At 32.8% G+C, this 107,781-nt stretch overlaps 11 protein-coding genes across 21 annotated transcripts; 4 read left to right on the top strand and 7 right to left on the bottom strand.

Moving 5' to 3' along the window:
• Nucleotides 1-385: 385 nt before the first annotated feature.
• LOC102629566 (PTI1-like tyrosine-protein kinase At3g15890) lies at nucleotides 386-2,001 on the bottom strand. The gene is made up of 4 exons (XM_006474560.3): nucleotides 1,955-2,001; nucleotides 1,689-1,842; nucleotides 1,311-1,573; nucleotides 386-1,201 (listed from the first exon to the last, which is right to left on the bottom strand). Exons 1-4 carry the CDS (start codon nucleotides 1,999-2,001, stop codon nucleotides 523-525), a joined length of 1,143 nt encoding a protein of 380 aa, XP_006474623.1. The 3' UTR covers nucleotides 386-522.
• A 7,960-nt stretch (nucleotides 2,002-9,961) lies between these two features.
• On the bottom strand, nucleotides 9,962-10,721 carry LOC102620065 (protein GLUTAMINE DUMPER 3). Its single transcript, XM_006474072.3, has one exon. The coding sequence runs from the start codon at nucleotides 10,590-10,592 to the stop codon at nucleotides 10,125-10,127; it is 468 nt and encodes a 155-aa protein (XP_006474135.1). The 5' UTR covers nucleotides 10,593-10,721; the 3' UTR covers nucleotides 9,962-10,124.
• A 10,544-nt stretch (nucleotides 10,722-21,265) lies between these two features.
• LOC102619789 (uncharacterized) lies at nucleotides 21,266-24,394 on the bottom strand. The gene is made up of 6 exons (XM_006474071.4): nucleotides 24,208-24,394; nucleotides 24,063-24,089; nucleotides 23,885-23,947; nucleotides 21,672-21,750; nucleotides 21,547-21,592; nucleotides 21,266-21,467 (listed from the first exon to the last, which is right to left on the bottom strand). The coding sequence occupies exons 1-6, from the start codon at nucleotides 24,247-24,249 to the stop codon at nucleotides 21,458-21,460; spliced, it is 267 nt and encodes an 88-aa protein (XP_006474134.1). The 5' UTR covers nucleotides 24,250-24,394; the 3' UTR covers nucleotides 21,266-21,457.
• A 4,971-nt stretch (nucleotides 24,395-29,365) lies between these two features.
• LOC112495562 (glutamate receptor 2.8-like) lies at nucleotides 29,366-48,244 on the top strand. 4 transcript variants are annotated; one of them, XM_052434536.1, is made up of 5 exons: nucleotides 29,366-30,421; nucleotides 45,175-46,493; nucleotides 46,602-46,917; nucleotides 47,005-47,414; nucleotides 47,491-48,244. In XM_052434536.1, exons 1-5 carry the CDS (start codon nucleotides 30,139-30,141, stop codon nucleotides 47,974-47,976), a joined length of 2,814 nt encoding a protein of 937 aa, XP_052290496.1. In that variant the 5' UTR covers nucleotides 29,366-30,138; the 3' UTR covers nucleotides 47,977-48,244. The 4 variants fall into 4 exon arrangements, with proteins under 4 accessions (XP_052290496.1, XP_052290495.1, XP_024952917.1 ...); XM_052434535.1 differs by lacking the exons at nucleotides 45,175-46,493; nucleotides 46,602-46,917; nucleotides 47,005-47,414 and adding exons at nucleotides 31,628-32,946; nucleotides 33,057-33,372; nucleotides 33,456-33,865 and having other exon boundaries at nucleotides 29,447-30,421; nucleotides 47,491-48,235; XM_025097149.2 differs by lacking the exons at nucleotides 45,175-46,493; nucleotides 46,602-46,917; nucleotides 47,005-47,414; nucleotides 47,491-48,244 and adding exons at nucleotides 31,628-32,946; nucleotides 33,057-33,372; nucleotides 33,456-33,865; nucleotides 33,942-34,575 and having other exon boundaries at nucleotides 29,451-30,421.
• LOC112497874 (glutamate receptor 2.8-like) lies at nucleotides 35,207-39,748 on the bottom strand. 2 transcript variants are annotated; one of them, XM_025097148.2, is made up of 5 exons: nucleotides 39,307-39,748; nucleotides 36,831-38,140; nucleotides 36,426-36,741; nucleotides 35,941-36,350; nucleotides 35,207-35,856 (listed from the first exon to the last, which is right to left on the bottom strand). In XM_025097148.2, exons 1-5 carry the CDS (start codon nucleotides 39,587-39,589, stop codon nucleotides 35,428-35,430), a joined length of 2,748 nt encoding a protein of 915 aa, XP_024952916.1. In that variant the 5' UTR covers nucleotides 39,590-39,748; the 3' UTR covers nucleotides 35,207-35,427. The 2 variants fall into 2 exon arrangements, with proteins under 2 accessions (XP_024952916.1, XP_024952915.1); XM_025097147.2 differs by having other exon boundaries at nucleotides 35,207-36,350.
• Nucleotides 48,245-48,348: 104 nt separating the features above from the next.
• Nucleotides 48,349-51,895, bottom strand: LOC102629282 (glutamate receptor 2.8-like). The gene is made up of 5 exons (XM_052434153.1): nucleotides 51,638-51,895; nucleotides 50,019-50,450; nucleotides 49,732-49,813; nucleotides 48,862-49,271; nucleotides 48,349-48,777 (listed from the first exon to the last, which is right to left on the bottom strand). Exons 1-5 carry the CDS (start codon nucleotides 51,893-51,895, stop codon nucleotides 48,349-48,351), a joined length of 1,611 nt encoding a protein of 536 aa, XP_052290113.1.
• Nucleotides 51,896-59,897: 8,002 nt separating this feature from the next.
• Nucleotides 59,898-62,048, top strand: LOC102618995 (cytochrome P450 81Q32-like). Its single transcript, XM_006474068.4, has 2 exons — nucleotides 59,898-60,995; nucleotides 61,292-62,048. The coding sequence occupies exons 1-2, from the start codon at nucleotides 60,099-60,101 to the stop codon at nucleotides 61,913-61,915; spliced, it is 1,521 nt and encodes a 506-aa protein (XP_006474131.1). The 5' UTR covers nucleotides 59,898-60,098; the 3' UTR covers nucleotides 61,916-62,048.
• Nucleotides 62,049-64,125: 2,077 nt separating this feature from the next.
• Nucleotides 64,126-68,009, top strand: LOC102618317 (glutamate receptor 2.8-like). The gene is made up of 5 exons (XM_006474066.4): nucleotides 64,126-64,445; nucleotides 64,581-65,851; nucleotides 66,338-66,650; nucleotides 66,766-67,163; nucleotides 67,296-68,009. The coding sequence occupies exons 1-5, from the start codon at nucleotides 64,190-64,192 to the stop codon at nucleotides 67,836-67,838; spliced, it is 2,781 nt and encodes a 926-aa protein (XP_006474129.1). The 5' UTR covers nucleotides 64,126-64,189; the 3' UTR covers nucleotides 67,839-68,009.
• Nucleotides 68,010-68,124: 115 nt separating this feature from the next.
• On the bottom strand, nucleotides 68,125-75,531 carry LOC102618604 (diacylglycerol kinase 7-like). 2 transcript variants are annotated; one of them, XM_006474067.2, is made up of 12 exons: nucleotides 74,956-75,524; nucleotides 74,467-74,589; nucleotides 74,171-74,308; nucleotides 73,998-74,083; nucleotides 73,619-73,706; nucleotides 72,703-72,778; nucleotides 71,847-71,929; nucleotides 70,679-70,749; nucleotides 70,101-70,178; nucleotides 69,777-69,864; nucleotides 69,547-69,663; nucleotides 68,125-68,635 (listed from the first exon to the last, which is right to left on the bottom strand). In XM_006474067.2, exons 1-12 carry the CDS (start codon nucleotides 75,286-75,288, stop codon nucleotides 68,477-68,479), a joined length of 1,440 nt encoding a protein of 479 aa, XP_006474130.1. In that variant the 5' UTR covers nucleotides 75,289-75,524; the 3' UTR covers nucleotides 68,125-68,476. The 2 variants fall into 2 exon arrangements, with proteins under 2 accessions (XP_006474130.1, XP_052289238.1); XM_052433278.1 differs by lacking the exons at nucleotides 68,125-68,635; nucleotides 69,547-69,663 and having other exon boundaries at nucleotides 70,082-70,178; nucleotides 74,956-75,531.
• Nucleotides 75,532-77,962: 2,431 nt separating this feature from the next.
• On the bottom strand, nucleotides 77,963-81,342 carry LOC102616969 (uncharacterized). 2 transcript variants are annotated; one of them, XM_006474060.4, is made up of 9 exons: nucleotides 81,194-81,342; nucleotides 81,004-81,101; nucleotides 80,820-80,920; nucleotides 80,230-80,425; nucleotides 80,039-80,131; nucleotides 79,684-79,743; nucleotides 79,440-79,514; nucleotides 79,031-79,111; nucleotides 77,963-78,533 (listed from the first exon to the last, which is right to left on the bottom strand). In XM_006474060.4, the coding sequence occupies exons 1-9, from the start codon at nucleotides 81,267-81,269 to the stop codon at nucleotides 78,156-78,158; spliced, it is 1,158 nt and encodes a 385-aa protein (XP_006474123.1). In that variant the 5' UTR covers nucleotides 81,270-81,342; the 3' UTR covers nucleotides 77,963-78,155. The 2 variants fall into 2 exon arrangements, with proteins under 2 accessions (XP_006474123.1, XP_024953671.1); XM_025097903.2 differs by lacking the exon at nucleotides 79,684-79,743.
• LOC102617277 (hypothetical protein) lies at nucleotides 81,234-84,937 on the top strand. Of its 5 annotated transcripts, none has more exons than XM_015528921.3 (10): nucleotides 81,234-81,379; nucleotides 81,540-81,727; nucleotides 82,191-82,347; nucleotides 82,443-82,529; nucleotides 82,815-82,942; nucleotides 83,601-83,697; nucleotides 83,804-83,884; nucleotides 83,971-84,196; nucleotides 84,302-84,525; nucleotides 84,740-84,937. In XM_015528921.3, exons 2-10 carry the CDS (start codon nucleotides 81,588-81,590, stop codon nucleotides 84,761-84,763), a joined length of 1,164 nt encoding a protein of 387 aa, XP_015384407.1. In that variant the 5' UTR covers nucleotides 81,234-81,379; nucleotides 81,540-81,587; the 3' UTR covers nucleotides 84,764-84,937. The 5 variants fall into 5 exon arrangements, with proteins under 5 accessions (XP_015384407.1, XP_052290278.1, XP_015384408.1 ...); XM_052434318.1 differs by having other exon boundaries at nucleotides 83,804-83,881; XM_015528922.3 differs by lacking the exon at nucleotides 81,234-81,379 and adding an exon at nucleotides 81,937-82,072 and having other exon boundaries at nucleotides 81,592-81,727.
• The last annotated feature ends 22,844 nt before the right edge of the window (nucleotides 84,938-107,781 follow it).

A 107,781-nucleotide genomic window follows, 5' to 3' on the forward strand; every position in this document is an offset into this window, starting at 1 on the left:
ATTAAATTAAGACCTAATCTCAATTGATGTGAGATATTCCCAACGAATGAGCACTTCTTAATTTTCATTTATAAGAAAAAAGAGAGAGAGAGAGAAATAAAAGAAAACAAGGTCGTTAATTTAGATGAGGTTTTGGCCTTTCCACCCTACAAACTACTTCGTAAGCACAGATACTTATGCACCTATTGGTTATTGAATTTCCTAATAAAGAATTACACATGGCCATCTGACAAAGAAATCAACATCAATAACGAATAAAATTTCTTGTTTCTTCTTCGGACTATAATTGTAATCTGTTAGCATTAACCAATCAGATTAATTAAATGTGATAACTTAAAAGTCATTTAATAAGACAAACAAATTAAATTAATTATGGTATCGGAAACATAATATGAATAAAGAACAAATATTTATACCCAAAATACAAAATTATTTGAAATCATTTTCCTCCTTCTCCTGTAAGAAAGAATTGCGATGCAATCAACAAATGAAGATTGCGTCCAAGCTTATTTTTAAACATGATTAATGCATCTTTTGATCTCCAAACTGATTATACGGAGCTCGCATTTTTTGCACCTTCGTGTGACCAAAAACGCCCAATTCTTGATTGCCAGGATCACGATCATCATCATCAGTTGTTTGATCGAACGCCAATAATTCTTCCTTATATGCGAGACTTTCAATTCTTGTTTGCATCACTTTTCCTCTAGGATCATACCCTGTAAGTGTATTCACAACTTCCTTCATATTAGGCCTTTTCTCAGGCTCACTCTGCACACACAGCACAGCAACATTTATAGCTTGTTTCAATTGATTTTCATCAAAGTCCCCTCGGAGCTTTGGATCAACAAGCTCCTTAAACTTCCCTTTCACAATGAGCGGCTCCGCCCACTCGGTGATCGTCCTTTTCACTCCTCCGGGGAGCTTTTCAATGGGCTTTCTGCCGGTGAGAATCTCCAGTAGCAAAATTCCAAAGCTATAAACATCACAACTTTCGGATACCTTTCCCCACATTGCATATTCAGGTGCAAGGTACCCCAATGTCCCCTTGACTCGAGTTGTCATGTGGCTAACGCCTTCCGGGATCAGCTTTGCGAATCCGAAATCGGCAACCAATGGCTCAAAATCTGAATCCAAGAGCACATTGCTTGCTTTTATGTCCCTATGAATGATGTGGGGTGTCACCTCGTGGTGCAAGTACCTAATTATTAATAACAATAAATTAATGCTGTTAATTAATATCTTTGAATTAACGTCATGCAGTTTATTTCAAAACTTTATGGGAAAGGAGACTTAATAATTAATCTCACAGTATGCCTTCAGCAGAGCCGATCGCAATCTTCATTCTTCTTTTCCAATCTAATTGAACCTCACCAGCATATTGACCATGGAGATGAGATAGCAAGCTGAGATTAGGCATGTAATCATACACTATTAGCCTTTGATCTGTCCCAGCGCAATAGCCCCTCAGTCCAAGCAAATTCTTGTGCCTAACCCTTCCTAGAACTTCTACTTCCACTGCAAATTCCATCTCAGCTTTTGAATTCATAGCTTTCAACTTCTTCACAGCTATCTGCATTAATAATAGAAACCCAAGAAATCAGGTGTGTGTGTATATATATATAAGCTCTACAACCAAATGAAGAATATATCCTCCTCTAAACATCTGTCCTAAGAGTACACGTTACCTGAAGACCGTCACTGGTCCTTCCCCAATAAACACTTCCAAATCCACCTTCTCCGAGCTTGTTATCGTCGCTGAAGCCATTAGTTGCTGTATGCAACTCCTTGTATGTGAAAATTCTCCATGTTGCATTATTAGGTGTAGTAATTGTGGTTAGTCTGCGGCAAAATACACAAAACTTAAGTTAAATAAAAATAAGATTATCAATATACTCTAATACATTTAGAGCAGGATTAACTTTTTTTTTTAATTAATAAAAATTTTGCCCACCCTTCTTCAACTTTCTCTGAGCCACAGCAACTGAAAGCTGATCCCATAGTTTTGTAAAATTCTATAGAGTTTCCAGGATGGAGGGGTTTCCTCTTTTAAACTTGAGTAATGGTGTTCTTGTCATTTCACCTGTCGTCCAAGCCGCCCTTGGCCGGCCGGCTTCAGTTGAATTAAAAGGAATCTTGAATGGAACATGTTGAACAAATCAAATTAATTAAACTGGAGTACTTTGATCGATGGCAGTTTAATAAATTGATTAATATGATTTAAGTTAATTATGTTAATAACAGTTTTAATCCGGAACTCCAAAATGAAAGCGTAATTTGAGACCATCTTAGCATCTCAGAGTATCATGTGGGATGGTCCGTCATCTAAGTAAGATATTTACACAATTAATCTTGCATAGTTGATGACATTGTCCTGTTGGACCAATTACAATTTTTTAGCACTTCAATTTTAGGAGCTTAAATAATATTAAGGGTTAGACACTTAAATTTGAAAGATTTTGGATTAATCATAAATACCGGCCAGTTACATGATAATTTATGAACAAAGCATTTGCTCAAAGAAAGGATAATAAATTTTGAACCACATGCAACGCCTAGTCCTAGATATATAGTATAATAGCTATTGGGCTATTTCATAAAATTTTCCCATTTGGCATTAATTTACTGGTTGGTCAACACCATTAATTAAATTCATTCATTTACTTTTCCATTTTATAAGGAATTAGAAGATAATATAAACTCTAGGAAAAAAAACTTCGCTATCTACTGTTTTTTCTAGTGTTCAACTTTTGAATTGCTTTTATTTGTTTTATTTCAGTTGTTGGAAGCGAGAAGGGGCTAACAAGCAATTAATATATACAAAGTTGAATTTTGGTTTTGGGGGTTAAATGAAATCATAGCAGACTTAAGGAGGAAATAAACCGATAAGCTAAACGTAAATTTCAGCTAGAAATTTGCAAAATTTCAGGAAGACCCTAAACCTTTTTGAAAATATATTTAACCTATTTTGCCACCTTCGGCCATACATTGTGTTGTGTATTCAGTGAATCAAATCAAAGGGGTTGAAACGACAGTGTTAGCTTGCGTTTTGTGATGCTCGATAACTTCAGTAAAACGACACATAAAGACTGCATTTCATGAAGTAAATGTTTTGCTTGCTACAGCGACATACAGTCTTGCTGTTTTGGAGTTAATGAAGCACGAGTAGAACACGTGCATACAAAAGGTTGTTAAAGAGCCATTATTGCACATGGCCCTCACGGGCGTTTCTGGGAATGCCTCTGAGGTGGTTTATAAGCTGTGATACTCAGTTGGAAAACAGAGAGTTTTTGTTGAGAGACTGAGAGCATTGTAACGAGAGAAAGAAAGCTTGAGACCAGGAGTTTTCTTGTTATTATTGAGTGCTTGTTAATCTCTGTAATCAAGTCTTGAAGACATATCAATGAAGCTGTTAAGTTTGTTCCCCCGTGGATGTAAGTCAGTGCAAATTGACTGAACCGCGTTATATAGTTGTGTTCTGTGATTTCTTGGTTTCAATTCGTTTCTTTGTTTGTTTCTAAACACAATCCTAGTCTTAGCTAATAGGTCATTAATTCATTAAGCTTTCTGGTTGTCTTTGTGAGGCATCTTGATTGATTCTAATCCAAGATCCTTGGGGAAGTGTTCTGTAAAGCTTCTGTCATCAGCTTATCAGAATCTTCACATTAGTTCCACCCCTAATTATTCATATTATTTTCCAAATTATTTAGTTTACTATTATTTTTTCATATGATTGCCTACTTGACAGAGTTTAAAAAATATTTAGGTAACTTATCATTGTTCATATATGTTTCATGCAGATATGCTATTAAGATATATGATTTAATAGAGTCAATGTTTAATTTATTATAAAGTCATATGATTAATAACGTGTTCGCACTGACTTTATTAAATTATATGGTCCAATAATGTGTCTGTATGAAAAGAAAAATAAGGGAATCGGCGTGAGAAAAGAGATCCTAAATTTTGTTAAAGTTCAAGAAAGATACTAAGTTATATGGTTTAAAAAATAACTAGTTTATTATTATATATTCATATCATTATACTATTAAATCATATGGTTTAATAAATTTTTTTAAGCTTTTAAAGAAATCTAGGATTCTGGACTACTTCAATACCCTATATAAATATATATATAGAGAGAGAGACATTCCAAATGTTTGAATTACGGGCGATGATGATGCAAGATAGGCCACCTTTGTTCCCAATTTAATAACAGAAAAGTACTCTTCTTCGGTTGATTCCACACTGCATGAAGACATGCATTCTACACAATATAATCTCCAAAAATTGTATTTGGCCAATTAAAGAAAGCCAAGGCCGTTGCAATCTCGTATGCAAAACTGGAAAAGAAACAATGAAAATTAAAATCCGACATTAAATACTAACTTTCAATTTGTCCAATCAATAACGTATTTTTTTCTCATGTCATTTTCATCGGTCATTGCAAGCGGATTTTGCAATGTTTTGCCAACGTTTTCCACTTGGAGCACATGCTTTGCAAGATTAATTGTTGATGAATCCATCAACATTTTCTCAACTTGATTTTCCATTTCGGTGCCGCTAAGCATTTATTCTCCTTTTCACTACGACCATTTTCGAAGATACAGCTTTTTATTGCATATACGATAGTGAGTGTGTTGAGAAATACAATGGGTATATTTGTTACATTTTAAAGTAAGCTGCATGGCAAATTTCATCCAAGCCCAACATTCTCAATTAATTGCCTTCTCTCATCTTCACTTTCGGATGGGGCTACACCTACACACATGTGGTGGATCAACCGGTTGCATAAGCCTTCAGTTATTAGCCGTCATCAATAGATCTTCTGATACCCCTTTTATCCTCTTAAGAAGCCCCACATTTCATTTTATATCTCTTTCTTTATGAAATTACCCAAAAAAAATAAAAATATAAAATTACTATCATATAGAATAGATTTTGTAGACTACTTCGCCATAATAAAACTATCGTTATTGTGTACTTCATTTCTTCATTAATTTAAAAATCATATTGATTTTGTCAACAAAATTAATTATACCATATATTAGGATTAAAAAAAACCTAGGAATCATTATATGGAAAGATGTTTATCGTTTATGTAATTTCCTATAACAAAAGAGCTATCATTACAAGAGGTGGGGTGATAAAAGAATCTTTAAGGAGTGTAGAAAGTATTACCCATTTGGCGTATATACGACCTCGTTCAACAACAGCCCATGTCACAAGTTTGGGTTTAGTTTGTATCGAAGGCTATGCCCGCCTCGGAAATTCTTCCATTGGCCTTTTAAAAGAGTGATGCTATTTGCACCCCTCAAAAACTCTTAAACCACTTTGCAACTTTGATTACAAAATTATCCCTGCATATTTATTTTCATTTTTGTTTAGATTTCCTTTCATAATATAAATCCATTTGATCACTTTCCATTACCGATAATCTTGTTTCAGCTCATTATCCTTCCTTTCTATTTCTCAATAAAATCCCGTAAGATCTTAACTTTCTCTTCTGAAAAAGATTTTAAGATTCATTGTTTAAGCAAACTTTTTTAAATTCAATATATTTTCTTCTGCGAATTGTTAGAATTTATATTTCAATTTTGATTGTTGATAATTTAAAATTAAAACTCTTTTCCCATAGTTAATTAAGACATGATCGAATGTCCTATATTTATTGGCATTGAAGAACGAAAAAGGAGTTTGGAAACATAACGGTTGTTATTGTATAAATTATTTTAATGTCAAAAGCGTAAACATACAAAATATGGGGTTTTATAAAATATTTAAAGGGGTGTTAGAAACTTAACTCCTTTGAAAATTTAATTCGGATTTAAAAATAGAATGGTTGCTCATTAAATTAATGCACTTCATTTACGTATTTGTTAAGTAGGAAAAGTCTTAAGTAAAACAGGCTTGTTTAATGATTTTTATTTTATTTTTAATTTACACTCCCAACATACTTCATTCCATCTACAAACTAAAACCTTGTAACATAAAATTTAGAAAAGGTAACAAATAACTTATGATTAATATAAAAAAAAAAAAGAATTTATCACTGTTGTGACATTTAACAAATAAACAACAGTAACCCACAATTAGTTGAAACAAAGTGCAATGGTGAAGCATGAATACAAAAAATTTTGTTTTGATAATGATTGTATACTATTTTTCCCATCACTTTATCATTGGCCCTATAAATATTTCAAGGAAAAGTCAAGTTGATCCAATGATCGAGATGAACCATTTATGGCCTGACTTATGAACGTTCTGAGTTGTAAATTTCAAGCCTTTCTATCTAAGAATGAGAAAAATAAAGTGCAGGCAGTAATTCTCAGTGACATCACATTCCTATATCATTCTTATAGTAATTGGAACATTTTGATTTGACGTTGAAAGAGATGACGCAAGTAATCATCAATTATTGGCACACGCATGGGTTTCGTTTCCATTCATTTTCAATACAGTTTCAGAGATGCCAGATGAATCAATCTGCAGCCACAAGAAACTCGAAGTGGATATTTCGACGATCTCCATTACTCCATTACTCCATTATACAATTCATGGGGGTCACTTTAGTTCATCAAGATTAGGGTTTTAGTGAGGTTTCTTGAGGCTCACGAGCAGTCTTTAATCATTTTCAGTACTAGGCCATGCCAATTAGAAAGAAAGCTTTAACTGTAGGAGTCAAATGCACATTACTTTAATTATAATGGGCTGCTAGCGTGGGAGATGTGAAAAATGACTCTAATGGATGATGCTGTAATGCTACTTTCTATTAAAAAAAAAAAAGATTTGAACAAACTATTCAAACGTATGGAAATTTGCTGTGCTTTGATCCATGGAAAGATAGCCACAAAATTTTCTCGATATCTTGTTGGTGAATGGAGAAGAAAATAATGACAGATCATGTCATGACAAGTCCCGGTAAAATTCTATGCAAATATTTTTTAAAAAAAAAGGTAGAAGATTTTTATTTTCCTATTCTTTTCCAATTCGTGTTCTTTAACACGACCTCATTATATATTTTCTTAAATACTTAAAAACTTTGTAACGGTCTTGTTTCTCATTAGCCAAACCCAAAGGATTTTTAAATATCTCTTTCGTTTTATCATCTTAAAGTTAACTCTATATAAGAGTTTCTGAAGGATTTTCATTAGCCTTTCCCCTTTTTTTCCTCTTTCTTTCTTGAGAAACACCCATTGTCCCTACATATAACAAGTGAAAGTTGTAATTAATGGTTTTGTTTTTATATCAACACAGACGCAGGTGGGAAAATGAAATTTAACCAACAAGAGCACGTATGAGAGCCTCATTTATGAAGACAGGCAGCTGGAAGCATCTGAATTAAATGAAAGAAGCAAAATCGTGATCTGGATAAGGATGTCATAAACATTACCTAGCACTCATGTAATGCCAATAATAGTTAATTTACAAAATTAATTTCATGCGTATTAAATATATCATTAAAATAGATTTGAATTTCGCACAGAACTGAATTTTTTATTAGTCTTTAAGAAAAAAAATATTATATTTTGTCTACGTGCAGCAGAGGACAGTTTTCGATGTGGAAACTAAAAGTTGGTACATGGTAGTTGATCAATCAATTCTCTGAAACAAATGACAATATGATAATAATCCAAAAAGGAAAAAAAATTAAGAAGTAAAATCGAACCATGAAACAACGAGAGCGAAAAAAAAGGGTATATTCTATATTCGAGAAATAAGAAATTCATGTTCTTAATTTAAGGCACGCGAGTCTATGCATTCCAATGAATACCGAGAACATTTGATAACTTAAACTATGCAAGATTAGTAATGTACTAAGCGGCATAGGGTGGATTTTGTTAATGCAGAAACAATAAATGAGTGGACCTACATTTTGAGTTTTAATTATCCACTTATCCCATGTATCAAAAGGTTCACGTTGTGTATATGTTCTATTAAAATTTATTTTATTAGTCTTTATTTTTTAATTGATACATGGTTGACTCATTAGAATTTAACTAATATCATACAAAGATCCTATTATGTTCTTTAAAAAAATTTAATTCAACAACTATAGGAATAATATTCGGATAATTTTTGAGTGATTTTTGAAAATATATGGACTAATTAAATAATTGCTCAAAGTATAGGGGATAAAATAGAATTTACCCTTTATTTCTGAAAAAAAAAAGAAAAAAGATTACAGCCAGCATAGGGAAGTATCTTCAGAGCTACATAGACAAGAAAAGAACCCAACAAGGTTAAAGAAAACGCAGGAACAAAGAGCATCTATTATCAATTTATTATACACCTTCATCGTCGGAAAAAACTCGATGCAAAGGCAGTTGGCAGCTGCAAAAAGCAAGAAGATAACCAAAAACATACACTTGGCAAACGTTAGTATGCCTAAATTAATTTTAAAAAATAAGAAAAAGGAAAAATCTGTGGGCACTTTGTTCCCATAAACGTACAGGGTTCTCAATGTATTTCATCTATTTGTAGACGATGATCGTACAATATTTTCTTTTTAGTTTATGGAACAAGCACAAGCTTTTTATCTCTTATGCTTTTGAAAATGCAGTAGAAAAGTGCACATTCTTGCTGCCGCAATCCGCATATCTCTTTGGCTCTCGCTAACTGCTATTGCAATTGCCATTATGATGTTAGTGGGAATAGTGCAATCAAGATGTACATAAATACAACAGTGCGAATACGTGGGTATTTTATTTTCACAAATTTTCCTTTGCAAAAATAAAATACTTTTCGATAAAAACAATTTTTGAAAACCACCGAGAGGGAGATGCCGCTTTTCCCTTTTTTTTTTGAAAAAGAAAAAGAATGAAAAAAGAGAGGGGAAAGTGATAATCTCCTCAATCAAAAAAAGAAGTTTCTAAGCTATATATATATATATATGTCTATGTAAGTAATTCGAGTTTAAAGTCCTAAATTTGTTAAAGTTCGAAGAAATTAGGTCATGAGGTTTAATAATATAATTTATGTAATGTCTGCGAAAGCTATTAAGATATAAAGTTTAATAGTATAATGACATAATTTTATTAAATTATAGGATTTAATAATTTTTTAAAAAAATTGCAGGATTTTGTAGTAGATCGGGACTGCATATAACATTCATTGAGATTTGGCCATAAAAATTACATTTGCTTAGTTGAGACCTCTGAATTGTGAAACAATTGACCGTAGCACACAAAAAACACAAGAAACGTTGAGAGTAATCAGTGCCTCTAAATTACTTGTGAAAATGCCTCAAAAACTGGGTCAAAATTTATATAAATGAAAAGGGCAAAAAAAAAAAGGAGGGGGCATCTGATCTGATAAATAAATCCAAAACTTCATTCCTTCTTATCGTAGTTTCCATTGCAGCTTTTCTATTTTTTATTTAAGAAAAAGCCACCTTATCAAAAGTCTAGAATATTGCCATAAACTAAAAAGTCTGGGACATTTCAATAGCAAGCAGGAAGAGACTTTAAAATTCGAACACATATGTTGCTACCTAGCTAATTTTAATTAAATATTATTTGTATTAATTGTGGTGTAGACTTTTAAGTCTTTAAGGTTAGACCACAGAAGAAGGCCATGAAATTAATTTAGTACAGTTGCAGGTGATGAGGCTGCAGTTCCAGAGGCTTAAAAAAGAAGAAAAGGCCAAAAAAAAGGTGCTCACATATTAAAGAAATAGAAAATATTAAAAATAATTTAGAAAGAGAAAGTGCAAGTCTCAGTGTCACCGTGGCACAGCTTCACCTCGCCGCATCAAGCCCTCCTTCAAACTTCAAAGTCCTGTCTGCTTAATTAGCTTCCACGTGCCGCTACTTTTAATTAACCTAATTCTTTCTTAAAAATTAAAATTAAATTAATTTCTTGTTTATGGATTATGCCAAAAACCAGTCTGATCACCAAGTTCCATAAACCTGAATTTCGCTCTTTTATTTTTTTAACAAAAATGTTGAAAGAAGTAAGATTTTGCAAAACTGCTAATTCTTCCATTCATTCTCATCAAAATTTACATTCCCGAACCAACAAAGAAAGATGAAAAAGAAGAACAAGAAGAGAATAAAGGAAAAAAAAAATCTGCTACAAAAGGCCACACCACAGCAAAACCTGTAATTTTGAGAGATCATCATCTAATGGGTTTGATGATCTGCTGGTGATTCATTATTAGCAGTCTGCTGCTTTACTACTTCCAATTTCTCATTATTGTTCTTGTCACTGCAAGAGCAGCTCTTATTACTATCATCACCAAAAGAAGAGGACCTACTAGACATTGGGGTGGCCAAATGAGTTGGCTTCAAATCACCAGCCATAATCACCAAAATCTTTTCTTCAAAAACCTGAGGATGAGGCTTCTGAGTTTCATCATGTTTACCCTCACCAGCCTCCAAATCTCTCTCTCCAGCTGCCCCATTATCGCCGCTGTCGAGGTAGCCTGAGAGCTTCCAGTAGGAGCATGCAAGGATCAAGAGAGCAAAAGCAATCAAACCCAACATAGCCGCTAGCCCTCCGAACAAATATGGCACTGGTGAGTGCCACGGCGAGTGTGTCCTCGTAACATTTTGTGTTACAACATGTGACGGCTGTCTTGCTGTCTCCATAAATTAATCTCTTCTAGTTAGTTTAATTTTTTGAGAAAACTTTTGAAAGAAAGAATTATATTAATTGAATCAAGAAGAAGAAGAAGAAGAAGAAGAAGAGAAATGGGAATTGTTCTCAGATAACAGATGAGTTTACAGGGTATTTATAGTGGAGATTAAGGTAAGAGGAGGGTTTGTTTTTGGTGATTTATGTCGTCATTTTTTTTGTTGGGGCCACTAGTTTTTTTTTTTTTTTAAAAAAAAAATTGCTTGGATATCTAAAATTTTAAAAAGAACAGTAAAAACGCACTTAAGAGTGAAGAGTTAAGATTTAATGTTGGGCACATTGTTTAAGTGCTATGTGAATACCGTTTACGACAGTGTTATTGGATAGGAATTGGGAATTAACAGGGAATATATTACAGATTTTGAGAATCAAAAGTACACAAAGCAAACACTTTAGTTATTCTTTACTTCCATCGTGACGTGACCCAATAATGTTTATTTGTTGCATGATAATATGTTCCTTGTAAGGTTCCATTTGCACACTTAAATCATCCAAATGAGATAGCAACAGGGTCCCTACCCCCAACTAATTAAACAACCGTATAACAATTGGGAATCGCAATGATGTTCTATTTGAATAGACTGTAATTTGAGCCTTTAGTTAGCCTCTATGATTTTGATCTTTTAACGTCCTTAACAAGATGATCAAATGATGGATGGGAATGAAATCCGATTCAATTTATTAATTGTGTAATGCATGTACAATGTAGAAATATGAAATAGCTTAACTTTTTTTTTTGATAATCCACTAAGAACGTGGGGGTTAGGCTGGACCCCTACCTATAAATAAACCAATCAATGAAAGAACATAAGGAGGGGAACATAAATCAAACATTTCAGGAAAAGTAAATAATTTAGTAATCAAATAAAATCAATACAAATCAAGGTGATTAATGTCGAATGTATGGAATTCCATGAGTATCCAAATGAATAATGCCTGATAAACCGGTTGGAAGATCACTAGGATTGAAAAATCGCTGACAAGTCTGATGGGTACAAGCCCAATTGGCCATAAAGTCAGCAGCAGATGTAGCTTCTCGAAAAACATGCCTAATACTAATGGATGACCTAGAAGCCAATGCCCGAACACGCCCAAGGATGTAAGTAAAATCCCATCGCACGAAACTACTTGAAATGGCCCAAAAAACTACAGTGGCTGAATCAAATTCTACCTCAAGATCATAAAAACCAAGCTGAGCAGCAAGATCTAAACCTTTTAACAAAGCCATTAATTCAGCAAGAAGAATAGATTGGTGCCCCAAAAAGGAACCAGAAGCAGTTAATATCACGCCTTGATTATCACGCCTTGATGATCTCGCAAAACACCACCAGTAGCAGCCATGCCTGGGTTTCCCCTAGAACAACCATCCACACTCAACTTCACCACCTCCAGTGGCGGTTTCATCCAAGAGACCAATTGAGGTGGTCTGCGGGGAGGCATGATAATACTCAATCCCTCCAGAATCTGAGTGTCCAAAATGCCCCTCAATTGAGATGTCTTGAAACCAAATGTGTCACTAACTAGTCTAATATCCAAAAGCACTCTAAAAATAATAGCGTTCACATTAAAGGCAACTGAATCGTACCTGAGAGTGTTTCGAGCCTGCCAAACATGCCATAGAATGAAACATAAAAGAATGACTCGAATATGTTTTGAAGAACAGCAACACCGTCGCCGGTGACTAAGCAAAGCATGAGGAGACCAAAAAGGGAGATACGGACTAAGATAGACAAACATCCCAGTTTGAGTCAATAGATAGACAAATCGATGCATTTTATTGCACAGCTCAAGTGGTTTTGTAGTGGCTAAGAAGTGAGTTACTTATTAGCCAAACATTTTTTCTATGGCAGGTCTAATCTACTAGTCTCTACAGAAAGTAGGAAGAAAATAAAAAGGAATTTCAAACTCTTCCTTTTAGGAAGGGATAATTAGGAAAATTATATTGATTGTAACTTTCTCCAAACCTCTAAGAAAAACATTATAAAAAAAAAGTTTAAATGGTAATATCTCTCCCTCGGTCCAAAATAAAATAAAGGGACAATTTTGTATTTCTTAGATTGTGAAAATACTTTGTTAGGATAGAATTAATTTTTTTACCTTGTTGAAACAAATTAATTTAACACAATGTATTATGTTAACAGATCCATCGAAAGATACTATAAAATTCTAGAAAAAATCATGTACTGCGCTATATTCTTGTCTTGCTGCGTCACAAACTTTATACAAACATGCACAATCAAAGCAAGCATTACAATTCCATCAGGCAAAAAAAAAAAAAGTAAAGTAAGCATTACAATACTGGGCAGTGGGCATAATGTTGCAAACGGTGTAGTTTGTCCATAGTGCCTGTCATAACGGAGGATAGAAACGGTTTCAACAGAATTCTTGAAAGCCTAAAAAAGAATACGTTGTTACAAACAACTTGCAATTTGAAGGTGTGTGCACTCAGAAAAAGCTATGTTTGGTGGCGTCTACTAATAGTTGCTTAAAGAACTAGAAAGTGTTAGATACACATAATAATAATAATATTCCTCGGCTTCAATCAATATTTGTCCTGATCACCCATCACAAAATACTTATCTCAGTAATACACACATATTCACAAACATCATTATTTTTTTAATACAGACATTCTATCAAGTCATATAATTTAATAGAATCAGTATTTAATTTACTATAAAATTATGTGATTTAGCAGCATGTCTGTACTAATTCTATTAAATTACATGACTTAATAGCATATCTACATGAAAAAAAATGAGAATGCTGTGTGTGTGTGTGTATAGAGAGAGAGAGAGAGAGAGAGAGAGAGAGAATCAGGGATCCCTAACTTTAATTTAGATTTCAATACACTACATGATAAAATTTAGTGTATTGAAATCTGTGTTTATTTTGTCTTTTAACTTATCTCTAAATTTATTAAAATCAGAGATCGCTGATTGAAAAACTACTATATATATGTGTGTGTGTGTGTGTGTTCTCATTTTTTTTTTTTATGCAGATACGCTTTTAAGTCATGCGGTTTAATATAGTCATATTTTAATGCCATTAAACTGCACAACTTTATAATACATTCAGAAATAACTCTATTAAACTGCATGAGTTAACAGCATATCCACATTAAAAAAAAAAAGAGTATATATATATATATATATATATATGACACAATTATATAGTATCTGGTGAATAAAATCATGGCAATCAACTGATAGTACGTGTGTTAGTATTGTGAGCCATAAAACTGGTTAATTCGATCAAATCAAATTAACGTCTTATTTAAGGAAAATAAATAGAAATTGTTCCCACGCACTTCTCAGGTGGGGGGAGCATTTTAAGAAGAAGGTTAATTTGGGGTGCCGGAAATCGAAAAACGTCCCTACCGCCATCATACTCTTTGCCTGCCAATAGCAAACTAGCAATTTTATGTCCAAATACAGCCAGCTAGCTAGCTAGCCTTTCTTTTTTTTTTTTTTTTATCAGGTATGCTGAATGTACGTTTGCTCAAACCAAACAGAAACAAGAAGACAAGCCAGTCTCCTTTTTGTGTAAGGAATGAAATGAGTTACTCAAGTGGAGTAAAGCTTTTCAGTAGTATATATATTTCTATAAGGATTACTTGTAGTGTATAAATTAATCACTTGTATTAAATATTAGCAGTCTTTTAACTCCTATCTATGCTGTTGACTATTATGCAACATATTAAAGTCTCAAGTATCATGCAAGCTTTTCGAGTTTGGGATTGTAGCTATGTATTTGTACATAAATATTTCGAACGGAAAGTCTTATATATATAGACACACATATGTATATCACCGTCAAACAATAAAATGGAAGCGTATGAACTTATCATGACTTTTTTTTAATAATTTCTTTATTATTAAGGTAAGGAAGTGACAGTCACTGAATTTAAAGAGTAATTGTCAAGCTATTATTTTAAAATGTGGTTTGAAATGACTTTAATATACATCTCTTTTATTAAAATTTAATTTTATATAAGTGACTATAACATATCAAAGTCGTTTGTATGTATAAATGGTTAAGAAATGATGCCCAATATTATACGCTGAGTGAAGGGGTTGGAGCCTTTCCCATGAATCATATTTTCAAAATTTGAGTGGTGGGTTCCATTCACTTCGTCAGCTTCCACCACTCAACGTACACGCTAAGGACAATTGGGTATTATTCCTCCCATTGCAATATTTGCATACGTCCAAAGGTTCCATTATTATATATTTTAATGCAATTTTTTTTATGCTTCCACTAAGATTGTATCGTCTCTTTCTTAATTAAAATGATTAGGTATTGAGCAACGAATAATTGTTTGAGAAACAAATCCTGACCATATCCCACTTTTAGATTTAATTTATGATTATTAAGTGAACTAAACGTATCTCCTTTCATGTAATAGGCTAAAACTTCTTTTCTAATTTTTTTTTCTCTAAAATTCTTGGATGCCATTTAAATGGGCAAATTTGGCAGCAAATCACAATGGGTTACGTTAGTTGTTAAAAAATATATATATATACCCACCTAAGCACGAAGGATCGGCAGTTATTTCGTCATTTTATAAATGATTATTAAGTTGATTAATGATGGAAAGTAAACTAATTGTTCCTTATGATAAGATTCGGTTAATTAATTTGAATATCGTAAAGATATTTTCTGATTTAATAATTTCGGGGATACAACAAACGTGATTCAATTTGCAAATTAACAACTACAGAGAGTTATTGGTTGACTTTGTTGAGGAAGAAAAAAAAAAAGCGGTGGAGCAACTTCAAAATTCTTAATTCTTTTTTTATTTTCATTATAATGTATTGTCATTATTTCGCGGCAATGAATCATGTACAAATTAATAACCTTTCGTTTTTGCAATTAAGGTGGTAACGTGCCTTGGATTATCATTCGCTTACGTTAGCATGAAAGATAAGCTGACTATAAATAATGAACCCGGACCCCACTAGTTTTAAATCCATTAATTACGTTGAGAGTGACAAAATTGGAATAATTATCTAAAAATAAACGTGGCTAACATTTGCCGCTGCGAATTACTATGGTAACTTTGATAATTATTGAAGTGGGGTTTCCACCATCTTCATTATTGTTATATTTATTAATTATTATAATTTAGATGCTTTAAGTCAGTAATCATGCCACAGCTATGATTGCTTTCGGGCTGCTCTCATTTCCTAAACAACTTTTTTTAACTTCCCTATAAAATAACTATTTCCGTAAAGATCAAAATACTAATTAAGTACATAGTATTTTATAATTAAAAGCACTTGTGCTATTACTTAATACAAGATATGGTGGATAAGGATGAACAAATATAAGTGAGACGTTTAAGAATCGGGCCAGGTGTTGTAAACTGCTTCACTAAATTAATAAAAGCTATATTAATTGGAGATTAATTTAAAAAAAGGTTAAGGGGCCACCTACAGAAATTAGTGAGATAATGTTGGAATTTCGAGTCATAAAGGAAAGACTGAGAGGATGAGTGCTTGTTCCCTACATGCACAGAAATGTTAATTGCCGGTTACATAATTCTTTTAAGTCTCTGCTGCATTTAACAATTGAATGCATGCATTAAAAAGTGCTTGGAAATAAAATAATAATGTTATAAGATAAAGCGTTAATAATTTGTATAAATTATTGAGGGTATAATGACTTATTTACCATTTGATATAAAAAGACATCTTCCTTAAGCTTCTCAATAAACAAAGAAGATACTAAATTGAAGTATCGAAATAGGAAAAAGAGAACTCAATACTAACTTTACATCAAATAGTATTACATAAAGTTTTTGGTGCAGCACTTAAATAAAATTTACAGGAAAACTGCCAAAGTGAGGGGGGCCAAAGTAAACAATGTATAGAAATTGATAAAATATCAATATACCCCCTTATTTTTTCTGAATTTGTAACCCCAAGATAGAGATAGTCCGGAATTTTTTTTTTTCAAACCATTGCATAAAACCGAAATTTGATAAATTTTCTAGTGAATGAGTTTTGAATTATGAACCTCTCATACCAACATAAGAGATTTTATTGTTGAACCAATAATTATTTCGAAAATGAAACTTTGTACTTAACCACTTGGTTTAAAAGAATAAGGTAAATATGAGTTCGGAACTTGAAGAAATCATGCTTCCAAAACCACTAGATTCAAAAGATGAAATTATTCAATAATAATTTTATGTTATCGAACTTCTAATCCAAGCTGAATTGACGTACTTATATGCGGTAGGTTTGCACGGACCAAACTAAGAAATTGAGTCATAATGAAAATATGCTTGTAGAGTGGACATTTTCAAGGCAAGAAGCCCTCAGCAGAAAAAAGACATTAGGTGGTTTTGGATAACGCCAAATTAAAGGTGGGGAGTTCTCTTGGGCTCTCTCTAATTATTGTAGCTTTGGAGGCTATAGCTAGCTTGTTAGGGCTACACTTACACTTTAATTATAGATCAACTGTGATGGTTTTTTTTTTTTGGGTGGGGGAAACTATTGCTATTTAATTGACACTACTAGCTAGCTATCGCTATCTCCAAAAAGAAGATACCGCAGCAAATGGGAAAACAAAGAAGATCCAAATAAAGCTATCTTAATTATACATCCGAAGGAAAGAAACAACTCAATGAAAAGAAAAGCAAAATGGAGGCAAATGAAGATGACATTATTAATTATTGGGCTGTGCTCAATTATAACAAGTCGTGTTTTAGTTTGCTACTCCAATGTAGATGCTTTTCTATTATTTCTTAAGTTTTAAAAACACTCAATGATCGTAGGGTGATCTGCAACTGATTATATTTTATGAAGAAATTAGACGTATTTAATAATAATTTTTTAATTAAAAAAATGATTCAAGAGAAAAAGGACATAAAGGCTCTCAAAAGTTTATTCAAAATGAACACATTAGGAAACCGTTACCTTTTTCTTTTTTTTTTGTGTGTTTATTTAAATTAAGAAAAGAGTTAATAAATTTCCTCCTTGACGGAGCCTTGATTTGAAAAAAGAAAAAAGAAAATTAGTATAAAATTATAATACTTTCATCTATATCCAAATAAATGTAAAACAAAGTGATAGACAAAAGAGTCCGGATGTATATTAATTTCCGAAATGTTGAAGATCTATTTATTAGGTTTGCCTTAACGGGCTTGGTGTCTGTCAAAATTAAAGAGTTCGTTCAAAATTAATTTCTTCTGTTTTTTGTCCTCATCGTCATTTCTTTTCGTGTGAAATTAATTGAACTCAAACTTTTCAAGTACTTTACCATAACACCTAAGCAATAAAGGGAAAGATAGAAAAGCAGCCTGAACTTTGCAGGGAAAAAAAAAAAAAGGAAAACCCGACATTGATTGGAGGAATTTGACTATTTTTTCTTTGAAGCAAAATTTTAATGAATAAATTCATTAAAATGAGGAGCTAAATGTCAAATTATGAGACAAAGGGCTTTTGGTTCTTTCTCTCAGACTCAAGCACCTGACCCCATTTGGTCAGTAAATTGATGATGTAGTCCAAAATGACATAAAATCACCATGTGCTTTTGCCCTGGAAAAGCACCAAATTTAAAGCACTTTTGGCTGCGGAACATACAAGACCAAAACAAATCGCAGTGACCAACAAAGACTGAGGGGCGGTAACCATGTAGCAAGCTGTACAAAGGCAAAGGAGATTTTCCATAGTTTGCCTCCTTTGAAGCCAAGAACCCACACTGCATATCATTCACTGCAAGCAGATTGTATTAAAAATGACAACAAACTCAATTACTCTTCGAAAGAGTTTTAGAAACGATCTAGAGTACTAGCGTCAATTTACAAAACGGGCAGTCGATGTGTCAAGCACTCGATCAATTAGCGATCGTCAAACAATCTACATGCATATGTCAGCCATTTTTTCCCCGCACGTATATAATGCGACAAATTAACTTTTATGTTTCGTAAGTGGGCTGATTTATATAACTTTCCCCTAATTTAAAGCTATTTCTGTAAATTTTTATGGAATCTTGGTTATTTAGATGAGAACTTTAATTACGAGTAGAGGAATTGTGTGGCATTTGCAGAAATTGTACCTAGCTGGGATTCGAGACCACTACTTTCAGTGGATAGTGTCTGAGGAATCGATTAGATTTGGTAAGAATTTTGTCCAATCAGAATAAGTTTACCATTTAGCATAAAAATCAATTGAGGGTACTTATCAATATTGGTGGCTCCCCACATAGCCACATTTCTTAAATTCGTCACCAAGAATCATTATACGCATTTTGTTACGTGAGAGCATGCCGACATCGACATGTTCTTGCTTCACATGGTGATGGCATTGAGACCTTCTTTAAGAAATATCAAGAGTCATTTATTCGTTTCTAGCCAAGGCTCCCAGGTTTTGATTTGTAGCTAGTTTGAATTTCGAAAGTTTATATATATATATATATAATGTACAATTAAAGCCCAACATGGTATAATGTAGAATCAAGACTACTAGAACCTACTCAAGTCAAGCATAAGAAATTAAAGAAAATAAGTTCCTATAATTATTCAGGAAACTCGAACCCTCCATCTTAGAATTAAAAGGAGAAGGTACTGACCAACACAATGAAAAAAGTTATTGGCAAAAATTTATATTTAGTTGGTTACATATGAGGCAAATTTGTAGAGCAATATTTTGTTTATAAAAATTATAGTAAATAAGAACACAATATTAGTATTGTGAATTTTGAAAAGACCGAGATAGATACAAGAGGTGAAAAGATTGATACTATGGTGAGCTAGTTGATAACGACAAAAAATGAATACGTGAGATCAAATTGATTTTGGTAGGAGCGTAATTGACTTCATGAATATCTATGTATCATAATAAGAATGTGAAGAATTGCATCTTACCGCAAGTTGTTTGATACTAACAAATCATCACGAACATAATGTCAAATATTAGTCTCATTACAAACACTTGCACACCTTTGTTTTATCTAATATCTGTCAAAACGGTAGAAGCTAACGGGGAAAGCACATTGTTCCCTCAAATCTCAATCCCTGTGCGTAGGACAAATAGGTCAATTTATTCTCAAATCGAATATCCAACAACTTGTATCACTCAAAAAAATTGAATCGATAACCAGATAATTTGTGATGTTGCCTTTTCTTTTTAATATTTTCTTAAATATAAATAGAAAAGCTTTCAATTACTTTCGTATATTTGTTGAAATTAGGTGTTGAGATTGAGATAGATCACCTAACACTATCACTAATCATTCAATCATTAAGCAAAATGAGTCAAAGGTTGGGCCTACGTAACCATCAAGCTGTGATTTAACTGAACAATCAATATTACCCAGACAATTATGTAAAACTCAAACTTATCCCATCACTCAAACTAAGGCTTCCCCCACCCTCATCAAATCTTGTGATATGCTGGAAACTGCTAATCTATAATGATTACCCCGATTTGACAAGATTATCATGTCCCTGTCTTTAATCCTATAATTTTATATCATGGGGGTTCGACCATCACACATGTAGTCTATACTTTTCACATCTCAGAATGCAAAAATCGAAACATGAAACTTAAGACTTACAACATATATAGCAAAGTTTTTTCATATAAAATTATAAGTTTAAAGTTTCATTTTAAAAATTTTACGCTCGCTGTTATATAAATTGAACCCATCTCCATATACAATTTTACGTTGCTCTCTCTCTCTGGCTTTCTCAAAAGTCGTCAAAAGTAATGCTAGTGCAATCTCCAATGACCCAACTCAAAAGAATACATGATAAGGCAATTAGGCAATACGAGCCACAAACCAAGAAGCAAAATACAAGAAATGGTGAATAGGCATATGTTGTATTGTAGTAAGAAAGGAGGTCAAAAGTAAGTAGCCATTAGCCAAGACGTGATACGTTGTGGAGGCTGAGTCAGTGGTCAATTGACCTGGTGAGTAGTGACGTGAAAAGGAGAACAAAAATGGGATTATCGAAGAGGGCACTTTGCTTCCCTAGGAGTAGACAAATTGATACTCATGGGACACAGGAGGGCAGCAGGACCAGCACTCACGGCCCTGGCCCCCACCGCCTACACTACTAGAAACAACCCCATGAGTCAAGTCATTTTCTCCTACACCCTGGCCTGTTCATCTGTGTCGTCAATCAACACAAAAGCTCACCCACTCATGCCCAACCACTAGATAATGTCCCTTTCTTTCATTTTTCCCTTTTTTTAATTAAATTAAAAACTGTGATTTTAACTCAAATAAGCATTTACTCTGTTTTGCAAAAATCTAAAGGAAAAAGGAAAAAAGAAACAAACAAGAGAAGTTACTTAGCTCAATTGTGTGAACCTTTTGTTCTTTCAACCTGCAGAAATAGTTTACCATCATGCACTTAAACAATCCTTACAATTTACGTGTAAATGCAAAATTGCAAATAGTGAGTAAAATTATCACTATTAGTAGCTATTAGTTTGGTTTAAACAAGATTACAAAAACTTATTTTCCACTATAATTACCCACAACTCTTCTCAAATTCAAGCAGTCGCATCAGACATTTCATACAAAATTTGAAAAGAAAATCCGATCCACTATGAATTGCTAAGAAATTCTTGACTAGTTTAGGCTAATAAACTAGATGAACAATTGTAAATAAAAAGTATAACCACATAAGCAAATGGTATTATAAACCCTAAAAGGGCAATGACAGTGACTATTAAATGGACTGAATATAATATCACCTTATCATATAGAAATCCAGTTAAGTATTCAAACATCAAAGATAGCAATACACTCTAAATGGCTCAACCAATGACAGACGACAAGATTTCCAGAATGACCATCATCACTTCCCCCTGTAATACAGAGACAGAAAATAGTTAGTATGAGAGAAATGAAAGGAGAGAGGTAAAAGGTCATTTCATTTTCACTTACGTGTTCATCATAAGAGTTATGTTGTCTCCTTTGAGAAGAATCCTTCCTGAGAAAGAAAGGAAAAGGAAAATATTTAGGAAAAGCCGTCAGATTAAAGGGGTTAATTAACTAAGAAAGTAAATCACCTAATGGCTTTCTGGTATTTTTCTTTATGTGAACCTCTTCAGCATCATCCAAAACCAAGTTCATGTACTCATCAAAACCCTGTACAGAAAAATGATCCAAATTCCAGAATTAAGAACAAATAGAGCATATCAAAGTGCTGCTAAGTGATAAAGATATACAGAATTATATCACTTTGCTTTTAATCTTTCACTTCTATCTAATTTGTGAAACATCAAAGAAATGCTACTCCAAGATCAGCAAGCAACCCAAACGACTGCTAACAGTATTCAATGGATGGATCAAGATTTATCGTAGGGCAAAATTTCATCCCTACAGCACTTCAAACACTACCAAAACAGCAATATATAGTCCCATACAGATAAAGCAAGATGCATTTGGAAAAAAAGGCTATCTCTTATAATTTGATTTCCATGCTACTATCAATTTAATGCTCCATACTCAAAATCTGGATACCTCCTCAAAAACTGAACATTTTGAAAACCAAAATTTCCTTATCCAACAAAATGTATCAGAAGTAACCGTTGCTTCAAAGAGGCATTTTCTCACTACTAATTTGGTTATATGAGCTTCAAGCTTATAATGGCCAAAGTTGAAGTCAAAGACACTATAGAAGCCGTCCTACTAAATAAGGTAAGAAAGATAGTCACAAAGTGACTAGCCATAAGATGAAAGAAAAGAAAACTAGAAGTGCCACTTGATAAAATACCCATTAAAGAGCTACATTATGCATCCTCCTTCCGCAAAATATGAAATTGTTCTGACCAATCAAAAAATTGTCTTATAACAGATGAACAACAAGAATGGCCAACAGGACACTATATTTCCCAACCACTAACTTCCTAGAAAATAATTAACTAGGTGAGCCTATTAAAATTGTGCTTAGTGACACCTATACCTCTACCACCTACTACTAAAAGTACACAACATTCTGAAGTTCAACAACCAGTGACATTATGATGAAATATGAGTAACTTTCAAAAAAGGAAGAGAAGTTCACAACCACAAATCAAAAACTGTTCTTCAAGCGCAGAGGTAAAACAAAGAAGATAATAATAATATGCCTTTTCTAGTTGAAAAGTCAGCAAATGCAAATCAGATGCTGACCAAGAAAGATATGTTGACAAAAGAATAATTCACGCAGCTATTTGAACAAACCCTTAACTGGCCTTAAAGCCATTTGTTGTAGAACATGAGAAGGACACACGTGAAAACTTCATACAACATGGAAGACCAGAATGCTTGAAAAAGAAACTGCCAGTATGAAAGTCTGATGCTTCTTCTTTAAAGCACAGTGTATTCTCTCTTCCTTGCAGTTCAACGAAAAAGTGTTTCATGAGGGCACATGCATACCAAAGAAGAAAAGCTATTCAAGATTGTGAGCAATTATAGAGTGGTGCTCTAATGATATAGGGTGAGAGATCACAATATTTAACGGAAACAACAACTGTCAAGTGTTCAATTGTGTGACAACAGTTTCCTTCACACCCATTATTACCATATGAAGAGGAGCGTCAAGATGTGTAGGATTCTAAATAGTAAAGCATGGGAACACCAAAACCACATGGTAAAGCAATTAAAAGAAGCTATAAATTAACCATCGGTATTTGGAAATCAAATCAGAGGCTGTGGCTTTAGTCATTGAACTCATGATTTGAAGGCTGTATATCAGGCAAGGTTACGGTATTTTCAGAATACCCTGTTTTTCAAGTGTGTGTTCTTTTATGTTCTGGAATTCTTCAGTTTCTAAAAGAACCCAGAATAAAAGGAAATTGGAGAGTATCAGCTAGGCTATCACAGTTATAAACACAGGGTTCGAGACATTGTGATTGAATTTCGAAAAATCATGATTTATTGCAGAGTTGCAGGGCTTGTCGAAAGTAACACAACCAATGGTAATTAGTTTCTACCTTCCTATATTTACTGAGAGTTTCAAAAAGCAGAGGCATAAGTGAGTAAAGAACACCTGGGAATCACTAATTAAACTCTAAGCATTATGCATTAAAACGTTTCTAACAATTTCAGTTCAAGACAGCATATACAGAAGCCAATTTCAATTTAAACAAACACACATATGCTAAAGCACAAATATAAACAACTTAAGTGAACTTGCTTGAAATCATGTACTTGTAAAGAAAAAATTATACACTTCACATGAAAAACACAATTGTGATTATAAGATTCAAAATACTATTTTTTAAAAATAAAAAATTACAATAATTCGGCCTTCAATCCTCAAATCCTTCTGCTCAAAAAGCCAAATCTGAATGCGAGCTTTCTGTATGGATTGAAACCAAAAGGAGCAAATTTATGCAAAAATTGAACAACCCATCAGCAAAAACAAATAAATAAGTAGAACCAGAAGAGAAAATCAATATATATAGTAGACTTACGCTTTGAAGGAACCTGAAAATCAAATTCTGGCACCACACGAGAAACGTGGAAACAGAAAGGAAAAGTAAATCAGCAAAAAATCATAAACCCTAAAAGAAGAAATTTGAAAAAAAAAAGTTGTAATTAGTGAACGACGCGGCGTACAATGGGCTGAGTCATAATCCTCTGAACTTTGGTGCTCGCCATTGCTATCGAATTCACAGAGATACGCTTGAGAATTCAAGAGACGAAAAACCCTAGCGGGAGCGAAAGCGCTTTTCAGTATAAGGACCTTGACTTATGCAAGAAGCGGACGACCTCGTAGAGTTCTAGGTTTTGATTAGTTATTAGGGTCCTAACACGACCCCATAGTATCAATACAGCAGTCTAATTAAATTTCAATTGAGTCCTAAATGTTTATGATATTTTTAATCAAGTACTTATTTTGCTAAATTGTGATAAAAAGTCCCTGCAGCCGTTGTCTATGTTTAAGCGAAAGTGTGGAAGACTGGAAGTTAATAGAATGGCGAGGACTAAATATAACTATAACCCAAGCGAAAGCGAACACCAAGCCGCATCTTCCTCCACAACCATCAAAGAGGCCAAAAAATAAATGGATTCCAACATATTTCTTTTTGCTAATTTAATTTACTTATTTATTTATTTTTTGGTTGATGATGTTGTTGTTAGTGTTAGCTTTAGTGTTAATGTTAGTGTTATGTTGTTGTGTTGCTATTGTTGTCATCGCTGTTGGTTGGTTGTTTGTTGCCATTGTAGTTACGTGGCGCAGCTGCTTAAAAGATGTTACCTTCGGCATCCTTAGATGATACTGTTGTAATATGCAAACGGAGAGGGAACGCCTATTACGGACAAGAGGTTGGCTTCAAAAGTAGTGTGTCGAGGTTTCAATGCCTCAGGTGAGGTTTGATGAGTAGGCTATATGGGGAATCACTTTGTTTTAGTGACTTTATGTGATTTTCTTTATTAGAATGAGTCGTGCTAAATATCAAGAATGGTAAGAGAATGTTGAAAGAAACGGCAGCTTGTGCGACTGTTTCGGCTTTTCTCTCTCTCGCCATTCTATTAGTTTTTTTTTTATTGTTAAAAATATTTAAAAAAAAAAGAGAAAACCATAGAAAACAACCCATATCCATAAAATCCCAACACTCCATTACTCTCTCTCCCTCTCTCGATTTTCATCCTCTCTTTTCATAACCTGACATTCACTATTTCGTGATGATATTTCCATGACCTTCATATGCTCTGTATTAGTATGATGCCCTTCCCCATATAGTTCAACTTGTTTTAGAGGTTCCTCTTTGGACCCATAACACATTTCAACACCAGTGCATACTTGAGGGACTATATACTCACAGAGCTTCTCTGTGCTTGCTTGGAGTATAGTTATGTTATGCTGTTTTTGCGGCCTTCATGTGCTCTTCATCGATCTGATGTTATTCACCAACAGGTTCAATGGGTTCAGTCACTTCTTCATCATTATTGCTTTGAAGATTCTCCATGTTTGCCTTTAAGTTGCTATACATTGTGCTCACAACCATTTCAATATCCATTAATGCTGCGTTTACTTGTCAGTAATCGGAATGAGCTAGAATCAGAATGAACTGAAATCAGAATGAACTGGAATGGGAATGGGAAATGAGAATCAGAATAAGTTGTTTACTTGACCTATAGGAATTGGAATCGGAATGGGCTGGAATCCGATTGATGTGTTTATTTTATTTTGGAATCGGAATTGGAATGAGTTAGAATATAACAAATTACTAAAAAATACTTAATGAATTATTATCATAATTATTGTTTTATATTTTAATTACAGTGATTATTTATTCAAAGATTATTATTATTAATTATTGTGAATAATATATTAATATATTAATTAATTGTAATTTTTTAATTAATTAATTATAATGATATACTAATTAATTATATTAATTATTATAATAATTATTATATTAATTATTATTTTAAAAATATATTAATTATTGTGATTATTTATTCAAAAATTAATAATAATTATTATTGTGAATAATATATTAATATATTAATTAATTATAATTTTTTAATTAATTAATTATAATGATATACTAATTAATTATAATAATTATAATAATAATTATTATAAAAATATTTTAACTATTGTGATTATTTATTCAAAAACTATAATTATTAATACATTATTGTTAATAATATATTAATTGATTAATTATAATTATTAATATATTATTGTTAATAATATACTAATATGTTAATTAATAGTAATAATTATATTAATTAATTAATAATAATAAAAGTATATTTATTATTGTGATTATTTATCAAAAATTATAATTATTGTTAATAATATATTAATTAACAGTAAAAATTATATTAATTAATTAATAATATTTTAACCAATTATAATAATTATATTAATAGTTATTATAGTAGTATATTAATTAATTAGTTAATTATTAATAATATAATAATTATTGTGAATATTTATAAGAAAGTAGAATTATTAATAATTATTGTTAATAATATATTAATATATTAATTATTAATATAATTATTATAGTAGTATATTAATTATTTTGATTATTTATCATTACTAATAATTATTGTTAATAATATATTAATATAATAATTAATTCATTAATAATAATATATGAATTAATTACAATAATAATATATTAATTATTGTGATTATTTATTAAAAAACTATAATTATTAATAATTGTTGTTAATAATATAATAATTTATTAATTAATTATAAATGATGACAATATGTGTATTTTTAATTTTGGGGGAGGGCAAAAGAGTCATTCCCGAGAATGGGAGACTTATTCCCACCTCCCCCTTGGGAATAAGTCTCCCATTCCTCATTCCCAAATTGTGATGAGTCCCACAATTCCGATTCTGATTTCCGGCTTTATTTTACGAAGTAAACGTCATTAATCATTCCAATTCTGGATTCCGATTCCCTAATTCGGAAAGTAAACGCACCATAAGTGAGATGAGAAAATGCTACAACAAGAATATAAAAGAAGAGTAACCATTTAAATTTTAACTAGACTTGATAACAAACAAATAACGAAAAGCATTTTAAGAGTCCTAATGCTAACAAATCGAATCTAGAACATACTCATCGGTTGGAGAATAATCAAAGAGGGAGATGAAAGTCCAAAGAGGGAGAGAGAGTGATAGAGAGATAGAGATTCTGTGGATATAGGCTGTCCCTTTCTCTCTCTTTTTTTAAAATATTTTTAATAATAAAAAATTATTAGAACGGCGAGAGAGAAGTCGAAACGGCAGCAAAAGCTGCCGTTTCTCTCAGCATTCTCTCGCCATTCTATATGCTAACAAATCACTTTGTTTTTGCAGGCAAGTAGGCAACTGCTGCGAGCCCAATCCAACAACGACTTTACGTTTGTTTATTCTTTGTTTTAGCGACTTTACGTTTGTTTATTCGTTTTGTGAGTAGGCTATATGGGGAATCACTTTGTTTTAATGACTATTTTTTTTAATAAATGAGTTTCATAAATAATTTGAGGGATTTAAATAGTCTCATTTTTTAAACAAATTATATTGGCGATAATTAGTAACGAATAAGTCCCTAGAGTTACAAAAAAGAAAAGGAAAATTCTATTTAATATTATTAAATCCTCAACTACTATATATAATTAATCAGACAATTATTATTAAGGGGTATTTATTATATTCTCGAAGTATATACTATATGTAACACAATAAACTTATGAGTTGTTATTTATGACAACTCAATTGTTTCACCTGGTATTGTTTTTTTTAACAACTCAAAAATTATTATATATTACATATAATACAACACACGAACCTAATAACTTAATTACAATTAAATTTCAATATTTCAGATTTTATTTGCTATTGATAGTAACGTGTTGAATATCCGATTCTTGAAGGCAAGCTCAAGATGCATGTTCGCAGAAACTCCTGTGATCAGCATTGTATGTTTTTTTCCCCCCTAAAATAAATAAACCCATATTTCAATGTCAGACCTCCCCTAGATTGCCATTTTTTGTTTGTTCGTTCATAAAAAAATGGTTATTAAAACAAATGTTGTGTACCAATAGTACAAAATTCTATGCCCAACATTAAATCAAATAAGGAATATATGGATATTTTGAGTGAGAATCAAAATTTTCTCCTCATCACTAGATACTTTTCCAGTAAATAATATTGGTAATGGTTCGAAATAAATAAACATAAATTAGCAAACAATAATAATGATTCATAAATGGAAATCAAGAGAGAATTTAATTATCATAGTTTTTTTGTTTGACAACACTGATCATTGACTTCAATAGCCATAAAAACATACCAATCTTTTGCTTTTTCAGAAAATATTTGCAAAGAAGATAACGCAACGGAATAATTATATATATATATATATATATGTTTTTTAGTGGACACATTATTAAGTCATACGATTTAATAAAATTAGTTTTTAGTGCAATTAAATTGTACGATTTTATAACATATTAAAAATTAGCTCTATTAATTTGCATGGTTTAATAGTATTTCCGCATTAAAAAAAAAGAGATGGGAGATTTTTTGATGTCTATAAAAGCGACCCTTTAGTATTGCTAGAAATCATTAATCCTTGTATTCTCTTCTCCTCAATAATAATATTTACACTTATATTATGAATATCTACACACATATATAGACACACGCACACAGACAAAAAATTATTTTCAAGTGCATGCGTTCTCTTTTTTTTTTTTTTTAATGCAAACACGCTCTTAAACCAGACTATTTAAGAGAATTAAGAATTAACTCTTTTAAATATCATAATTTAAAAACATATTCGCATGGAAAACAAAAATGAGAGTGGCACACACACACACATGGAACTTGGCCAATGCGATGAAGCGAGCAAAGAATAAACAAACGTAAAGTCGCTGGTGGCTTGGGCTCGCAGTTGCCTGCATGCCACAAAACTACTCGGAATCGGAATTAAAAAAGCCTTTAACGTTGACTTACTTTAATGTTGATTTATATAGGTAAACTTTTCTGCTTATGTGGAGCAATTAATGCAAGCAAACTGTCACAAAAAAAATTAATTTGAAATATGTTAAAATTATTTTTCAACAAATACGATGTGCGGAGAGGAAGACTAATTCCATGCATTGAATGTTTCTGATTTTTATGTTTTCTAGAATATACACAAAATACATCTAATTTAGTTTCAATTATTCAATTGTTTTAAGTGTGTTTTGTGTTTTTTGAGTACCATTTTTTTTTCTTTTGTTGACTAATCATTGAATCTGAATGGATATAATAATTATTATTATTATTTTTGAATCACATATAATTATTAAATTCTATCAAAGCCCTATGATTTTGGCTTATTCTCACCTAGGGATTTACGTGTACAACACAATGAAAACCTTATATAATTTAAGTTATTCATTCACATATTGGAAAAATATACAAAAAAACAAAATATAAAAACAGAAAATATAAAATAAAACAAACATATATAATATTCAAAACTTACACATTCAGATCTACAAAAATTTCAAACGAAAAAACAATTCATCGCTACCTTCAGAAAATTGAAACTATCAAACTAAATCTTTTCTTTTTCTTTTTCTTGTGATTTACGGTGGTCTTGTTCAATATACAGAAAAAACAATTAATCGCTACCTTCAGAAAATTGAAACTATCAAACTAAATCTTCTCTTTTTCTTTTTCTTGTGACTTACGGTGGTCTTGTTCAATATACACTTAAGACTTTGAAATTGAGCTGGACATTCTCCACCAGCTGAACCTATTGCCACTTGCTTTCTCCGTCGTTGATCTGACTTGCTGCATGCTTCTTCCACGAAGTATCCATTTCTTAATTTATTAAGCCTACACGTTAATTTGTGAATGGGTAATTATCAAAGGACTTGTAATATTTTTACACAAACTTTTCAAACAGATGCATTAAACAACTGCTTTTTCATAGCATCTATTTTGTTTTCTGTCATGGACATAGTGTTAAGGCATGTATATATATATGTATGTATCATAGCTTGGGTTTGCGCTGCTAGCTGCTAATGAAACTTAATCATGGCCACCATCAAGTGGTTGTTTCTTGATCTTCTGCTTTTATTTCTTCTGTTTCATGACGCTGTAGCTGATCAGTCAGAAAGTAATGTTGAAAAAATCACAGAATCAAAAACATTAGTCCATATCGGAGCCATTTTTGATCCAGACACACTTGACGGTGCCATAGCAGAAATCTCCATGAGTCTGGCCGTTGCAGATTTCTATGCCCTTCATCCTAATTATCAAAGCAGGTTATCTGTACATTTTACAACGGCAAAGGATCTTGTTACCACGGCTGCTGCAGGTACCTATATTTCATTTTATAACTCATACATTTTTTAGTTGTTTTTTTCCTAATTTTTTGCCATGAAATCTGGTCGGTTACTGAAATGGATAATTGGCTTATATATACTGCGCCACATTATTGGATATAATTTTTAATATTGTTATTTTTATCAACCACCAATATAACTCATTTTTTGTATGATGAAAGCTAATTAAGATGAGTAGAGAATACCTTTTAGATACCAATATCCACTATCCACTAAATGCGTCTTCATTATATACCATAAATCTTTACCTTAAAAAAAAATCTTTTCATGTCTTTTGCTTTTTTATTTATGAAAATCACCACTTTCCCCTCTAAGAAAAAATATATCTTTTACCTTTTATCCACCTCATATTTTTTATTGTTGTAATTAGTTTTTATTTGGAAAATAAGAGGACTGTGGCATGAACTATGAACCCCACTCACATGGGTGAGAAAAGAATTGTGATGGTGTTAGGCTAAATAATCAAAAGAAAAAGTTGTCAAAGACTTTTATTTATCCTTTTATTTATTGGTTTATCTATTTTTCTATATGTTACTTTGGTAATCATTTTTGTTTATTTCTTCTCTTATCATGAAAGCTTAAGAAATTAAATGAAAATGACAAGTAATAAATATGATTTTACTATATTCACATAAAATAAAAATTTCAACTAAAAAAAATGTTTGAATTCATTATGTATCAAGATCACATTAGATACTCGCCATTTGTACCTCTTAAATATATTTATCTATAAAGCTTACACGCATGCCATAAAGATAATGATCTGGTCATGTGAAAATTACTCTACCTATTTAATTTAATAGATATTGACTCCGTTGATGCTCTAAAGGACATTTCCAATTAAATCAATAATGGAGTGAAGTTAAGTTCATTAATAAATAAATAAAGATAATGACGTTTTGTTGGCTGTTAAGAGTAATTAAATATCAGTAGATCGTAAGAAGCTGATGGGAGCTCAGAATCCTAATTCAGTGATTCTTGAGACAAATAATTGAAAGATTTTTTTTTCTATTAAGCTAGATATTATATTAGCTATAACATACAACAATAGAAAAAAAGTTGTTGCCACTCAAACAAATTTAAAGCTTGTGGAAAACTAATTTTAGGTTATGTGTAAGTTATTGTTAATATAACTTCGACCATTAATCTAATTAATATATATTTGGAATGGAATGCAGCTGTGGATTTACTGAAGAAATTTAAAGTACACGCCATTATAGGGCCACAAATACAAGCTGCAGCTCCGTTTTTAGTAGAGCTAGGAGAAAAGGCTCAAGTACCAATTATTTCATTTTTTGAAACAAGCCCTGCACTTTCTCCCACTGAATACCCCTTTTTCATTCGAGTAACTCAGAATGATTCTCTTCAAGTAAAAGCAATCTCTGCTGTTTTACAAAATTTTAGTTGGCATGAAGTTGTTCTCATGTACGAAGACACGGATTATGGTGCCGGTTTCATCTCTTTTTTAGTTGATGAATTGCAAGAGAATGACATCCGGATATCCCATATGAGCAAAATCCCTACTTCTGCCGAAGATTTTCAGATTTCAAAAGAGTTAAGCAAGCTGAGCACAATGCAGACTAGAGTTTTCATAGTGCACATGAATACCGCCCTCGCGTCTCGCCTGTTTGCACTTGTTGATAAGAAAGGAATGATGAGTGAAGGCTACACATGGATCGTCACTGCTCGTTCATCCAATTCACTAAATGTCTTGGATTCTGAGGTTATTGATTCAATGGAAGGTGTGTTGGGTGTTAGGTCTCATTTACCTAAGTCTAAAGAACTTGGTCTTTTTGACAGGAGATGGAAAAGCAAACTTCATTCAATGAAGCCAAACAGTTCAGTGACTGAGATAAACATTTCTGGTCTGTGGGCATATGATACAATTTTTGCTCTTGCCAAAGCTGTAGAGAAGATTTTGTCACCCACAAATCCGAGCATAGTGAACCCCAATAACCCTAGTGAAAGTACAACGGATTTCGGAAGCTTAGGTATTTCTAGGACCGGTCCTATTCTTAACAATCAAATCCTGAACACCCAATTCAAAGGATTAAGCGGAGAATTCCATTTGGTTAATGGGCAATTGGAAAGTCCAGTCTTCGAAATTGTTAATGTTATTGGAACAGGAAGAGTTGTTGGATACTGGACTTCTGAGAAAGGATTGACTCAAACTTTGGATTCAACTTCTAAAAATGATTTGAAGCGGATTATATGGCCTGGAGATTCGACAATAGCTCCAACAGGTTGGGCTATACCCAGTTTAGTAGTAGGAACTCCAGTGAAACTAGGGTTTCCCGAATTTCTTAGAGTGCGCAAGGATGATTATTTGAACAAGAATATTTACTCAGGATTCTGCATAGACATTTTCAATGCTGCGTTAGAAATAGTAGAAGAAAAATTAGGCATGAAGATACATCCCCAGTTTTTTCCTTACGAGGATGCGAATGGAGAGATGGCTGGGACTTATGATGACCTTCTACGTCAAATAAAGTTAAAGGTTAAGACGCCAATCACCTTTCACAAATATCTTTTCCTTTTAAGTCAGTATAGTTTTTTTTTTTTCAGGTATTTGTAATTTTTTTTAAATGTTCTTTTGAGAGTGTACAGAAGTTTGATGCTGTGGTGGGAGATATATCAATCGTGGCCAGCCGGACAGATTATGTTGAGTTCACATTGCCATATTCAGAATCTGGGGTGACCATGCTCGTACCTGTTAAACGCGACAATCGCCACAACATGTGGATTTTCTTGAAACCTTGGACATGGGATCTTTGGTTAACAGTCTTTGTTGCTTGCATTTTCATTGCTCTCATCATACGAACTATGGAGCGCCAAACTGAAAACTCAGAGTTTGCAGGGTCACCTAGACGGCAACTTGGCATGATCTTCATGTTTCCATTCTATGCTATGGTCATTCCTCAAAGTAATCAAATCTTTACCCTTTTACAAAACTCAAGTTTCTTTAGCTAATTAATATTAAATGACTGCTTCTCTTGCTTGCAACAGGGGAGCTGGTGGTCAGAGACTGCTCTAAGTTTGTGTTGGTGATATGGTTATGGCTTGCATTTATCCTAATGCAGAGTTACACAGCAAGTTTATCTTCAATACTAACTGTAGATCAGTTGGAACCAACATTTGCTGACCTGAAAAAGCTACGTACAGAAAGCCACTTTGTTGGATTCCAGAATGGGTCCTTTGTAGGAGATTTTTTGGTCAAGCAATTGAATTTCAGCAGTAACCAAACAAGGCCACTGATCAACATCGGGGAATATAAGGAAGCCTTGAGCAAGGGAAGTAGAAACGGAGGTGTTAGTGCCATCTTCGAGGAAATCCCTTACATCAAAGTCTTCCTTAAGAAATATAGTTCTAAATATACAACTGCTGGACCAATTTACAGAACTGATGGATTGGGCTTTGTATGTAATTCATTTCTCTCTTTATAATCTTGTTTAAAATTTAATATGCGTCACATTAATCATTTTCTCTATGCAGGCTTTTGCTAGGGACTCTCCTCTGATATCTCATTTTTCACAAGCCATTTTATTAGTCAGGGAGAACCAAACAAGAATGGACCGAATGGAGAAAAAGTATTTCGGAGAGAATGTTATGACTCCAACTCTAGCTCCATCGATCTCCAGTGAAAGTTCAAGCCTCCGTGCATATAATTTTGGTGGCCTCTTCATCATCGTGGGGATTGCTACATTATTAGCACTACTCATTTCAGAAAGGTATATTTGGCAGAAGCCTGTGTCACTTGTGAACAAGTATTTGACATCTCAAGAGAATCCTTCTAATGAGGCAGAATTAGTAGCACAGCCAACAATACTTCAGGAGACGGATATAGCTGGTGGACATTCGTTGTCACCTGATCAAGCAGAGGATTCAGGGAACTGTGAGAGGACTAATTCTGGCCATATCAGAGGAGATACTTCTGCAGAAGAAGATGAAACAGAGAATGCCGAAGCTCACCACTCATAATAGATTGGCTGTATCTCTGATGAACTGCAAGTATTGAGTTAGTTCTTAGCAAATATGAGATGTGAATGATGAAACAATAACAAACTTTATGCCCTTAATCATGTATTTCCAAATAAACACATATTTTAGGTAATTTTGAAATTTACCATGATCTTCCATGGATCCGAGCTTGGAAGCTTGTTATGGAGCTTTCACAGAGTTGCTACAACTTTAATCCAGCTTCTGAAATTCCCGCTTCCTTTCCGTTAGCTCAAGGTTCAGCTTTTCTCAACAAGTCACTGTACACACACGGGAGAGACGAGGGAGAGAGAGAGAGAGGTGCACTGCACTCATGCCACATATTTCTTGAACCGTTAACTTCCAATGGGCTGAAGTTACTTAAATACAGTGGTTAAGCGCAGGGACCCCTCATGTGTTAGTATAAAATTGCCCATCCCATTATGAGCTAAAATAACACAATTAAGGATTATATTTGTCCATAATATACTACTGTATAGGGTATGTCAAAATCAGACTCATTAACACAACATTTGATCACTTAATAAATGAGTCTGTCAAAATTGCTCCATAATATTTGACAATAGTCACGTATTAATTCGGTAAAATATAAAAAACAATTAGAATGATTTATGTTAGTCCACATAATGTGAGAAATAAATCTAACAGTGAATGCATATAGATAAAAGTTATGCATATTTTGTCTGGGTAAGGGATACTGTGTTGGACAGTACAATTGTCCGTAGAGTTTATGCCAGTATGAAAATATTTTGCATTCATCGTTTGTTGCTTTTTTTTTAAAAAAAAAAAAGAGGACAAAAGACAAATTCCATGTAGCTTATAATTTGAAATTCATCTACCATATTTTGATGCCATAATGACTGCAATTTTAACTCTATATATATGTTTGCCATAATGTCCTGATTCTTGCTATGAGGAAATCTGCTTGGATCCTATGTGTTACACTGACATAGTCAGGGTCAGGGATTCGGCGTTTTTTGCTTCATTCTACTGCAATATCTTCTTTAATACGCCCGGAAATCCTTCCAGAATTCCCTGAATCTTGATGAACTTCAGGTGAATGATCACCGGCATCCGTCTCAGCTGTTGGCTGTGCCGCTAATTCTATCCTGTTAGCAGGATGGTCGGATGTGAGATATTGTCTTATGAATGCAACCGGTCTCTGCCAAATATACCTTTCTGAAATGGCTATAGCTAATAGCGTAGCAATCCCTGCTATGATGAAGAGGCCACCAAAATTAAAGGCCCGGAGACTAGAACTTCCAGTGGAAATTGTCGGAGCTAGAGTTGCAGATGTAACTTTCTCTCCAAAATACCTTTTCTCAATTTCATCCATTTTAGTCTCGTTCTCTCTGACAAGCAAAATTGCCTTTGAAAAATAAGAAACAAGAGGAGACTCCTTTGGAAATGCCTGAAAAAAGCAAGTTAGCAAATTAATAAAATTCATATATTGAAGTTTGAAATGTACAATAAACATAGTTGTATATGTACATACAAAACCAAATCCAACGGTTCTGTAAATTGGTCCGGCCGTGGTATATTGAGAGCCATATGCCTTAAGAAAGACTCTGATGTAAGGGATTTCATCAAAGATTGCAGTAACACCTCCATTTTTACTTCCATTGGACAAGGCCTCGTGGTACTCCTGTATAGTGCCATATGACTTGAGCTGGCTACGGCTGAAATTAAATTGCTTCTCCAATAAATTTCCTACAAAGCAACCGCGTTGGAATCCAATGAAGTGATCTTTTGTTCGTAGCCTTTCTAGGTTATCAAACGTAGGCTCCAATTTATCTACGGTTAGTATTGAAGATAAACTTGCTGTATAACTCTGCATCAGGATAAATGCAAGCCATAGCCATACCACCAACACAAACCTAGAGCAGTCTCTAACCACCAATTCCCCTGTTACCAGCATTAGAACTTAAAAAATTATAAAACGATAATAATGTAACATGTAATCAAGGGATAGAGATTTACTTTGAGGAATGACAAAAGCATAGAATGGGAACATCAAGATCATGGCGAGCTGTCGTCTATATGATCCTCTGAACTCGGTGTTTTCAGTATTGTGCTCCATAACCCATATGACAATCGTGATAAAGATGCAAGATGTACCAACTGTTAACCAAAGATCCCATGTCCAAGGTTTCAAGAAGATCCACATGTTCTTGCGGTTGTCACCTTTAGCTAGTACAAGCATAGTCCATCCTGATTCTGAGTATGGCAATGTGAAATCAACGTAATCTGTCCTGTTCGCCACAATTGTTGTATCGCCCACAACAGCATCAAATTTCTAAAAGATATGCAAATACAAAATTGAACTTCTAGTTTCAATCACAAGAAAAAAAAATTATTTGAAAGAAATTAAGAGCACATGAGAACCTTGTTCTTAATTTGGAGAAGAAGATCATCATAGCTCCCGTCCATTAGTCCGGTCTCATCCTCAAAACCAATGAAATCATGAAGAACTTTAAAACCTAAATCTTTGTCCAACGTTTCTAATACAGCAGAGAAAACATCTATAGAGAATCCAGTGTAAGTAGTCTTGTTACCATTCTTGCGCTGTTCAACAAATTCAGGAAAACCTAATTTCACGGGAACCCCAATTTTTAAACTCGGTATAGCCCAACCTGTTGGTGTTGTTGTTGAGTCTCCAGGCCATATGATCTGCTTTAAGCCATTTTTATAATTTGGACCTAAGTTTTGTGATATTCCCTTCTCAGGAGTCCAGTATCCTACAACTCTTCCATTTCCAATCACATTAATTATTTCAAAGACTGAACTTTCCAATTGTCTATTAATCAAATTAAATTCCCCACTTAATCCTTTGAATCTGGTGTTCCTAAGTTCATCTCTAAGCCTTGAACCAATCCTGGGAGCACCTAAACTTGCAAAATCTATTCTGCTTTCGCTAGTGTTGGGCTTTACAAAGCTCGGATTTGTGGGCGGCAAAATCTTCTCTGCTGCCCTGGCTAATGCACAAATTGTATCATATGCCCACAAGCCAGAAAAGTTGATCCCAGTCAGTGGACTATTCGGCTTCATTAAATGGAGTTCTCTTTTCCATCTTCTGTCGAAAGATGCAAGTTCTTTAGACTTGGGTACATGAGACCTAACACCCAACACACCATCCATTGAATCAACGACGTCAGAGTCCAAAACATTAAGTGAATTGGATAAGCCCGCAGTGATGATCCATGCATAGCCTTTACTCATCATTCCATTCTGATCTGCAAGTGCAAATAGCCGAGACGCGAGGGCGGTATTCATGTACACTATGAAAACCCTTGTCTGCATTGTCATCAACTTCAGCAAAGCTTTTGAAATTTGAAAATCTTCAGCTGATTTTGGGATTGCACTCATGTGCGCTACCCGTATATTAGTCTCTTGCAATGCATCAACTAAATAAGAAATGAAACCGGTACCATAGTCGGTGTCTTCGTACACTAGGACAACTTCATGCCAATTAAATTTTTGTAAAACAGCAGAGATGGCTTTTACTTGAACGGAATCATTTTCAGCAACTCGAATGAAATAAGGGCTCTCAATGAGAGAAAGAGTAGGGCTTGCTTCGAAAAATGAAATAATTGGCACCTGAGATTTTTCTCCTAACTCTACTAAAAATGGAGCTGCAGCTGATATTTGTGGCCCTATAATGGCATCTACTTGAAAATTCTCCAGTAGATCCACAGCTGCATTCCAGGGAGAAACATAATATTTATGGTTAGTTCAAATCACATTACTAATCTTAATTTGTAATTTCTAATTTGTAAGTTGGAACTTCAAATCACATTTATTATTTACCTTTTTTTCCTAATCACTGTCTTAAATTTTCCTTATTCCTTACGTTTTAATAAAGAAAAATATTACTTATTTTCGCTTAAGTAAGACGTAGTTACGTTGTTGTCTCTTATTTTTTAAAATAGTATTTTCAGTCCCTGTTATTAGCAACTAACTGACATTGCAGGATTGATTTTTTCTTAACCTGAAAAAAAGACGATACTGCCACTAGCAAAATGAAATGAAATAAATAAAATAAAAGCTTCATTAAAAGTCATCATTATTTTCATTATTTTTGTGATTTTTAAGGATAACATCATCTCTTTGTAAGTCCTTAAAACTCACAATAATAGCCAACGGAAAACACTAAAAATAATTTTCAAGATGGAGAACCATAGATAAATAAATGATTCATTACTTAATTGATACCAACAAAAAGAAAATATAAAGTTTAGAAATAGAATGCATAGAAATATATCGAGAAAAAATATAAAGCAAAGGAGACACGTTTTCGGTAATTCTTTATTGTTTTACATGATCCTCGAGAGTGATTATCATATATTCTATTATACTTATTATTTGTTATGTTAACATCCCAATATAGAGCATATAAGTAGATAAGTTTTATGTTAGTAAGGATGTAGTAACTTGTTTGTTTTTGTCAAAACCTAACGTTTATTTTATTTTATTTTTTTCCCCCGAAATGAAACCTAACCTTTATTCAATGAGCAAAATATGTCCTTTTATAGCATTGAGTTTGAAGAGTGAAAGGTACGCAACTCAATAGAAGTCAGAGACCTACAAGACACAAATGGAAAAACTGAAACTGTGTACTCACTTGAGACATAAAAGGATTCCAACTATTATTACCCAGAAAAGAAAAATGAGAAAATGACATCCACTACAATTTGATCAAGTATTAATAACTTACTTCCTTTGAAATATATATTTATTACGCGGTGAAGCAAATAAAATATAAATTATACTACAGACAAAACGTTGAAAAAAGATATAAAAATAGAAATAAACTTGAGCACTGCTTAATGGTTGATGCAATATATAAAATTAATTTAATTACCTGCTCCAGCCGTGTCAACAAGATCCTTTGCGGTGGTAACACGTAAGTGCAACCTGGTTTGATAATTAGGATGAAGGGCGTAGAAATCTGAAATGGCCAGATTCATGGAGATTTCTGCTATGACACCGTCAAGTGTGTTGTCCGTATCGAAAATGGCTCCGATATGTACTGAGGATTTTGATCCTCTGATTGTTTCAGCACTACTTTCTGGCATAGCTCCGGTGTCATGAAACAAAATAAAGAAATGCTGGAAGCAGAAGAAAATGCAAACGAAGTTTGCCATATTGGCTAGCTAAGGTTTTTCAAGTTTTTGAAATATATATGCTTTCTTTGCATAAATTGATTAGCTTTTTTGTCCAATCCAAAAGTTGAGGGTTTCTTCAGGAAATGCTGAATGATTAATTCGTTGATGCCCAAAAAGTAATCATTATTCGAATATATATAGACACTAAATAAAATCAAAGGCCTTGAATTCATTAACGACCAAGTGACATAAAAATATTATTAAAAAAAAATCTAATGCATACTTTCGCAGCAATGAAGCGGAAATTAAGAAGGTAGTGCTGTAGCAGTAGATGCTGAAAACTTGGATTTGACTTCTAATAAGTTCCAAACAAACAATTGTTTGACCGCCAGGGCCAGCGGCAGAAATGTTCAATAGTCGGCTAGAATCTGGATCGCAGTCAAAGTTTGTTTAAATTTATGTACCTTGTACACTTCCTATCTATTTAGGAAGTGATATAAAATTGATCATAAGTACGTACCTATATAATTAATATATGAAAAAATAAAACATTCAAGTGCACTTCCATGAAATAATGATTAATTATTAAGGGTTATTATATTTCCCTAGTTAAATAATCACAATACGATCTTATAGACATTATAATCATTGCTCCACTGAGACCTATTTTAATAAAACTCTTTTGAAATCTAATCTAAGACTCCGATTTGAAGATGAAAAGGGTTTGCTAGACCTGCCATGGAATAAAAATAAACAACAAACATAAAATTAAATTCATTTTATACGGTACTTTTGAAGAAGCTTGCAAGGAAGGGTTATATAAAAGGGTGAACCCAAAAAAAAAAAACAATAATTAACAAATGATACGAATACAAAAAACTTGATGCAATGTTTTAGCAAAAGTTTTTTCTTAATAATATCCTTATAGAAATTTGTTCGCCTAATTCATGCTAAAAAATTAATTTCAAACATGAAGAGTGCCTCATTATATTTATTAATCCAATCACTAATCTAAACCAATGTAACATAATATTTTCGACCAAACATTAAAGTTTTTTTTTTCCTTCCTTTTTTCTTTCATAAACAAAATTCTAGCAATGATTAAAGGGGATATCTCGAAGGTCAATATAAAAAGCCTTGCTAATTCCGAGTATTAATCGGTGGTAGGTGTGATTTCAGTGACACCGAGATGATCATAAGAAGTCTAACATGCGACTTTTCGTCTGTACTAAATAAATATCATTTTATTTTAATTTATTTTTGCCTTCTTAATTACCGCAAACTTTGGTGAGAGGACGGCAACTTGGCAAGCACGAATTGAGAAATGGTCCATTTTTCAATTTCTTCTTTTTCTTTTCATTTGTATTTTTTTTTTCTGGTAACTCTGAACTCTGAGAAATCATTTTTTTTTTCTGTTGACAATTAAATTGGAATTTAGAAGTAATACAATAATTTTCATGGAGATTTAATTAACCCATTTCTTCTAGATGCGATTCTCAATATTATAAGGACAGTTTAAGGAAGTTTACGCTGAAGTCAAACTTTAATTTCCCCCAACAACTTTCCATGCAGTAACGGACGCCAAACATTAACGAACAATCATTTTCCATGTAACACAATCTCATAACTTTGACATCAAACAAGTATGTTGTGTCTTTACATCATCCCAAAAAAATAATAATAAATATGTTTTTCCAATCCAGTATCATCGTGCCCTTCTGTTGATAAACGCATCTGTGTGTGTGTGTATCTTAATTAAAATATTCCAAAAAATTAAAATAGAACCACAATTCATATTCAGACATTTAGAAATTTGCAAAAGAGAAGAGATTAGAACAAAGGCGGGGGTTCATCATTAAAGTTGTATTGAGTTTGCAAAATTTCTTTTTTGAGTAAGTTCATGCACGGATTTATAGATGCAAATAACTTCACCTCCAACCAAAATATATGTGACCAACAATTTCCATTTAGTTTAAAGCATACAAATTGATCTCTGTTCTCTTGTTAACAATTCTGGACCCAAAAAAAAACCTTCATGGACCACTCTAATCAACAACCCAGACAGCAGCCCGAAATACAAGCCAATGACCCAAGCAAGGAGGCCCAATAATGTACTATTACCTCCTTCATTGAAAGATACTTTCAGAATAATTTACGGCTGCCTTCAGTGCCTTGTTGATGAAGAAAATGTGAACAACTTAATAGTTGAAGATAAAAACTTTATAAAAGGTACAAACTTATATTTTTGTTTATTTTTGTGAGGTTTTTTAAAATTTAAAGTAGGTCGTTATGATGTATTCAATCTGAGATTACCTAGATAAAAAGTAGTAAAAAACCTTTATAGCTAATTTTTTTATTGTATAGGATACTTGTCTATGACAACTCAATTGGTTCGCATATTATAACTTTTTTTTTTTGACAACTCAAAGATTATTATATAGTACATATAATATAACACAGCATGACCCTAATAACTTAATTACAACTAAATTTCAATATTTCAGATTTTATTTGCTATTGATAGTAACGTGTTGAATATTCAATTCTTGCCGGCAAGCCCAAGACGAATGCTTCGCGGAAACTCCCGTAATCAGCATAGTATCTTTATTTTTTTTCCCTAGAATAAATAAACCCATATTTCAATGTCAGACCGCCCGTAGATTGCCATTTTTTGTTTGTTTGTTCATAAAAAATGATTATTAAAACAAATGTTGTGTACCAATAGTACAAAATTCTATGCCCAACATTAAATCAGATAAGGAATATATGGATATTTTGAGTGAGAATAAAAAATTTCTCCCATCACTAGATACTTTTCCAGTAAAAAATGTTGGTAATGGTTCGAAATAAATAAACATAAATTAGCAAAAAATAATAATGATTCATAAATGGAAATCAGGAGAGAATTTATCATAGTTTTTTTTTTGTTTGACAACACTGATCATCGACTTCAATAGCCATAAAATTATAAATATATGCTCCAATCTTTTGCTTTTTCAGAAAATATTTGCAAAGAAATATATATATATATGAACTTGGCCAATGCGATGAAGTGAGCAAAGAATAAATAAACGTAAAGTCGCTGTTGGGTTGGGCTCGCGGTTGCCTGCATGCCACAAAACTACTCGGAATCGGAATTAAAAAAGACTTTAACGTTGACGTACTTTAATATTGACTTATATAGGTAAACTTCTCTGCTTATGTGGAGCAATTAATACAAGCAAACTGTCACAAAAAATTTAATTTGAAATATGTTAAAATTCTTTTTCAACAAATACGATGCGCGGAGAGGAAGACTAATTCCATGCATTGAATGGTTCTGATTTTTATGTTTTCTAGAATATATGCAAAATACATCTAATTTAGTTTGAATTATTCAATTGTTTTAAGTGTGTTTTGTGTTTTTTAGTACCTTTTTTTTTTCTTTTGTTGACTAATCATTGAATCTGAATGGATATATTTATTAAATTATATCAAAGCCGTATGATTTTGGCTTATTATCACCGAGGGATTTACGTATACAATACAATGAAAGCCTTGTATAATTTAAGTTATTCATTCACATATAGGAAAAATATACAAAAACAAAATATAAAAACAGAAACTATAAAAACGAAACAAATATATATAATATTCAAAACTTACACATTCATATCTACAAAAATTTCAAACGAATAAACAATTAATCGCTACCTCCAGAAAATTGAAACTATCGAACTAAATCTGTTCTTTTTATTTTTCTTGTGATTTACGATGGTCTTGTTCAATATACTCTGAAGACTTTGAAATTGAGCTGGACATTCTCCACCAGCTGAACCTATTGCCACTTGCTTTCTCCGTCGTTGATCTGACTTGCTGCATGCTTCTTCCACGAAGTATCCATTTCTTAGTTTATTAAACTTGCACGTTAATTTGTCAATGGGTAATTATCAAACTGTAATATTTTTACACAAACTTTTCAAACAGAATGCATTAAACAACTGCTTTTTCATAGCATCTATTTTGTTTTCCGTTATGGACATAGGGTTAAGGCATGTATATATATGTATGTATCCTAAGCTTGGGTTTGCGCTGCTAGCTGCTAGTTAAACTTAATCATGGCCACCGTCAAGTGGTTGTTTCTTGATCTTATGCTTTTATTTCTTCTGCTTCATGACGCTATAGCTGATCATTCAGAAAGTCATGCTGAAAAACTCACAGAATCAAAATCATTAGTCCATATCGGAGCCATTTTTGATCCAGACACACTTGAAGGTGCTATAGCAGAAATCTCCATGAGTCTGGCCATTGAAGATTTCTATGCCCTTCATCCTAATTATCAAAGCAGGTTATTTGTACATTTTACGACGGCAAAGGATCTTGTTACCACGGCTGCTGCAGGTATCTATATTTCATTTTATAACTCATACATTTTTTGGTTGTTTTTTCCTAATTTTTTGCCATGAAATCTGGTCGATTACTGAAATGGATCATTGGCTTATATATGCTGCGCCACATTATTAGATATAATTTTTAATATTGTTATTTTTATCAACCACCAATATAACTCATTTTTTGTAAGATGAAAGCTAATTATTAAGATGAGTAGAGAATAACTTTTAGGTACCAATATCCACTATCCACTAAATGCATCTTCAGTATATACCTTAAATCTTTACCTTAAAAAATAATAATCTTTTCATGTCTTTTGCTTATTTATTTATGAAAATCACCCGTTTCCCCTCTAAGGGAAAAGAAAAAAAAAACTATCTTTTACTTTTTATCCACCTCATTTTTTTAATTTATGTAATTAATTTTTATCCGGAAAATAAGAGGTTTATGGTATGAACTATGAACCCCACTCACATGGGTGAGATGAGAATTGTGATAATGTTAGGCTAAATAATCAAAAGACAAAAGATGTCAAAGACTTTTGTTTATCCCTTTATTTATTGGTTTATCTATTTTTCTATATGTTAATTTGGTAACCATTTTTGTTTATTTCTTTTCTTATCATGAAAGCTTAAGAAATTAAACGAAAATGACAAGAAATAAATATGATTTTACTATATCCACACCAAACAGAACTTTCAACTAAAAAACTTATTTGAATTCATTATGTATGAAGATCACATTAGATACTTGCAATTTGTACCTCTTAAATGTATTTACCTATAAAGCTTACATGTATAGGACGGTATTGTTGACCATAAAGATAATGACTGGATTTTGTGAAAATTACTCTACCCATTTAATTTAATAGATATTGACTCCGTCGATGCTCTGAAGGTCAATTCCAATTAAATCAATAATGGAGTGAAGTTAAATTCATAATAATAATAATAATAATAATAAAATAATGACGTTTTGCTGGTTGTTAGAGTAATTAAATCTCAATAGATCGTAAGAAGTTGACGGAGCTCAAAATCTTAATTCAGTATTTCTTGAAACAAATAATTGAGAGATTTTTTTTTCTATTAATCTAGATATTATATTAGCTATAACATGCAACAATAATGCACAAGTTGTTGCTACTCAAACAATTTAAAGATTGTGGAAAACTAATTTTAGGTTATGTGTAATTTATAGTCAATATAACTTCGCAGCTGCTATTAATCTAATACATATATATATATATATTGCAGCTGTGGATTTACTGAAGAAATTTCAAGTGCAGGCCATTATAGGGCCACAAATACCAGCTGCAGCTCCGTTTTTAGTAGAGCTAGGAGAAAAGGCTCAAGTACCAATTATTTCATTTTTTGAAACAAGCCCTGAACTTTCTCCCGCTGAACACCCCTTTTTCATTCGAGTAACTCAGAATGATTCCCTTCAAGTAAAAGCAATCTCTGCTGTTTTACAAAATTTTAGTTGGCATGAAGTTGTTCTCATGTACGAAGACACGAATTATGGTGCTGGTTTTATCTCTTTTTTAGTTGATGAATTGCAAGAGAATGACATCCGAATATCCCATATGAGTAAAATCCCTACTTCTGCCGAAGATTTTCAGATTTCAAAAGAGTTAAGCAAGCTGAGCACAATGCAAACTAGGGTTTTCATAGTGCACATGAATACCGCCCTCGCGTCTCGCCTATTTGCACTTGTTGCTAAGAATGGAATGATGAGTAAAGGCTATACATGGATCGTTACTGCTTGTTTATCCAATTCCCTAAATGTCTTGGATTCTGAGGTTATTGATTCAATGGAAGGTGTGTTGGGTGTTAGGTCTCATTTACCTAAGTCTAAAGAACTTGGTCTTTTTGACAGGAGATGGAAAAGTAAACTTCATTCAATGAAGCCAAACAGTTCAGTGACTGAGATAAACATTTCTGGTCTGTGGGCATATGATACAATTTTTGTTCTTGCCAAAGCTGTAGAGAAGATTTTGTCACCCATAAATCCGAGCATAGTGAACCCTAGTAACCCTAGTGAAAGTACAACAGATTTCGGAAGCTTAGGTTTTTCTAGGATTGGTCATATTCTCTGCAATCAAATCCTGAACACCCAATTCAAAGGATTAAGCGGAGAATTCCATTTGGTTAATGGGCAATTGGAAAGTTCAGTCTTCGAAATTGTTAATGTTATTGGAACAGGAAGAGTTGTTGGATACTGGACTTCTGAGAAAGGATTGACTCAAACTTTGGATTTAACTTCTAAAAATGATTTGAAGCAGATTATATGGCCTGGAGATTCGACAATAGCTCCAACAGGTTGGGCTATACCCAGTTTAGTAGTAGGGACTCCGGTGAGACTAGGTTTTCCCCAATTTCTAAGTGTGCGCGAGGATGGTGACTTGAACAAGACTACTTACACTGGATTCTGCATGGAAATTTTCAATGCTACGTTAGAAATAGTAGAAGAAAAGTTAGGCATGAAGATTCATCCCCAGTTGGTTCCTTACGAGGATGAGAATGGGGAGATGGCTGGAACTTATGATGAACTTTTATATCAAATAAAGTTAAAGGTTAGGACGCAAATCACCTTTCACAAATATCCTTTCTTTTCAATCAGTCTCATTTTTTTTCAGTTATTTGTAATTTTTTTTTTTAAATGTTCTTTTGAGAGTATACAGAAGTTTGATGCTGTAGTGGGAGATATATCAATCGTGGCCAGTCGGACAGATTATGTTGAGTTCACATTGCCGTATTCAGAATCTGGGGTGACGATGCTTGTACCTGTTAAACGGGACAATCGCCATAACATGTGGATTTTTTTGAAACCTTGGACATGGGATCTCTGGTTAGCGGTCATTATTGCTTGCATTTTCATTGCTCTCATCATACGAACTATGGAGCACCAAACTGAAAACTCAGAGTTCGGAGGGTCGCCTGGACGGCAACTTGGCATGATCTTTATGTTTCCATTCTATGCTATGGTCATTCCTCAAAGTAATCAAATTTTTACCCTTTTACACAACTCAAGTTTCTTTAATTAGATGATTAATATTAAATGACTACTTCTCTTGCTTACAACAGGGGAGCTGGTGGTCAAAGACTGCTCTAAGTTTGTGTTGGTAATATGGTTATGGCTTGCATTTATCCTAATGCAGAGTTACACAGCAAGTTTATCTTCAATACTAACTGTAGATCAGTTGGAGCCGACATTTGCTGACCTGAAAAAGTTACGAACAGAAAGCCACTTTGTTGGATTCCAGAGTGGGTCCTTTGTAGAAGATTTTTTGGTGAAGCAATTGAATTTCAGCCGTAACCAAACAAGGCCACTGAGCAACTTCGGGGAATATAAGGAAGCCTTGAGCAATGGAAGTAGAAAAGGAGGTGTTAGTGCCATCTTTGAGGAAATCCCTTACATCAAAGTCTTCCTTAAGAAATATAGTTCTAAATATACAACTGCTGGACCAATTTACAGAACTGATGGATTGGGCTTTGTATGTAATTCATTTCTCTCTTTATAATCTTGTTTAAAATTTACCACGTGTCACATTATTCATTTTCTGTATGCAGGCTTTTGCTAAGGACTCTCCTCTAGTATCTCATTTTTCACAAGCCATTTTATTAGTCAGGGAGAACCAAACAAGAATGGACCGAATTGAGAAAAAGTATTTCGGAGAGAATGTTATGACTCCAACTCTAGCTCGATCGATCTCCAGTGAAAGTTCAAGCCTTCGTGCTTATAATTTTGGTGGCCTCTTCATCATCGTGGGGATTGCTACATTATTGGCACTACTCATCTCCGAAAGGTATATTTGGCAGAAGCCTGTGTCACTTGTTAACAAGTATTTGACATCTCAAAAGAGTCCTTCTAATGAGGTAGAATTAGTAGCACAACCAACAACACTTCCTGAGACGGATATAGCTGGTGGACATTCGTTGTCACCTGATCAAGCAGAGGATTCAGGCAACTCTGAGAGGACTAATTTTGGCCATATCAGTGGAGATACTTCTGCAGGAGAAGATGAAACAGAGAATGCCGAAGCTCACCATTCATAATAGATTGGCTCTATCTCTGATGAACTGCTAGTATTGAGTTAGTTCTTCGCAAATATGAGATGTGAATGCATATAGATAAAAGTTATGCATATTTTGTCTGGGTAAGGGATACTGTGTTAGACAGTACAATTGTCCGTAGAGTTTATGCAAGTATGAAAATAGTTTGCATTCATCGTTTGTTTGTTTTTTTAAAAAAAGAGAACAAAAGACAAATTCCATGTAGCTTATAATTTGGAATTCATCTACCATATTTTGATGCCACAATGACTGCAATTTTAACTTTATATATTTGTTTTATGTGGAAATCTGCTTGGATCCTATATGTTACATTGACATAGTCAGGGCAAGGGATTTAGCTTTCTGTGCTTCATTCTATTCCACTGCAATATCTTCTTTGATATGCACAGAAATCCTTCCAGAATTTCCTGAAGCCTGATGAACTTCAGATGAATGATCACCGGCATCCGTCTCAGCTGTTGGCTGCGCCGCTAATTCTATCCCGTTAGCAGGATGGTTAGATGTGAGATACTGTCTTACGAGTGCAACTGGTCTCTGCCAAATAAACCTTTCTGAAACGGTAATGGCTAATAAAGTAGCCATCCCTGCTATAATGAAGAGGCCACCGAAATTATAGGCCCGGAGACTAGAACTTTCTGTGTAAATTGTCGGGGCTAGAGTTGCAGATGTAACTTTCTCTCCAAAATACCTTTTCTCAATTTCATCCATTTTAGTCTCGATCTCTCTAACAAGCAAAATTACCTTTGAAAAATATGAAAAAAGAGGAGACTCCTTTAGGAATGCCTGAAAAATGCAAGTTACCAAATTAATAAAATTCATATATTGAAGTTTGAAATGCACAATAAACATAGATGTATATGCACATACAAAACCAAATCCAACGGTTCTGTAAATTAGTCCGGCCGTGGTATATTGAGAGTCATATGCCTTAAGAAAGACTCTGACGTAAGGGATTTCATCAAATATTGCAGTAACACCTCTATTTTTACTTCCATTGGACAAGGCCTCGTGGTACTCCTGGATAGTGCCATATGACTTGAGCTGGCTACGGCTGAAATTAAATTGCTTCTCCAATAAATTTCCCACAAAGCAACCGCGTTGGAATCCAATGAAGTGATCTTTTGTTCGTAGCCTTTCTAGGTTATCAAACGTAGGCTCCAATTTATCTATAGTTAGTATTGAAGATAAACTTGCATTATAACTCTGCATCAGGATAAATGCAAGCCATAGCCATACCACCAACACAAACCTAGAGCAGTCTCTGACCACCAATTCCCCTGTTACCAGTATTAGAACTAAATATTTATAAAATAGCAATAATGTAACATGTAACCTAGGGATAGAGATTTACTTTAAGGAATGCCGTTCGGTTCTCCCCAAAAACGACGTTCCTTTTTTGAACCCATTTTTAAAGAACTAAAAAAAAAAATTCGAAAATTGAAAACTAAGTGACCAATTAACCAACCAACAAAACTACTTGTTACAAATAACATCTTGTTATTGCATCGAAACATATAAATATTGACTAATCTGGCTAACATTGAACTTGGTAAAAGGAAATGGTTGAATAATTGAAAAATGAGATTATTCAGGAATACACATTGAATGCTACGAAAGCATAGAATGGAAACAGCAAGATCATGGCGAGCTGTCGTCTATATGATCCTCTGAACTCGGTGTTTTCAGTATTGTGCTCCATAACACGTATGACAATCGTAATGAAGATGCAGGATGTACCAACTGTTAACCAAAGATCCCATGTCCAAGGTTTCAAGAAGATCCACATGTTCTCACGATTGTCGTCTTTAGCTAGTACAAGCTAAAGATACGCAATGTGAAATCAAGCTAAAGATACTCATCCTGATTCTGAGTACGGCAATGTGAAATCAACGTAATCTGTCCTGTTCGACACAATTGTTGTATCGCCCACAACAGCATCAAATTTCTAAAAGATACGCAAATACAAAATTGAATTTCTAGTTTCAATCACAATAAAAAAATTATTTGAAAGAAACTAAGAGTACATGAGAAAAGAGATTGGCTTGAACCTTGTTCTTAATTTGGAGAAGAAGATCATCATAGCTCCCGTCCATTAGTCCGGTCTCATCCTCAAAACCAATGAAATTATGAAGAACTTTAAAACCTAAATCTTTGTTCAACGTTTCTGATACAGTAGAGAAAACATCTATAGAGAATCCAGTGTAAGTAGTTTTGTTACCATTCTTGCGCTGTTCAACAAATTCCGGAAAACCTAATTTCACGGGAACCCCAATTTTTAAACTCGGTATAGCCCAACCTGTTGGTGTTGTTGTTGAGTCTCCAGGCCATATGATCTGCTTCAAGCCATTTTTATAATTTGAACCTATGTTTTGTGATATTCCCTTCTCAGGAGTCCAGTATCCTACAACTCTTCCATTTCCAATCACATTAATTATTTCAAAGACTGAACTTTCCAACTGTCCATTAATCAAATTAAATTCCCCATTTAATCCTTTGAATCTGGTGTTCCTAAGTTCATCTCTAGGTCTTGATCTAATCCTTGAAGCACCTAAACTTACAAATCTGTTCTGCTTTTGCTAGTGTTGGGCTTGACAAAGCTCGGATTTGTGGGCGGCAAAATCTTCTCTGCTGCCCTGGCTAATGCACAAATTGTATCGTATGCCCACAAGCAAGAAAAGTTGATCCCAGTCAGTGGACTATTCGGCTTCATTAAGGTAGCGTTTACTTTTTAGATTGGAGTGGGAATTCTGAGGAGTGGGAATCCTAGGATTGGGAGTGTGGAGTGAGAGTGGGAGTAAGTTGTTTACTTACACTGAAATGGAAGTATGGAATGGAGATTAGAATCCAATTTATGTGTTTATTTTATCTTGGATTGGGAGTAAATAGTTTCAAATTACAATTTTATCCTTATTTAAATTATTATAGTTTTTAATTACAAAGCTAATAAAAAATATATTTAATGAATAAATATTTATTTTATTATATTTGTAAATTTATAATAATTATTAATATTCTTAATTATGAACATAACATTTTTTTATTAATTTTAATTCTAATATAAAATGAAACGTTATTTTATTTTATTTAATATAATTTTATTAAATTTATTATTATATAAAATAATAATATTATATTATTTAGTACAAAATTAATATTTTCTTAGAATAAACTATTTATTATTATTAATATTAAATAAATATAGTACTATTATTTTTAAAATAAATACAATAATATTATATTTATTAATTCTCTATTAATATAATAATATTATTTTAAAATAATTTTAACTTAGAATCAATGCAAATTATTATTTAGTTAAATATAATAATATTATTTAAATAAATATAATATTATTTATTTTATTTTATTAATTATAAAATATTAAATTGAATTAAAAATAAAAAGGGTATAAAATAAATTACCACTCCCACCTCCCCCAATGGCAGTTCCACTCCTACTCCCCACTCCAAAAATAAGTGGAGCCCACGGAATGGGATTCCCAATCATTCACTAAATAAGTGAAGTAAATACTAGAATGGGAGGAATCCACACTCTTCACTCCCATTCCAGAAAGTAAACACAGCAAATGGAGTTCTATTTTCCATCTATTGTCGAAAGATTCAAGTTTTTTAGACTTGGGTACATGAGACCTAACACCCAACACACCATCCATTGAATCAACGACGTCAGAGTCCAGAACATTAAGTGAATTGGATAAGCCCGCAGTGATGATCCATGCATAGCCTTTACTCATCATTCCATTCTGATCTGCAAGTGCAAATAGCCGAGACACAAGGGCGGTATTCATGTACACTACGAAAACCCTAGTCTGCATTGTCATCAACTTCATTAAAGCTTTTGAAATTTGAAAATCTTCAGTTGATTTTGGGATTGCACTCATGTGCGCTACCCGGATATTAGTCTCTTGCAATGCATCAACTGAATAAGAAATGAAACTGGTACCATAATCGGTGTCTTCGACACTAGGACAACTTCATGCCAATTAAATTTTTGTAAAACAGCAGAGATGGCTTTTGCTTGAACGGAATCATTTTGAGCAACTCGAATGAAATAATGGCTCTCAATGAGAGAAAGAGTAGGGCTTGTTTCGAAAAATGAAATAATTGGCACCTGAAAATTTTCTCCTAACTCTACTAAAAATGGAGCTGCAGCTGATATTTGTTGCCCTATAATGGCATCTACTTGAAACTTCTCTAGTAGATCCACAGCTGCATTCCAGGGAGAAACATAATATCTATGGTTAGTTCAAATCACATTACTAATCTTAATCTGTAATTTCTAATTTGTATGTTGGAACTTCAAATCACAGTTATTATTTTCCTTTTTTTCCTAATCACTGTCCTAAATTTCCCTTATTCATTCAATGTCACTATGGCTTATAAAAGTATTTTAGTTTGCTGGAGGTTCACTTCTGGAGTTAGTAACTCGTATAATGTCAAGAAAGAAAGTTGTTGTGGACAAGTTCTAAACCTTTGGAAAGTGTCTTAAGCCCTTAAAACGTACATAAAGCCATTAACAATGGAGCAAATGTTTTGAGACACTCAAGATTTAAGCAAGCACTCTTAAGTTTGTAGTTGCCCATTTCATCCCACCAAACTTAATAAGATCGATATTGTAAATATTGAAGTTCGAGTACGGAATTGAAAGCCACAAATACCTTAGTTTTGGCAAATTTATGAAGTGAAGAAATATATGTACTTTACTAATATTTTAATCAAAATCTTTCTTCTTCGTAATGAGCACAATAACTTTCTCAAATTATTTTAGAATTCATCTTTGGTCAAATCAGAACCCTTTTTGAAAATAGTGATTGCATTTCCACACACAATAACTGATAAACATTGAACTCGAAACTCAAAAGTACTACAAGTCGTTTAGAGGATTCAGTCTCGGATGACTTGTCACTTGTAGAGTTCCTGAAGCCAGAACCGACATATTCTCAGTCGTCAGTTCTACCTTTAGTAGTACACGTGATTTGCACGTGTGTTGAAGCTAACTTTTCTTTGGATCAAGAAACGACATCTCTGAGTGCCGTTTCTTAATCACACTTAAATCAGCGTGTGACAAGCACGTGAGGCAGAGCTTCTTGGATAGTTTTGGAGGGAATGGTAGTTAGCGTAACAACCCAGAAACAGAGGATAAAAGGGTGCAGGCTTGGTCATCATCAATACATGACTTGGGAAACACTGAGAGTAGAGAGATAGATAGAGAGAGAAAGGGGTTTACAAGTTCTTGTTCTCTGTGAATCAAATCCTATTCTTGTATTGTTTTGTGAACGATTTAGTGAAAGACTGTTGCTTTGTTTCCAGTGGATGTAAGCACCACTTCTTGGTGCTGAACCACTTATACTTGGTGCCATATTGTTTCTTTAATGCTTTGGTTTTTTGCGTGTGATTGTTGCTCGAAAATCTGTGCTGTTAATTCTCAAACCATTGATACAGAATTAAGTGTCTTGGGGAGAATTTGGTTAGTCGTATCAAAGCCAAATTCACAACAATAACAAAGCATCACAGTTAATCCCTATTTTCAAGTAACGAGATCATTAAACTCTCTGGGTCTCAATGAGTGGGAAAAATGAAGCACAACAATGGAATCACAACCAGTCTTACAGTCCATAATACTCCGTCAACAATTTTCAATCATCCAAACAGCTTTGCCTAATCTGTTTAAATTTTACTTGCAGCATTCTATCTTGATATTGAAGAACCAACTTCCCCAAAATTTGTTCCACATATTGAATCCTATAATAATGCTAGGTATCCCAACATTTAAGGGGTTAAAATATTGGGATCCCTAACATTAATTTGATTATGGAAAGTATTGCCAAATAGTCTTTTCCGGGGATTATTAATGACTTGTCACATCTCCTTCTACTTCAGAAGGCAATCCCATCTTGTACTTTAAAATTTGAACAACATATAAAAGGACTCTTCATATGCAATTAGACTAATTACTACTCATCAATCTAAAGAAACATGAAAGTCTTCCACCAAGAAGAAGCAAACTGAAAAACGATTAGAAATTATACAATTATCCAATTGTATTCAAAATCTATGTACAGAAAGAGAAAGAAAAATATATGGCTAAGATACAAAAATGGATAAAACATAAGTCTGCATCATTGCAAAAGCAACATAATTACTTGGGATTTCAGTTAAACATAGGGATGTCACTAAAATAACTATACGTTTGTGCTCTTCTGCAGATATCCTAAAATTTTAAAAAGTTCACCCTTGGTCTTTACCAAGGAATATAAATGCAAAACTTGAAGATAATTTTGGAAAACTCGTAACCTCCGAGACTATCCCCCTCGGATAATTCTTTACTACTTCCCCCATAATACTCATTTGCTGCCATAACAGCAACATGTGTCCATTTTTTAGTAGAATCTCATCAACTCAAGTTCTTTATTCCGGCCTACACATTCAACTGGCTTGAGATTATATGTCAAACATGGAATAACCTTATCTGGTAGCATCCAACAACCTTCATCACCTTCGTAATATTGCTGCTGCAAAGAAAGAACAAATTGAAGTACTGATAAGTAACTTAATAAATTACAGTATATATAAAGGAGCATCATTATAAGATAATAGATCGTCAAGTTCAATCCATTGATTATATAACTCTTTCTATAAAAAGACTTGACATATTTTTGTCATTTGCCAATTCTTTCTATAAAGAGTTGTTTTTCTAGACTTTAACAAAATGCAAACATTCACAATAAAGAATGTTAATGGCACTCTGAAAGATTGAAATTCTCATACATTTGATGCTACCATATCTAACAAAAAACCGAATAATATTTATATAGAAACTATTTCTACCAGAATCAATAGCTTTAATGTTAAAATTACCATAAGAGCTTCTAGATGAAGAGAGCAGTTGAGCAAGCTGATTATTGCTTCCTCATGTCAACATCCTTTAGTATTAAAAGACTTCAAATTATCGAAATGAAGTGGCAAGAGGCATTGGTGGCACGACACAGAGAACAAAGAGATAGAAACTATAAGTACTCTAGAGAAGTGCAATAAGTGCACCAAAATTAATCAATGATGATAGACATAAACTTAAGCTCCTCACATAAATTGGCTTGCACCGAGTCTTAAGAGCAAACTAGCATTTGTACGTCGAAGTTCACCATTTGATAGGATTCTTATTTTCAAAAGAAACAAAAGTAATTATGTGATTGCATAAAGTTTAAATGTAGCTTGACTTACTTGGATTGCTTAAGATTCAATATAGCAAATAATAGTTTCAATGTTAACATGATTTAACTTCTTGAAAAAAAAAATCCATAGAGAAATTATGTAGTGTCAAAACTTTAGTACTGAAATGTCCTTCGAGGATATCCCGAAGAATATGACAACTGTCTTTTGAATAAGGCAATGCCTCTATGTCATTTAAGGCATGTGTAAGGAGTTGAGACCATGAAAGGAGAATTCCCCTAGCTCTGAACCTGAAAATTCAAAAGAACGAAGACTTGGGCAAGCTGTATTTATCTTGAAGTTCTCCAAGGAATCACCAACAGGGTCCCTGAAATCAAGTCTATTTAGATCCAAATTCTTCATGCTGGCGGAAGAAATGTCAAGAATCTCATAACCATGAAACACACAATATCACATTGTCAAATCCACAAGTAGGGAACAACTTGAAATAAAGTTTCGATATTGCTCATAATCCCACAATGAAACATCTTCTAAATCAATACATCAAAATCGACCCATTTTGAGATGATAATTCTAACATCCAATTGACAAAATCACCCAATTGACAAAATCTTTAAATTTTTCCCTTTTATATATGGAAGAAATAAGGCGCTAGTTTCCCTTTCATATATGGGAGAAATAAGGCGCTAGCCCTAGTGACGTCAATGGTTTCAAGGAATGGGAAGATGGGATGAATGACGTGTTCCGGCAGATTGGTGTTGCTGATTCTATCTTCAGGATTCCAAGAGACCGCCATTGAATTGAACATAATGTGTAGCACTATTGTGTTATGAATATTTTCAATCATAAATTACAATAAAATTGACATTTAAAATATTAAATAATTATTTTTATTTAAATATGATTTATTTTATGATAAAATATTATTTTATTTATATTCTTTGATATGTCTATTATTTATTTAACATCTAAATTTTGTGAGGATACAAACGTAAAAGTATTAATTTGTTAGATTTTTAAATTTAAAAAATAAATAACTGAATACTTATTTTTAAATATTTTGATAAAAATAAAATATCATTCAAATTTAAATATTTAACTTTATTTAAAATTTAAATTAATTTAAGTATTTTTAACTTTTAAAAAAAAAAATGAACGTCACCTAAATGTCACCCTCGTCCAAGTATGCTCAAGCTTCTTTCGATAAATTTGAATTATTTAACAATACTATCTACTTTTATTTCCTTTCATAACAGCTAGTCACAGCACGCCAACCTCAAAAGAAGCATTAAGATCTTCACATGTGTAATGCAGCATGTTAATCTACCCAATTTCATTTGCAAGTTGCAATTTACAGGACAAGGACCTTGATGTGGATTGATGGAAAAAAATTATGGAAATTTTCAATATTTTGATTAGTTTAAAAATATTTAAAATAAAGAAATAAAATAAATTTATGTTGATCTTAAAAAAAACCTCGTAAATTTAAGAACCTAAAACTCATCGATTCCACTGAATACGAAAAAATAATAAGAATAGAATTTAAACCAAGAGTTTATTAATATTAAGTTTGCTTGTAAAAGTTACAAAATATACTTATTTATACTAACTATAATTTATTTTAATTTGAATATAAGCCCTACTTTAATAAGATTCATATCACAACTAAGAATACAACTCGAATAACTAATGCATAAACAATAAAATTCTAAATGGACAACTAAATTGAATTAAAATATTTCTAATTATTATAAGTTTCGATTTAATTAAGACTGCTTTAATTTCTTGTTTTTTCTCTCTTAAGCTCTCCTACTGTAATGAGTGATTTAAATTGATTTTTTATTTTTGATGTTAAAATAAAGTCATTTTTTTAATTTATTTATAATTAAGCTGAATTTTTCCCTGAACTTAAAAATTAAGAAAGGTAAGAAAAAAAATAAAATAGTTGTGGATCCTAATCGGTTTATCCCAACTATAAGAATCTTTAGCCTACTCTTTGATTAGGAAAATGAGATTCTTACTACAATGAGCACAGAACTGTACGTTTTGTGCTTACTATAAATTCTCACTGTGGTGAGCATCTCACACAACTCACGCACCGGAAGCCCACATGCCAAATCTCATCTCACTCTAGCCACAAATCTCACCAAATATCCCTCAGATTCTCACCAAATTTTGAGGGATATTGCTTATTACATCTCCCTTGAGAAACGTGCACTGGATTCTTGCATGTATTGATTTGTGCTGATTGTAGATTTTGCAGTGTCCATTGATTTCAGTGCTCTCTTGCTTGCTCCGGTGACATGCGTACTTTCGATCTTTCAAACCGTAGAATATCAACATTTACAAATTTATCCTTAAATTAACGATCAGAAGAGCGACCAATAATTGTATAACGCTACTGAATTGATGCTTCTGTTTGCTTTGTCACCGGAGCAAGATTGATTATTATTGGCCATCACTTGTCAGAAAAACAAATTAACAATATATATATATACATATACCTGTCTATGGTGCAGACTCTGTAACTAACATCTCCCACCATCCCACCATTCGATTTTCTATTGTTTAATTTCTCACTCCACATTCAATCACATCCAACGGCTGATGCTGCGGTCTGTAACTTACAGATTCTGTAAGCTAGCAAAGTCCATATATATATATATATTGACCATCACTTGTCAGAATATATATATAGATTGATTATTATTGACCATCACTTGTCAGAAAAACAAATTGACATTATTTTTCTGACAAGTGATGGTCAATAATAATCAATCCATTTAATTATCAAACTACAGACAACAAAATAACATGGATATATGTCACAGGGGCGGAGACAGCATAGTAATTTACTAGGGGCTTTAAAAAAAATCATAATGATTTATTGGGGGTTTTAGAAAAAATTATAGGCTTGATTATAAATTAGTGGGGGTTTTAGAAAAAATTATTGAGAATTTTAAAAAAACTAAATTAATTATTAAAAAAAAATTTTCCAGTGGGGGCTTAAGTCCCCACTGGTCCTAAGGTGAATCCGCCCCTGGATATAACGTGAAGATCTATCAAGAAATTATAAATTGACTTTGATAACTTAAATTATTAGGTAATGATATGGTCTAGACAACTTCCAATGGCTAAGATGTCGGCAGACAATCTAATAATTACGTGTGCCCACGCTCTTGGTAAGGAGTCATTTCCCTTCCAAGTTCCATGTTCCGAACGTATTCCAAATCTTTACGCAATTAAATAAGTAAACGATATACGATACATCCGCCAGCTTGAAATATGAAATAATATCTTCCTACGCTAAATGACAGAACTGGGATCTCCTTTCTCTCAGCAAATCTCCTTCTGGCATCCATGTGCTTTTCATTCTCGTTCATCTTTAACTATGGGGTTGATCCAGATTTTACGCTTACTACTGGACTGGTGCATCCGCTGCAAAAATTCACAAGATTCAAATCTTAACATAAATTATAAGCCTCAAATCTAACCTAAATTTAAAGATTTCGTGTAAAACCTAAAGTCACAAATCTAAATATGGTTTCAAATATAATGCACCCGCACCATTCAATATATTTAGGATCTCAACACAAATAAATGAGAAATTCTAAGAAATACTGGACGTAATAAAATCATACAATAATATTATCAACAATTCAATCTTTAGAATAAGATTATTTGTGTATACAGACCAACTTTGTTACATGCACCAATTCCAGTGAATATTATGTATCATATGGCGAAAAGAATATGTAATTTTTGTTTCAAAACTTTTTTGAATTTATCTCACCACATGTTTAAATATTGTTAGTTAACGGTTCCATGTCATTTTGTGACGTGAAACCATAATTTATTTCTTATGTCGATAACCCAAATTCATTTCTCCTATTGTTACCATAATGGGAGGAGTACTATAGATTCCCCTTCAAATATAAGTTCAAAATACTTACATCCAAATTCAAATGGGCTGTGACACTTACCTCCTTTAAAAATTAAAAATATTGTATTTATCCCCTTTACACTAACAATTTAAGTTATTTTAATTGAAAATGTCTATATTGCCCCTAAACATCCATCAAAATAAAATATCTTTTTGTGTGTAATGTGACAATATTGTCATTGATAAGTTAGGTTAATTACATAATTTATTTTTATTTAGAATTTTGGCCTTGTATATTAGATTTTCTTTTAAAATTTTGCTCCATAGTAAGATAATTCCATTTTATTCCATTTTCATCACATCATGGATTATATATTAATTTTATTTACATAAGACAATACATTCTCTTATTGATAACAAATTAAATAAGCCTCACCAAACCTTCAAATGTTGTATTGCACTAATTTATTTACAGTTTTCAGTTTTTAAACCAAGAAAATATGAAAAATAAAATAAAATGTTATATAAATTAAGTAATTAACTTAACTTATTATTACTTAATTTAATTTATTAAAGATAATATTGTCATAACACATATATAATATTTCATGTTCATGGATGTTTACTATTTGTAAAATAACTTAAATTGATTAAGGGCAATATGGATTTTTTTATTGTAGAATAACTTAAGTTGTTAGCATAAGAAAGTTAAGAGTAATGTTTTTAAATTTGAGGGGGTAAGTATCTTAGCCTATATGAGTTTAGGTGTAAGTATTCTCAGCTTATATCCCAGGGGAGAATATGTAATTTTCCTTACTATAATATAATATATTATTATGAAACAAGGATCTGCACGTATCGTAATAATCATCCAAAAATATTACAGCAGGTTCAACATTTTCAATCTTTGCATTAATTCATCTACAAATATAAATAGTAGAGACATGGTATATGCCTGCTTTAAATATGTTGTTCTTTGCATCCAATAAACCAGCTTCGATTGCAAGCTGTAGTTTCAGCTTTCAGGCAAAATGCTTTTGTACTTAATTCTCTTGATAGCCTTGTACATCGTAGCAACCCACTTGAATAACAAGATAAAAAATCTCCCACCAAACCCCTTCCCAGCTCTGCCCATCGTAGGCCACCTTTACCTCATCTTCAAGAATAAACCTCTCCACCGAACTCTCTCCCAACTCTCATCCAAACACGGCCCTGTTCTCCTCCTCAACCTCGGCACCCGTCGTGTCCTCCTCTTGTCCTCTCCATCCGCCGTAGAAGAATGCTTCACCAAAAGCGACGTCGTCTTCGCCAACCGCCCTCGTATCCTCCTCGGAGAGCACTTAGGCTACAACAGCACCAGCCTGGTGTGGTCCCCATACGGCAGCCATTGGAGAAACCTGAGGAAACTTCTCTCTCATGATATCTTATCAAACACAAGTCTCCAAACGCTTTCTTGCTGCATACGCAAGGACGAGGTCAGATCATTGATTCAAAGACTCATCAACAATCAAAATCAAACGGTGGACATGAAATCTGCTTTCCTTGACTTTACGCTGAACGTGATTACGAGGATGATGGCTGGGAAGAGGTACTTCGGCGACGATGTGGCTGCCCGAGTCGCGGAGGAGGCAGAGAGATTTCGAGAGATGATGGCTGAAACAGTGCGTGTTGGTGGCGGGGTAAATGCATTAGATGTTTTGCCGGTGTTAAAGTGGCTAGCTTTTGGAGCTGCAGAGAGAAAGTTTATTGCTTTGCAAGAGAAGAGAGATCGGTTTATGCAAGATTTAATAGAAGACAATAAAAGAAAAATGGGGATTGATCATGCGAATGATCGGAGAATGAAGACGATGGTTGAAGTTTTGTTGTCTTTGCAAGACCAATCAGATGCCCAGTTTTACAAGGACGAAACTATTAAAAGCCTCATGCTAGTAAGACATTAATTTGTCTTTAATACTACCACTGGTTCTTTATCTAATAACTTAAGTTCGGTCTGTTGTATTTTTTTTTTTTAATTTCAGCTTACTTTTTAAAATGTCTGGTAAATACTTGCAGATTGCTACTATTGTTTGCTACAACAATAAATTCAAAAAGTACGGGATGAAATTAAAGCAACTTTCAATTGACCGCTAATATTATTAACAAATTACTAAGCGGACTCTTAAGGTTTTAGATTGAATGAGTTACCAACAATAATGATGTTTTTACTGCATCTTAATTTCTACAGGTTTTCTTAGTAGCAGCAAATGACACTTCATTGGGGACAATAGAATGGGCAATGTCACTTCTGCTAAACAATCCAGATATTTTGGAAAAAGCACGAAGCGAAATTGACAATCAAATAGGATTTGATCGTTTTGTTGATGAACTTGATTTGACTAAACTCCCTTATCTTCGTTGTATTATATTAGAAACATTGCGGTTGTACCCAGCAGGGCCTTTTCTATTGCCACATGAATCATCAGAAGAGTGTACGGTTGGAGGGTTCCGCATACCGCGTGGCACAATGCTATTGGTGAACATATGGGCCATACAAAATGACCCTAAAATTTGGGAGAATCCAACAAAGTTCAATCCTGAGAGATTTGAGGGGATCGAAGGCGCGAGAGATCATGGGTTCAAGTTCATGCCATTTGGGTCAGGGAGAAGGAGCTGTCCTGGTGAAGCCTTGTCAATGAGGATTGTTGGATTGACGCTGGGATCATTGATTCAGTGCTTTGAGTGGGAAAGAGTTGGTGAGAAGATGGAGGACATGGCCGAGGCGTCTGGGCTTGTTTTGGCAAAGGTTCAGCCTTTGCAGGCTAAGTGTCGCCCACGCCCAGCAATGCTCAAGCTTCTTTCACAAATATGACTAATTTTTGCCATGCATATGATGATACCGCATTTTGATGGTTGGCGTCGGATGATAAATAATCAAAACTTTGTTGTTTATTAGATATAGAATAAATTAACAAAGGTAATGAACTAAAATTATTTAATTTCCATTTTCTGAATTTTGAATTTGAACCCAAATACTTATATGTAACTTGGCAATTTTCAAAGAAATAATGAGGTTTTATTGTCCCTCATCCTAAGAGTACTCGACATAATTATAGCTTGTAGAGTTGCCAATTCACTGTTCTGCCCCTAAATTATAAATAAATACAGGTGATGCTCCCTCTTCCGCAACATTTTTTAGTTAAAAAAAATAAAGCAAATATAAATTTAGTTGGTTTGGTTACACTTTCGGTTAGACTTTTCAGCAATTTTCCTGGAGTCCCCACCAACACTAATGAGGTTTATGTTTGATCAGCAATGAGTGCACTACCGTGTCCAACAATGTCGACAAAGACTTCGAGTCCTAAGATAAAAATAAAACTACCAATCTTTTATGCGATTAAACCTTTTTTAGAAGTATATATATATACACACACACACTTCGGTTAATGTTGGATCTAACTTTTTAAAATTAAAATAATATTCTTGTAAGATGAATATTAAAATTCAAATAATCTAACATACAACCTGTGAAAAATGAATGATAATTAAATGAATTTTAATTTTAATAGAATTACTTATTGACATGGACCGCTTGGGTGACAGTTGAAAATACATAAACTAGATAATTAAATAATTAGCTCAAATTATAAGGCCTGAAATGATATTTGCCCTAAATAAACACAATAAAGTCAGCAACCATTCAATAACCAGCATATATTTGAATACTTGAAGTGACTAGAATTTCCACGTGATGGGTTGTCTTCCGCTCCAGCTAGTTCTGAGATGCAAGAGACGACTTAGACGCAAGTCATTGCCGTGTTACGACCCAAGTCTTTGACTCTTTGGAAGAAACAATTAAGGAAGACTTTCCGTTGGCATGGGCCAAGGACGAGCCAAGTTGTGCATGGTCGTTAGTCATGCACGATAGAAATATCATTTAGCATTAATTAACCATCGCTAGCTTGTTCGTTAGAAGCCACGAGTTTTGAAATATATGCAGCTTCCTCGAGCCATCATTATTGAGACTGTCGGGTAGCTCCTCTCCGTGCAATTATTGTCATAAGTCACGAGAGGATATAATTGACGCTACTAATGAAATGCGATTAGGGATGGTAAAAATTTTTACGGGACGGGTATCTTCAGAGATTTTCTCCATTTGGAGAGAGTATAAAGATAATTTCATATCCAATTTCTTATTCGGGGAAGAGATGTAGAAATTTTTTTACTCAATTTATTATTCGGGGAGGAGATGGGGATGAAGTGGAATCCCCATCCCCTACCCATTTTCTCATTTTAATTTTTAATTTTATTTTAATTTTTTAAAATTATTAGTAAATAAATTATAAAATTATAAATATTGGTAAAAATAAAAAATATCAAAATATTTATATTATTAAATTTTTAGGCCTAATTAACTAATTAAAATCCTAAATTTTTATTTAAGACATTAAAAAGACCGAGTAGATTCTATTAGTCCAAAATTTTTTAATTTTAATATTCTTTAAATATTTTAAACTTAAATCTATTTTTTTATTTATTTTTAGATGTTATAATTACCCACAGCGAATCACAATTTTAATATCTAATCTAATCTAATCTAATCTAATATTTGCTCTTGATTTGCTCCGATTTAACTATTGTGTTGTAAAGGGAATAATCCACATTTATAAAGTGTCCACGCCACTATTGAAAAAGTTAATTTTGAATCTAAATTCGATTTTATTTGTAATAATTTTGTATTAGACTATTGATTTGTTCATGATAGTTTATAAAAGAAGTTTGTATCCCTTACATGTTGCGTTACTTACTAATTTAATGTATGTGACTTTTGTAATGGATATTAATATAAGATATATTTCGAACTTTACTTTTGTTTGAATTTTTTATTTTAATATGATTAACTCAAAATCGAAAAAAAAAATGTATTAGTTATTCGGGGATCGGGGACCCTCGGAGATCTCCTTTTATTATTCAGGGAGGGAATGCAGATTCTCTCAAGTAATTCTGGCGGAGACGGGGAGGGGACGAGGACATACGCAAAATATCAGGGATGGGTACGGGGAGATTGGTCCCCTCCCCTCCCCTCCCCATTGCCATCCCTAAATGCGATCAGTCTGCTGGCTCTTCTCCCACTAAAGCTTAGACAATGGCGAGCCAAAATCAGTACTTGCTCTTGCTTATTTTAGTCATCTTTTCATTTCCAATACTTGAGCCCTCAGAATCAATGGAAATTGTAAAAGTGGGTGTAATTCTAGATATGAAATCCACTGTGGGAAGCATGGCAAATAGGACTATATCGATGGCACTCTCCGACTTCTATTCTCGGAACTCCCATTATCGGACAAGGCTGAATCTCCTCACCAGGGATTCTCAAAACGATGTCGTTCTTGCGGCATTTTCAGGTAATATTTTCATTCACTGTTACTGTCACTTACTCTCTACTTAAAGAAATCCCTCATAGAAACATGAAATGCCATTATTTACCGGTAGATCAAGCATTTTCTAATAATTATCTATCAAATATTGACCAAATGCAGCTATTGATTTGATGAAGAATGAAAAAGTGCATGCCATCATTGGACCTCAAAGGTCATCAGAAGCTAAGTTTGTGATCAATCTCGGAGAAAAAGCAAAGGTTCCAATCATTTCATTTTCAGCTACAAGTCCTTCTCTTTCTCCAAGTGAGCATGAAAACAAGTTTTTCGTTCGTTCTGCCTATAATGACTCCTCTCAAGTGAAAGCCCTAGCATCCATTGTTAAAGCCTATGGTTGGAGGGAAATTATCCTAATTTATGAAGATACAGATTACGGTAGTGGCTTGATTCCATATCTGATCGATGCTTTACAAGAATCTGACACTAGGGTTCGTTATAGAAGTGTCGTTTCATCAAATGCTAATGATAATGAAATTTTGATGGAGCTGGAGAAGCTAAAGAAAAACCGAACTACGATTTTCTTGGTGCATATGACAGCTTCTCTTGGTTCCAAGCTCTTCAAACAAGCAAAAATTGCAGGAATGATGAGTGAAGGGTATGCATGGATTGCCACACAAGGTTTATCGACATTGTTGGATCCTGTTAAAGACATGGAATCGATGCAAGGAGTATTGGGTTTAAGGCCATACATACCAAGCTCAAAAAAACTTGAACATTTCAAATTGAGATGGATCAAGTCGGCAGATAAACCAGATGGCTCAACTGGAGGATCAAACCTCTTTGGATTGTGGGCATATGATACAGTATGGGCAATAGCTATGGCTGTAGAGAGGGCTGGCATAGAGAATTCTAGCTTCTTGAAGTCAAATACAAGCAAGAGTAGAGTTGATATAGCAGCCTTGGGAACATTTGAAATGGGTGCGAAGCTTCTTGACACATTGATAAACACTACATTTGAAGGCTTAAGTGGAAACTTTCATTTGGTTAACGGACAATTGGAACCTTCAGCCTTTGAAATATTCAATGTGATAGGAACTTCTGAGAGAGTTATCGGATACTGGACTAAAGAGAAAGAACTTCTTTCAGAGTTGAATGATAATAACGGTAGAGCGACAAACAATCTGAAGAATCCAATTTGGCCAGGAAATACAATAGATCAGCCTAGGAAGTTGAAGATTGGGGTTCCTGTGAGAGAAGGTTTTACTGAATTTATTAAAGTAGTTGAAAATAAAAACAAGACCACCCAAGTTTCAGGTTTCTGCTACGATATGTTCCACGCTGTACTACAAGTTTTAGAATTTCCACTCCCGTATGAATTTGTTCCATTCCATGATGGGAGTTTCGATGAACTTCTTCACAAAATCGAAAAACAGGTACGTTTTAAAAACCGTTCTTTAGATATTTCTAAGAATACATACCTGCAATTGAATGTTGTTTAGAACACTGCTTCTTAATACATCTCTATTAAAAATAAACTTGTATTTTTTTTCCTTGCATTCTAAGTTTTTAGTTGTTAACATCCCAAGTTTTAGTTGTGTCCATAACATGTAAGTTGGAACGAGAACTTATCGGGTCAGTAATAAAGAACTTCAGGTGTTTATTTATTTATTTATTTAAAACAAAGCGTAGGAATGGGAGTAAGGAAATATCGACACACACACACACACAATTGTACGGTAGTAAATATCGATAACTGCACGCACCATTGAACGGTAGTAATTCTCTTTTTTTAATGGACAAAGATTGACCAAGATCATTTGCAGTCGTGTAAAACATTTTAATTTCAATCTTGTTCAGAAGGAAAGTTTTATGTTTATTATTTCAAGAACAAAAACTCATTAATTGTAATCATATTGCAGGAATTCGATGCTGCAGTGGGAGATACAACAATTGTGGCTAATCGTTCAACGTTTGTTGATTTTACGCTGCCGTATTCAGAATCAGGCGTGTCAATGTTAGTTTTGGTGAAAGATGATGAGAGGAAAAACTTTTGGATATTCTTAAAGCCTCTAAGTTGGGATCTTTGGTTAACAACAGGAGCAGCTTTCATTTTCACGGGCTTGGTTGTTTGGGTTCTTGAACACCGTATCAACACTGAATTCAGAGGCCCCCCACAGCATCAAATTGGCACAATATTTTGGTTTTCCTTCTCAACACTCGTCTTTGCTCATAGTAACGCCCTCGGAGCACTTATGCCTTTATAGCACACGTTAAGAGTTTTTTTTTTTTTTTTTCCTTTTAATTCATTTGTGATATTTACTGAAAATCATTTTTGTTATGGTTCCAGGGGAGAGAGTGGTGAACAACTTGTCAAGGTTTGTGCTCATCATATGGGTTTTTGTGGTGCTAATCTTGACACAAAGTTACACCGCAAGCTTGACTTCAATGTTGACAGTACAACGGCTGCAGCCTTCATTTACTGATGTTAAGGATATTCAGAAAAATGGTTACTTTGTAGGATACCAGACCAATTCTTTTGTGAAAGATCTCTTGACAAAAAAACTGAATTTTAATGAGACCAGGTTGAAGAATTATACCACCTCAGAAGACTATCATGATGCTTTGTCTAATGGTGAGGTAGCTGCAATTTTTGATGAAATTCCCTACATTAAGATCTTCCTCGCTAGCTACTGCTCAAGGTATATGATGGTCGGACCAACCTACAGGACTGACGGATTCGGCTTTGTAAGTCCTCTACATATTGAAATTCTCTATTGTTCTGAATGAACTTTATGATTTTTTTTTTTTTTTTTTTTTTTTTTGGAAATGATAAATACACGTCAAAAGATAACTAAAATACATTCCGCCTTGTTTCAGGCCTTTCCGCTAGGATCCCCACTAGTCCCTTACATCTCAAGGGCAATCTTGAAAGTCACTGAAGATAAGGAGAAAATGGAAAATATTGAAAAGGCTTTAGGCAATCAAGCAACCTGTGAAGGTCAAGGTCCAACCACGTTGTCTTCGGATAGTCTCAGTGTTTACAGCTTTGGAGGCCTGTTCATCATCGCAGGAATTGCTTCCATGTCTTCGCTCTTGATATATGTGTTCAACTTTGTTTGTTTTCACCGGCCCGAGTTGAACAACCACGATCCCGAAAGATCATTCTGGTCGAAAATCATTGATTTGATGAAGCACTTTGACCAGAGAGATCCCTCCTTACATCCTTTTATGAAGAGAAGTGAATCCAGAGTTCATCCTGAAGCAAGTCCTGAAGGCAATGGAGCTTCGCCCGATACTGATGATATGCAGAACCATTCGAGGGATTCCAACGAAGGAGCAGATACTGTTGGCAGCTATGAAGAGGAGGCTCATTCTTCAGTGGGTAATGATGCATCTATCGGCGCACCTAACGCATCTTAGATACACCTTACATTAGCAGCAATTGTCTATGGCAAGTAGACTAGTAAGTTGTATTTTTCTGCTTGTCGCACATATCTTCGTGGGCAAAGCAATAATCTGCAGCCATATCGTACTTGCCTTGAAATCAACTGTAACAATTCAGCCTATTTAACGCGCGCACATTGAGCTTCACGCAAATAAAATCATGTATAGGCCATCCAACGCATATCTTCTATTCAGAAACATACGTTTAACACAACTGAAAAAAAGGATTTAAGTAGCTCTACACAGATGATGAATGATGATATACATGAAGGGCAAAAAGAACATCTAATTTGAATAACTTATTGAATAATTAGCAAGGATGTTTGATTCCCTCCTGAGTACTGTTGCAAATATTCAATATCAACAACTAACGAAGATAATGATACAGTAATGCTCCTACAATTTTGGGCATATGAATATAATCTACAGACTACAGTCATAATTTACAATGGTCCAAGATGGAAACAAAAATGAGCAACCCAGGGAGCCAAACCCAAATGAACTAAATGCCAGATAATTAATCCCCATGGATCATTAGAGATTGAAAGGGCACTCTCTCAATCTCAACGAACAACCCAGGGAGCCAAACCCGAATGAACTAACTGCCAGATAATTTACTCCCCACTGATCATTAGAGATTGAAAGGGCACTCTCTTAATCTCAACGAACGTCGAGTAGTCTCTGTTCAGTGGCTGTTTCCATGGTTCTCCATCCATCTGCATAAATGCATCTTTCCACTCACCACCCCTGAATTCCAATCTAATAGCTGCAGCCTGATCAATATCCATAAAAAATTAATTAGCAAATAAGCTTGGATTTTTTATGTAAGAAAACCACAAAAGGTAAATTATTGTGCCAAGGGAATCAGCATCTTTCTCTCCTTTCCCAAACTAATTCAAAGATTTAATCTTATATCTTTTCTAACAATTGGGATTATACTCTCCAAGGAATAAGTATCTACAGACAATGGCCCACTAAAGAATGGAGCATATTTGCTGATAAGATCTAACAGTTTAAATTCAAAATTAATTTTCCAAAATCAAGAGTTAGGGAATCGAACATAGAAAAGATTACATAATATTAAGATTCAAAACCAACACAATTTATCACTATGACATATTTCTTTATGATGAAAAGATAGTTTGATACTAATCATCAATAAAAGGGAAAATAATTGGTGCAAATTGTTTGAGCTATTCTTCCATTTTCTTTGATTCTATACAAAATAGCTTCTTAGATGGCAAATTCTGCCTTTTCACTTTGATAATAAGCATCTTACACACAACCAGTAATAAGCCGTCAGGGATGCGGTTTGCATACTAGTTGTGTAACCAAGCTATATTATCCTCTTTGTGTTTTCTCTCTAACAAATTATTTCACTGGGATACATATATTGTTGATCCCCTGGTTATAAATAATAAATTAATACTGCATGCTGATAAATCATGGTAGAGGACTTGTGCCACTGGCAACTTTCACAAGCATTTCACAGGTCAGAAATACACAGAGCACATTTTTTAGGGCAATGAGAGCTAATTGATGCAGTCATTTTCTGCGCAAAGAAGGAATGGTGCATAGCTCTCAATAATTACCACCGATTATACTCTCATTCAGACCAGTCTATTTATAGACTTGCACTTTTGCTTTGAAAGTGAACAAACAAACTCTGCAGAGACTGCAGTACCTGGGCAATGTGTTTGGCAGAGATGAGTTCAACCATAACGAAAGATGCATGCCATCCTTGCTTCAAACCAAAAATTTCTAGAAGACCATCATCAGCATGGGCCTCAACAAAGCCTTTCTGAAATCACACAGAAATTTCCTTGGAATATGTACAAACAAAATCTCTCAACAAATATAATTTGCCAAGCAGCTGAAAGTTTTAATTGGTGGCTGAAATCATACAATCTATACCTTTTCCAAATACTCTGGACTCAAATTTCCCCACGGATTTCTTCCACTGGCATAGTTATGAAGATTCAAAGCAACTATTGCCCTCACACTAGAAGAAACAAATAAAAAATTAGTAGAACTAACACCAAACTCAGAAGCAAGGAACAAAAAGTATAGTCTGCCATCTGTATGATATCACACAAAATTAAGCAATGGATCTTTAAAGAAGACTCAGCATCAGAAAGAAACAAGTCAAAGCAATATAACCATAAGCATTCATTTCAAGGACAACTACCAAAAAAGGATCATTGAAAGCAAACCATCACCCAGATATTCGAACTCCACCTTTTAGGGACTGCAACCTGCTCCCATTCTGAGCAATTGACCTTCTTAACATGCATCCGTAGGATGTTCTTGAGTCCCCTACAACCAGAAAACATTTCAATAAAAACCATAAAATAGAAGATTGTGGCAATGCTTAAAGCAGGAGCATCATAACATAGCATAAAAATATCACTGGTGAAGGATCACTGTTTCTCAGTAGTACAAGCGAAAGTACTCTTGAAATTTTTAAGCTTACAATAACAATATGTCGCTACTAGAAGTGGCATAGACAGCTAATTATCCACATAGCAGTCTACATACAATTCATGCACAAGTATTTCTGCAAAACTACTCAGGTCTTTCATGCTTACGCTGCCAAAGAACTCATACTTTATTCTTAACCAGGGAAGAAAGATAAATGCAAGAGTTTTCCTTTCCAGTTAGAAGCAAAATAAAAATTAAAATACAAATGAGCCGAAACTGATAAAAAATAAAATCCTAATTTTCCTAACAAAGTTGATTGATTGTTGCGAACCATACATAAACAAGCTACAAACCATCATTAATATAACAAACTGCCCAACTCGCAGATATCTAACCTTAAATTTGGATCACTTATGCAAGGTGTGAGGAACCAACCCTGAGTGCAACTGTAGCCAGAGTATATTAACTGCAACAGACAGACCAATAACAGTATTATCATTAAAAAAAAAATACCAACAGTCAGTTTTCTAAGCATTGGCTTATGCATTCGTGCTGCAAACAAGTGCTCTGATAAGAAAAGCAGTAGAAAGACTTCTCCAAAAGAGGTTTAACAATTAATAAATTTGGTTTCTATAAATAATGTATCAGTAAATTTAGTCTCTGCAAATGTGAGAAATAGTTAATTTTAGAAATTAACCATTTTGAAAAATAAATAAGGATGAAAGTAAATTTTCATAACTTCCGTTACAACTCAGAAATAAGTTCTTTACAACATGACAACATATAATTATTTGAAACTACTAAGAACTTCTTTCTCTTCTTGGGGGAGGGATAACATTTCAGTGATGGTATATAAAAATTTGGATTAAGAGAGGATTTTCTGAAGGCACTTGATTCGTTTTAGTGTTTTCTGAAAAGTTAAAACTGATCGTTAGAATTCAAATTCTCAAAAAGCATCCCCTTCCTTACTTCCAAAATTGATGTGAATGAAAGATGCTTTAAACTTTGACCAGAATTATTACCAAACAAACACTTGGCCTTTCATTAGGAATCAATATTCAGTAGACAAAAATGGCTTTATATGACATGATCACCCCGGGTCTGGAGCACTACACTTAAAATGAAACGGCAAAAGCAGCATAAACAAGAAGGTCTATTCATCTGAAAGATGCCTATAAAAGAAAGGGTTAATTTCAAATTACCCTCCGCACAAAATGACAATCTTCAAAATGCCTACCATATTATTGTAATGTGTAAACCTTAGCTTACCCACTAATTTTGTTAAGAAGACAAAAAAAATTTCATCAATTACACACCCATTTTCCCTTATCTTTTGAACAAAAATGGGGATAATTTGAGGTTTACAACAATTTGGAGAGAGTTTCAAAGATTGACATTTCATGAGGGGGTTAATACAAAATTAATCCTTAAAAAAAAATCATGATTATATGTCTTCTTACAAATGATGAGCTTATAACTAATAAAAGTTTCACATTGATTTGTACTGCAAAGAAAATTCAAAACTATAAGAAGACATAATTCAAAGGCCATGTTCAATCAGACCTTATTTGAAATAGGACCTTGTGCAAGGTAAGGTTTTTCATTACGTAAATGGTGGAAGCCATAAGCAACTTGAGCATCCATTCCTGTAAAACAAATAATAACAGTAAGAAACTTGTTACGAAAGAACAAAATATTCATAATCAACAATAAAACCAAAGGTTTGTCATTCAGACTATGATCAGTTTTTTTTTTTTTTTTTTTTTTAATTACATGAGACTATTGCTCAAAACTACAACTCATATTACATGAGACTGTAAACGATATTTACAAATCAGACTATTACTAGGACAAGAGTACATTAACATCATATAAAGCACTATCCAGATTTTAATCCTCACTAACAATCGAGGGATGTCTACTCCACTCACATTTCATAAGGGAGAAGACCAGCCTCCACTCAAATTTGAGAGAGGAATTAAGTCCCCATAGTGCTATATGGGGACTCGAACTCAAGCTCTCATAATGTGTGAGAGCTTGAGTTCTAACCACTCGGCCTTAATAATCAGTTCGGAACCAGAAAACTAGCACTCTTCTTTTCTATTAAAATTTGGTTGAGCTTCAATGGGTTATTGTAGGCTCTACAGGTACACGCAGTAATAAGAAAAGAACAATCATCAAAAGGGAACTTGAAACTATTGCAATGAGAAGCAAATGGCATATCTAAGTTCAATTTATTAGGTAACACACGCATCAAATCAAGACACTTGCATGGGTGAAAATGAGCCTCACGAAAAGATTAGTTTGTGCACAACATCCCATTTGATAACCCGTTGAAAGCTCCAGTCTCAAGATTGGAGAGTGAAATCCATGTACAGAAAATTTAAGAACCCCGTATTTTGCAGTCAGCTTGACATACCTATGCTGAAGTAATTATAAAACACTCCTTCATAGCAGTTCACTTTTTCAGGCAGTGCCCCCTCAATCTGTAAGCCCTACACACAGATGAAAGTTATATGATCAATAATACAATTTTATATCATCAAAATCAACAGTTTAACATTCGAAGAACTAACTCTCAACCAACAATGAAAAGGAAAATCCAAATATCAATGTACTACCCCAGTCGTCTCTTGCTCAGAAATTTCATGTTACTTTCATGCATGATATCCCAAAACCATATTTTCAGTTTTCTACGTACTCTTGGGGTACAAATAATGAAATTTTACTCCCTTTCTCCTCAAGAAACCTCTAATTTCCCCAGCAACAAAAGAGTGGTATGACTTATCCTTTCGGAGAAGGGGACATTCAGCAATTGAAAGAAATGTTACCCTATAGTTTTACACAGATGGAGCACCATGATAACTGCAGCACATTTGCTCAAGTGGTAAAAATACATATTATGCATAAGACATCTAACAATGCACCAGCAGCGAGAGTTTGAAATTGTTTCAAATTGCATTATATATTAACTCTGAACATTATTCACTCAATTTTCAAGACATTCTCTGTGCTTTCATAAACTAATATATTACAATGCCAATATCATCTATGCTTTGCAGAAAAAAAACCTTATACAACCTAATTAAAATCCAACGAAGTATTATCTCAATCCTCAATTAAATTATGAAACTTAATCCCCAATTATAACATCAAATTCATTTGTGAACAAAAGAGTATAATTCAACGATGTATAGCTGAATTTGTTCAGAGCAGACCAGCAAATACACACAGTATGTTCGATATTCAACAGAAGATACAGTTCATTGATTGAAAACCATTCATCCAGGAGGACTGATAAAAGCATGAAAATATCAAGCAGCATGATCCACTACCTGATCAAGAGCACAATCTTCAGTAGGCTTCAGAGAATGGGGTGGATCCACAACTTCTCCAGATGGCATTTGAATTACAGCATGCCAACTGCATCACCAAAGGCACGATTACTAAAACAAACTCAGCTTATATTGATAAGGTACAACAAAATTAAACGCTCATAATCTAATGGATTCTGAAGCAAAGAGATCTATACCAACCATACAGTAGAAAGACAAATAAAAGATGGATAGATATATACTCATAGAGGCAGAAAACATATATACACAAGAAACCACTAAACTTAAAAAAAAATATCATAAAGTCATTGGCAAACAACAGCAGATCCATACAGTTCAGAACAGAGTACCAAATTGATAACTAATGAGAGATAGTTACCTGTCTAGACGGCATATTGGACCTGCACTGGCTCTCTGAAGAGTTCTTTTGACAGCTGATTTCCAGGCAAACGGAAATGAGCCGCCCTGAATAAGGCATTCAAAACAACAACTGAATAAGCAATACAAGCAGATGATTGGAAAAATTAAAATAAATACAAAGCTAAAGCATACCCAACCAAAACTCCTAGAGAGGTCATTTCCTGTACCAAGTGGAATAATTGCTACTGGAGGAACTGGCTCCCGGCCCTGTTTGTTAAGTTCACCAACACTTCCTAGTACCCAACCAACCGTACCATCACCTCCAGCAACCTACAAAATCCTCACAAAATTTCCAATTTCACACATGCAAGATTTGGAGTGTGTATACATATATATACATACATACATACATATACATATATATAAACTCACTCAAAAGATCTGTAAATGAGGTTCAAATAAAGTAATATGTGCCAGAATGTACAAACCACTATTCTCATCTTTTGACGAGTATCTTTGGCACAAAAGTCACCAAGCTCAGCCAACTTCTCCAAACAAGCCAATCCATACTGGACAAACTCATGTGGTTTCACCTCTGATAAATCAAAAACCTGCATTACAAAATAGTCTCAATTGAAGAGACAGACCTTCTAAACATAGCTGGACCAAGAAATTTAACAGAAATTTAACTGAGATAACATAGTAACAGTTAAATCGAACAAAAACAAGATAAATTATTACTATCACAACTTCAAATCATACAAACTCAGAAACACTAAGAAAAATCAACAACGAAGTCAAAAACTTCACTACTTTAGTGCATTGAACTAAATTCTACTTCATTTATTTACTAACAAAAAAATGAATATGCATAAAGCCCCAGATCATCAAATGCAAAATACAAACTAAGCAAAAAAAAAAAAAAAAGATTCAAAAAGAACAATTTTTTGGGTGAAATTAGAAAAAAAATTAGTGACCTGTTCTTTTCCCATCAATTCCTGGAGGCGCTCCTTCAACTCAGGCCCGTGCCGTCCACCGCTGCGCGAATTTATAAAAACAACCATCGGCGCTTCCGGCGGCTGAACGCCGTTACCGTCAACGATTACATCGCTCTGGCAGGTATCAGCCGGCGGCTCGCCTTCCTTCCGCCTAATCGCGTTGCTCATCGCGACTCGCAAATACTCCGGTATCGAAAGCTTCCGCCTTAAATCCTCTTTATCAATTCGCATCCCCGACAACCCGCAGCCGCGAATCGAGTCAATCATCGACGATCTCGCCGCAATCCGCGTCGTCGACGACGGCGAGTCCATCGGAGAAACCCTTCTTCTCTTAACTCAACTGAAAAGTATTCGTTAGAGAATAAAGAAGAAGAGGCAGATGACAAAAATTGATTCGAGAGTTGAAATATAAATCATTTCAAATTGAATTAATTTTGTTTATAATTAATTAATTAATACTTTTTCATTAATGGGGCCACGCGGGAGGATGGAAGGGTTTAATGACGGTTTTGAAAAACGATGGCAGTTGAAAGGTATACGAGACAAAAGAGTGAAACAACTTGAACATCTAATGCCCTTCTGGTAGTGATTAATTTCAAGCCTGTTTTTGGGAAATGATTTTTTTTTTTTTTTGGCCTTTAGATATTACTCATTTATATGTTCGGTATAGGCATTAAAAGTTTGCAACTTGCAGCCAATTGGGTCGTTCAAAATTAAATGTATTTCATAAAAGTCACTGGTTTTACAAATTTGGTTTATCAACGGATAATTTTATTTATCTTCCAATTTTTGTTCAAATAATGAAATGAAATAAATATGGATATCATTACTCACATAATTTATTTTTGAAATCTTTCTTTAAAATTCGAAAATCACCATAATTTTCCTTCAAATTTATCCCCAAAAAAAAGGGATTTATTAACTATATATTATGATATGCAATCAAATTTGGTTTAGAATCTGTGGATAGTTGAGGACATTTGTCACCTCAATTCCATAGCAAGGAAGTAAATTGCCATAATATTGATGCTCTAGGTATTTATTACACGTCTACCTTCATAATTCATATCTACTATGCTTTCCGATATGGGCATGATATGGGGAAAAAGGCACTCTCATAATTTGGTTTCTCTCCCAGATAATTAAATACAAATGCAATTACTATATTTAGCTTATATTGTTATAAATGTATGAGTAACAGAATATTATAAAAAAATGAACACAACTTAACTCAACATCAAATTCAGATTAAGTGGGAGTTTAACTCCCTAAATTTAAGAAATAATAGAGGTGTGGAGTAAACGTTTATTATTCACGAGAAACCTTAAAAACAATGATACTACCATAAACAATACAATAGTGCTACACATCTTAAATTTTTTATCCTAAAAAGTTATCTCAAATGATGTGTTATTAATTGAGTGGTTGATAATTCTTTACAAGATTCAAATAAATTAATTGTATTATCTCACCAACCAATTGATAAATGACATATTATTTGAAATAATTTTTTAAAATAAAAAATTTGAGACGTGTAGCATTACTCTAAATAATATTGTATAAATCATCTTATCGAAAATTTTCTAAATTATATTTATTTATAAACGCGTTGTTATTATTATTATTTATGTTGACGTTAAGGCAAACCTTTTAAGTTGAAAGTTCAAAGTTCAAATAGAAGACCGGTGACGAAACAAGTCATCAGATAGGGCGTAATCCGCGCTTTTAACTGGGTAGTTCTGACTTACCGTTATCTGCCACGTGTGAAACTGCCTTAAAAATTGATTGCTTGGATTGCATTGTATCTTATCGAAGATTCTTCTGCACGTGCTGCCCGTGTGATTCCTTTCATTCCTCCCCTTGCTTTGTCGGAACTCGGAACCAAACCAATGGTTCTTTCGTAAATAAATTAATAAACAGCGGTAATTAGTAATTTGGAGGGTCAACGAAAAATTCATTACGCGTTCGTGGAGTCCCCACGAGTCCACGCGTTTGTTGTCGACTTGTCGTGAAAGAATAAAGACTGGGCCCCGCCATTATATAACACCAAAAAGTTAGACCTTGTATCAAGTTTTTTTCCCGTTGTCCTTTCTTTACCTATAAAATAATAAAAAACTTTGGCTCTTGAAACTTGAAAGTTGGGGGTTGTCAGAATTTTGCTTTTGTACGTGTGAAACAAAATTCTAAACTTTGATTGGGGGTTAACACTATTCTCATCGATTATGCACCCAACATTATTTACAAATAAATATTGACAACGGGGGATGAATTTTTCATTTAAAAAAAAAAAAAAAAGACTTGAATTGTGAACGATAATTTAAGAATATTTATTATAGGGTACAATACTCTTAAACTACTGTAGTTACAACCTAAACTTATTCCCTTCATGATCTGATAAAGGTCCATGACAGATCACTTGATTGGTGGTGTCATATTGTTCTTGTTCCACAGTTTACCAAGTATTGAAGATTTGGTGCGTTACATTTTTCCAGTTCATGCCATATAAAGAAGGTTGAAGGCAATTATTTGCAACTTTCTATTGTTTCTATTTCAAGAAAGCTTCATAGCTTGTTAGTACCTTTACCTTTTTCTTTCATTTTTACTACTTCTGTCGAGGACGAAAACGCAACAGCTTCTTTTTTTCTTCTTTAACAAGCAAAGAATAAAGAAATTATTATATAAAAAAAAAAAAAACATGCACACACTTTATTAAGGAAAACAGGTTATTGAAAAATGAAAAATTGAAGTGATCACTGATCACCCTCCCCTTTACGGTCTTTAGAGAGCCCAAAATAGAAGGGATTACTCATTCAACTCTTTTCTGGGCTTGGGCTTAGTTTCACATCCTAAGATTGCAACCAACTCTGTGATAGACCCCCGAATTCAAAAAAAAAAAAACAAATACTTTTATAGACCCATAAAAAATCTAGCCTGAATATCATTGATTTCCAGATCCAGCAGTTTTCTGCTGGTGGAAGCAAAAAGCTGAAGTATGACGGCTAGTAGATTGGCACTTATAGACACACAACACAAGGAAGACACCATCTCTTCAATCATGTATGTAAGTCAACCGATCAGTTTTGTCTCAAGAAGTATTATATGAGAAGTAAACTTCATGTCAAAAGCAGAAAAACAATTCTATGCACATTGGAAAAACATATAATACTGAGAAGGATGGATCATGTTAGATGATCTCTCCACATTGAGTAATCGCAACGGTTTTGCTTACCATTGGGGAATTCAGATGAAATTGAGACTTTTTCTACAATGACATTGCCGTTGCCATCAATTCTGTATGAGAGATCCAGTCCTTCCAGAATCAGGTGATAAATCACGTGCTCGGAGGGAGTAGGACCTTGGTCACTTCTGCAAACAGAAGTTTCTTCGTCTTGGTTTTCGTCAACGTCTGAAGGATTACCAAATGCCTTGCCATTTCCTATCATAACTAGGGAATCATGAGGTCGATTTCGCTGGGAGACTGATCTGATATCCCACGAAAGCACTTGTTTGATCAAGCTTTGAAGCTCATCTGTTGATGCATAAAGTGATTTCTTTCCCTGAAACAAGCAAAATGAAGTCAACCCCAGAAGAAGATTAAAAGAATGAAAGGTTTAGGTTTTTCAATTCGAGAATTGACATTCTGCTTAGCTAGTGTCAGTCACATGTTAAAAGAACCGTCTGAAACTCCATTCAGCATTTTTTAGTAGAATTATTTCTAACTAAAAAATGCCGTGATATCACAAAGAGGTTGAATTGACCATCATATTAAAGCTTCCAACCTAAGGCTCAGAGAGCAGTCGGAGTAAGGATCTCACAGCAGAAGGCTGATTTTCAAAGCTGATCCATGAACTTGTTTTATAATAAGCGCAAATGAGGCTGAAGACTGAAAAACAATCTAGCAATGCTTGAAAACTATTATTTCAGGGAATAAGATGCTAGTGGAATTGGTCTTGAGAAAGAAAAACTGGACTGTCGCTGTTGCTCAATAAATCAAAGATACAAACAGACATTAAGCAGAAAACTCAACGTGTTAACCATATATGTATCCACTTACTGCAGTTCCCCAGCAATCATCAAGTGTTGAAAAGAAGCCCTCGGCGAAGCTGACAGAAGCTATTGTTAACTTATTTTCCACCTTTGCAAAAATAGCACATTATTCACAATGAAAAGGATACCAATGAAATATACAAGCAAAGAAGCAAAAGAGAAAAAAAAGAGCAGCTAATATCACATGGATAATTCAGTCTATTAAAGTGATATACACCATGCTCCAAACATAGATAGGAGCATAAAGTTAAATTTCTTGAAAAATATATTTGAACTTCCAATGAACGTAAAAGACATAAGCCAAGTCTGCCGTGCTTGTGTACCCCAAGATATCAAGGATTGACGTCCAGATTATAAGTAATTGCACTCTTAAGAGTATTATGAATAACATCTATAGAGGATAGTAGAAGTTATACCATTACCCACTCTGGCACCTCTGCTCCTTGTATGCTGTCACAATATGGTAGATATGGTTTGACATCAAGTACCGGCTGTGGATAAAATTTAAACAATGAGTACGACCGATAATTAAATTCATCAATGGCAGACATAAAAGCATTTAGTTGACTGTGACACAAAATTATAAGCAAGAGATAGAGAAACTCATTGATTATCTACTTAGTCTGGTCTGGCTAGTGTAGATAAGTAATGAAAACTTACTGTCCCATCAACCAGATCCACACCAGATAGCAGAACCGTATTTCCTTGCACTGCCTCCACCTGAGGTACACAGACTAAACTTATTTAACTTAACATACCCCTTTTTCACAGCATATTTTGTCTGTTATCAAGGGCTACTTCATTGCAAAATCATGCCTAAACATAAATGAATAGTTTCTAATATAGTGTGCCAACACATCTGCCAAATTATTTTCTCAAACACACTTGATGTGCTTGACATGAAACTTATATGGTAATCTAATGTCTTTTAAATTTCTGGACTGCAAATTCCCCCTCTTTGATACCTTGGTAAACTTAACTTATTTCAAGCAAAAACTATAGATTAATAATGTACCTTTGCAACAGTAAGTCCAATAGGACATGGCCGATGGGGAGATCGGGTAGCAAAGACTCCTATCCTTTCACCTTTTAGTCTTGGGACTCTCACCTAACCAAGCCAAAGTCCTCTAGAAAATTAAAGATGATAACAAATAATTAATGATAAAACCTGAAATAGTTGCTATACCAAAGGATGGTGCTGCATACTTTGGCTTTGAATTTTGATTTCGATGGTTCCTTCCATAACTTCTCCAGATCTGTATTTAAATGAAACACATATAGAATCCAGCAATGAGAATATTCTCCAAGACCCTCAAGGGAAGCTGGAGGAACGCGAGATGCATCAAACACCAAACATGCCCTAGCAAGAGGAACAAGTAAAGGTTGCCTCGGTGTCCCATTTCTGCACCAAATGAGATAGCTCACCAGATCAGACAAGCACTTATGCAACCCTACACATTCATTACAATCTTAATTTTCTTCTTAAAAGTCACTTTGCAAATTTTTCCAACTAACCCATTTCAACATAACAGTTGATATTTTGACCCAACTCGCACTCCTAGCGGATCAATTAAAAATCTAAGCTTTCAAAATTTGAAGGAAGAATTTCATTAATGCTTCGAGCTTTCCAATTTCCAAGTCAATCTAGCTCATCAAATAAAAATTTTCCTATACATCCTTAGTAGCCTAATTTCACAAGAATCTTGGTATATTTCAAATACTTCATCCAAATGACATTAAAGAACACAAACCAACAGGAAAAGAAAAAATTATGATTAATGAGGGTCTCAAATTACCTGGTAGAGAAGCAAGACTGGACTACACCAATAGGAGTCATGGGATAAGAAGTCAGCTCCAAATTTTCAGACTTGGGTTGTGCCAAAGCTTTCCTTAAAGCCTACAAAAATACAATGCAAATGCTCATTAATAGAAAGTGCGAGCCGCAAACCATCAGTAATTGGATACAAATACAGAAACCACCTGTTGAGCCCTGACACGACCTTGCCTCTCAGCAGCACATTTTTGTAGCGTTGAGTTCAAAGATTTCTCTAGCCGCTTAAACTTTCCCCATATATAAACTGAAAGATTATTAGATGAAAAAGAGCTCAACGTAACGTTAATTAAAACAATTAAAAAAAATTTGAAACAGTGCAATTGGCTGATAGAGTACAAGAGATGGCAGTGGAAGCAGAAATGGCGGATGCGGCAACTGCAAATGCAACTAAGGTTAAGGTTTTGGAGGACATGACCGGCTTTCTCTCTCAAAACTTCCTTCTAGATCACTTTCCTAGTTAACCGCCGGCATCGGGTTTATGTTGTCAAGCCGAACTTCCACGCTGAGGCAGCCTGTTCAAAAGTAAACGTCATGTCGTCTTTTTCTTATTATTTATGACATCATATCGTTTTATTAAAACTTTATAAACGACGCCTCATAGCTTTATAACTCTGGAGGAAGAATTGTACGGAGGTCGTTCGTTCAAAACTGATAAACGACATGACGTCCCTTTTTTTGACAGATGATAGCATGGTGTGTATAATTAGACGACTTGTCGTCTTAAGCGGCAATGGCTCAGACAGCCGGCATAGAAGAACGGCATTCCATTCATCCCTCTCATTTAGTCAGACAAACCCTTTTTATTTTAATGCATAATATAACACAACAACCCACTTTCTCTTTCTCTGAATGCATTGGCAACATTAGTAGGTACGGTTTTTCCTCTTCTTTGTTCCATAATTTAATGCATTAGCCACACACACTTCTGTTTCAAGTTTCAACTCTCTTTATTGTCTCTTTTTCTTTATGCATTGTTATTATCCGTTGCTTTGAGAAACCCTTTTCGTACATTCAGATGAGGAACTCAGTTGCAAGAGTTGTGATGTTTCTGTTGTTGTCTTTGTTTCTCTTGTTTTCAGTGTCCCGTTTGTCTGATTTGAACTACCCATTTTCTGGAATTGCAAACAGTGTCAACTCCAACAATAATTACTTTAATTTTAGCTCAATTTTGCATATACCTCACTTGCTTCATTATTTTCGTGTACACCTTACAAGGTAGTCTAATCTTTGTAATTTTTCCTTTTTTCCTCTTTTACTTGATCGACGATGCTTGTTCATTAGAAATTATGGTTGATTTGAGATTGTCTAAAATGTTTGCTGGAACATTGTGCAGAAAGGTAGCTAGAGTACATCCCAATACTATAACTTCAATTTCCGAGAGTTTAAACATGAAGAAGGATTGTGGCATTAAAGGACTGGTGGCAGAGGAGTTCACATTTCCTGCAAATTCAGCTCCCTTCAAGAGCTGCCACGCCTCAACCATTGTTGAGGTTATGCAATTCGATGAAATTAATGTTTTAGTTCTTTCCAGCATTATTTTACTAGGAGAAGTTAATTGGGTTGTTGCTAAATAAGATTAATGCAGGTAGATAAAGGACACTTTTTAGTTGCTTATTTTGGAGGTTCATGCGAGGGAGCACCTGATGTGAAAATTTGGTTGCAGACATTCAAGGTAGTAAGTTATACAATTTCTCAGTTTTACTTCATGAACAAAAGTTGTATTTCCTTCATACACTATGCTTTGTTAATTTCATTTTGGAAGTAAAGGTGCTTCTGTGTTTCTTGGCTGTAACCTCTCCTTTATGCCATTAAACGCTGTTAAAATATATGAAACCACGTGAAATTTATGGTACTTCCCCTGTCAAGTTGATTTATTGCAATTGTTAGATCTTTTGATATTGCCATCTTTGCATTTCTCTTATTATGATTGTTTATTGAGTAAAAATTTGTTGGGCAGGATGGCCGTTGGCAATCACCCATTATCGCTGATGAAGAACCTAATGTTCCAATGTGGAATCCTGTGTTGTTCAAGCTTCCTTCAAATGGGTTGTTGCTGTTTTATAAAATAGGCCAAGAGGTTCAAAAGTAAACTTCCAACTCCATGCTTCTGAATAATCATTGTAGTCGAGCCAAATGTGATCTTTAATAGTTTTCCTGTTTGGTTTTTGAAAATATTCCTCCCATAAGATTACCAGACCATTCATGACTTGTTACTAATGTAAATTTTTTAATAAAACTATCTCCAGCAATTTCTCTAATGATATTGGTGATTTTGCTATTAAATGTTTTAGGTTAACTTGCATTAAATATCCAATATTCATATTTTACAATATAATGACAACATGTGGATTTGCAACGACTTCATTTTGTGAGTATACAGCCTTGAAATTATGAAGAAGCCACCAACTCATTGTTCTTTGAAATCAATGATTTTTCTGCTGGCACTCCTAGGTTCTCCTGCAATTACAGTAATAAACTCTGTATCTGTGATCATTTGCCCTGTGTTTTGGAAATGAATTGATTTTTGTACTTGTTTTTTCCTGCCAGTGTTTGAAGAGATGGAATTCTATATGTGGAAAACAAATGAAGTTTTGGACTTCTGCTTCTTTTGTTCTGAAATAGAATAACATATTGTTATATTATACTTTCCTTCATGTTCAACAATGTGGAAATGTGAAACCTTGTTATCTTTACTAACTCATCTTCCTGGCCTATGCTCACCATTGGCCCAATCAAAACTTAGATGGAGTGGGTGCATGAAGCGGTCATATAATAAAGGTGTCACTTGGTCAGAAAGAGAGCAACTGCCTCCTGGTATACTAGGGCCATCTAAGAATAAGGTATAAAATTTTAGTATCATATAGGTTCTGTCATCTCATGAGGTGCAGAATTTTATTGTTATTTGTAGGATGCTCTGATCAAAATCTGCTGACAATACCCCTGCAGCCTATCTTGCTAGAAAATGGGCTTTTGCTCTGTGGATCCTCTGTTGAAAGTTGGAACTCTTGGGGCTCATGGATGGAGGTTGGAAGTAACTTATCTATGCGAGCTGTTAAAATGTAGTGAAGTGTTAAAAGGCAGGATAATTTAGATTTATGATTTCAATGCAACAGGTTACGGTAGATGCGGGTAGGTCATGGAGAAAGTACGGTCCTATTTACATCCCAAATGAATCTCTCAGTGTGATTCAACCGGTTCCTTTTCATACTGCAAACAGGACCCTGCGTGTTTTAATGCGATCTTTTAATGGAATTGGTAGAGTTTGCATGTCAGAATCGTGTGATGGTGGCCTCACCTGGAGTTATGCAAAACCTACTCAATTGCTAAATCCTAATTCAGGTTTGATGGCCAACTAATTATGTTTCTTATACAAACATACACATATACATATATGTTTCATTTGCTATTTGTCTAATACTATGATATTTATTTACAACATACTAGGCATTGATGGAGTCAAGCTGAAGGATGGACGGCTCTTGCTTGCCTACAATACAGTCTCCAGGGGCGTGCTTAAAGTTGCCTTATCCAAAGATGATGGTGATTCATGGCATGATGCTTTGACATTGGAGGAGAATTTGGCAATGGAGTTCTCATATCCAGCTGTTATCCAGGCTAGTGATGGATCTGTTCACATCACCTATACTTATAATAGGACACAGATTAAGGTAAAATCTTAGTGTGTGGAAATTCATTGTTATATCTGCTATCCATCTGAGGTCATTTTTCCTTCATTCCTTCAATTCTTCATTCAAAATTTCGTTGATTTTATAGCCAATTATCTCTTTTCCTTTTCCTCTTTAAATGGTTACTATCTTGCAAATCACTGGAAGAGTAATCAATGTAGGAGATATAACTTCTTCTCGAAATTATTTTTCGCAGCATGTTGTTCTTCTACCAAATTGATGCAGCGACATATAAACAAGTAGGAGGTATGTTCCAGTGTGTTGGAGTTAACTCTGTTTACTGTACTATCTATTAATTGTACTTATGTTCCAGTATGTTGGAATTAACTGTATTTACAATACAACCTATTGATTGTATTTACTATACAATCTATCAAGAAACATCTTTACATATCAGTTTGAGATGAAACATCTTTGATTCTTTATATTTTCAAGTCTTGGGATTGATTTATGCACGTCTTCAATATATTTTCTGTCTACGAAGTACAAAAGTATACTGTTGTCTTATTTCTCAAGCTTTTTTGGTGGTTACTGGATCCTTATGCCATACTTTACCAACAGTTTTTTTGGGTAGCCTTGTCTACCTCACTATATCTGAGCCCAGCATTGCTCTAGTACATGTTTTGGTGGTATAGGCTGCACTAAGCTGCTTTCTTTTTTTTTCTTTCTTTTTCTCGGTTCTTTTTTTTTTTTTGGGTCTTATCCATCGGATGTGCACTCTATTCTTCGCATCCAGTTCTCAGATTTGGCTTTGAACCAACTTGATATCAAGTGATGTTTCTCATTGACACGACCGGTGGACCTACCCTCCAACTGGCGTCTTCTTTAGGAAATCCTACACATTTGTGGTTTCTACCTCTTGACAAACTCTAGGGTATGGATCCACCATGTGTCTGAGGGGATAGTATATTTATATATGATGCATGTATTGCAATATGTGTGCTGCACTATTTAATGCTATTCTTCTAGGATTTGGCCTTGTTTATCTTTGATAATTGACAATGTGGAAATGTATCTGAATAGCTAAATATTATTGATAAGTTTGCATAAACAAAACTACGGTTTTGGCACCTTTTTATACTAACCTTAAATATGATGAAATTATCAAAATAGACAAATTTGAAATATTATTTTATAATTAAATTCTCCTAGTCTAAATAAGTAAAGCAAAACAAACGGTATCTATGATATTTTAAAAAAAGAAGATAAAAATCCTAAAAGTAATAAGAAAAATAACAAAATAGCTTAAAACTACAAAACGGACAAGAAAGAAACGAAATTTTTAGTTCGATCATAGCGGTTCTATGTTTGGTTCGTCTTGTAACAAACTTTGAAAAATATATTATGAGTTTAAAATGAATACTTATAGTTCGGGCTATGGCTCTTTAAAAAAATACTCTACTCATCTTATGCAACAAAGAGCTAACTCAAAGCTTAGACGTTAATCAAAGGTTAATCTTCTAACAAATAAAGTTGTTAGACATTGTCAATCTTGTAAACTTACGGTTAGTTTATGAAATGAAGTGCTCTACACCTCAAAGGGAAACTTTGGGCATTCTGCATATATGGCACATGAAGTTATGTAGAGCCCATTTGTCACTCTTGTAAGGATGAGCTTGTGGTCATTCGTTGGACCTAAACCGGATGGATGATATGGTCCACGAAGTGATGTGGGTGCATTGTCGCCTTCGATATTTGTTTCCTTACATTGAGACAAACTCTCGTGCTCTTCATTGTTTCCAAATTTTCACAGCTGATGCTTGCCTACTGCATGAATTAATATGATGATCAAAATAAAGATAAAGACAATATATATATAGAGCAGAGGCAGACATCGTATCTTCTATTGCTTTAGTTACTAAACATTCGGGATGCAAATGGTTCTGAATATTACTTGTGGAATGGATCATATTTTCTTAAATAAACCCTTACTAATACATAGGACTGAAACTTCTACCCACCATTATGCTACCACCCTTTTTTGTTTTTTTCCGTCATAGTATACCAAAATTTTGCCATGTCAGCTAAAGGATGTGCAATGTATCAAGTGCATATAAATCATTATCAATTTTGAAGACCGACAATTAATGTGAAGTCGTCTACAAGTCAGGAAATTGCATTGTCATGTTGCATGCTAATTGGTCCCTTTTTGCGATTGTATTCATTGACAATGAATATGTCTACCAGTTTTATACGATTTTTCACACGTGTTAGTCAATATGAAAGACTGATTCAAACACATCCAAATCTTTTTGTCGTCTCCAATTCAAAGCTTTACAACTAGATCAATTTAGTCTTATAATGTTTTTTCTTTGAATCTAGCAGGGCCATCATCTACTATTGAATGCTTTATTTATTTACTTTCTTTTTCTTCCTCTTCTAATGAAAAGATATGAAATTATCTTCTTTTATGGACTTTCTTCTTTTTCTGGAATAAGACGTGGAACTTCATTAATTGTGAAATTTAATATTGCCTTAAATAAATGCAGGCAGGCCTCATCCCAATTTACGAGTAATATTATGTGTACGGCTCATTGGTTGTTCTGAAAAATCAACCTCACCGTCAGACAAATCTAGAAAAATAGAATTGACGGTAAATATTCAATGTCTTAACTATTTTTTTTTTCCTCCCTTCATTTTCATTTTTCTTTTTCCCGAGTCAACATTGTGAAAAAAGAAAAAAAAAATGCAAAAATCAAGAATTTTGCAAAAGATATTTGTTTGCATGAACCATAGACAGCAGGATTAGGGCATTATGAATGCGATCGATGCATGATTCATGTAAACTTTGGCTGATTGATTAATATCACTGTCACTGTCTGTTTCTTTCTTTAACTTGTTTTACTATCCAAAAGCAAAATTATTAACTTACACCTTGTCCTCTCCTCTCCTCTGCTAGACACATCACGAAAGCCGACCCTTCCTAAAGCTTCAATTAAATTTTTAGCAGCGAAGTTGATAGCTATCAATTCATTTCAAAACTTAAGCGTGAAAGTTTGATTACTTTCTCAGGGAAAATGCATTAAATTAATGTCAAAGTTGTAGTTGCACGCTCTAACAAAACTAAACCGCACAAATATATTTCGTGAAGCAAAAAAAAAAAAAAAAATCAATGTGACACTCATCAATCAGCTAGCCATATATATATATATATATATATATATATATATATATATATTCACTGAGAAAATAAAAACATAAAATTTTCAAGTTTAAATTATATCCGCAACTCTTTTGTAGAGGTTGCTGGAGAATCTTCGTTGTTAAATATTGTTATTTTACATGTATAATAATTAAGCTCCTTCAATTTTGGTAAGTAGACCAAAGAGTCATTCACAGTATGCCTATATTTTCTTTACCTGCAAGTCATCATACCCTTTGCATGTGCAAATAAGAAGTCGATCACAATGAACATGATTCACCAATTAAAAAACTAAAAAAACTTTCGACTTATCCATTGGGTTCTTATTCTTCTTTTAAAAAAATAATAATAATTCAAAAAAAATGTTATATGAACTTGCTTACACTATATACAGTACTGATCCATTAATGTATGGGATTCCAGGACAAAACACAAACAGACAAAAAAATCAAAGCACTGAAAATTAAATTATTGTATTACACATATTTACAACTTTTATTAGAGCATACATTACATTGATATTTATAATTAGATATATAACTGAAACTTACATTATTACCAAATATATAACTGGGACTCAGGGCCGGCTCAACCATATTTAGGGCCTTAGGCAAATGATTTTAATTAATTCTTCTTAAAATTTAGGATATATATATATATATATATATATATATATATTATTTATTGAAAATCAATTTTTTAAACACTCTAAAATTTAAAATTACTAAATAAAATTCTATTCTATTGTTGCTAATTCATGAAATTTTAATTCAATTATAACATTTCCACTTTTTTTAACTCAAATTATATCTTTTTTTACTACTCCTTTTCTAAATTAAACTAATTTTTCTATTCTTCTATTCCCTAAAGTTTTTTTATATAATTTTATTTCAAAATAGATAACACAAGCACACACAAAAAAAGTAGATGAATAAAAGAAAATATTAAAAAGAAATGAGAATAAATAAATAACACAACTAATTAAGAGAATAATAAAAAGATAAATCTGAAATTTGAGATGAAATAATAAATTAAATTATATTTATAGTAATTGTTTGAGGATTTGAGTAATGACCAATAGTCATAGAGAATAAAGAAAACTATTAGATTTTTTCTTTTTCTTCTTAAGTGGAAAGTAGAGGAAGCATGATTTTTTTCCCCTCTCTCTTTTTCTTTCTCTCAAACACCAAGAACATATCATGTCTTGATTGTTGGAGGAAAAATTTAATGGATAAGTAATAAAATGTGGGGCTTTTACAGAGGTTTAAAATGAATATAAAACTTTTGAAATATAACATATTAATTCTAACAATGAAATAGAGAATTTGTAGGATTGAAACTATTAATTTATCAGTTTTGTAGAAATTAAAACTACTAACTTATGAAATATAACATATTAATTCTAACAATGAAATAGAAAATTTGTAGGATTGAAACTATTAATTTATCGATTTTGTAGAAATTAAAACTACTCAGTACTACATTAAATAAACTTTATAGGAATTTGATAGTTTATTTAGGAAAAGATAATTACAAAATAATAATAAATTAAATGAATAATAATGACTTTTAAATTCAATTTCTCATTTTATATACAAAATAATCATCTTGTGAGGCCTTCATGTAAAGTAGGGCCCTAGACAACTGACTAAGTTGCCTAGAGGTCGAGCCGCTATTGCTGAGACTTACATTATTATATTAATTTTATGAAATACATATCCAGACCTTACAGAGGAGGGATGTCTCTGCTCCACTCGCATTTTACAAGAGAGAAAGACTTACAAATTAACTCCATATAATTTTTTACTTAATTAAGAGAAGTTGAGCCTATGAAGACTCGAACCACTACCCTCATAATTCTGCTTAACTACCGAGCCAAAACTTAAGTGGCACCAAAGCACTGAAATAGAAACCCATATCGGTGGTCTCTGAATATCTGCCCAAATTTTTCATTTTTCTAAAATAAAAAAAAAGTCCCAAGGATTATTAATACAGGACATTAAATACATATGAACACAATTGTAAGATATTGCTGGGTAGGAATCTTGTAGTGTATTACAATTACAGCCACCCCATGTTTTTCTCATGTAATTTGAAAAGAAAATGAGTTTCCAGGAAAATAAGGCTAACCCTATGTTACGATTGGATGTAACATACACTCAAAAGTAAAAATAGCTGTTAGTACCCCTACATTTTATGGAAACTACATTAATCGAATTAAAAGAAATACTTTTAAATCTCAAAGAGGAAATGAGAGAAATAAAACAGGAAATAGGAGAAATAAACAATTCAGATAAGTCGAAAGAAAAATAAAAAAGTTGAGAAACTTGAAATAATAAAATCAGGAATAATAGGAACAAGCATTGAAAAACATATGACAAAACCTCAACCAGGAAGTTATGATGACTGGTTTATAAAAACCCAGTATCCAAAAATATTAGAGGAATCAGAAAAGTTAAAAGCAGAATTAAAAAGAGAAGAAAAGGGAAAAGAAAAATTAGAGATAAAAGAAAGTACACATAGTGACACAGAATAATGGAAAATACATTAGAAGAATTAACAGAAAAATTTAGTGATATTAACCTTAGTGATTTAGAAGAATTTGAAAAAGAATATCAAATAAAGATGAATGTCGCTGGAGGTCCAGAATTAAAACCTGATATTGGAGAACCTAGCCATAAATATGAAACAAATAAAAAGAAAAATAGACCTTTTTATGAATACTATCCACCCATTAAAAATACCCCTTGGAAAAAAGATTACCAACTTAATAATGACCATTTGATGCCAATAAGCAATGCAGGTACATTTTTAGACTTAGATTGTAAAATAGACCCCCGAAAAGCTTTAGTAGAATGGGGAATGCAAATGAAGTTATTTTTTATATTCAATGGATCCAAAGATGATTGGAATGTAGATACTGAAGAAGAAAAAATAAATATATTAACAGATATTCTAATAGCAAGTTTTACAGGAAATGTATTTAATTGGTGGAAAGGATTAAGTGAAGATACACAAAAATTAATAAGAGATTCAACCAAAATAGCATTAGGAAAAGATAAGGGATTAGGAATAGAAAGAATAATCGAATATATTGCTAGTGAATTCTTAGGAGAAGATTGGTTACAAAATACAGAAAATGAAGCAAAATATGATAAATTAAATGCTAGAATGAAATTAATAAACCTAACAATCTGTAATATGTGTTTTGTAAAAGAATATACATGTGAATTTAGTAAATATTATTATACACAATTCATGAGTCATGAAGACCAGAACATTTATAAAAATTTATATTATTCTAAATTACCTTATCCATGGAATGGATATTTTATAAATGAATATGAAAAACATACTAATAAAAGCGATAGTAGAATCCCAGATACATTAGGATCTAGGATCAGATTTTTAAATACAAGATTAAGTGAAATTTGTATCCAAAGAAGTTTGATAAAAAAGAGTAAAAATATAACAAAAATATGTTGTGAAAAGACAGAAATGCCTACCCAATGGGGATGTTATGTACCTCATAAAAAACGAAGAAAATCTTATAATAAAGAAAAGAGATATAAAAAATATAATAATTTTAAGAAAAAATATAAAAAATCAGGAAGAAAATATTATAAAAGAAAATATAAAAACCAGAGAAAAATATTAGATAAGTCCAAATGTAAATGTTGGAATTGTGGAGAAATAGGGCATATAAGTACAGATTGTACAAGAAAGAAAAAAGTTAAACTCTTAAAAGAAGATTTTGAAAATATAGAAAGTGACTTAGAAGAAATAAATAATTTATCTGATTATATAGGAGAGGAAGTTTATATGGCAGAAGAATCTGAAAATGAATCAGAATAAAGAAGAGTTATTAGATAATGAAAAAATAGAAGATATAGAAGAAATAGAAAAAGAAGAAAACAAAAGTGGATACAACCTTGTTGCTACTTTTAACAAAGAAAAATATAATAAACTTTTAAAATTAAATATGGAAAAACCAGAGTATGGAATAATCCATAGATTTAGAGATATGTTTAAAAGAAAACGAATAATATTACATGAATATTATGAACAAGAAAAAGCTGTGACAATTACACAAGCCGAAGGAAATATTAGATTTAGTTTAATAAATAAAAGATCCATAGATTTAGCATTGAGAAAAATAAAAAGTGAGTCAACTAAAGAAAAAATTCAATATGTATATCTTGCTGAAATACAAATCTTAATAAAATCTCTTTTTAAAGAAGGAATAGATAGCCCAATAGTTTTATCATTACATGATCAAAGATTTATAGATCCTAACATAGGACATCTTGGAACAATAGAAGGAAATTTATGTTATACTAAATTATTATTTACTTGTCATCCTAGATATTGTGTACACATTAAAGATAAAAACATAGACGAAACATTAAGCTTACACTTTAAGCTATTAAAGAAAGATTTAATGAAAGAAGGTAATAGAATAATGACAATACATTACTCAGCTTTATATAGTTTCTGTAATTCAAACTACGGAGAAATATATGGTAACAAACCTTACATCGAGATAAATAAAGATTGTGAAGATATTGCAACATTTATAGAACCTGTAATCCAAGATTACAAAATCCCTATAACTTATGAATTAAATATCGATGATAAAAAACAATTTTTAAATAATAGTAATGAAAACTCCATTATTCCTATAAGCTTTGCTGGAAGAACCTTAATAAGAGGAAGTTCTTCTAGAAGATTAAACACTGATAAGCAAATAATTAAATCAGTACCAACAAATAATGTGGTAAAAATACTTGGACAATACTTTAATGGAATAGATTACACAGCAAAAGTACCTATATTATTAGACACTGGCACAAGCCATAATTACATGAATCACACAAAAAATAAAGGACTCTTAGTAAAAGAAAAGGAAATTCCATATGAGTATACTGACTTCAATGGGAATAAACATATTTGTAAACAAGAGGTTAAAGTCCCCATAATAATAGAAGAACTTAGAATAATAGTAGCCTGTTATATAGACTCATTCATGACTACAGACCCAGAAAAACATATAGTACTGGGAAATAGTTTTTTAAATGATTTAGAGTATTACAAAATTGAACCTAATAAGATAACTTTCTTAATCCAAGGCCAAACAATAATCTGTTACACATGTTAAAACAAGCTTATGTAAAATACCCTATGTCTGTATATATACAAATAAACATAACTGAAAAAGATATAGATACTTGTGCTTTGTTAGACACTGGTAGTGAAATAACCATTATAAAATCCTTTTTATCTAATAAATGGGAATCAAATGGAAAATTAAAAATTATTGGTATTACAGGAGATAAACAACATGTCAATCAATCTATTTTAAACTTTGAAATCTTACTAGGAAGTAAAGTAGTACGTATTAACCAAATATCCCAGTACAATAATATGGATTGTGATATCCTTTTAGGAAATGACTTCATACAGCAGTTCCAATATTACCAACAAACACCCTATATGATCACTTTAAAAACCCCTTGTAATCATATTCTACGCATCCCTCGCGAATTCAAACCCTACAGAGTTCAGCCAGCCCAGCGTGGTGATAAGTATATTTATGAAAAACATTATTTAATACAAAAAGGACAAAGTTATAATATACAATTAGAAACAATAAAATCACAGTTTGAGCAAGTTTATAAAGAAAATCCTTTAGCATTATGGAAACCAGATCATCCTAGAGCAAAAATAGAATTAATTGAAAATAGGATTATAAGACTTAAACCTATGATGTATACAGGAGAAGATAAAGAAGAATTTAAAATTCAAATAAAAGAATTATTAAATTTAAAACTTATTAGAAACAGTAATAGCCCGCATAATAGCCCAGCTTTTATGGTTAGGAAAAGAGCAGAACAGATTAGGGGAAAAGCAAGAATGGTAATAAATTACAAAGAACTAAATAAATATACAAAATTTGATGGATATTTTCTCCCAAATAAGGAAGTACTGATAAATCTTGTAAAAAATAAAACATATTATTCAAAATTTGATTGTAAGTCAGGATTTTGGCAAATAAAAATGGAAAATGATAGTATCCCATACACAGCTTTTAGTACCCCACAAGGTCATTATGAATGGTTAGTAATGCCCTTTGGATTAAAAAATGCTCCACAAATTTTCCAAAGTAGGATGGATAAAATATTTAAAGACTACAATTACATTATAGTCTATGTTGATGATATATTGATAGCTTCAGAGACAATAGAAGAACATAGACACCATTTGAAAGAATTTGCAAATACATGTATTAGAGAAGGGATAGTACTGTCTAGTAAAAAAGCAGTAATAGAACATAAGAAAATAGAATTTTTAGGAATGATACTTGATAAACAAGGAATCAAACTCCAGAGCCATATAGGAAGAAAAATAATTGAGTTTCCAGATAAATTAGAAAATAAACAACAAATACAAAAATTCTTGGGATGTTTGAATTATGCAGAAGGATTTATAAAAGACCTATCAAAAAAGAGAAATATACTCCAAAAATTATTAAGAAAAAATAATACTAGGGGATGGAATGAGGAACATACAGAAACTGTAAAAAATTTAAAAGAAGAATGTAAAAACCTTCCGACTTTAAGACTACCAGATGAAAAAGATAGATTAGTAATACAAACAGATGCGTCTGACCTATATTGGGGAGCAATACTCAAAACCGATATAAATGAAATTTGTCGATACACCAGTGGAACGTTTAACCAAGCTCAGGTTAATTATCCTGTACATGAAAAAGAACTCCTTGCAATATACAAAGGGATTAAAAAATTCTCATTATTTTTGCTCCAAAAACAATTTACTGTAGAAACTGATAATTCTCAGGTAAACTCCCTTATTAATAGAATTTTACCAAATGAACCTCAGTATAGAAGATTGCATAGATGGCAAGTTTATTTGTCATATTATAATTTCAAAATTGTCCATATAAAAGGAATTAACAATTTTCTTGCAGATTTCCTAAGCAGGAACATAGAATTTGGAGAATGAATCCCGAAGTTAATAGAATCATCGGGAAAATAGAAGCTGAAGTACAAAGGCTCAAAACAGAAGCATCTGATATAATTGATGCAATAAACTATTTGAAAGAAGCTTCTGAGGCTCATGAAAAAGGAGTAAATTTGTTAGAGTCATACATAGACGACCTAACAAAAGCTCTCTCTATAAATACGAGCCCAATAAACATTAACCCAATAAATATCGGAAGCAGTAGTGGACCCTTCAGAGAAGATAAACCAATCTCTGACCCAATTCCTAATAAAGTCATATCCATAGAAGTCGAGTCTCCAAAATCAGAACTTCCAAAAAAGTTCATAGAAATAAACAATCCTTATACAGAAGAAGAGGAGAAACCCCTGAATTCAAAAGAAGAAGAATATAAACAATTTTCTACATGGGTGTACTCCACTTGTTCCCACAAGAATACAATTTTCAAAGCACCAGGAAAAAATATGTATCCAAGAATGATTGCTACAAAAGGAGCAGACCCACTCATTGTTGGAAAAATAGCGAAATACGGGTATTTAGATCTAGTCTATCCAGATATAAATCTTCAGGAGATAGCCAGCCTTGATGACTTGTTAATAAAAGAAGTATCAAGGTTCGCCCAAAAAAGACCCATATACCTAAAATTCTACACCATAAGCCCAGAATACTATCAGAACGTAGAATATCAAGCCTTTTATATGATCTCTATAGGTCATCTCACTAAGAATTTCAAGGTCGAAGTTGGGACAGATTATACAAATGTTCCACACATAAATGAACCTTGGATCAGAACACGAAGAGCCAGAGGAATAAAGGCTATATGGAGCATAGCTAAGGATTTATACAAAAGAAACTTCAGAACCATCATTAAATTCCAGAACTACATTCTCATAACATCTGAAGACAGCCATACACCATCAAATCTGTTATTAGACTTTATCAATGAAATAAGCACTATGCGTTTCCCCAGTAGCAGTAAAACTATGGAACAAGCTTTTCAACTCATGGAAGTGGCAGACAGCATAAAGAAGATGCCCGATAAGAAGTGGCAGACAGCATAAAGAAGATGCTCGATAAGAAGTGGCAGACAGCATAAAGAATATGCTCAATAAGAAGTGGCAGACAGCATAAAGAAGATGCTCGATAAGAAGTGGCAGACAGCATAAAGAAGATGCCCGACAAAATAAGGAAAATGTCAAAAATACTAAATGCTAAAGTAAGTGATATGTAACGTCAGCAATGATGTAAGAAGCCCAATCATAGAAGGGCAATAATGTAATAGAACGAAGGCAATATTGTAAAAGTCCCAAACATAAGAGGGCAAAAATGTAATCATTTTTCAATATAAATAAAAGAAAGAAGAAAAAAGGCTCTTAGAGCTTCCATTACGAAATCAATCTTTTCCAAAAAACTCTCTCAAAATGAAGAACTAAACAACTCTTCAGCTCAAAATCCAGAAATCAAGCCATCAGAAATCATAAACAAAACGACACCATAGAAAGGAAAGAGAAACCTAAATTTGTTCAAAATTTCCGAGCATAACGATCAAAATCCATACAGTAAGGCCGCTCGAGTCCGCTGATCCCGTTGAGGCAAGGAGGCCGTTGAGGGAATAAGGACAACCAGGCTGAAGGTCACTGGAAAAGGATCGGAAGGCAGAGAAATAAGAACAACTCTAGGTAATAATTCTCAAACCTTATCTGTTGGTGGAGATTTGTTGATGATTGATGATGAGGAGATTTATGGAGGACGAGTTGTTAATTTAAACATGAATAACGATATTTTACTTGGGAATTCTAAAGAATATATGATAAACTCTAGTACTAGAATAACATATAATGACTATATGATGATAATAGACTTTAACTTAGGATCTTTTAAACAAAGTTCATATCTTTTAAATAAAACAGAGCTAGTTAGAACAGAAGATCTACTAGCAATATATACTCTTAATTTACCAAAAGAAATAAAAAGAAAAATTATAAACCATATCGAAACAGATAATTTAAAACATAATATAATCATGTTAACAATAGAACAAGGAATTGATATAGCTTTGGCATATATAGAACATGAAAGTCGAGAAATTGGACCATCATATATAAATTACGTTGAAAATTCGGATAACGAAGAACTTGAAATATAGGAATCTAGTAAGTAAAATAAAACAAATAAACTGATTGTAAGGTATATCGGCAAGCAACCCATAACGTAAATTGGATAGACGATCCCTATTGGGCGTTAGTATCCTCTGCACTTTGGGATAACAAGCCACGTACCTGTAATCAGGATATTTTATAAAAATAGATACCCAAAGGGAAATTAGATACTATTTTAGTATAATAAATAATAATATATACTTTATACAGATAGAATTATTTTATGATATGACTAATAATCCTGCATATATTTTAGAAACTAATAATAATTATTATGATTTTTATTTTCCTAGTTTTCTTAATAATATACCTAGAATTATAGAAGGAGAACAAGTTACTGCCTTATATGTAAGAAATAACAGTAATAGTTATGATATGTATACCTTATAGAACAAACATTTTTGTTTTATGTTTTTAGTTTTCTGTAATTCGTTATTCTATTATTTTTTGTTTAGTTATAATTTCATTCTTTACCTTTTTAGTTTATTTTTATTTTTTATTAATTTGTTAATATTAGTTTTTTTTTAGCACACAGTGCAAGATGGTATCAGAGCCATAAAAACAAAATTATGGACCCAATACAGTCAATAGTTAATAGTCTGTATACATTAAAGGTATATAATAAAGAAGAGATAAAGAACTTGATAAAAGCTTTAAAAACTGATAAAAATAATATAAGAAATATAGAAATGGAATTAACTGAAGAACTTATAGAAAGGAATATAGATACCACGGGAGGAGAAATATTGATAGAAAAGAAAATGAAATTTATTGATAAATTTATACAATTTTTAATACAATGGTATAAAACTGAAACATTATGAACCAAGCAGTTAACACAATACAGGAATTAATAAACAACACAGAACATATGCATTTAGGATGGGAAAATATAGTAAGTACATATATAAATTTAATAAATCAAAAAATAGACTTATTAGAGCAAGAAAGAATAGGATTAGTAAATTTAGGACCAGAAATATATTCTGAATTTATAGATCTATATGAGTTTGATAACCACTTATTGCTATTAAAAGAAATAAATACAACTCTAGAAAGGATAAAAAATAGATGCAGAAGAGATGGAAGGAGACAAATACTCCCTCAATTATAGAAAATAAAGAAACATCAAGGGACTCAAATGAAATCTACCAAGAAGAATAAAACAAAAAACGTAAGGTACAGTAATCGCAACTTAGGTGCTCCCGGAAAATAAAGGTCGATACAGAGAGAAGTTGCCCATGCAATTGCAAGCCCAATTTAATTAAGAATTCGGCGCCATTTCCGGGAGTTTGCATGTTTTTGGACAAAACACACACCGCACTAACCTTTCGCATTAAATGACGCTGTCTCATTCTTTTCCTTCGTGCTTTCTGCAAATTTCAGAGACATTGTAATGTGAAAAAGTCGGTACAAAAACCAACTTCAATACCCCCATAACCCTAACCAAGGCAAAGAAAAGCTACGACGACACTTTCTTTCATGCTAAAAGAAAGAAAATTTCTTTGCCTATTGATAAAAGTTATTATTGTGCGTGTCCTTGGCTTATGTGCTTGCCATGCATGCTTACTGCTTCCATTCAATTAATTTCTGACAATAATGAAAAATTAAAAAGAAAAAAAATCAGCTTTTCATGGGGTTGTAGGCGCATGTTTGAAGAACTTTTTTCGCTTTTTCTACCCAAAAACAAACACAAAATCTAACAGCACAGTATTTTTGGTCACTTTGCCTTCTTACACGTCCATTTTCTTGGTCAGTGAATGGAAAGGATTTTTTTTTTTTTTAATTTCCCTTTTCCTTTTTCTCTGTGTGCGTTCACAGTATATTTGTCAGGCTTTTGGTTGCTGTAGCTTCGTAGGCAAAAAGCATGCAATTGCCTACATAGTGTTGAATTTATTGTGTCATGCGGTATTTGTCTTGTCTTTGCTTTTAAAACGCTTTGGCGAATCTGTCGTACTCTCATTTTAATTCTATTCTTAAAAAAAAAAATTCAAACAAGGGTAAATTTTGAATTATTATAAATTAATTATTTTTAAATTACTCACTTTTTTTTTTAATTTCAAGAGAATCATGGTGTGTTAATGAAAGCATTTGTGTTTTCTTAAAAAAATTAAAAAAATTAAGAATATTCAAAATAAATAAGTAATTTAAAAATAATTAATTTACGAGAGATCACTTTATATACTGTTTATTATTGTTATAAAGGATATTGAGAGAGATCAAAATTTTTACTGTTTCTTAGATTTATGGATCTGAATCAATCAATAAAATCGTTCGTTCACATTATTTTCCACCAAGAAATAGGTTGATAAAACTGAACCTTTAAGGAAGATTTGGATTCTCTTTAGGACCACACACAGGTAGGCGACAGTCCAACCAAGCACAATCACTTTACATAATATACTTTCTGAACACAAGCAAAGTCCAAAGCTTTTTCCAAAGCTTTTTAAGCCCTTTTTTTCAAAATTCAGATCCTTCACAGCAAAGATAGCTTTGTCTCCCATGCACACAACTCTTATTACTTCATGAATTCGTTTGCTTCCTTCACATGTTATTATTAATTAAGTTTTAATACATAATATGCGCTTCCTATATATATATATATATATATATATAAGTCATATTTGAAACTTGATTTAAGCCCTTAATCTAGGGATTATTAGAATATTTGAAAATGTGGGAATACTTGTATGCATTATTGAGGTTGTTCTCCCTTCAGTTACAAACAAACAAAAGTAGAATCTTGAGCCCGGAGAGAGCTTATATTTGATGGCTGTAAAACCAACCAAATTAATTGAAAAGTTTCTACCCATCAATTGGTATGTACATATCCATTGTCTTTGAAGAGGTCTCCTTGCATTGAATCTGCCACCTAATAGTTTTGATTTATTGAATGATGAAGACAAAGGAAAGAGTGATGGCCCAATATGCAATTATGGTTGTAGTTAAGAACGGGTTGTACTCAAATTGAAAGTTAATGCATTTTTTTTTTTTTTTTACTTTAATAATGAGTAGGTCCTTGCAAGCTTGATGGATTGCAATTATATGGGAATCACTTGTTTTGGAACAAAAGGTGCGCAGATAAGCATGCTTGAAGATTACTTTTAAACTCATCTTCCCCTCTCAAAAAGATTTTGATAAAGTTTTTAGCTACTAGCTACCTATGTTTCAATGCAAAGTGAAGTAAAAGAATAAAGTGGTAAAATTACAGAGAATTGTGCGACTTTTGGGCAACGTTTGCAGCCTATGAGGAGGAAACGTATCGAAAAATTTTTAGATATAATTTATTAGAAAGTTTCAAGTGTGCTCGATGTACAAATTTTTTATAACTAATCAAATATAAAGTAAATAAATTTGTAGCAAATGAGCAATTGAAGGAGAACATAGTGAGGGTCTGTTTGGGATTGCGGTTGAAATTCAATAAGTTGTTTATTTTATAATTTTTTATAAAAATAGTGTTTGGTAAATTTTATAAAAACAGCTTATTTCATAATTTTCTCCATTTTGTCAGCAGCTTTTTAATCCGCACAGCACAAACAGCTTATTTCATCAGCTTCCGCAATCCTAGATTGGCCCTTAGAGGTCTCAAGCCCCCGTATAATTTAAAAACATAGACACAAAATTATGATTTATTTATTTAGAAAATGAATAGTTTAGAAAAGCCATGAAACGTTCGTTGAAAATTAGAGAGAGAGAGATGATTAGAACATGCTTAAGCTAAAGTCATTTTCTAATTAATATCTACTTAATTACTTTAGGATCTGATTTATCCTCTTACTATCACCAATTGTATATATAATTAAAAAATGTAGGTCCCTTTGAAAGTTGGGTATCTTAAAGATTTGTCTCAACTTTTAAAAACAGATTTTGAAAACTAACTTTATGGTTTAATAGTAGCCTATCAAAAACTTCGATACATTAATGTAAAGTTTAAGTGACTCACGTAGGCATGAATAATTTTTCTTTCACACATGTATCCAAAAGGGTCGGTCATTCTTAGAATCCTTTTTTTTCTTTTTTTCCCTTAATTTCTTACATAAAGTAGTTTAAATGCTTGCGTGTAAAGCTTAGAGATAGAAGCATAAGTGCTTTTGACAAAGCCAAATTCTCTACAACCATCACCGGAGAAAAGTGGCTTTTTCATTCTATGCTTCTTTCTAAGTGGGATTTTCTGTTGTTAGAAATTCCTGAGGATTCCCTAAATAAAACTTCAAAAGTTGAGCGAAGTAGTAGATGCCATGTTCTTTCAAATGAAGCTTTTGAGGTGGGACTTTGGCTTCTTCCATTTGTCCATTTTTGATATATATATATAAAAAAAAAATTAAATCAATAAAATAAAAATAACGAGAAAGTTTTTTGGTGGGGCGGTGCCTCCCTATCATCATCGTTTTGAAGCTTCTCTACTAATAGACCAAATTATGATTCTTTTTCTTTAACTTCATACAACTATATAACAAATTAAGAACATTTATGATCGAATAAGCGAACTTTCTCAATGAAGAAATAAATTAAATTTTATTTAGAGAGATGACCACTTTTCCCCTTAATGTTTTTAATTTTTACCACTTTATTATCCCATTTTTTATAAGGAAAATGATTATTTATGGCTACATATGTGAATTCTTATTCTTCTTCTTCTTATTTATTTTAATTTTTTTTGTGGGTAAAAGTTCGACAAACAATAGGGTGTTTTGAAGAACTATAAGGAAATGAGTGGTAAAAACAAAAAAAATATTATAGAAAAGTGGCTCCTAAATATTTTTAAATCATTAGTTGTATTAGGTAAATTATCTCAAAGTTAATTGGTTACTTTAATTATTGCCTTGGGCCATAGAATATTGAATTATTCCAGGATCCTGAAACAATATTCACACTCTGTTGCAGGAAAGTGTTTTGAAAAAATAAGGTGTTGCCATGATAGATCATTTTAAGCTACCTCTGGATATATATAGGATTAAACAAATATTTTGTCTTTTTTAGTTTTTTAAATAAGAATACCGTTTTAAAAATGACATCCAAACTTTTTCTTTTCTTTTCTTTTCTTTTCTTTAAAAAAAAAAAAAATCCCAAAAGGCAAATGATAGTACAATTCTTCTAACGTAAAAAGGGAAACCAATGGTCATCTTTTTTGCTTGATTGGTGCCTCTCCTGCCCAAATTCATCTCATGGTCATAAAGCAAGACTACTTTCCTTTATTCTAAAACTTAAAAAAGAGAGAAGTGAAAAAAGTCTACTTGCTTTGAGTGCAAGAAGCTTGCAAAACTTTTTAGAATTACTACTAGTAGTGGCTCTCAATCTTCCCCAGCTGTGCCTGTGAATATGATTTGTTCGTATGTGTTTGCTTAAAGTTTGACCTTTGGGGACATGATTATCAAATTCGCGGTATTCATAATATTAACACAAGTGTGTGAGTAAAAAAAAAGGTTGGTGGGGTTTCGCTTGCACTAGTGAAAAGAGTTATGGGCCCTTTTGTCTCATGATATTCCATCAATTAGTCTTTGAGAGGGAAGCTTTTCTTTTTATTATCTATATGATCATAAATTGATCGACTGTGATTTGAAATTGAGAGCAAAAGGAACCACCTTTTCGAGGTTGTAATAGGTCAAAAATAATGCCACATACTTTCTCAATTACATGAAGGAAAGGGAGATTTGAAGATCCTTTTAAATTGGGTCATTGGTTGATTGATCATCAATCCTTACTTGAAGATTAAAAAGGAAATCAATTAAAAGAAATTAAACATAAAGTTTTTTCTTTTCTTTTCTTTTCTTATTAATTTTTTTTTTCGTGAATCATGGTTCCTCTATTATTGGTGGGGTGAGGTGATTGAAAAGGCCATATGGATTGATGCAAGTGGGGAAAGCTTTTCCCTTGCGAAGGAACCAACTACAAAGCAACACCTTTTTGTAATAATACAAAAGTTAAACTAATCTACAGAGAGAGAGAGAGAGATTTTCTTTTTATATATTCTTATTATATTTCTTTTTGCCCCTCAATTCAAACTGATCAAGTAAAGTTAGTATAATGATGAAAATATGCCATAAAAAGCCAGGTTTCAATTTAAATGTGTAAGGGGGAGTTAGAGTGATGAGGTCACCAAATTCTTGTTAAAGTGGGTGGAATTATTAAAGTATCATGCTTATGACTTGGGGTACACTAGAGACAAAAGCAAGGAGCTTCTTCAAGAATTCTTACTTCCTTTTCAATTGTCTGTTCAAAATTTCTAGTTGTTGTTGATTTTGTTTTGGTTTTATTAAATTAAAAAAAGAAAACAACTAAACTAGAAAACTGCATGCAGAAATTGAGAAAATTCTTAGTTGTTTCACCGTATATATTTTCATTAATTGAATTCTTATTATACATGTATTTACTTTTATAATGTAAGGTACGTATTATAGAAATTCAAAGAAAGGTGTGTGTGCACGCGCGCATATTGACAATATTTAAAATTATTTTTATAAAGTTAGATTCTAAAACTATATAACTCTTCGACACTTCACATCAAATAATGAATGAAATGAGATAATTAAACGATTAAGAATTTGTCTCAAAGTTTTGAGATAAAAATCTCAATTCTTATTTAAAAAATTAGTCTTAATTTTATAAGATGATCTTAAACATAATTTATCTTTAAAACTAAAAAGGAAACAATTAACAATTGTAAAATTGTAAAATTTTTATGTTTCTTTTTAACTCAACAAAAATATTTTGAAAATTACTTTCTTATATATTCATCAATTTTATTCCCCACCTTCTCCCTAACAAAACTACAAGGAGAACAAAATTGCCATTTGTCAAGGCATCAATACAATACCGTTCAAACTTTCCCATTACACCATTGATAGAGGTCCCTCCCACAATCCACACTCATTATTTTCCCTTGTTTGTACTTACTATATTTTTTCAAGCATTAATAATTGCACTAAACATTATTGAATCCACCTCATGTGTAAAAGAAAAAGATGTATGAACAAAAAATATTGAGTATACGTGACCAACAAATTTTAAGATTCCTTAATCTTGATTAACAACTTAGTTTCGACTTTTAGGTGGGGTATATGTGATTCAAAGTTTTGTCATTCCTAATTTATTGAGTTGTTTCTTTACCTCGAGCAGGCCTTTTCACAATTGGATAAAAGAATAACCCCATGTGTGAAATCATCTTTTATTTATAAATTTTAATTGCGTTAACATCATGTTTTTTAATTTACGTTAGATGAACAGTTCTTATTCTTTTTCAACTATTGATGCCAATAATGTTTGAGGTTCAGTATTTCAATCATTTTATGCCCTATATTTTGTACAATAATAGTTGGTGTATATATTTTTGTTAAATTCTAAAGACAATAATTTTTCTTGTTCGCTCTTGATCGTATTGATTATAATTCTGCATGATAGCAGTTAGAGAACATGTTTCAAAAGAAACCAAAAGAACATAAAAAAAAAAAAAAATTGTACAAAACAGTATCTATATATAAGCAAGTTGCACCGACTGCTTGAATGTTTCAGAAAAAGAAAACAAAAAGGTGCATTAGAATGTTTGTTACCTTGATATGACCTCAATAATCTACCTACTTTACAAGCAAATTTTATTATTTTTTCGAGGAAGCAATGAAATATTAGTCATTTTTTTATTAACAAGAAATTCAATGTGCTTTGTTTCCATAGTTCACATGCTTGTTTATTTATTTATTTTTACATGAAAGAATTTCTTTCATTCATTCAACAAACTGAATACATTAACGTTTCTGTTAATAAGATGAGATTAAATAATAATTCCTTATAAATTAGATCAATATGCATATATTTTCATCCATTGCAATAAATAGATTGACTAAACTCTTATTGACAACCAAGGAGGAAAGTAGTGTATTGAAATATCAATAAAAGATATCTCCACTATCGATGTATAGGCTTTTTTAGAGTATAAACATGAACATTCCTTAACTTATTTTTAAAAAGTCCATTCTATTGGCTTGATCACCAATGATACAGTAACAAATATCTTGTAAAATTTGATCTACACATTGTATTTTCCCGGATTTAAAGCTAAGAGACCTCAAGTCTACTAGAAAAATACATTTTGACTGGTAATAATAGAAAAGAAACTAATACCACCACAAATTAGTGTTTGGATGGAGTAAAAGTTACGGATCTATAATCATACAAGAATCTACTTTCACACATGAACTGGAAGGAAACAAAAAGACAAAAATAAGAACAGAAAATCTTAAAGTGCAATGCCGCCGGAAGAAAGCTATGGAGAGCTCCCGTCCGGCGGCATGAAAAAGGAACAGTTGATCTTTGTTTGTTGTGAGAATATTAAAGAGAGAGAGAGAGAGGTTTGAATCTTTCAGTTTGATCTTAATTTGTTCACATGTTAAATGTACATAGAGCATTTTGATCATAAAAGTAGTCATATAATCCTTTTGTTATGCCATATAAATATATTTTCGCATGATTATGCCCTTTGATTATATTGACTAAATTATGTTGCATCTGAGCATTAATTATTCAAAGAAAAGAGACTCATGAGACTATTTATGAAACCGAGCTATTTATGTGTACATTTAAGTAAAATTTGAAAGTCTAAGAAACTTTTTCCAAATCATTGACCAATTAAATTACGTTATATTCCTTATAAAAAATTATCCGTTTTTTTAATATTTTAATCCACCTTTATCACAGTGACGATAAAAACTATTCGGCCGAGATAAGAGAGAGAGAGAGAGAGAGAGAGAGAGAGATCAAATTTCTAGTTTTATTCATCTGATTATTTATTTATTTTGTAATAATTCGAATAAAACTTTGGTCTCGAATTCAAGAATCTAACTCCCGTATTTCTTAAGCTAGCTAATAAAGTACATATCAATCATTCAAAACACAACTCCTAAGTAATTAATTAATATGATTATTATCATTTCACTACTTGAAAATTTATAAAATATCAAATGATTATAAGAAAAATATTGTTCCATATCATTTTACTGTTATAACTTTATAAAACCTTTCATTTTACAGCTATTCCATTAGGACCATTTGTTGACTAGTTAGTTGATTAATAAAATATTAATTTTACCCTTTACAGTGAAATACATAAATAGAGACATCAAATAATAGATATAAAATTACTATTATGCCCTTAAATTGTTAAATAATAGTTCTAACCATGAATTTGTGAATAACCCTAAATTCATTATGAATATGAAAGTAGTGAACTTACACAAACAGCCTTAAATGTGATGCTTCTAAAATGCACAATCTGTTCTAAAAAGTACCTAAATATGAAAGTGTTGATTATGTACATAAGCTTTAAGGTTTTTTTTTTTTTTTAAGGAATAGATTGTGTGTTTTTTAACAAAAAAATATATGGGGTATTTTTGTTAATTTGCTATTTTTATAGTTACAATAAATTCAAAGTTATTTATAAATTTATGGTTAAAATTATTATTTAACAATTTGAGGGTATAACATAATTTTTTGTCTACTATTTGATACTTCTATTTATGTATTTTATCATAAAAAGTAAAATTAGACTTTTACTAGTCAACTAATTGATCAACTGGTAGTTTTAACAGAAAAATAGGGGAATAAAAGATTTTACAAAATTATAATAAAAAAATAATAATAAATAATACTTTTTATTATCGTTTGATATTTTACCATTCTTAAAGGAATGAAACAATAATAACTCTAATTAATAACGAGATAATGATATAGTATTGTAATTAAAAGTGGGTACTCAGTTGATTCAGTTGGTGGCAATATCTCTTTAATAATAATAAAATGCTGTAAAATCTCCACATTGGGAATCACATTCTAGTTACAGTTGGAGTTTCAATATCGCTTTGCAGAATATGCTGCTTGAAAAAAAAAGATTGAGAATTTAATGCAATTGAATTAATGCATCGATCAATCCATTACGTTTACGTATGCATCTAATTTAATATAAATATTGGGTTACGTCTGTAATTACATTGAAGATGTGATAGATAAGTTTACCGACTAACTTCACACCTAACAAAACAATTCCAGTCGGGTTACTTTAAAACAATTGGTCACTTTAGAAAGTGCATTAATTTTCAGTTCTTCCTCTTCTCTGTCAACCAATTTCTAGTTTTTTATTTTTCTTTTTCTTTTTTCCCGCACCAAGTGTGTGAAGTCAATACAAGTTTATCTTTATTGACCTTTGAACGTTTGAGTAACAAAACTTTGAATTTAGACTCTTTTTTTAATTACTTCTTTCATTAACTGAAAATCTGTAGAGTTATTTATTATACTATTTAATGACTGCGTGCCACGTTATTATATGACGTTAAATCCACTCATTGAAAAATTTAAAAAAAAAAAATTATGTGACTGTTATGTGGTTAATTGGTAAAATATATTTTGATGATATATAAAATTTGCGGTTTGAACTTAGTGCACATGGAGCGAAATTTAATTATTATACTGCTTAAAAAAATAAGGTTGATTTTTTTCCCAATAAAAGGTTAAATGTTATTGTTTAAAAGTTTAAATTAAAACAAAATATGGTTATCCTAAGATAGTAAGAACCACGTGTGAGGGCAGTGGTTCAAGCCCCACAAAAGTATTGTGGGGGATAAAAATCCCCCCCCCCTCAATTATGAAGATAATTGTATAATGATAATTTTTTCTCTATTTGAAGTTGATATTTCTCAAATATTTAAGAGGATAAAAATATGAATTTTTTTTTTAATAATTATCTAATTATAAATATATATTAATAAATAATCTCATATATGTGAGTTGTAATCTTGGATATTAATTTCTATAATAATAATAATAATAAAAGATGGTGAGATATGTGAAAGGAGGGTAATGGTGGACAATTGGAGAACAAGAGAAGGGTACGGTAGTCATTTTAGAGCGCCGAGAAAGAGACAAAAGGTATCA

Source organism: Citrus sinensis, chromosome 9, assembly GCF_022201045.2.
Source record: "Citrus sinensis cultivar Valencia sweet orange chromosome 9, DVS_A1.0, whole genome shotgun sequence".
In the NCBI taxonomy this organism is placed as follows: domain Eukaryota; kingdom Viridiplantae; phylum Streptophyta; class Magnoliopsida; order Sapindales; family Rutaceae; genus Citrus; species Citrus sinensis.

Excerpts from the sequence above, each read along its gene's own strand:
- LOC102629566 (XM_006474560.3), bottom strand. The coding sequence starts at position 2,001 with ATGGGATCAGCTTTCAGTTGCTGTGGCTCAGAGAAAGTTGAAGAAGG. Across the intron at positions 1,574-1,688 it reads GGACCAGTGACGGTCTTCAG|ATAGCTGTGAAGAAGTTGAA; the intron begins GTAACGTGTACT and ends TTATTAATGCAG. Across the intron at positions 1,202-1,310 it reads GGCTCTGCTGAAGGCATACT|GTACTTGCACCACGAGGTGA; the intron begins GTGAGATTAATT and ends ATTAATAATTAG.
- LOC102620065 (XM_006474072.3), bottom strand. The coding sequence starts at position 10,592 with ATGGAGACAGCAAGACAGCCGTCACATGTTGTAACACAAAATGTTACG.
- LOC102619789 (XM_006474071.4), bottom strand. The coding sequence starts at position 24,249 with ATGGCGAGCACCAAAGTTCAGAGGATTATGACTCAGCCCATT. Across the intron at positions 23,948-24,062 it reads TTTTCAGGTTCCTTCAAAGC|AAAGCTCGCATTCAGATTTG; the intron begins GTAAGTCTACTA and ends CAATCCATACAG. Across the intron at positions 21,751-23,884 it reads GGATTGAAGGCCGAATTATT|GGTTTTGATGAGTACATGAA; the intron begins GTAATTTTTTAT and ends TTTTCTGTACAG.
- LOC112495562 (XM_052434536.1), top strand. The coding sequence starts at position 30,139 with ATGGCCACCATCAAGTGGTTGTTTCTTGATCTTCTGCTTTTATTTCTT. Across the intron at positions 46,494-46,601 it reads TATATCAAATAAAGTTAAAG|AAGTTTGATGCTGTAGTGGG; the intron begins GTTAGGACGCAA and ends GAGAGTATACAG. Across the intron at positions 47,415-47,490 it reads GAACTGATGGATTGGGCTTT|GCTTTTGCTAAGGACTCTCC; the intron begins GTATGTAATTCA and ends TTCTGTATGCAG.
- LOC112497874 (XM_025097147.2), bottom strand. The coding sequence starts at position 39,589 with ATGGCAAACTTCGTTTGCATTTTCTTCTGCTTCCAGCATTTCTTTATT. Across the intron at positions 38,141-39,306 it reads TGTTGACACGGCTGGAGCAG|CTGTGGATCTACTGGAGAAT; the intron begins GTAATTAAATTA and ends CCTGGAATGCAG. Across the intron at positions 36,742-36,830 it reads TTCTCCAAATTAAGAACAAG|AAATTTGATGCTGTTGTGGG; the intron begins GTTCTCATGTGC and ends CATATCTTTTAG.
- LOC102629282 (XM_052434153.1), bottom strand. The coding sequence starts at position 51,895 with ATGAGTGCAATCCCAAAATCAACTGAAGATTTTCAAATTTCAAAAGCT. Across the intron at positions 49,814-50,018 it reads AAGCCAATCTCTTTTCTCAT|CTTGTACTAGCTAAAGACGA; the intron begins GTACTCTTAGTT and ends GCGTATCTTTAG. Across the intron at positions 49,272-49,731 it reads GGATCTTTGGTTAACAGTTG|GGGAATTGGTGGTCAGAGAC; the intron begins GTACATCCTGCA and ends TACTGGTAACAG.
- LOC102618995 (XM_006474068.4), top strand. The coding sequence starts at position 60,099 with ATGCTTTTGTACTTAATTCTCTTGATAGCCTTGTACATCGTAGCAACC. Across the intron at positions 60,996-61,291 it reads CTATTAAAAGCCTCATGCTA|GTTTTCTTAGTAGCAGCAAA; the intron begins GTAAGACATTAA and ends TAATTTCTACAG.
- LOC102618317 (XM_006474066.4), top strand. The coding sequence starts at position 64,190 with ATGGCGAGCCAAAATCAGTACTTGCTCTTGCTTATTTTAGTCATCTTT. Across the intron at positions 65,852-66,337 it reads TTCACAAAATCGAAAAACAG|GAATTCGATGCTGCAGTGGG; the intron begins GTACGTTTTAAA and ends ATCATATTGCAG. Across the intron at positions 67,164-67,295 it reads GGACTGACGGATTCGGCTTT|GCCTTTCCGCTAGGATCCCC; the intron begins GTAAGTCCTCTA and ends GCCTTGTTTCAG.
- LOC102618604 (XM_006474067.2), bottom strand. The coding sequence starts at position 75,288 with ATGGACTCGCCGTCGTCGACGACGCGGATTGCGGCGAGATCGTCGATG. Across the intron at positions 74,309-74,466 it reads GTCAAAAGATGAGAATAGTG|GTTGCTGGAGGTGATGGTAC; the intron begins GTTTGTACATTC and ends AGGATTTTGTAG. Across the intron at positions 70,179-70,678 it reads ATAAGTGATCCAAATTTAAG|GGGACTCAAGAACATCCTAC; the intron begins GTTAGATATCTG and ends TTCTGGTTGTAG.
- LOC102616969 (XM_006474060.4), bottom strand. The coding sequence starts at position 81,269 with ATGTCCTCCAAAACCTTAACCTTAGTTGCATTTGCAGTTGCCGCATCC. Across the intron at positions 80,921-81,003 it reads GTCGTGTCAGGGCTCAACAG|GCTTTAAGGAAAGCTTTGGC; the intron begins GTGGTTTCTGTA and ends GTATTTTTGTAG. Across the intron at positions 78,534-79,030 it reads ATGATTGCTGGGGAACTGCA|GGAAAGAAATCACTTTATGC; the intron begins GTAAGTGGATAC and ends TGCTTGTTTCAG.
- LOC102617277 (XM_015528921.3), top strand. The coding sequence starts at position 81,588 with ATGGCTCAGACAGCCGGCATAGAAGAACGGCATTCCATTCATCCCTCT. Across the intron at positions 82,530-82,814 it reads TTTGGTTGCAGACATTCAAG|GATGGCCGTTGGCAATCACC; the intron begins GTAGTAAGTTAT and ends TTTGTTGGGCAG. Across the intron at positions 83,885-83,970 it reads GGGGCTCATGGATGGAGGTT|GTTACGGTAGATGCGGGTAG; the intron begins GGAAGTAACTTA and ends TCAATGCAACAG.